The following is a 121,985-nucleotide window of genomic DNA, read 5'->3' as shown; positions in this document are numbered from 1 at the left end:
AAATGCATGTGATACCTCTTCTCAGATATAGAGCAGTATGGCAAAACATTATATGGTATTAAATAGCAAAATATTAAATGGTCTCTAATTTGATACTTGGATACTACTTTTATTACTATTGGAAAATAGCAAAATTAGAGTTTCCTGTAAAAGAAACAGACTAATAGAACTTAATAAAAGACTAGTAGTCTCTGCATCAATTTTTAACTATGTAAATATTTGGATACTTCCATTGCCTTATTCATTAACTTCCTTACGTGAAGGAGCATATTTTTAAAATCTAAAGTTCTACACAAAGTTGAGATACCACATTTCCTCTCATTTCACATAATGTCAATTTTGAGAAAGCATGTGAAGGGCAGATTAAAAGTGTATTAAGACTGGATTAATGAGGTTTTTGTGTTACATAGAGGGGTAGGCACAAACTGCAAAAATCCCTAGTAATAATACATATCTTAGTGTCTATGTACAACATGGGGAAATAGTGTTTGTATAGGCAAGTGCAATCTATTACTTCCTCGTGAATTATTACACTAGCAAATATGAATTATTACTGCTGAGTAAAATTAAATATATGCTTATGTAAAGAAAATGACACGCTTTTTAGAAGAGGGTATGCTAATAATATATTTGAGAAAGGATGACCAATAAAATCTATACAATTTTCTTCTAAGACCTGAGTAATGCCAAAGCACAGTTTCCACAGCTAGAAAATGAAAGGTCAGTGTTGCATCTGAGGGGTCTGTTGACAGTACTGTACCCATTACCCTCCTGAGCATTCAGAGCAGTTTGGTAAGAGAAATAACACTGTTTGTGAACCATGTTTATTTATAGCCTCACCTGCTGGACTTTGATCACAGTGACAGTGACTTTGGATGACATGAAATAGCCAGAAAAATATTCTAGGAAATTAAAAATGATAGCAGCTCTGCTGCTCCAACTTTACCAGTGCTAGTTAGGGAATTCCAGCAGCTCCCAGGAGAGGCTGCAGCCTGGTACAGCTCCAGCCCAGGGCATGCAGGCAGGCAGGCACACTGCAGGGGTGCCCTGTATGTTCAGAGTAGTTGATCCCAAACCCAGAGAGTTTTATGAACTCTGTTAAAATCCTTGTCTTAGCAGGGACGTGCAAGAGCAGACATGCACAAAAAGGAGGTGGTATGTGATGGCAGAGGAAACACTGATCAGTTGATAGTGTGTGAAAACCTCACACATGTAAGAAGTGATTTTTTTTTCTTTACTATCCTCTAAATACACTGCAGAATTTTTACACTTGCCTGCCAAGTAGAGCATGGCTGTGCCAAATCTGAGTGAAAAAAGTAAACAAAACAAAGTTAATAGGTTTTCTACTAGGCAAGAGCCATATTTTCTGTTTTCAAACTTATGTTATCTAAATATTCTTATCTTGTTAACGTTAAGTCTCTGCTGCACAACATGAGTGCACACACATCAGTCTGACACCAGATTTTCTGGTGACATCCCCACCAGCTCGAAAGCATTAGAGCTGCCACTGATCACAGCTGTATACCAATTAACCACTGGTGAAAATTAATTTATTTTTTCTCTTTTTTTTTTTTTAATTTTCCTAACTGAAAACCTCAATTTTCCTAACTAAAAACCCATTGTAACTTTCCTCTATACGCTACTTATGCCAAACAAGGCCAAAAAATTAATTAAGGTCTAGATTAGCAGCAGTTTTCCACCTCCCATAGGCAGAACAATCACAAATAGCTCATTCCCGTCGCTGCTGATGGGCAAGGGAAAAGACAGGGAGTGTGTTGCCCTGATTTTTAAAAGTGTTAAGTTTTCTTTTATAATTCTTTTGAAAGTTTTAAAGTCCTCATGAAACTTCTTTAGCCTTCTGATAATATTTACATATTTGAGAGTCAGAGTTCCCGCACGATTTCATGTACAAATAGAACAGTTTACATAGTTCTCTGTGGGTGGAGAGAAATGATTGAATGATCTTTGGACCAGTGCGGTTGGAGAGGTGGCAATTCCATCCTCCAATCCACGGTCACCTTTAGAATTCTATAAATACCAGATGTTCGAACACAACGCGCTCTTGTTTGAACTTCCCACGCTTCTGTGTGCTCGTTTCGCGTCCAACAGCGGCAGTGCCCTGTAGCAGCGCAGGGAAATGAATGGTCCCCGCTTGGAGCCGTCCCTGCCGGAGCTGCCCGGGAGGAACAACGGCCCAGAGGCACGGCGGAGGCTCCGAGGGCAGCTGATGGGTGCTGAGCGCTCCGTGCCAGCGATGCGGCCGCACCAGCGCTGCTCCCCGGCTGTGCTCGCTGCGCTGCAGCCGGCGGAGCTGCCCCCGGCAAAGGCTGCACCAGCAGCTGCAACCCGCCCCGGGCTGGGAAACGCCGGAACACGCAGCGATTACAGCTGAGCAGGCGTTGTTTGACCGCTTTGGAAGGTGACAATGAGGTCCCTGGAGTCCACCCTGTCTCCAGATGTTTGTATGGGAAGCTCCTTTTCTCCCAGTTCTATCTCCTGCCTTGTCTGCAACCATCGGTGTGTGCAAGACAAGCTGCCCCAGCTATTCAAAATGTGTATTCTGAGCGGACCTGGTATTATCCGTGCTTGGCAAGGTTGCCTGACACTGTGAGTGCATTCCCAAGGCAATGTACTTGTTAAATGACAGCTGTTCTGGCTGAATTTACCAGTGAGTATTGCTGCAAGCAAGCTCTTTTGGTGGAGAGAAATGTCAGACCAGTTTAGCTGCTTCTGAAAAGAAAGTTAGGAAAAGCACACTTATTCATACTGAAAAGAAATACATTCGGCTTGCTAGAGCAGTGTCATTTTCACTGTTGTTATGGAGATAAGAGGAAGATTAGATTTTGGGTTACTACAAAGCTGTCAAAGCTCTAGAGACCTGCCTGCTTTGCTCCTTTCTTCCTAAGTCAATTTAAGGCAGATTGGACTTCCTCTCACCACAAGAGCCACTGTGATCCTTCAGCAAATACATTTACAGAAGGGGTTTGAAAGTCTTTGCTGGGAAAGCTGTGTTTCCTCAGGGACACAGCACTGGATTTGGGGAGGATGTGGATGGGAAGCCAAGAGTGACACTGGGCAGGAATGAGGCAGGGACGCCAAAGCGTTCCCTGCGCTGGAACAGGCAGCACATGGCAACACCTTCAGACCAGGGTGGCCCAGTAAAAAGTTAGTTTAGTGTGAAAACCTGATGTAGTTCTTAAGTGGGCATCTGAGGGCCTTTTGGAAAGCAACTATTGATACCAAGAATTATAGAAGATGAGCACATTGATTCACCAATTGCAAAGAAGAGAGAAGCCAGGTGATAAAATCTAGAAACAGAGGTCCCAAAAGCATTCCTTAGCTGGAAACAGATGGAAGGGAAGGAGGAAGAAAAGAAGGATGAGAGATGAGTTTTGAGAAGCTAACTAATATAGTGAAGAAATGAGATAGAAAGCAATGGTGGGCAAAAAAGAGGATGTTCTGTACAAGTACACAAACCAGAACATCACATTTATGCAAGAAATACTGAGGCATGTAAAATAGAAGATATGTTTTGTCCATAGGTGATAGTGTGCACGCAGCTGGATAGGGATACAAGAATTTGGGAATTGGGATACTATGGTTTCTGATTGGAAAGATGAAAATCACTGAAAGGTAAGAGAAGTTTCCAAGAATACTTGACTTAGCTGATGAAACATGGCATTTTTGACAATTCTTAGACTGTAATTAACAAAAGAAATATTGTCATCTATACTGTTTCTATTCCTTTGTGCCTTTACAGTACAAGAAAAACCAGGCAAACAAAACAAAAAAGAAAAATTCTTAGGACAGTACCAGGAAAACAGCATGAAAAATCAAAAACATAAAGCATTCTGGGTATGAGAACCACCTTGTAGCCAGAGCTTGGTATGCCTCTGAGTGCCACAGGGCAGTCCCTGTCCTTTCTGTCCCTGGGCCAGGTAATCCCTGTGTGTAAATAGGAGTCAAGCCTTGGACTTTTTGGACATTTGCCCTGTTCCATGTGCTGCCTGGAAGCAGCAATCCCCCTGGAAGGAGGGCAAGAGCTGCTCTCTCATTGCTGGAGGGAGCACATGGGGTCTCTGGACACCATTCCTGCTGTACGCAGAGGGGGCCTTGTCACCCACAGCCCCTGGTAGTGTGACTGACCTGGGTGACAGCCCTGCTCTCAGCCTGTGCTCCTGGCAAACCGGACAGGATACTCTTCTCCTCATGGAGCACAGGCAGTGGCCACCTTGGCACCACTGCCAGGGGCATGCTGGTTGTCCAGCATGAACTTGGGCATTTGGAGGAGTACTGCCCAGGCAGGTGGCAGAGTCACCGTCCCTGGAGGTGTTTAAGGAAAGACTCCACATGGCACTTGGTGCCATGGTCTGGTCCACATGGCGGTGTCTGCTCACAGGTTGGACTCGATGCTCTCAGAGCTGTCTTATGAATGAGGTCCCTAGATGTCCAATGTAATAAACCACAAGATTAAAATTTAGCAGCAATTTTAATTGAGGTATAAAATAATAACACAATAAAATATAATCAAGTAGTTACAAAAAGAAATTTGGCATTGGTTTGGATAAAGCATAAGCAAAACTGACCAGGGTGCGGGAATGGCTTCCCACCCTGCCTCATGTACACAAGGCACAAGGATCCAAACACAACTTTTATACAGTATGCTAATACATATTCATCAGTAATTACCATCAATCTCCTCCTATTTCTGATTATTGAAATCTATGTCGCTACTGCATGGTGCATGCTTTCATTGTTGCTATGTGGTCTTCTGGTTTCTTGGGGGGTCTTCTTGGAAGAAGGCCAAAGGTCTTCCTCACATGTCCTCTGAATAACCTGGCAGGCGGCACATGCGCATTAAGCTTGGTTATATAAGTAAGTACTATGTTCCAATTAAAACTTACTTATTTCATAGATAAGACCACTATTTTAGACTCCCTGTCTGAAATGGGCCCAACTTTATTCGTATTCAAGATCCATCCTGCTCTGGGAGTTGTCTTCAGTTGATGCCAGTTGGTTTGGGAGTCAGTTCTTGATTTCCTCCATTCCCAAGGCCGAATCCAACTCCTGCATCCTGTTTCCCACCTGTATTCTTGAAGAAACCCATTTGCTTCATACCACTATTCACATATACTTTTCCAATTATTTTCCCAAATTATTGATATAATTAAAATTTTGCTAGCACGAATCACATCCATTTATAACATGTGTTTTCCAGCCCAAGGGAGTCTGTAACTCCGCGATGAACGCAGCACTGAGCCCCGGCCACGCAGCACCGGCGGGACGGGCCGCGCCTGCGCGCTGCCGCACCGCGGGCGGCGCGGGATGGGGGCGGGCGTGACGCGCGGAGCGGGCGCCGCAGCGATTGGGCGGAGCGGGACGGGTCGGGCGTGACGCGAGGCGCGGACCGCGCGGCGATTGGGCGCCGCTGCTGGCGCGCCGGCGCGCGCGGCGTGCTTGGCGGGAGGCAGCGGCGGCGGTAGCGGCGGCACAAGATGGCGGTGGAGCCGCCGCGGGAGGCCGTGTGGCCCGAGGGCGCGGGCGCCGAGGCGGGCTTCGTGCGCGCCGTGCTCTCGCTGCCCGAGAAGCCCGACACCACCGTGCGCTTCTTCGAGCGCGGCGACTACTACACGGTGCACGGCGCGGACGCGCGGCTGGCGGCCCGCGAGCTGTTCCGCACCCGCGCCGTCATCCGCCAGCTGGCGGGGGCACCGGGTGGGTGCGCGGGGGAGCCCCGGGAGCGGGCGCTGAGGGAGGGACAGCGGCGGGAGCGGGGGCCCGCCTGCCCCGGCCTCGGAGGGAGCGGAGGAAGGAGGTGGCGGTGGTGGCCCTGGCAGCCCCCGGTGGCCCCTGGCAGCCCCCGGTGGCCCCGGGCAGCCCCCGGTAGCCCGTGGCAGCCCGGTTGCCAAGGCCGAGGCTCGGGCCCAGGGCGGCATTCAGCGCGGTGCCCGGGCTCAGGCCGGGCGGTGCTGCGGGTCCCTTTCCGCCCTCCCGGGGTGGATGGATGCGGGAAGGGAGATGCTGAGAGGTGTCCCTGTTCCCGTGTCCGCTCTGGTTCATCGAGGCCGGGAATCACTGAGTGATGTTCTTTACTTTCGAATGTTTCTGTGTGTTTGATAAGCTTTTCTCTTCTGTTCACCCCGTGTTGCTTTTCGTTTATCGCTTGGTATAAGGCAGGGCAGCTTGCAGATGTCAGGGGTAAGAGCACTAAGATAAATTATCTTGTCGGAGGGTACAAACCCTTAATGTCGAGGAGCACAGTGTTGCTGAGTTATTGGCTCAGATTTTGCAAAATATGAATCAAGGTTTTTTTGTGTGTGTGCAGCAGCATTAAAAACATGACATTCTCATATGCCTTTTCCTTTCTAATGGGGGTTGATGAGGTCATAGGTAAAGAAGAATATTTAAAAACCTCAGCTCTCCCCAAAGCTTGATGTGTCTTCCTGACTGGAGACATGCATCACTAGTATTGTTGTAGTCAATTTAGAAGTTATTTTGCAGGTGTAATCACATGACTACCAGCCCCAGTTTTAAACCCTCTAAAGCCTTCTCTACCACATTCAACTAAAAACATAAAATTGCAGATGTTGCTTTTAGGATGATTTCAAAGTACATACGAATGTCAGATGTTCCCCAGCCCCTGCTAGTGTATTGTCTCAACTGAAAAAATAAGAAAAATTGTGCTTTGTTGGGACATTTCTACACTGGGAAAGATAATATAATTATGTAGAATGAGGGTTTTTTTTACCCCTTTCAAAAAATCTTACTTGATGTTTGGGGAACGAAAATGAAAAAAATCTTACTTAAAATAAGCCCATAAGTTCCTATGGGTGTGAAAATTTACTGTTTAATGTTTTTGATGGAAAGGGAGGAAGAGCCTGAAATGTGACTAAGCCATGCTGCTGGAAGAGAGATGTGATTCTCCCTGTTGCTTGTGCTTGGTGTCTTATCTAACTCTGGTGTGTCTGACACCAGTCTGACACCACTTCCCAACTTGGCATAAAGCTGAATGTACTCACCTGAAATCCCCATTTGCTCAGCAGTGGAATTACCTTGTTCTGAGAGTAGGCTGCTGCTGGAGTTGGGGAGGCAGAAGTGGTATTGCTCCTCTGGGCAGCTACATGGAATTAAATTTGTTCAGCTGCATCATCTGCTTGCACATACAAGAGCAGAAGCAAAAAATTTGTCAATTAGGCACTTCCTAAGTTAGGTTTTAATGTAAACTGTTAATTTTTTTTATTATATATTGTTTTTACTGGCTAAATTATGATAAAAGGGAATGTCTTGGGACACGTGCTGTGTGAGTGTGAATAGGGTGGCAGTCTTTTCTGTGAACAGAAGCTGCTTGTCCTGGAAAGAAAAGATGTACAGCAGAAGAACCTGTAGCAGACTTCTAATCCTCATTAAATGAAAATGTGTGAAATATTAATCAGTAAAACAAGTCAAGAATATTGTCAGAGTGGAAGGGTGAGAGGAACATAGCCCTTTTTATATATTAATGTACTTGTTAAATTAAATTAGGAATTGAACATTTTTTTTATTTGGAGAGAGAGTATGCTTTCTTCATTATTATTAATCAGTTGAATGTTGTGGATTTGTATTGTTTCATGGATTCTACATGTTTGCTTCTTTGGTATTCAAGACAGTGTCTTCTGAAAGCTGTTCTTGGGGATTTTAATAATAAAAAATAAGAAAATAAGCTTTATGAAAAAATTCAGGTATCTCATAATTTTCCTCTTTTTTTTTTTTTTTTTTTTTTTTGGTAGGAACTGAGAAGCTTGAGAGTGTTGTGCTTAGTAAAATGAACTTTGAATCTTTTGTGAGGGACCTGCTTCTGGTTCGTCATTACAGAGTTGAAGTTTACAAGAACAAAGCAGGGAGCAAATCTGTCAAAGAAAATGACTGGTATTTAGCTTACAAGGTACAATTTTCAACCTTTCTTTATAGTTGTGAGCTCTTTCCTGCTTGGAGTTTTGGGATTTTAAGGGACCAATGATGAAAAATCACACCCGATTGTTATATTTTGGTTATATAGCTGTTATACAATATCACTGTCTTTTCTACTACTCTAAGGCTGAAAGAGCTTGCCCTGTGTCTTTGCCATAGGTTGGGAAATCAAGGAAACCTGAAGTGCTTTCCTCTGTGTAGGAGATATGTAAAATTCAAATGGTTAAAAACCAGAATAATTGTGTATTTTATATGAATGGACTGTTCAGTACTTCATTTAACCAGTTGTTATTTTGAAAGAAAGAAAGTGTGTGTGTACACTGCTTTTAAAAAAGCATTTCTCTTTTTCTAAGTAGGGTTCTCCAGGAAATCTTGCCCAGTTTGAAGAAGTTCTCTTTGCCAACAATGACATGTCCACAGCCATCGGGGTTGTGGGGGTGAAGCTCTCTGGTGCTGATGGGCAGAGAGTAGTAGGAGTGGGCTATGTCGACACTACGCTGAGAAAATTGAGTGTTTGTGAGTTCCCAGATAATGATCAGTTCTCCAACCTTGAAGCTCTACTGGTTCAACTGGGCCCGAAGGAGTGTGTGCTGCCAGGAGGAGAGACTGCTGGAGAGATGGGGAAACTCAGACAAGTAAGGGAGCCGCTGTGGCTGACAGACAAAACCTCTAAAAAGCTCAGTTTGTTTTAACCAGGCTCTGATTTGGGGAAAGACCAAGGAAAGACCAGTATCTAAATTCGAGGAATTTTTGATTTATGCATGCAAAATGTGTTGTTTATTGATTTATTTGCCCTTTAATCAACAAAAGTTCTAAAATCTTGTTTGACATTCCTCTCCCTGCACCCTAGAAGGAAATAAGTATAACTTCGGGGTTTGCTTCTATGTGGTCAACAACTGTCTCTTAAATATTGAAATTAATTGATAAATGTGTGTGTTTGTGAACAACAGGTCATTCAGAGGGGGGGAATCCTGATTACAGACAGGAAGAAGGCAGATTTCACAACAAAAGATACTGTTCAGGATCTCAATCGCTTGTTGAAATCGAAAAAGGAAGAGCAGCTGAACAGTGCAGCACTGCCAGAGATGGAAAAGCAGGTGAGCAGTGTTCAATGTGCTTCTTTCTAAAAAGTGAAGTGGTGTGTGCACCTGATGTGAGCTGATCTCCTCTGCATTCTTGCTGAAGTGTTCAGCAGTTCTGTTCAGCTTGGGTCTGTCAGAGCTGGGTACCAGGGCTCTTGGAAAAAATGGAGAAAACCATTCATTTATGGCTTTAAAGGAGAAACTCTAATAGGTAAGCAAATAGACTGCAGAAGTGGTGCCTCCTGTTCATAATTATCTAGCCTAAGGACTGAAATACAATACTCTGGTTATTTTGCATGATAGGAAAATTGGTATTTGAAAACAGAGTAATGTTTATGATAATATTTTTGGCTTAAGTATATGATTTAGTGCCTGCATGTTTGTTCTTAGCTGCAAACAAGAGGCAATTTGTTGAGATAAACAAGTTTTAAAATGTCCTTCATTGCTGATGTTCACTGCAGGTGTAAGGTTCGCAATTATGCTCCCTTAATGTGTCATTTTATAACAGATTAGAGTTGTTTGAAGTGTGTTGCAGCTGAACAAGTCAGTCACGCTGCTTCTTTTTTGTGCTGGCACTCAGCAGCGCTGTGCAGTGAGTCAGATCAGATGCTTGTTCTGGCTGAAAACTAACCCTGAAACCATGTCCTGAGATGATCCAGCATATCTCATTTATCTGCGCAGTATAACTTGTTTGTGTTCCCGAGCTGGAAACATCCTGATAACAGCTTTGGAAAGCTGGCAAGGTGTGCAGCTTCATTATGTTGATCAGATTATGCAGATGGCTCGTGTGCTGTTCTTGCACCTGCCTAGAAAGATGCTGCAGTGCTGTAGAATGTCCTATGGAAATGAAGTCTTGTCAAACAGGATGAGTCTCTCACAGCCCTGCCAAAATTGACATGGCTCAAAGTCTTCCCCAGCTGTAATTTTCTAGGTGCATTTATCAAATCCTCTTGGATTCATGAGTCTTTCTAACTAGAATGTGATGTGTTTTTTTTTAAACAACTTCAGGTTGCTGTTTCATCTTTGTCAGCTGTTATCAAGTTTTTGGAGTTGCTGTCAGATGAGTCTAATTTTGGACAGTTTGAACTGACTACGTTTGATCTTAGTCAATATATGGTTCTAGACAATGCAGCTGTTCAAGCCCTCAACCTTTTTCAGGTAAGAAATACTTGAGTTAGCAACTGGCTTACAATATACTTAATTACTTAGCTGCATACTAATGAGCCTGACTGCCCAACTGCAATTCCTCACATCCTGATTAATGGTGACTTCTACATTTTAGCTTTGTTCTAAGTTACTCTCCTGCAATGTGTGTTTTAAACATTTAGATACTCTTGCCACCTTTTTAGTTTTTGTTTCTTGTTGGTTTATGTCTTGGTTTAGACAGGTGTCTGTTGAGGAAGGCAGGAGCCTCCCCTGAAATGGAAAAAAAATATAGATGCCCTCCCTCTGAATTGTAAAAAATTTTAAATTAGGGTGGGCTCTCAGGCAAAAAATATGGGAGCAGGAATAACAGTTCTTTATTAGGAAAGAAAATAAAAAGATAAAATAAACAATGCAGTAAACTGACTGAGTCAGAATGCCTGTTAGACAGGGTGTTGGCTGCAGTCCAATTGGGAATTGTGGCTGCATTCCTCCTGGAGTGTCAGGTGTGGTTCTGTTGGAGCAGTGACCCTGTAGAAAGGGTACAGTCTTGCTCTGAAGATGCAGTGGGAGAGGCAGCTGTTCCTCTGGGAAATCCAGTGCAGGAAAACCATGCTGGTGTTCCAGAAACTCAAGATTATATCCAGGTAGGAATGCTTGGCTCCTCCCTCTGGGTGGAGCATCTTACAATGGGATGTTTCAGTTCTTATCAGTCATGCAGTGACACTCAATAGCCTGTTATCAGCAGATGTCTCCCCTGAGAGAGGACTGGTTGTGGAAGAGATAAGTAAAACTGCCCACTTAACAGAAGACAACTGCCATACGGATGGCAAATGGAATAATCTTTCAGTCTGTGACAGCTGATTTTAAATGTAGGAGAGAGAAGATCATCAAGGAGGTGGGAAGTGGCAACAGTAGTGCTGTCCTTGGGAAAAGAATACAAAACTGAGTTAGATGGTGTTAGTGGGACATGTAGCACATGGCAGGAGCAATGCCAGTGATGTCAGGAAGGGAGGGCTGGCAGTGAACAGGACAGCACTTGAGAACATCCTGAAAGCACCATGTCCTGTTAACTGTCATGTTTTGACGACAGTTTTACCTTTTTTACACACATTTTCTACAAATCCAGACAGGTTGACAGACTCCTTCATACCTCCTGCCAAATCTGTTTTTCTGCTTTGCCCATTTCTATAGTTAGAGGAAAATGTGGACTCAAAGTGATGTGTTGTATCAGCCTTTTTTCCTGTTTCCACATTAGTAAGCCCTGCTTAATGATCTTTATTAGGCTTGCTCCTAATCTTTCATTTCAGATTTATAAGAAGATATCACAGATTATGGCCCATGTTTAGTTTGAAAGAAATTCTGCAGGAAAACAGAGTATATATTCAGCATCTGAGCTGGTTAGCCCCTGAAGAGAGATGTTCTGATTTTTTAAAAATTTTTTTGTATTTCCTGCTGCTAAGCACCTCTCTAGGGAATGAAGCAAAAAGTACATTTCTTCTCAAGCTTTATGGAGGGTGTTCTAGGAAGTTCTGTTTTAGCTACATTCCTTTACAAGTCCTTGCAGGTATTACATGTTTTGTGATAGGAAATACACACCTGTGTCTTCAGAGCAGGTTTTTCCATGGAGCAGGAAGCTGCCTGTGTGGTAGGATGTGTGTGTGAAGGTTTTTGGACAGCAGTAAAGCAAAGTCAAATTATTTTGTAATTTGAGTTGCTCTGTGAGGTGTGTAGGTAAAGTTTTTACGGTGCAGCAGATGCAGTTGGTTTTATGGAATGTACTGTACCTTAAACATTGGCTGTGCTGAAGTAGGTGATTTGTGTATAATATATGTAGGTATTCTGTGGCACTTCCTTACGTTCAGAAGTTTTTAGTATATCATACTGCCCAGAACACTGAGAATAGGCCCATACACTTTAGATATTAGGTATTCCAGGGGCTGAATGTGTCAGTATTGCTTCTCATGGCATTCATTTCCTCTTGTTGTGACTCTAGTTCTACATACAGGAGCATCCAGACCTGAATGGTTACTTGCTGTTTTGGTTGCAGCTTTTCTTGTGTAGAGAGGGTTGAGATTTTAATTTCAAAGTCAAGAGTTGACACAAACTTGTTTGTTCAATATTAACAAAAAATTTTGCTTCGTAGCTGTTTGTGTGAAAACCAAACCACAACAAAAATGCCCAAAAGGCTGTCTGGAGTCCAGCTAGCATTAAACCTGAATTATGGGTAATGAACTATAATTTGAACAGAGCTAAATTTAGAGGTGTTTATGGCACTGCAGAGATGATCTGGGGAAGCTTGAGAGAATTCAAGTAACTGCTTTTCCCCATTGCCTGATTCTCTTGTGTTGTTCCCCCCCAGCAACCCCCAAAGTTCTCAAACCAAACCCTTGAACTTAAGTCCAGTTTCTTGCTGCGTTTTTGTGATGGACAGAACCCCTATTTTTTGACCTTAAGAAGAGCAAACTAGCAAATATGTAGATGTATTATCACTTTTGCTACTCAAAGTGCAAACTGACCCATGGCTAGCTACACTTTCAACTTTGCTGTTCAGTCAGGATTGGTTGCAAAATAGACAAACCCATTCCTTCCTTCCCATGTTACAGGGACCAAAATGTAAGTACTTTAATGCTGCACTGTTTCATTTACCATTTTTGGTGAGTGCCAAGTTGAATGGAAGAAAAACATGTTCTGTTCCTAAATAGTTGTATGTCATTCAGTGGGTGTTAGTAAACTTCAGTAACTAATTTTTTTTTCCTTTTTTTTTCCTTTTTTTTTCCTTTATATTTTTTTCTTCTTTCCAGAGTTCTGTAGAAAATGCAAATACTGCACAGTCTCTAGCTGGTTTACTGAATAAATGCAGAACCCCTCAAGGACAAAGATTAGTCAATCAGTGGATCAAGCAACCACTTATGGACAAGACCAGAATTGAAGAAAGGTAACAGTATTATGTGTTTAATAGACTTAAACATGTTAGTAACTATTTTATACAAGGCCCTTTCTCTTTAAGCACAGAATGCTCAACCAAGAAATATTAGTGGTTGGAGTCTTTTGTGTGCTACCCTGTAATGCAGTGCAGTTAGAGCAGAATGTATTTTTCCTTGAGATGCAAATTGACAGGTTACTGTTAAATTAAATGCCTTATACAATTATACATTTTAAAGAGGAGGTACAATATGTTTGGATGATCTGAATGATGCTGTGCTACAGGCTAAGGCAGTGCAGCAGCCACTCACTGACTTTGTTCACATGCAGATGCTCTGTCTATTTAATAGTATTTTGATGTTGCTTCAAGTTTACCAGTTAAAAAAAAAAAAAAATCAACAAAACACACCCAAATAATTAAGCAGTTGTGACGTCTTCCTGTTCCCAGAAGAAAGCTACTTCTGGTTACAGTAGGCCACTCTAATCATGCCTAGATACTGTGGGGGCTTTTACTTCCTTGCTCTTTGATCCTGTCCTCTGTCACAGTGTGGCTGCCCTGCCAGGAGGTAGCAGTATCGGTTGATAAGCCTTAGAGAATCTGGTAAATGTCTGCTGAGAATGCAGCGATTATTCTCAGTCCTTCAGAGAGGAAAACTGCAAGGGCTGTGTTCCTACTGTGTTTGTCTTGAGTATGTTCACTACACAAATACAGGTTACACAGTTTTTAAAACTAGTCCTATATATACACCCTTTAATAATCTAAACCCAAATTTCATGCAACGCTAGCAACCAGCACTATAAAACATGTATTAAAGTGTATCCTGACAAAGCAGAAGAGGCTGGAAAATTGAATTCAACTTTGATAGATTCTCTGAGGCTCATATTTCAGATAAGGCAGTGCAGATATGTCTGTATATGCTGTTGGGCACAGATCCCTACTTCCAAAAGAAGAAATCTTGGCTTGGACGTGCTGATATTTGAATAAGTTATGCAAAGAGTAGTTGTGGTATAAGTCCAGCTGGCAGCTAAGCACAGAGCTGTCTGCTCACCTCCCTGGAGGAATAGGGAGGAGAAGCAAAACCCAAAACACAGCATTGTACAGGCTACTGAGAAAAAGTAAACTCTGTGCCAGCCAAAATCAGGATGATCGTTTTCTCCTATATTTCTGGAGACTGAATTATTCTGCTTCTTTTCAGCAAGTTTTTTTGCTTTTCCTCATCATTTGGAGAATGGTGTGTAGTAACTTGATCAGAGCCCACTTAGAAATGTTGTTAATGTGACACTGAAATATTTGCTCCCAGGTTTATTTACAGCATGTGTTACAAAAGCTTTCATTGCTAGTTCTTGATTAAGTACCCGAGATCACTTGTCTGTCAGTTTTGGATCCTAAGATCTGAACCAAATTTAATTTTGTGATTGCTTTTAAAATTTTGAAAGTTAGAAGTCCCATCTTGTAATTTTCTTATGTCAAAGTAAACATTAGAAATTTTAACTTTTATGAGACATGTTTGCTTATTACTGTACATCAGAAATCTTCCAAGTTTGGAAGAGACAGTGTTTTCTTTATAAAACTGGGGTTGAGTTGTAGGCAGAAAATGTAACTTGACCTGTTTTGTTGAGTTACTATCAATTCTGTATTTTGTGTTGTGATTCTCTGTGGCTAATGCTGGCTGCATGTTGGAAGAGGTGTATTTAAAGGAGGAGGGGAGTAATTAAATGGAGTTAAGCTCTGTGAAGCTTGTAAAGGTCAGCATATTCAAGTGTTATGAATTTGAAAGAAGTCCACTGATAACCTCCTGTGTCTTGCCCAGCTGCAGAGACCTTGGAGCTGCAATTTGCTAGAAGTACTTTGCTTTAACCTCTACTAATGGGCACTGAAATACCATAGAGACACCTTGACACTTTATTCTGCCGCGTTCTGTCTGAATGCATCTTGCTTTCAAGTACTACTTGGATGAGCTCAATTCTCTGAGATAAAAGCAATGTAATTTACTTGTAAGTTTCATCCTCCCAAACTTTATGCTTTTCAAAGGGTGTAGGACTGTTCTTTTTTTAATCCCAAGGAACAAGTATGGTAAGATAAGCTGTTAGTGAGATGTACTGACAGATTTAAATATCTTTTGAAAGATATGCAGTTGCCAAGTTGTTTTCTGAGGACTTTACAGTATATTGTGGCTGTTTTAAGGATTGCAAGCCACAGTTTAGACCATAAGGTGGCTTGAGAAGGAAATACCTGGACTGCTGTTTCTTTATGTCTCCTTTGTCATCAAGGGGAGCTACTTGGAGTGTGCCATGTTGAAGGACCCCATTTAACACTAACCAGAGCAAAACTCCTCCAACCAAGCAGAACTGCCCAAGCTGGACTGATGTTCAGTGGCAGTTCTGAAGGAAGCCTCCTGCTTTGCTTATACAGGAGGTATTTGACTTAACTGTTGTTCCAGAGCATAAAATTGGTGTCTGAAAGTTTTATCTTTTTTTTTCACAAGTTAGACTGTTGTAACCCTCTGCTAAGACCTGCAGGTGGTGCAAGTAATCTTTTGGAGATAAAGGAATCCACTTCCCCCAGTGGTTTGTAATCTGCAGTGTGTTGTTAACATGTGTGGATAAATGGAACGCAGAGTTGAATCAGCAGTCCATATTAACTATTGAAACAGTAGCAGCACAAATTAAAGTACATGGTGCACATACTTCAGATAAAATGGTGTTTACTGACAGGAGCAACTCCTGATGAGAACTGAAAAACAGAGGCATCTGATAGCTGCCTGTCTTGTAAGACTTGGGGTTCTGCTAGTGTCTGTTTGGTTTTTCTTGATTAAAAAAAATAATTATCAGTCATAAGTATACACAATACAGCCCTACTTCTCCTCTGTGGTATGTTCAGAAGGCAAGTACATGAGGTTCTTGCTCCTTGTCTCATAGTCAGCATATTTGAAATTAAAATAGAGTCACAGAAGCCAGCATGTGCAAATACAAATATTAATTGCATAACCAAATTGACTGCAATACAGCAGGCAGCTTCAGTATGTCATGTTTATTGTCCAGTCTGAGGAATGTGGCACAGTGCAAAATAGTGCTTGTTCTGTTGTGTCCTGAGAAGAGAGTTCATGCTGAATATATTTAACTTTTCTTTTGTATTTGGGATAAACTCTATTTGACATTTATACACATAAATAAAAGATTCCAAATCAGCTTTTAAATACTTTATATATACTGTGGTTGTACCTGTGTCCATGGAAAAGGTGCAGTGGTCTCAGAGGAGTTAAAGGTTGTACTCAAACATCACTTGCTCTGATCCCAGCCTATTTTGAGCTTTCTTCCTGTCTTTCTAAATATCATGCTGCATGGAGGCCACATGGTAGAAACAAATCCTGTCTCTGGCAGAGTCAGGAAGCTCGAGGTGAATAAATGGCTAGAAGGGTAAAACTTCCAAGTTTGTAGAACATTTTCATGCATCATGATTATTTAATTAGCAGTTTTTTTAAAAATAAAGAAAACCCAACCCTAACTTGCTGCCTTGAGACAAGAAGAAACATAATCTAAGGCCCTGGCTCTCTTGGAGCACCTTGGGTGAGGCATGAGGATGGTCAAACTCTGGATTGTGTGCTCAGAGAGGTGGAGGGATCTCTGTTCTTGCTCAGTGTTTGACTGAAGTTAGCCTTGTTTTGAGCAATGGCTGTAACCAGAGGCCTGCAGTTCCATTGGGAATTGTTCTGCTGTTAAGGTTTCACTACTTTCGTGTTCTTTTTTAACCTGCAAAGCATTGCAGATAGTCTTTGTTGCTTTTGTCATTGTGGTTAGCAGCTCTGCAAAGACCTGCAGCTTTCCTTTACAGGTCAGAACCTCTCCAGAGCCACAGACTGAGCCCAGGCAGCTGCATTAGCAGTGGGTGGTGGCCTGTGTTGTCATTAAGGGAGGGGAAGATGTCACCAGCTTGGAGATTTGTCTAAATGACCTCTTTAAAATGCATTTTAGGCACTGGGAGTGCTCCTAATGCCTGTAGGGAAGCTTCTGAAATACAGATTGAATCTGAACAGAATTGAAGACAGAAATGTGATTTCTTATTGTCATGGAGATCATGGTGCAATAAACATTTCCCATAAAAGAAGTTGTCATTCCAGTGACATGAAAATGGTGTTGGCTTCCAGTAAGCCTCTGGAAATGTTAGGAAAATGTCACCTTTGTCATTCCAAAAGTTACCATCACTCAGTTCCCTAGAGGAATATTTGGAGCTTGAAGTCCTCAATGCTTCTTCTTTAACCCTCTTCACCTATGTTTACTGTTTTCAAAGCTACTAATTTACCTCTCTTTTCTTTTGGGTTTACTTCTAAAACTGAGGTTGCCATTGAGTGCTGTCTAGAGACATTAAACAGGAGCTCTACTAGTCAAGCACACATCACACAGGCCATGTCTCTAGGAAGGAATGGCCATCAAAATCCCAGGCTCTCAAAACCTATCCAAAGGCTTAGATTGTTGTGTTGCAGAAAGACTTATTTTTAGTTTTCTTGTCTGAGGAGTTGAAAAAAAGACTCCTTTCATGACACCTTCAGGTGTGGGAAACACATTGTTGGTGTTTGTGTCCAGATCATTTGTCTTCTGAGTCAGAGATCAGCAATCAGTGTTGCAGATCTGTAAATTACAGGTGGCATTGAGTGGTGCAGCACTGGAGCAGGTAGTCATAGTATCTCCTAGTTGGTACTTCCAGCTCACCCACTTCTTCCACACAAGTCCTCACTTGGTGCAAAATAAATAGAAGGATTAAGCTTTTAGTAATTTCTTTTGTCTCTGTATTTTGAGGCTCAACAGAAATAAAAATTCAACTAAAATTTGATTGAAATGTCAGATTGGTTTTCAGACTTGTAAGACATGATGAAACTGCTATTTATTTAAGGAAATGTGAATCTGTAGCTGCCACACTGTTCTTTGGCTCTCATCCTGCCAAAAGGAGGTGGATGGCATTTTCTGCCATAGTTAAATTTTGATTAGAATCTGTGTTTAAGTATTCAGGACTGTATGGAAACTTAATATGCACAGGTGCAAAGCTCTGAGGTTTGTAACAGTGTCCTTGGTAGTCACTGTTTTGAACACTGGATACAGGAATATGGTGTGTTCTCTGTGAAAGAACAGGAACCACATTATTGTTTCTGCTTTGTTTAATTTATGTCCAAGAACATTAGAAAGGTGGCATGTTAGGACACTGCAATGGAAGCTCTTGGCAAGAAAATTTTGTCTTGACGTGTAATTTAATTTCATTTATCATGTATGATGATTGTAGGAGTCTTTAATGTTTGTTGACATACAGTTTTGAGTTTCTTCTGTACAGAATAAATGCAAATGAAGAAATATTTGTTTTTCAACAGCTAAGAAATAGAACTTGTTCAGTATGCTCTTAGTTTGCGCAAGCTCAAAGAAATGCACAGGTTAGCAATTTAAAAGGGTATTAATGTTCATGGAGTAGTGTAATAAATGTAACCTCTTAATTTTAATAATGTATGGAAACTTGTAAGGAATAAAGCACAAAAAAATAATAATGAAAATAACTTTTCCTCAGCTGACTCTAGTCTTTGAAGACCATGCAGTAATACGGTTTATCACTGGATCCCAAAATGCCATATTTAATTAAAAAGCGAGACTGGCAGAAAACCTCCATGGCTTAAGGCATTAAGCTGGGAAACAGCCTTTGCTGCTTTCCATCTTGGGTTTCTCTGGCAGGTTTTGGGTGGAGCATTAACTATTTGGGTTTAATGAAGGTGCCCATGACTGGGTAGTATTTGGTGAGTCCTTGCTCCATCCTCTTAGTTTTTCTTTGTTACCAAATGGAGGTTTATTAGGAATTCCTAAAAGATGGGCAGTTGTTGTTTTGTCTCAAATCCTAAATACTGTGTTGTTCTTGCCTTTATTCAAAGTAGGTTCTTTTTGCCTTCATGTCGTTATCACTTGCTCACACTCTCTGTGCTGTATGTAGGGTTTCTTTGGTCTTCAGGATTTAGTGTGAAAGTTTTTCACTTGTTTTTGACTCTTGTGCACCATGCAGCAGCCTGTAGCCCTGAGCTATTTCATGGATGGCTCACACTTAAAATCACTTTAAATCAAAGGGTTCAGTCATGCTTCCCTAACTGTGGACTGCCACCTGTTCCCTTGTACTTGGCACTGGTACTCCTGTAGCTGACTCGTTCATCTTTTGATGGAGATATTATCATGCTTAAACAACCAAAGTGTCATGTTGGATAGTAAATAATCCAGCAAAACTCGGCAGTTGCCAAAAGGGGTATTCCATACCTCCTGCTTCCTTTTTTTTTTTTTTTTTTTTTTGGTCTCATAGCTAAAGATCAGTTTGATTTGGCTTGTTCACCTGATGAAAACTAGTCCATGAAAAAGTGAGGAAAGTTAATCCTTTTGCTCCTCTGCAGCTGGTCCATGAGCTGCTATTACTATGAGCATCCTAAGTGCAGGTCAACAAATACCAGAAGCCAGGATTTGTTCAGATTTCATCATCTGACTTGAGTTTGCTTTCTGCTGGTACTTTGGCAGTTTGAGATTATGCCAGTTGATTTATGTTGTGAGTTAGATTGCCAAACTTGCTGCAGGAGGATAGAATGGATATCTGCCGATCTTGGATTGGAATAGTGAGTCTGTGAAATGGAGCCGTGCACTACCATTGCTCAGTAAACTTGCTGCTTTCCTGATAAATTGCTGTGAATATGCTATTAGAATATTTTTGGCTCCTACAGAAAACAGACTGTGAAAATGTTATGAAAAAGACTATATGTATGGAAATAAATATTGGGAAGACAAAAAATTTGTCTCTAACCAAGATTTTAGGAGATACATCTTGTTTTATGAGCTATCCTCATATCACTTTTGTGTGTACAGTTCCTTGAGGGTAAGAGGCTGCTTAGTCCAGCAAGATTGCAATGGGGTTTGAGGTGGGAAAGGATTTGCTGTGTTGAATATTCAAAATTCAACTTTGTTGGTAGATACTCTGGTTTCCTTCTATAAACATGCATGTTTAAAAGTTGGGAACACTTGTTTATCATTCTGCGAAGTAGTGTGTTACTATAACGTGAGAATTTCCCCTTTTTATGCTAGTTCCTCTTCAGGTGAACTGTTTAATTCATTAGGGGTAATAATTTTGTTATTCCTGAACTGTGAAAGAGGAGGGGAGTAGGATCAAATCTAAATAGGGCTGTTAAATAAAACTGGGTTGAGTGGCAGCTCTTGGTAGTAATTAAAAAGTACAATTAGAAAGTACTTTGTTCTTATTTGGCAAATACAGCTTTTGGGAAAAAGAAGTAATGGTTTGTTTTCATTGTCTATCAGTAGGATAGTGACTGGTACTATATGTAACACACCCAGGCCGAGGAATGGGAAATAAAAGACACCTGGTTCTGGTTTGAAGTGTGACTGGGGTGATTGTGTAGGTGTAATTTGGATGAACAGGTGTATAAAGTTTCTTCAGCATCTAGACACGGGAGCAACACTTCTTGTTTTAAACGTTCTGATATTTTCAGGACCCGAGTTCTGTAGAGCCAGGGCTGGTCTGCCATGGGAATGTGGAGTAGTCCCAGGTGAACCCTCAGCAGGAGGTGGTGACAGGGAGATGTCCCCGTGGCCCTGCTGTAGGTGGCCTTCAGCCTCACTTGGAGAGAAGCAGTGGGAGCCCTGGCAAGCTCTGGTCACCTCCTGCCTGCAGAAATGCTCCTGCAGGCTCCCCCCTGTACTCTGCAGCGCAGCTCACAGCTGCCCTGCAGCTCCTGGCCATGTGCAGGGTGGTGTCAACAGGGAGAGCTGCCAGCCTTGCCTTGCAGGTGGAGGAAAGATAATTCCCTCCCTTCTGCCCCCTCCCTTCTGCCCCCTCCCTTCTGTCCACTCTCTTCTCCCCCCTCTCTTCCCCCCTCTCCCTTCTTCTCCCTCTCTTCCTGCATCACAGTCCTGCACTTGCTCCTCAGTTCTGGCTCCAGGAGGCCAAGCAGAGCTCTGCTGCTGTGGTGCTGCTTTATTTGCATGTTCTTCAGCATGATGCCAGGCACTCGCTTCCCTCAGGGTCTAAAAATATTGCTGTTGCAGCAGTCTGCTTCAGGAGCAAAGACTTAATTGCATCAAGTGGTACTTTGCTGACAAGAATTAAGACCAAATATTTTATTTGTCAGCTGAAGAATTGTCTCTACTTTGCTTGATCTGCTGAGACTGGAAAGTTCATAAGCACTTGTGCAAAAATAATGAATTATTGGTGACATCAGACTTGGATAAGTATCTTGTGAGGAAAAAAATCCTGTGTTATTTTAACTGCTTTTCCTGATAATTCTGGTTTATTTTTTATTCTGATCTTACTGTCTTGCCTCATAGTCAATACATGTGTCTTTTTTGTCAATATATGCCATAGCTTTCAATGCTTGATTTTTGTAAAAAATTTTTCATGCTTGGTTTTTATAAAAAATAGTTACTTTGTGCCTGGTCCCCCTGATAGAATTCCAGGGCTTTAATTTGCTCTCTGGCCTTTGACATAATACTCAAATAGTATATTCAGAAATTTGTGTAGAGTGGCAAAGAATCTGTTGCTTCCCTGTTCCATATTAATTTTATGTTATATAAATATAACTGATATAGAGGACTGTGAACTCTGTTTGGTTGGAAGACTGCATTTATTTGAATTACAAGTTCTCTGAAAATGGACTGCCCTGAACTTAGAAATACCCATTATTGTTATCATGGTAGGATGATTTAGGGACTAATTAGGGAAGCTAGAAAAGGCATGAAACTGATATTTGACTGTGGCTTTCTTACTTTGCTTAATATTAGAAGTTCAACAGCAGGGAGCCTGATCTGTGCAGCTGCTTAGTAGCACACTGCGTACCCAGAGCTCTGGAAAGTGTGTGCAGTTTGATTTCTGTGGCTCTCCTAGGGTCTAAAGCTGCTCTTCAAACCTTGCACTCCATATTACAAGGGATTATACTTCAGCAGAGCTGTGAAAAATAGGATATTCACGGTCTCTTCAAGTTACATTTAAGATTAAAGGAGAACAGGAGAGGGTTCTGAAGAGCTGCACTGTTACAATGGGTGGAGGGCAGTTGTTAGTGCTCAGTGCATTCTGAGAGCTTCAGGTCCCTGCCTGCAGGTAGATCCCTTGGCTTAGTTCTTGGAAAACCTGATGGAGAGAGTGTGGCAGGCAGAAGAGCAGTGGGTAGCAGCCCCACCTCACACTTCTGGTGGCAGTGCTGCTTTCTGCCAGCTTGGAAGTGTTGCTGGGCCTTGAGGGCATAATTTCCTAGCCACTTTTGGCCAACATCAGGACACAGCTGGGCTTGTCCCCAGCTGGCAGGGCCACCCCGGGGTGAGGTGGTTGAGGGAAGCCAGGGGTGAAAAGCAAACCCAGCCACAGCAATGAAGATGTGTGTTTGAGGAGGGGGCTGCCCCTCACATGAAACAGTAATGCACTTCAAATTCTGAACTGAGGAAGAATATACACTGTTTGACTTCTTCACTATCATCTTCAATGTTTCTTTTGTAAGCAACTATCTTTTAGTTTAGCTTTTTGGGGGTGTTTAGGTTGTGACAATGATTTTCAGGGAGGGAAGCTGTGAGGTAATTTGATAGTACAGAAACATTCAGAAACTGAGGAAACAAAACCAGCTTTGTGCTCACATGGCAGGAGGAAACAATGACAAGGTTGCACGGTTTGGGCAAGGGCAGGTGGGAAAGGTTTTGAGCCATTTAGCTTGGAGGGGAGTCCCTGTGAAGGTGCAGGCTGCTCTTTTTTTGGCAGATAGTAGGAAGAAGTCTGGGTGTCTTGGAATTGGCTGGGTTGTCTGCTTCTGAATTATAGGCCCTTGTGTGTCCATGCAAATTTGGGAGAGCTGGAGGAGAGCTTGCTCAGGTGAACAGCTTGTGATACTCAGATGTTGCCCTGATTTTTAAAAGTGTTAAGTTTTCTTTTACAGTTCTTTTGAAAGTTTTAAAGTTCTCATAAAACTTCTTCAGCCTTCTGATCTATTTACATATTTCTACTGGAGTTCTCATACACTGTTCATGTAAATAACAATTGTTTTGCATTCTTCTTTGTGAGAGAACTGATGGACTGTTGGTTTGACCAGTGTGGTTGGAGAGGTGGTAATTCCATCCTCCAATCCATGGTCACCTCTGGAATTCTATAAATACCAGATGCTCAAATAAAACACTCTCTTTTTAAGCCTCTAAACTTACCAAGCGTTTGTGTACTTACTTTGTGTCCCAATAGTGACACTCAGACACAAGATTTTGGAGTCTGAGTGATACTGTATTTCCAAATTGGTACAATTTCATTAAAACAGCAGTAAGATTTTGACCCTTGGCTTGGGATATTCTGTCTCAAATGTAAGAAGTGCTGGAGAGGTGTGTGTACAACTCATCCAGAAAGCAACATTCTGAGTTCTTGGTGAATCAAAAACCTGGATTCAGATCTAGTGTGTTCAGAGCACTAGAAGAACTTGTGCCTGTGGTGGGGGCCTTCCCAGCCTATTCCTGTGGCTTGAGTAAATATTGCCATCAGCTGGAGCTGCCAGAAACCAGAGCAACTTCTGGCTGTGCAAAATCTCCAGTATGAGCTGAGTGGGTCCTGAGATCAGTGATCCTAAGCCTATGATGTATGACTAAAATAAAATGGCTTTTGATGGTATTAGTCTCTCTAAAGCTGCTGGTTCTTTATTCCTCAGGGTTTGTGTTACATTTATTTCTAATTGTTTGCAAAAGCTGCTGTAGTTTCATAAAAAAAGTCTTCGGTGCATAACTAAGCACTTTCAAAAGCATGCGTGGGTTGCCTAGCTATTTTGCATTGTTATTTCTTTGTGCTTGTCTGAGAAATTTTAGATGTTATTTTTTAAATGCATGCAACAGCTCTGATTGTCTGAGGCAAAATGACCTGGGATGGTCAATGTGATTTTTATGCTGCTGTGTGCTGAATTACTAAAGTAATTTTTAGTTACCAGGGTTCAGATTTCTGATTTAGGCTCCCATGTGCTGATCTTAGGTGTCTGCTTTAATACTTCAAAGGCTGTAAAGCATACTGAAGTTCTTTGGCATGAAAAGAGCTGTGTAAATTTAAGGTCTCTACTGCTTACCTGAGGCAGCAAACTGGATTATGGCTGATTTTTGGGAGAGAAACGATTGTCTAGGGAACAACTTGGTTATCAGGAAAAGTTTATAAAGGGAGCTTAGGGGACAGTGCCTTGCTTATTTCTGGTTGGAAAAAGAATTCTGGTTGGAAAAAAATAAATGGAAGTATTTATCTGTTACAGGAACTTGCTGTAGTCTGGGCTTCCTCCAGGATGTTAAAATACTGGGTGCCTTGTGCAAAAAAACAAAAAAAAGCCCAATTAGAACAGGTAAGGCGGTGGGTATCATTTTACATGTCTAAGGGTTAAGCACGTCCAGGGAAGATTTGCTTTGGCCACATTGGATTAAGAAGAGATCTGAGATCGAAAGAAACCTAAGGGAAACAAAATAATGTTATGTGAGGTATTTTTCCACTTTCATTTGTATGAAGAAAACATGAAATTAAACTGATGCAGCTGTGCACATTCTGAAACTTGTGCTGAGATCAAAGTCTCAGTATATTTTAAAGCAGTCTTTAATATGCTGCTTTTGTAAGTGGTATTTCTTGATTAAAATTCTACATAATCAAGTAGAACAGTTGGACAGGAAAGCTGGTCTTAATCTGCAGTAAAAAAAAATCATTTAGCAGGCAGAGAATATAAATATATTCTCTTCAGAAGTCTCACCTGTTGGATAGTCAGGGGAGTGACAAACTTTTAAGGTCTTCTTAAAATAAGTCAGCTTCTCCTGTAAGAGAGGGCATTCTTAGTTTATTTCAATGTTAACACTTTTTTCCTTGTGTTATGTGGGATTTTTAGTTAGTACAATTTTTTCTGAAAACATCTATGAGTAACTGGGATTTGAAGTCACTACCCTGAAGTAATAACTAAATATATATTACTTATTAAATATGTATTAGTGATTGTGAAAAATACATATGTTATGATTGGCTTTTCGCAGCTATTACAATGAATATTATATGTGTAATGTTAGAAAGTTATGCTGTATCAATTTTTTTAAGTAGTGTGTTAAATATAGTTTTAGGTTTAACATAATGTTAAAATAGAGATTATGTATGCAGGGGGAGTTTGGTTTTATTTTTTAAAGAATGAAATAGTCACTTCAAAGAACACATAAATCTTCTAAAAGAGAAGAATTTATAGCTTCTTATCAGAAGAAACTAATTTCTTCAAGCTTTACTCAGACTCAAAGACGCCATAAAAATAAAAAAAAACAATGGACATACAACAGAGTTTCTTATTTTAAATAAAATGTATACATAACCATAAAAGATATATGAATATACAACAAGTATATTGTTTTAAGGGTAATTCCTTTGTTCACAAAACATATTTTTCATAAGTTAGTATCCAAAAGCATCCAGATGTCCATAGTGCTTTACTTTTTATTGTCTTATAATTGTCCTAACTCTAAACCTTATTACTCTAATTATATTACTATTTTTATAACCATTTTATTATTATTAAACTTTTAAAATTTTTAAAAAATAAGTACTTAGCATTTTTCACAGTGATTACATATGGATCCCAGTTTAATGAAATTACAAAAAAAACCCTCAGAGTCCTTTTTTTGAGCAGAGGTGCTTGAGGGGAGTGTTTTTTTTCCTGCATGGACAGGGAGGTGCAGAGCTGTCCAGGATTTTGTAGGATGTTGGTAGAGGAGAGATGAAAACTCCAGATGCTTTATAACTAATCTTATTGCACACTGGTTTGTTGGGTTTTTGTTTGGTGTGTTTGTTTGTTTGTGGGTTTTTGTTTGGTTTCTGTTGTGGTTTTGTTTGTTTGTTTTGATTTGTTTGTTTTGTTTTTTGTTTTTTTTTTGGTGCTGGTAAATCTTGCTCAGGCATTATAAATATTCTGTTCCTTCTAACTGTGACCTTTTATTTTAGTTTGTTAGTTTAGTTATTATTTCTACACACAGAATTCTTTTCTTTCTTCATAAAAACCTATCTAGAAATCTGGCATGGTTAATGTTTTCTATTAACTTAAACTTTGATATTTAGCTGTATAAGAACCTAGAAATAGAATTAAACCCTCCTGACAATGTCTGTGTTGAGGCACCTTAAAATGGTGATAAAAAATGCTGCACAGGTGTAGCAAGGGAAGGAGCAATCTCTTCTGGTGTCAGATGTGATGCAGGCATCAGTGGAAGGGAAGCAGTGTGTGAAGGCTCAGGAAAGTGTGTGATATATATTAGGTTGAAAAAAAACAGATTTTTGTTATCTTTTTCTGTGTGTGTGTGCATGGTACATTGGCCTTTTGTCGGAAGCTGGTTCAAGAGATGCCTCTTATTAACAGCAAAACCGAGGAGAAGATGGAATGTTTTGAGTTGGATTCTGGAATATGCAGCAGAAACTTGGAGATGAATGGTTTTTTTCCTCTCTCTGTCTCCCAGACCACACTAAGCCTAATGATACTTGTTAGAGCACAGAATTCAAAGCTGGTAAACGGCCATGGTTGTGCTTAGCAGGAAAAAAAGGTGGTTGCTGTTTCCAAATTAAAGCACTGGTGATGCAAATAAAAGCACTAGTGATGCTTTTCAGTTACATTAGCTGCAGTCTTGCTAGGTGGTTTTGCAAATTTAAATAACTGTCTTGAAAGAGAGATTTCCTTTATGTTCTAGTGTGGTTTCACTACTTATAATTGTTTCTGTTATCTTGACTCTGCTGCCTTAGATCTGTGGTGGAAAGGTTTGCCCTATTTTCCTTTCCTTTTGTCTGTGTGGCAGAAATGAGTTATCTAGTCTTGTCAGCTCTTGTTTGGTTACACTTTCTCAGATTTTTAAAATTTGTTTAATTTTGTATTTCCTTCCCCCCCCACCCCCCCCAGTTGAACGTTATATTAAAAACAACCTGTCATTTGATTTCATCGTTACTTGTGAGCATTATTCATGGCTAATGGTTTTCTATTCAGCAACCGTGTATGTATTCTTACCAACAGGAAATGGTTATGCAAAATGTGGCATGAACACAAACCTGTCAGATGTATCTTTGTGGTTGGCAAATGTAGGGGGGAAGATAGAACACTACCAGAAAGGTCAAGAAATGTTAGTCTAATTATCATGGTTTTGGCAGAGGAAGATAGTTTGTGCTGATCTGAGAACTCTTTGAACTTGTCATTGTGGACAAAAGAGGAGGGGAAAAAAATAAGTTAGAGCTTTCAAAATGCCTTTGACAGGTCTTATCCAAGAGGCTGTTGAACAAACTGAGGGAGTCATGGGATGAAAGCGAAGGGTTTGTTTGTGCAAAGGGCAAAAACGGGGGAAAAAAATCTAGATCTAGAAGCTGGGCTTGAGATGTTATTGAATGACTTACAGCAGCTGTGCAGAATTTAGGAAGTTTTCAGAAGTGATTCTGTGCATATATCTGTATGCTAGGATTACTGATTTTCTAAGGACCTCTTTGAAAAGAATCTAAGCTCTCTGACTTTAAACATAAGCCATGAGAGGGCAAGATAGCATCTGATGTTGATGTTCAACTAGAATTTTGCACATTCTTGCATGTGCGAAATTGGTCATCAAAATGAGAAAAATAGTTTTCATATGTGAAGTTTCAAACTTGAAATCATGGAGTAGTCAGTAGTTTAATCAGGTTGGGTAAAGTGAACACAGAAAACTTGTTTCCTGCTGCAGGCAGGAATAGTATTTCTCCGGATTAAAATTCACTTTTGATACTGGATAAACATTCCAAATGTTTCTTCCTGGTGCTTTTTTAAAGTGAAGAAATACTGGGATTTTTTAAAGTGAAGTAAGGTCCTTTTAAACAAGAAATTAATGCAGTTTCCCTCATAGTAAACCTTGAAGGTATTTGCAACTAGTTCCTCTTTACGGGTTGATGGTGTGGTGGTATTTTGATAATGGAGAAATAATAAATAAGTTTATAAATCTGGCATCATACCTGGGAAGTGAGAGGACATCACATCAGGATAGTACAACCTCTTGTGTGTTTGCCATGACTATAACTGCTGAACACCAGGGAAGGTAACAGTAGGAATACATGGGTATGCTAAATGGAGAAGTTTATAATAAATCCTGCTTTGTTTTTGCCAAAGGAATTGTTTCCAGATTACAGGACTAAAAATGACCGAGCTGCTTGGTTCCTGTGGTGAGGTTCATGTTGGCAGGTTGGTTCCTTCTCTAAACCCTTAGGGGGAAGGAGCACATCTGGTTAGTGAGCTCGTATTTAGGCTGTTAAACAGTTTTATCAGGTGTCTTTAGTTTCATTTAGTTCTTATTGCTTTTTTTCCCCTCAATATTTAAACAATATCTGGTCTTTAAATCTGTGTTTGGTCACTGGTTGCTGCTGGCACTTCTGAGAGAAGAGTTTGTGATGTGAGCCCTAAGTGAGGTGTGCTGGGTAAGTTGAAGGGCTTTGTGATAAACATGGCACTGTATCTGCTGTGAAGAGATCTTGTATTCTTGTTATTCCTCCAAACCGTTTGACAGAAATCTGAAAGCTAGAAATCGTGCTCAGAAACACCAACAGGGATAAGAATGGAAAATTGCTTGGCTTTTATGATGTTTCTCATAAAAGTCTTGTTCTGTGTTCTTGAAGTTGGTATCTTCAGTATTTTCCTCTCTATTTCTGACAAGTTCTGTGTACATGCTGGAACTTTAATGTTTCTTTTGGAAGTAAAGCACCCTTATGTGTCACTAATGTCAATCTCTCAAATTATGTATTAAGACTGTAGTTGAATGGATAAATGTAGAGAAAGGATCCTTCTCTCATCTTTTTCATTGATTTTTTTGGGGTATAATACAGAAAATTCACTGGAGTGTGGGGGTAGAATACTTTTTGAAACAGAGGGATTTTTTTGTAGACAGAAATGTACCACTACCTGTCCAGGGCTGTCTACCTCTTGTGTTGCTTTAGCCAAAGCCTTTGTTTCCTGTCTTTGCTAATTACCTGGGGCTGTGGACCGTGTTAACCCCTGTGTAGTGTTGCCAGTGTCTGGCACTCTGCACAGCACTGCAGTGTGTAACGTGGAGATTTCTGCTGTCAGAATGACAAAAAAAATCGTCATTTCCAATGCAGTTTGCAAATGCAGATGTTACTGTAATTGAAACAAGTTCATTTTTCTGCCAGTAAGCAAACCAGCAGCAAGCTGTCCTTTCCTTGCTTGCATGTCTCTAGATAAAATTAACTCCTCTGCTGAAGCAAAGATATTGATAGATATTATTAACCAGAAATCAGCACAGTATGTAATATGGGGAGATCTCTGAAGGAGGCAGAGCTCTTCGTTGGTGTTCTGAAAGTGTGATCAAAGAACCCTGACCTCCCTGGCATTCCAAAATTAACAATATCCGACTTCTTTTTTTAACTGCAAATGCAAAATGTGTAGAGATGGCAATATTAACTGATGCAAAAACCCAAAAAAATGTATGAAATTGTGCTCACATTCTAGTGGAAAAATACAATTTAATGCTCTGTCACTTCTTACTGAGATTTTATTCTTGCTTTCAGCACTTAAAGAATATTTATTTCACTATTTTAAAGCCCCCATACCTAAAATTATTAAAACAAAACAAAACAAAAAAAACAGAAAAAAACCCCAAACAAAATACCAAACCAAAATGTCAGGGAGCAACAGCAAGGGAAGGCAAGCTGGGAGTCAGTGGTGGCAAGGCTGGCAGACAGTGCCCTCACTGATAAGAATGCAGTTTCCCAATTTTGCCTCTAGGCAAACAGTAGTTTGGAAGTAGTTGGCATGGATTTACAGAGGGAAAATTGTGGCTGGATAACCCAGTAACCTTCTACAATAAATAGACTAGGTGGTTGGATAAGGGAAGAGCAGGAAATGTTGCATATTGTGGCTTGAGTTGTCACTGTCTCCTGTGACATCTCGCAGAGCAGGGACCCTCAGCTGCCAGGCTCAGGGGCATGAAGTCCCCATGGAGGTCAGTCACTGGGGCTGTATTCCAGAGGTTGGCACTGGGACCATCCTTGGCAGCCCCCAGGATGTGCAGCTGGCTTTAGCTGTGACTCTGCTTTGAGCAGGGCTTGGAGTGGTCAGTGCCTTCCAGCTGTGAGGATTCCCGTCCTGTGGTTCAGGCTTGCACTGCTGCACAGTGTCCATACTGGCCTTGACCACAGGGAGCTAAACTCTCCCAGTAGTGGGTTTTTTTCCTCCTTAATACCTCTTCTTCTGTAGACTACTGGAATACTTTTATGGTAGTGAAGGGAAAGGATTAATCTCAAAGTCAATTCTGAGTCAGCTTTACCTACAGGACAGGCATTGGTATTTGCACTTGGAACAATTGCACTCCAACAGTGTTCATTAGAAACCCTGACTGTTCAAAATACAGAAGCTTGACATGAGTTAAATCTCTTTGCTTTCTCAGCTCATGTGTTGTCCTGTTCTCATTTGTTTGTTTGGTTTTTTTAACCAGGGAAGTTGGCCAGTGGATACAGCCATGGAGAAACTACAAATAGAAACTGTCAGATAACTGGTGATATAAAAGAATTACAGATCACGCCATGCTAATCATGGTTATGAATCTCTTATGTAGGTTGAATTTGGTTGAAGCTTTTGTGATGGATCCAGAGCTACGTCAGTGCCTTCAGGAAGATCTGTTACGTCGCTTTCCAGACCTCAACCGGCTGGCAAAGAAATTTCAGAGACAAGCAGCAAACTTACAAGACTGTTACCGAATGTTCCAGGCTATCAATCAACTGCCTAATGTTGTACAAGCACTAGAAAAACATGAAGGTATTGTTACCCCTTTTTGGGTATTAGATTTAGAATATTTAGAATATTGTCCATCTCGGTGTTTTGTGGTATACTGATGATGCAAAGAAATAGAGCGTAGATTTCAAAAATTACTTTTTTTCCCTGTGTGCTTTTGTTGCAGGAATAAAGCTTAAACACATTTGAATTTTACATGAGCTGAAATTCCAAAATGCCAGTCAGATACTTAAAAATATTCATAGTCAAATCTTTGCAGGAAAATGTGCTCCAATTAGTGTGTAGCTGGGATGTTGAACTGTTGGGTGGTGGTGTGGGAATCTTTGACATGGACTTGTCACTAGGAATTCCTGACCAGCTGTGTGTGATGTTACACACAAGATACCATTCATACAATATTGTTGTCATCCACTTTGGGTTGTAATTAAACACAAAATGCCCCCAGTTTAAGTATTAGTGGTATAACTCAAATGTTTGAGTTTTTTAAATCATAATGCTCCTGCATTTGATACAAGTAACATGGCAGGATTTCTTCCAGTCCTCATTAGTAGGAAGCACAATGCTGTGACAAGCAAGTTTAGAAAGTAAAAAAGCTGCTGTTTTTTCCCTTTTCTGTATATTACCAAGAAAATGCAGAATAAGATCAGCATTCAATTTAGCAAGAGCAGTTCTAACCTACCAGAAAGCTCATTTCTATAGAAGCCCATTAATTTGTTAGAAATGCCCTTTGTGTAAAGCAAGCACCAAAGCCTGAAAAACAAATGTTAGAAATTGTATGGCTACAAAAATTTCTTTCCTCTATTTCAGTAGAAAATAAAGCTACCCGGTGTCTTATACTTTTCTGTACTACAGTTTTACGACTTCAGTAATGAAGCTTCTACAATATTAATCTAAAAATAAATCAGTTTTTTATTGGCTGTGTTATTTCCAAGAGCAGTTAAGATCTGAAACTCTGAAGGAACTGACGGATGTAACTCTTTTGTTTGTTTTTGTTTTTAAAGAGCTGTGTCACTCTTCAGCTGCCTCAGTTGTATCCATTTGGCTTTTCCAAGCAGACTCTGCTTGTTTTAGCCTTGACATGGAGCTCTTGGATTCCCATCCTGTACTGAGGTGTTAGTTCAGAATGCTTGCTTCCTGTATTTACTTCTTTTTATATTAGTTGCCATTTGGATCAACAGAGTCCCTCTGTCATAGCACTGGGGTAGGAAAACAATCCCATTTTTAGAGTTTTGAGGAGCAAGCTGTGTAAGGCAAACTGCTAAGCTCACCATATGGAAAAGTTAATAGACTGCAAAAGGTTCTTCCTGTTCTACACATGAATCAGTTGGACTTAGTAGGGCAGTCACCAGCAGTGTATTAAGGATAGTTTAAAAAAAGTGGCGTGTTATTTTTATTTTTCTTTGTACTTGTACCACCTGTTCAAGGTATATGAGTGGTCTGGTAATTTTCAGTGTACATGAGTGATTCAGTGTGGATCTGGTAATTTCTCTGTTTCTGACTGTACAGAATGTTGTAACTCATCAAGGGGTGGAAAGTCAGATTTTTGGCAATTCTGAGTATGTGCCAGTTTCAGAACTCTCTTGCCTATGAGTGGCTGTGGGGATATTGAACAACCACAAAATCATCAGCTGTGACTGCCTTTCCCTCAAAATGAAGCATTTTTTTGTTTGAATCCTTGTTTTTATGGATGGTGGAACCTGAGGAGGAGGGTGATGAATGAAAATGGCTTTTTTCTGGTTTGGCCATAAGGTGGGAAGGGACTCTTGAGTCATCAAATCATTTTGCTCTAGCTGGCAAAAGAGAGCAGTTGTTCATTACTCTGACTGCTGGGGCATGAAATCTGGGTCCTTACAAGATTGCTGTCTTGAAGAAGCTGCTGAAGCATCTTCTTTCCCATCTCAAACAAACCCTCTTTAAGTCTGTAAATATGCAGGTTACAGGAATTGTGTGCTGGGTGTCAGGTGTATTTTTACCATACTGTATACAGTGACTGAATACCCCTTACTGCTTGTTTCAGTCCTGTTCTTTTCCAGACTGTTGCACTGGTGTGTTACAGCCTGTTGTGATCAAACTTGGCTGCTTCCCATCCTTTGTCATATCCAACTGATTATTGCCTTACTCATAGTGGAAACACATTTATCTATCAATGTGTCATCTTACTCAGTGTTACATTTTACTTCATTTCTATTAGCCCAGTTTTCAAGGTGTTGCTCTATTTCTGATTTATCTTATTCCAATATAAGCTAATCAGTAGCTTCCATATTTTAGTGGATTTATAAGCAACCTTCTTCTCTGCATTTATATGAATTCACACATCTTAAGAGGATAAATGCATCTGTGAGTCCTGAAGGAACTGGTGTCCTTTCAGCTTGTTTATCTTTTGCAAGTGGGTGATACCCTCTTTATCTGCACTCTGGTCATGGCATAAATCGTAGCTCTTGCACCTTGACAGCTCCTGTGCCACCATGCTGAATGCTTTAGAAGAGCCCAGATTAGGTCTGCAGAGTCCCCTTTGTCTCAGGCATTCAGTATTTCAGACAGATGTTGCACCATATGGATATTACTTGCCTGTAGTAAACCTATACTATATTTTATATCAATTTACATTGTTCTTTTCATTTTACCCCACTTTCCATTGCATATCAAAATGACTGGTGCACTTAACCCTGGGGATTTGTTTTGCCTGGATAGAGCAGTGTCATTTTGCTGCCAAACTAACTGTGTGTTTCAAGTCTGAAGATTAGTGGTTTTTTTAATTGCCAGACAACATTTAAAAACAATATTAATTGTCAAGTCTTTAACATGTGTAATAAACACTTGTCTGTGCTTCAGTAAGTAAATTATGGTTTAAATTAAAAACTGCACCTGGGCACAGGTTGGCTTTGTGATCAATATGCATCTCAGCTTTTGATGGTGCATAGCTCTATTAGTCTTTCCCTCAGTGGTTAGTTTCCATCCTAATAAAGTTGAGTAGGTGCAAAAGAGGATTTTTTTTTTTACTATGCACCTTTTCTATGAGTTTATGAATACAGGTGCAAGATATGTTGGAGTTTAATTTAGAATTTTTCAGTGGTGTTTCTTTCTCATATTTTTATAATGCCAGATGTTTTAAGAAAAGCATATGCAAATCACTTTTGTAAACCCTGGTTATTCACTGAATCCACTGTTTTGCTTCCTTCAAGTGCTGGACACAGTCTGAAGTTGGATTAAAAGTGAAAATAAATTTTGCAGTGTATCAGTTGGACCCATATAAAGGAATGTATGTAAATACATCAGTATTTTATTTACTTAATAAATTAATATATTCTGATTCTAATATATTCTAACTTTTGAATGTGACATTTGCTATGGTGTCTGAGATGTACCCTTCAAGCTTAAATAATGAAATGGCATCATTAAACTTCCCTACTCAAGAAAAATAATCATAATACTACTTTAAGTTCAAGCACAATTGTTTTTCATTGGTTCAAGAATACTGAATATAATTTCATTGTGTTTGCTGTGTGTTCTGTCAGCTGGAGCACTGGGAAGTGCTAAGCCCATTCTGAAGAGTGGACATGAAACTTCTGCTCTTCAATCTCTTCCTTCTTTGTTGAATGCTTTTATTTTATAGGTTGGTTTAGATGTGTTGTCTTACAGGAGGGGAAAAAACCAAGATATTAAGAGAGCAAGCAAGAAATTTGGAATTGAAAACAATCTTTATTTCATATCTCTTGCTTTTGAAGATTTTTAGTCAACAGAAAACTCCATTTTTGCAACTCCAATAATCTCTCAACAATATGTAATTTTTTTCTCTAGTAATATATATAAGTTTAGATCTTTCACTTTAAAGGTTTGAGGGACTGGAGAAATAAAAAAGCATGGTAGAAAAAGAAATCAAACCAAACTTTTTCTTTCTACTTCAAGTGAGAGAGGAGAGATTCACTTGGGTCCTCACTGTGTAACTTCTGTAAATTTCTGTGGCACTTTTTCTGTGAATTTCTATGAGAATTTTTCTATAAATTTCTATGGCAATTTTTGTATAAATTTCTATGGCACTTTTTCTTAGGAAAGGCTAGGACTTTTTTCTTGGTTTGGTAAGAAATTGGGAAGCTCTGGAATATCCAGAGCTTAATTCTATATTTCTCCTTTAATGTGCAAAGCCCTGCCTCTAAACATTAGAGGCAAGCAACCTAATTCTCTGTGTAGTTCAATGAGTCTAAACTAATAACATTGGATTCATTTGGAGGCATTTTTTGTAAATCATATAGTCAATAATGCTAATCTTTTGGTTAAATCATAACTTGAAGTGGCTGTAAAGATGTAAACATGCATTTACTGACAGAATGTTTCCACAGGTGGCTGCTGGATATAGGTGCCTATTTGTAGCTTATGTGTACCTGAATAAAATACTTCCTTCACAAATTTGGCAATATCTGTGCATGTTGAGCTGACTGTGAACTGCTCTTGGTGTTCAATGCTTTTGGTGCCCCATGGACTTCCAGCCAATATATGTTCTATGCAGTTTGACTTGGTGCTACAGAGGATTTCTGCTAATCTTGATGCCTTCTTCTGTAGTGGGAAGAAGTGACTGTAAAGACCTGTTTATAATATGTGGTCTTTTTTGTGGAAAACAAAAGCTGATACCATACACTTCAGTTGCTATGTCCATATTGTAATTACCAAATAGTCACAGTATTATGTAGTGTTTTATTAAGAAGAATTAAAAGCTCTGAGTGTGGAAGATAAGACCTACATTCTTTGCAGAAGGCATGTCAACTTTTTATGTGCAAGAACTGGTAATATTCAGACAGCAGGTTTGCTTTTATACTGTTGTTTGTTTTTTTACTCACAGTAGAAGGGAATTAATACCCCCAGTTATGAACAAAGGTGACAGAATAGGTACAAGCTTAATCAGAATGTAGATGGGATAATGCCAATTTTAGAAAAAGGTACACGTGTTTCAGTGAAATAATCGTAGCCCATCTTTGTAAAATTAACCAGGTAACCAGTTGTGTTGTTTATCTTGGATAAGTGAATTCTGGTAAATCTGGTAAATCTGAATGATAATTTTTCCTTGTTTGTTTGTAATAGGAGCTCACCAGATGTTGTTGTTGGCTGTATTTATAACACCTCTTAATGATATCTGCTCTGACTTCTCAAAGTTTCTGGAGATGATAGAAACAACGTTGGACATGGAAAAGGTATAAAATGTTCTGTGGGTGGGGTTTACTCAGCAATTAAAGTTTCTTATTGAGCTTTGGAGTCTGCTCTATATGAACTAAATTTAATTGATCTTCTGTATTAAGTAGCTAGTAATAATTTAGCTGTATATAGAAATATATGCTGCATTTAGAAGTATATGAAGGCTGTTATTAGTGTATCAAAGTACTCAACAGGATATTCACCCACTATCTGAAATTCCCTAGCCAGTGAAAAAAATGCTTTGGGTACATTGATGCTGTGGACCTGAAACTATTTTTAAAAGATCTCATCAGTATTAAAAGTGGAGAAGCAATTTTGTCATTTCTCTACTTGTTTGTATTTTTAAAGTTACAGTGATATGTGTCAAATCTAGAATGTACCCCAGGGTATGTTTATTACTTGTGGAGTCTTTTAGGATTTTCCTTTTTTTTATTAACCAGGGGTTAGGATTATCCTAAGTGAAGGTCTCAGCTGACTGTAGAAATAAGAGAACTACCTAAACTTGTGCCAGATATATATGGCAGTAAGCACCATTTGTTGAACTTGTGAGAACTGCACTGGGTTTAAAATTTTGAACATGCAGACTTTTCTCCAAAGGCAGGAGCACTGTGTTTTCTTTCTTTGCATTGTGTTGTGCATCCATCAACTGCATTTTACTGTTTATGGAAGGACTTGTTTGATTGACATGTTGTGGTAATTTGTGATGTATGGTAATGAAGAAATTTATAGCTTTATACCAGTTACAGACCATCTGTTAATGCAGTTTGTGTGCCCTGGGACTCTCTTTTCTTTAGAAGTAACATCTGTTTAAGCCTTCACCCTTCATAGTCCAGCTCTTCAAATTTCTTTTCAGGTTCTACTTTGAAAGTGTTTTGTTGTCCTTCTAAACAGAATAACAAGTCAGTTATTTTTAGTCAAATCCCATAGACTCTGGCATGTTGGATTTGGTTTTTCCTCCCCTTCAAGGTACTGGAAAATGTCTATAGATAAGACAACGCTGGTTTTACCAGAAGAATAAACCTTGTGCATATGAACGTTGCAATTTGAACTTTGACTTGAAATTCCTCTTGGATTTTGAGGGAGTTCAAATAAAAAACGCAGTTCTTTTCTGAGTGCAATTGAAGTATAGGTTGTCATAGCAACTAAATTATGTCAATAATCCATTCTAATATAAAAAGAAACATTTAAGTTCAAAAAGCGTGGGACATGGTTATTCATTTACCTAGCTGTAATAAAAGTTGAGAAACTGTCACTTCCATTCCTATTTATCACAGAATCATAAGGGGCCTTTGAAAAACCCTCTACTCCAGCCTCCTCCTCAAGTCAGGGCAACTTCAAAGTTTGGTGGTGTTTTTGGTACGTAGCCACCTGGCAGTGGAAGCACAGGGAAAGGAGAGAAAAAAGATGAAATACGAGAAAAAGATGGAATGCTTCATCCTTGCCTCTAAAAATGTTAAACTTAGAAGGAACTGTATCTGCTTTTCAACTCGAGAGCTAGGTTGAAATTGGTAGGATTTTTTGTGACACTATGTAGGTTCCTTCCTAAACTTCTATAGTTTCTTTTGAAGCAGAAATTACTGATTCAGAAACTTCAGTTTCCAAAGGCTTCTTGTTTTGATTCACCCTATGCTCTGTCTTGATTAGCTGCCTAAGTCCAGGGTGGCAGACAGATCATGTACATGACAATTTCATTCCTTTTGACTTCCCTTTTTGCCCTGCTATCTAATCAGTCATTTGTTTGCAAATCAATGTGCAGACAACTCCATTTCAGCAGAAGGGAGTCTGTCAAATTGGTATATTTTGCATGTATAAAGTACATTATGTGAGAAAACAAGTATTTCAGATGTGTTTGTTTTGCAGTTGAACCAGACACCAACTATCACAAACAACATCGCATGACAGCATTATATATGTATAAAAAATTGAGTGTGAATTATTAAGTAAATTCATTTCACTGTGTATGATCTGGAAGATGAGTTTTTTTTTGTTATTGCTTATGTTCATATAAATTTTTCTTGTTATTTTTCTCTAGGTGGAGAATCATGAATTTCTCGTCAAGGCTTCTTTTGATCCTAATTTAACAGAATTAAGAGAGAAGATGAATGAACTGGAAGAAAAAATGCAGTCCTTACTAAAGACTGCAGCCAAAGAACTAGGTAGGGTTTGGAACTGCCTTTGATCGTGTCTCCTTTGTGAAATGTTTTGCAAGCAAGTGATAAAATTTGGTATAAAGAAGTTAAAGGGTTAAAGGATGTTTGCATTATTATGTTATTGAGTTGGGCTGACTTTGGTTATTGTGGTACAAGCTGTTGAAAACAGAGAGATTTTTGGTTTATAACTTTTAAAATTTTTTTCTAAACAACATTCCAAATAATTTCAGAAATTATCATATATATTGCAGAATCCATTTTGTAGAACTGTTAACTCATCGAACTCTTGGTTAGGTCTAGTTCTGTTTTGAGGACCTTCACTGAGATTGAGGTCCTCACGTTCTTTGAGGACCTTTACTGAGATTTTTCCCCCCTCTGTGCATTATCCTGAGTGTCCATTCAGCTTGCTTTTGATGTTCCTTGCAAAATATAATTCATAAACAAATTAGACATTAGAAGTGTTGATCATCCTATGCAGAAAATTCCATGTGCAGCTGATGAATCAGGCATTGAAAGAGCAACTTTAAGAAAAAGCAAAACCTACCAACTTCTAATGCAAATACAGCAAGGAAAATTGGGTTGTACCTTTAAGACCCTCCATTTCTTTTTTGTCTTGATTTCGTCTTGATTTTTTTTTATCATAAAGATGATATCTGGATGAGCAGAAGGAAGGCCAAGATTGTGTAGGGATAAAATGAGAAATCTTGTAAGAGAACTATGTGTTAGCAGAAGGTCACAGGAGTAGAGGTGCTATGCTAACAGCAGCAATGCAGAATGGCCTTGCATTCTGGAGAATTCTTAGCAATAATTGTGAGCCTGATTTGAATATGCAGTTTGAGAGTATTTTAAAGTAAGAGCAGGGAATGAATCCCTATATTTGTGTTTGGTCTGGGTATTTCTCATACCTGTAGAGAACCAAAGTAAGTCTACTCAATTAGGTCATGTAAGAGAGGCTAAATCATGGGAACTGAGGGCTAGTGAGCAGGAATAGCACAGGCTACAGGATTTGTGATAATACAACTGGGTTTTTTTTTGTTTGTTTGTTTTTTGTTTTTATCTGAAAGGTTTGGAAGCTGGCAAAAGTATCAAACTGGAATCAAACTCACAGTTTGGGCATCACTTTAGGGTAACTTGTAAGGAGGAAAAAGCTCTCCGTAACAATTCAAAATATGGAATTATTGATACACAGAAGAATGGTGTGAAATTTACTAACAGGTATGAGATGATATTGGTAGTTTTTTAAGCCTATTCTGAAAGTAATAGAATTGTTCCTTTATAATTATGCTGATAGACTGGATTGCATACAAATTGTCACCTTTTTAATTGACTCACAGATTGAAATATTGAGAGGGACTGGCATAGATTTTATGTTAAAAGCTGCATTCTCCATTTATATTGCCAACTGTTATCTATTTTTGGTCCTTTGACTTGGGCTAATTTCTCTGTTTTAGCTGCAGCAAGTATCATAATTGCTTTTTCAGTGAGTGTTTATACAGACACAAGCTGCAGTAGGGAAAGAGCTATTTGTTTATCACCAAATGTGATATGCAGAGTTTTGTTACTGAATTACCTCTTTTCCCCCCTTTGTTCCAAATCCTCTCTATTTTCTGTTAGTCCTGTGCATTGAACTTCAATTCTGTGCCTCTTTTGATTGATCTGTTAAAAAAATTTAAGTCTTCAGCCCAACTACTGAATTGAGGCTGTTTCAGTGTGTCCTTGTATGGACAGCCGTTCTGACACAGATCAGTTGAAAAGTCTATATTTTTTGTTGAATTTTAAGCCCTTTTAGAGCATTTTAGCAGGAGCAAGGGCTGCATCAGTCATCAGATGTTCCTCTGTTCTTCAGTGCTTTTACACAGAGCAAATGAAGGAGAAACTTGCATGCACAAAATTGGGTAATAATTGAGGTTGAAGACCACTTCATATCCCTCACTCAAAGCAGATACACCTTGGAAATTAATCCTATCTCAAGCTTAGATGAGGTAGTCCAAGGCTACCCCATCCTCTAAATATCCTTCACAGCCTCATGGGGCACAAGATTCCAGTGCTGAATTACTGTTTATGAAAACTTTCCTAATCAGATCTAATGAGAATTTTCCTTACAGAAACTTGGGATCTTAGGATCTCATTCTTTTGCTCTGCACCTCCTTCAAGGAGAGTCTGTTTCCTCTTCCCTCCAGGCTGACCTCAAATTCTCTCAGCATGGGCAGGCATCTCTCTGAGCCTTGTCCTCGTGTGCCACGTGCACCAGCTCTGTGCCTTTGTGGTGACCATTTGCTCCAGCTTCAGTGTTGGGAAAACAAAACCCAAAACCAGAGATGCCATCTCAGAGTGCTGAATAGAGGGGAAGAATGACTTCCTTCAACCTTCAACATGCTGGGTCCACTCCAGCTAGAGCAGCCAGCATAGGCTTGACCTTCTCTGCCTCCGGGCCACTCTGCTGCTTGTGTTCAGCTTCTTGATGGTGTTGTGACTGGTTTCTGTTAATCACTCACTTCCATAGTTATAAATCCTTATCTTTGAAAAGAAGGGCAAACATATTGGTTCACACCAGCCAATAATGTTGGTGTATTTCACACCAATTTACTTAAATTAACAAAGTGTAAAAACCTCAATTGCATTTTGTTTTAAGATTTACTTGGAAGATATTTTTTAAAAACATCCCTGAAATGCAAAACAGCTTTTTCTGCTTCTAAATGTGCTGTGAATCTAAATGTATGATGAAGTTATAGTCTTTTCTGTAACTGAGATGTACTTAGAACCTGTACTTTGTCATCTGTTACTTTCCCTTAGTGACACAGCCCATGCATCACTAATAAAAAAGACTTCTCTGTGCTTAGTTAAGTTATAGTTGCTTCTGTAGGTGGTCCTGGAAGCACAAGGCTGACTTCTGCCTATAGTGTGGGCACACTACTTGGGTGTGTTTCTTATTCAGTCTTGCAGACTCTTGTTCTTTGTTTAGGAGACAAGCTTGAGAAGAATAAAAACTTGTTTAAACTCTTGTCTTTATTTCAGCTTACCTTAGTGTGAAGACCAGAACCTGTTCATAGTGATAGTAATTAGGTTTTTACTAAATGAAAGAAGTCAGTGCCTTCAGATCTGATAAGCCTGTTGTAGGACTCTGGGCTAATTCCACAGTTGCTTAGCAGCAAAATAGCCAGAAATTAAATTTGAAGAATTAGTCCTTATCACATAGCAGCTCTATAACAAACATAGATGATGTCATGTGTTGATGCTAGAATTTCTGGTTTGGCCCTTACAGGTGATCTTAAATTTGGAAATAATCTTGAGGCTGTCTTGGTGTGGATGAATTGTAGGTCAGCTGCTTTGTGGTCTTTGTGCTGAACCTTGCTGACGAGGCCAAAACTTTGGCATTATAGGAGAAGGCAGAACATCACAGCTTCTAAATACTCCTGTTTTGTTCACAGCAAACTGAGCACCATCAATGAAGAGTATATAAGGAACAGGGAAGAGTATGAAGAGGCTCAGGATGCAATTGTTAAGGAAATCATTAACATTGCTTCAGGTGAATATGCCACTGTTGATGTGTGTCACAGTCTGGTGTGCTGAGAGAATTGCTGTAATATTGCTCAAGAAATTGGTGTGAAAAGTGAGGTGTGGCTTTCAGACAGCTGTTGAAAGTTTGAAATATGAATTGTCTTCTGTCACCAGACTCTTTCCTGGCATTGCTGCAGATGTGCAGTGATGAGGTGTGTACAAATGCTAATCCCATAACAGGAACAAAAAAAGGGGCCATAAAGGCCACATCTGTCCTCCACCTGACTCCTTCCTGACTCTGGGCATCTTCACCCGGACAGCAGAAAAGGTGAAGGGCAGCAGAGAACTGAAGGAGTGGGACCTGAGGTCTAAGAGCATTGATATGCAGTATAAGATCAAGTTAGACACTGCTTTTATGGCAATAAAAATTATTGGTTTCCTAAGTTATTTCCATATATTTTACTCCAAGATTGCCTACTTACAGGGCATTCCTTTACTATCCTTCACCAAAAGCAGAAGAGACACTGAGGAATTTGGGCTGTAGACTCTACTTCCTCATCCCTTTCACAGAAGTAAACCAAACACCAAAACTTCAAAAGCTGGTACTGGGGGTGCTGGGCCACCTAGCCTGGTGTCACAGGCACTGTGTCTGACAGACCTCTCCCTCCCATCATTCACACAAACACAGATGGCTGCTGTGTCAGAAGTGTCTGTGCTTGTGTCTCTCGTGTCTTTGCTTTTGTGAGCATCAGAATGCAGTGTATTATTCATGAAGGAAACTTACTGGATTTCCAGGTGAGGGAAAATAATCAACATGGCCTCACCTCCTCCTTTTCTTAGTCTGAAGAAGTCTCCTTCATATTCAAGGCATGGAAACTTCAGGACTGCATCCTGGAGTCTCCCAGGAGGTGACTTTCATGTTGAAGAAAATTGTTACTGCAGATGCATTACCTTGATGGACTCAGTGTAGGCTTCAAGGTACCTTCTCAGCAGGAGCAAAAGAATAGCTCATGGCACTGAATTTCCATCTCCCCTGTGCAAACCAGGTTATGCAGAGCCCATACAGACCATGAATGATGTGATAGCTCAGCTGGATGCCATTGTCAGCTTTGCCCACGTGTCCAACGGAGCGCCCGTGCCCTACGTCCGGCCCGTCCTTCTGGAGAAGGGGCAGGGCAGGATTGTGCTGAAAGGCGCCAGGCACCCCTGCATCGAAGTGCAGGACGAGGTGGCCTTCATCCCCAATGACATCACCTTCGAGAAGGGCAAGCAGATGTTCCACATTATCACTGGTAAATAGTTCTCTTCTTTGTTGTTTGCTTTATAAATGTCTCGAGTATTTCCAATAATGATGACTTTTTAGAAAGAAAAGCCAAGCCAACAACAAGCAAAACAAATCAACCTAATAAAATTCTGTCAAAACAATTTCTCTCATCAAGGGTGAGCAGCTACTGAGTTACTCATCTTTCTGCATGGGGAATAAGATTTGGCTCTGGAAAAGAAGGGGAGGGTACTTGTAAGCTATTATTTATTGCTATTTTTGATTATATTTTTTTAAAAAGTGTTCACAGTGTTCATGTGAAATGTTACCTTTCACTGTGGATATTCTACGTGTTTCTGTACATACAGGCATATTTGTCATAATCCAAACTATCAGTAATGGAATTGGTTATTGTAATTTTAATTGTAGTGCACTGTTTGGAGAAGGTGATCACTAATTTACAAAGAGTCATATGTGAAGAAAAGAGAAGCTGCTGGACAGTATAAAATAAGAAATTAGTCCTTCCTTAAAGTGAGACCTTAGTGAATGTAACTCCACAAGCCAGGCAAACTCAGGAATTGGAAAGCTTGACCCTGCTAAAAGTGATTTGGAAAATTCCACTAGGCATCCACCAGTTGTACTTTGTTAGTGTTTTCTTTGTGAAGTATTAAAGTTGATTTTAAATGCAAAACATGTTTCAATGACTGTACCATTTTTTACCCTTTTCTCTGGTGTAATTAGGATAATTTTACTACACACGAAAACATTTTTAGTGTTTATAGATTTAATTGATTCTTAATTTCCATCCAGATGTCCTTAACAAACGTTCTGAGTAGCAAAGATCTGAAATTAGAGAATGATTAATGAGCACTTCTAACATAATCAAAAAGGAAAATCAAAAATCTGAATAAATGCATGGTAACACACTTCTTTTTCTGGTTAGCAAAAGCGTAAAATTGGTTTTAATTATCAGTTTTCTGGATAATACTTTTTATTTAATTTGTATTTCAGTTACAATTAACTGCTTAATATCTGGGTTTGCTGATTCTGAGTGACCCATTAGCTGGTATCCAGTGTGTAACTAAGCTGTGTCATTTTCACAGAGAAATTTTAGTAGTTGTTTGAGGTGAAAACAAATTATTACAACTCTTAAGCAGAAATAAATACTGATGATGTTTTAATTTAAAGCTTTTTAGTTTTAGGTATGAACACATGTTCTAGATGACTGCTTATACTTTTGAAAAGTCCCAAAAACTTAGGAAGGCCCCTGATTTTCTGTGATCACCTTTCTTTTGAAAAAGGAGCATTCAGTAAGAAAAACAAGCAAGCCCTGTTAGCCCTGGAGGCGCTTGTTGCACCTGTTAGACAAGTTTGCTGCTCTTTGCTGGCAAGATCAAATTTCAACACTCTTTGTTTTAATTTAGAGCCTGTTCTCCTTTAAAAGAGCTGTTGAATTGTAAAAACATGATGCTTTTTAAATTAACTTTTGGAAATATTCTTCTTTAGGCCCTAACATGGGGGGAAAATCAACGTACATCCGACAGACAGGAGTGATTGTCCTTATGGCCCAAATTGGGTGTTTTGTGCCATGTGAGTCTGCAGAAATAACCATTGTGGATTGTATCCTGGCTCGGGTGGGAGCTGGAGACAGCCAGCTGAAAGGAGTGTCTACTTTCATGGCTGAAATGCTGGAAACTGCTTCAATCCTTAGGCAAGTCCTGTGCTTTTTGTTTGATTGCCTTGGTTGGGGTTGATGGGAAAGAGACATTTGAGATTTTTCTTTTGTGGGGAATCTTAGTGGAGAATATCAAGTTCTTTTTAGCTGGTACATAAGTTATGGAAGTAGCCTTCTGTTTATTCCAGTGGTCAATACAGAGGTGCTACCAAGAGGCCAAAGTCTAAATGGGACAAAGAAGCTAGTGTGAAATGATCTGTGTGATGCTGTGTCTGCACTGTATTTGTAAATAAGAGGGGTTTTTTGCCTCTTCCATGCTCTGCATCCACAGCATGACTTGTGCTACTCCAGTATCCAGAGCTCATGCTGCTGTCAAACGTTAACAAATGGTCTTGTGCTTTTAGGACAGCAACTGAAAATTCCCTGATAATCATTGATGAGCTGGGAAGAGGAACTTCTACCTACGATGGCTTTGGCTTAGCCTGGGCCATCTCAGAGTACATTGCCAGCAAAATCTGTGGGTTTGCCATGTTTGCTACACACTTCCATGAGCTCACAGCTCTTGCTGACCAAGTGCCAACAGTCAACAACCTCCATGTCACTGCCCTGACCAGCGATGACACTCTGACCATGCTTTATCGTGTCAAGGAAGGTAAGGCTGTGTCTCAACTTCGTGTTGTCCTGAGAGAGAAAAATCTTAATCTTTAAATATTTTTGAAAAATTGATTTTAAAAAAGAAAAAGTGGATTTTTTTTTTTTTGTTAAGGTTGGGATTAAATGTGTGAGGTAGTATTTTTTGTTCGGATTTAGATGTTTATTAGTTTTTATTTATACTACAGTCTTAAAAGTTGGGAGTTCTACAGTACCTTACTAATAAATTTTAAAAATGGAGCCATATTTATTTTTCCATAAGGTTTTTTAAGGATAAACTGTTTAAATAAGAAATGACACTTAAATGAAATGACACTTAAATTATTTTTGTTTTTAACTTAATAACTAACTACTTGAGACCTTCAATGTGGACTTTATCTAATTACACAATATTACTTAAACTCATGAAGATGAAGGTGAAGGACTGACTTCTGCTCAAAAAACTTCTATTTTGTTTCTTATATATTGCTGTATGCAAAAACTTTAAACTCCAAGTTTTTTACTATGTGATATTGCACATTTCTATTCAAACTACACACTTAGAATCTTGGTTCTATTATTCAGTTTTGGAAGCTTTCTTTACGGCTTCAGGTTAAATGTAGTGTTCTCTCAGGAGTCAGTGCTTTTCAGCAACAAAAAGTTAATTTCTCAGTAACCAAGGTTCCAGCATTAATGGAAAAAAATTCGCCCCAAAATTTATGTCATACTCCAGGCTTGGGGTTTGCTATATATATATATATATATATATATATATATATATATATTCTCTGTCCATGGACGGTGTGTGTGACAGGAGCTCTGTCCATGTGTTAACACAGTACAGTAGGTGATGATGTTAGTGATTATTTCTTAAGCTTTCTAGGCTATTTCTGCCATTCAGTTGATGCTTTTGAGTTTCTCCCTTTGTCTTTTCTAAAGACAGAGAGAAGAGTTCCAGAAGGTTATTTTCTCTTTTCCTAAAACAGTTATTTTAACCTGCTGATGGAAGAGACTTGTGTTTCTTAAACTGTTCTTTTAAAAGAAATTAGTGGACCTTTTATTTGCTGACAGTTTTTAATAATGTCTATTTCATTGTAATAAGTCTTAGTCTTGCATTGCCCAGTTTATACAGCTGTTTAATGTATGCAAAATAGTATGAGTAATTTTTAGCAAATGGCATCACAGTGAAGCAGTAGCCTGTTTTGTTAGTATATTATCAGTTAGATGTATTTAATTAAAGTCTTTTAGTGGATCCAGTTATTCCTTTCAGTATTAAATTAAAAAAACAATTAATTAGGCATAAATTTCAGCTATTCCTTCTGCTTCCCTATATCCCCATCATTTGTTTATGCTCCCTTCAGCAGGAGCCTGTATTTTTTGCTAAATAAAGCAGAGCTGTAACTGTGGCTTGCAAGGTGTGCCCATTTGTGGCATTCTGATTTATTTGTGAACTCTACAGTGATTTTGGATTGTTCTCACTAGAGTATTTCAGTCCAGTTGGCAACCTTTGGGCTGAGATTTTGATTTAAAATGTGGGCAGAGTACTCATTACTCTGTGTACCTCTTAATTTTCCTCTTCCAACTGCAGAGGAATGAGTTAGGTGACACTCGAATGGGTAGAACAGGGTTACTGTAGAGCACTGGCTGTCCTGCATCTGATACCTCACTGCATTTAGTCCTGTGATATTACTAACTGCCTATTGCTTACTGGCTTCTTCTGGTTTTAAATCCATGGAATTACTTAATTTCTTGCCCTTAGATTACATGTATGACCACTTCTAATTTTGTGTTCCCCTCTGTTTTGGGTACATTTCTGTAAAGCTTGGGAGACTGCTCTGAGCAAGGGGATTTGCAGCAGGAGCAGAACTACTGCTCTCCTCTGGCTTTGCTGAGAATCTGCTCAAAGCTGGGTGGATTAGCTCTATTTGCCACAGCCTTGTAACTTTAAACTCTGTGTCCTTGTCTTTTGGGATCTTTATTCCTTAGAAATTAGTTCTGTGGGTGCAATTTCCTAAAAACATGCCCAGTTTTTGCTTGAATGTTACTCCAAATTGCTGTGACCCAATTCCCAGCCAGGCCCCCTGGAAAGGAGGTGTCTGTAGTTCTTTCTTAGTTTTGTTGTTCCTCATCTCATCCAGCGCATGTTGAGCTCCTTCCACAGGTGCTTAAAAGGTGATTTGGTGTAGCATTAGAACTGAATAAAAATAATCATAAACTGCTGCAAGTGTACCTGGAAACCAAGTGGTCTTGGTGCAGCAAGAGATGGTGATGTACAGAATCTGCAAACAAGCCATCTGTAGGTGCTTAGTTTGAGGATGTTGGTTGAGGAGGGAATCACTTTTGGAACATCAGCTTGTACAATAAAGGTCCCTAATATTCCCCAGACAGCTGGGTAAGTTCTCTTTCTTCAACCTACTCCTTTTGTTTTTAAAACCTGTATTATTTTAGCTGTTCTGGTTGAGATAAGAACTGTAGAGGCCCGGTTTCATATTTTTCTTCAATCAGTTTTGCCATTTTTAGTAATACACATCTCTTCTTTGTGCATGCAATATCTTTTCATTCCATCCATTTTCATGGAAGTGCTATTGAGCATGGAGACACAATATTTTTATCTACTTAAACCTCTGTCAGAGGAGATGCAGCACTATGAAATCTTCATCTTTAAATGCCTGGTCTCCAGTCAGATATCCATCTCTCACCTAAGTTTTTGCATTTAGTGTTGTGCTCTTTCCCTTTTGGGATTGTTGCATTGCTCCTTCAGGGATGTGCATATAGGCAGCTTGGATACAGCTGTGATTTGAAACAAATAGCAGGTTTCATGTTGTTTGAAATGTATAACCAAACTTGAAAAGCATGACAAGGAACTTTTATACAGTGTTTTCAACCATGTTTTTGGGCTTCAGGAGTGACAAAATCACTGGAAGAGGAGATACATGAAGTACTGTTCTGCAGGCCTCTGCTCAGGATTCTCTGAACTGAGAACTGAGTTAGCTCTGGGTCTGGGGAGGTGTGCTTTTTAAAACCAAATCAAGAAGACTAATTCCTGCTTGAGTGGGTTCATTTCCTTTAAGAAACTTGAGAGATTACAGGGTTAATAAAATAGAAAAAGTCTAAATGCTAAGTTTTCCTTCACTTATTCTTTGGTTACCTGGTATTTAATAGATGGTTATTTAGAAAAAAAAACAACTGTCATTCTGCAAGTGTAATTAATTTATTCTTAACTCCTTGTTGGAGACCAGAATTAAAAGGATGTAGTAATATCTGTGGGAGGACAAATGGAATTATGATAATGTAAACAAATAAGAGTTGATAGATTTTATCAGAAGGCTTTTGATACTGAAGTAAAAAATTTTATGTAACTGTATATATATAATTTACACATTCTGAGCAATTATGAGAACTTTTCTTGAACACGTTATAAACAGTGTATTAATTGAAGTAAGTGTGAAGTTACAGTTGAAAGATTTTGTTATAATTAAAGATGACTCCTGGAGACTGAGGAATTATGTGGTAGAGATACAGAGGAGGAGAGGGATGATTGAGAATGCAACATTTTTAATATTTATCTATACACACACATATATGTATTTATGTAGGTATAGAGTAAATGTCAGAGATGCCTGTTTTAAAAATGCAAATTATTATATTCTACGACTGTGCCAAAATACATTAATAAAAATGATTGTTTGATTTAAGTACTAGAGGGAAATCCTCTCTGCCTGAGAATTTCTTCTTGAAGCACTGGAGCTCTGCAATTACTGCTCTAATAGAGCTTAATTAAATAAGAGCATATTCTTTGTGCTATTGTTTTGAGTAGAAAAGGTAAATCAGAAAGTGTTGAGGAGAACCAAATAATGTCACACAATTCTTCAGAACAGAGAACTATTACAAGCATGTCCATATAATCTCTGTGTAGCCATATTATCTTCTGAGAATTCTTAACTGGATTTTTTTTCTCTACATCCAGGTGTTTGTGACCAGAGTTTTGGAATACATGTAGCAGAGTTGGCAGCTTTCCCAAAGCATGTGATAGAAAGTGCAAGAGAGAAAGCATTGGAGCTGGAGGAGTTTCAAAACATTGGCAAGTCCAAGGAATCTGAAGGAGAACCACCAGCCAAGAAATTATACAGAGAAAGAGAGGTTTGCTGTCATAAATATTTTTTTAAATTTGAATTGCTGAAGCAAAATCATTTAAGGATTCAGATTCCCCAAAAGCATGAGGATAATTACCCTGTAATGTATTTTTCCATAACAAAATGGCTTGGCTACAATGTTCATTAGGAGTTGAAGAGATGTTCAGGGGTTTGATTTAGAGTAATTTCAGGTTAACAGAGGCAAGAATTTTATCTAAAAATGTAGATTTAAGATACAGCTTTGGTTACCATTCTGTAGAATATTCTTGGCTCTGCAGTTGGGTCACACCTGGTTTTGTTTCCCCTTATTTGAGTGTTCATTGGTGCCAAGTTCTTAGAGACCACTGTGATCAGATCTGTTCACACCAGAGAAAAGCTGAATACCCACCCTTGTCCTTTGTGCCCTTCTGTGTCCCATCAGAACTGTCACATCTCAGAAGCTGATCATACAAAGAACACAGCAATCAGTACCTGGAATGTCTGATTTACACCTGATTTACGGGTGTCACAAACCAAAGTTTCTTTAGAGAACCTTCTTTTGCAGGCAGTGTAGAGGAAAACAAAGGCTACAGGAAGCTTTTACAGACTATCCTGTGTTGTCTTGGTGCTGGATGAAGAGTCCTGACAGTGGCATCTGTGGCAGCTTCCTGGGAAATCCAGTGCTGCTGCTTTGTGGCTTGCATTGTTTTTATCCAGTGTAGCTGGGTCCTCCTTGCTGTGTGCGTGCAAACAGAGCTTAGTTCTGTGTCCCAGCAGTGAGCCTGACACGCCACAGCCTTGTACCAACCACCCTGATCTCCTCCTGGCAGCCTCGGGACCACTCCAGTGTTAGCCCACATCCAAAGCACTTTTTACATTTAAAAGGCCTTTGCTCTAGACAGAGGCTGTTACCTGTCACTTTATTTTCGGTTTCAGTGGTAAACTGCATTTGTTGTTGCTGGCTCAGTAAGTGGATCTGATGCTTTAGGTGAACAATCTGTGGTTTGTTCTGCTTTTTACTGCCAGAAGGCTTTCCCTCCAGCTACCTCAGTTGCTCCGCTATTACCTTTCCTGTGTCAGGCATCATGGTGAAGGAATTTTTGGATTAGTTGGACCTGGCTGCAGGGTCCTAAGCTGGTGTAAATTAAATTGACATAGCAAATGCTTGTGACAACTACAGCATCATGTTTTATTCTTGGGTGTTTCAGTAATACAAAATAAACCATAAACCCTCTAAGCAATAGAATGGCAGAGCTTTAGATGTCTCACCCAGAGAATTTGTTTGCTATGGTTAACATTGTGTGTAGAGGGAAAGGGGTGCTATTACTTTTTGGAAATTTCTGCACTGAAAACTACTGCATCAGTCTTAAATAAGAGGAAAACTAAGTGAACTTTTCAGTAGAATTCTACAATGCAGAGGACTGGACAAACTTCTGCATTCCGGACCAGTTGTTTCCAATACAGGGATTCTGAATACTGTTCATTGCAATGTTTGTTCTTGCTATTCAAGTCAGATTGTTTAGAAGTTCCACTTTGCCTGTTTGTGTAAAAGCATATGCATAAAGCTTAATTATCATCTGTTCTCCTTGGTGACGGCCACTCTGCAGTTGCTTGGTTACAATTTGTCCTTCCTTTTGCATATTGAAGCATTGCTTTTGATTGATAGTCCCTTCTAAAGTAACTAGTTTGGGTAATATGACCATTCTGGTGCTATTATTGCTGGCAGTCCTCACCTTGTGTTGCTGCATACTGGAATTAAATGTGGAACACTTACAGGAGATGACAGTGTTAAATACTGCATTTATGCTGATCAACTGGTGCTTTTTGCTCATGCATTGAAAAAGAACTTCTGGTACCAGCATAAGTAGTTTGTTCTAGTGTTCAGAACTTGGTAGCAAGGACAAAAATAGCCACGATTTTTGCCTGCACTGAGTTTCTGCTGATGAACAATACTTTGTATCTATAGGGAATTTGGAAAATTCCTAGTTGCAATCTAAACACTTTTTCTGTTTTCTTTTCCTTCTCTCCATTCCAGGAAGGTGAAAAGATAATTCAGGATTTTCTTTGTCAAGTGAAAGCATTGCCCCTGACAGATATGTCAGAAGAAGACATTAAAGTCAAGTTGAAAGAGCTGAGAAATGATGTGCTGGCGAAGAACAACAGTTTTGTGAATGAAATAATTTCTCGAACAAAAGTTACGTCATGAAATGTGCGAGAACAGGATACAGCTCCTGAAGCATATTTTGTATTGCAAGAACTATAATTTTCTTGTCTTGTAGCTTTTATACTTTATGATACTTGTGCTCATTTTTTAGGCATTTTTTCTTGGATTGTAATTGTTTTGTAAAAAATTCTGAACACATTATGTACCAGATTCCTGCTTTAGTTGGGATCATTTTGTCCCTTTAGACGTTTACAATAAATTTTTTTTTATATTGAGAGTTATTGACTGCACAAACAGAATGTGTAATACTTTACCAGGAGTGTGCTAGAAAGTCTTACAGTTGAGGTGTCAAACAGTTGCCAGAGCCTTGGAAAGCATCAGTGTGTACGCAGAATCTTTGTCCTAGGCCATAATTCTTTTTTGTGTGGTGCAATTGTATTAATTAATTCACTGAAGATTTAGTAATGCTGTGTTAGTGCTCCATTAGAAAAAAAAAACATCTGAGCGTGCCCAGGTAAGCAAGAGGACCAGTGGCATCCTGGCCTGTGTCAGCCAGTGTGGCCAGCAGGACCAGGGCAGGGATTGTCCCCCTGTACTTGGCACTGGTGAGGCCACACCTCAAATCCTGTGCCCAGTTCTGGACCCCTCACTATGGGAAAGATATTGAGGTTCTGGAGAGACTCCAGAGAAGGACAATGGAGCTGGGAAGGGTCTGGAGCACAAGTCTGATGAGAAGCAGCTGGGGAGGGCTCAGCCTGGACCAAAGGAGGCTCAAGGGAGACCTTATCCCTCTCTACAAGTCCCTGGATGGAAGGAGGGTGTAGCCAGGTGGGGATCGATCTCTTCTCCCAAATAACATGTGATAGGACAAGAAGAAAACAGCCTCAGATTGCACCAGGGGAGTTTTAGATTGTGTATTACAAAAACAACTTCCCCAAAAGGGTTGTCAAACCATGGAACTGGTCACCCAGAGAAGTGCTGGAATCGCCACCCTGGTATTGACAATAAGACGTGGATGTGGCACTCAGGGACATGGCTCAGTGGTGGCCCTAGCAGTGCTTGGTTAATGGTTGGATTCCATAATCTTTGGTCTTTTCCAACCAGATGTCTCTGCAGCTTGTCAGAAATTTTTTTGCATGTGTACCTGCACAGAGCTTGAGAGGGGTGAGGTGGGTGGGAGGGAGGGAATTTTTTGTTAGCTATGTGAATGGTAATGCTTGAGTCAAGTACACACTACAGGCCTGCTCTTCCTGCCTGAGTTGTGGTTTTGTAATGGAAGTAGAGGCTGGGTGAAGTTACATTTTAACTGGAACGTCTGAACTGATCATGATTAGTGAAGGCTGTCTGCAAAGTAAGAATACCTTGATTTTTATCTGACGTGCTTCTCTCATTGAGACAGTTTGAAAGCATGCTGGCACAAGTTTATTTTTCTCCTTGAGGTTTAGCATTTTAAATTGTAACTGAAGAATACTACCTATATTTAAAACTGTCAGCGTTGAAAGACTAATGGGAAAAGTTGTTTGTCACAGGAGATGATAGAAATAAAATCATGCCGAAGATGTTAGGCAAACTCTTGCTGCGTTCAGAGGTTGCATCAGTGGGTGTGTGCTGGGGACAGCAGTGCTGCTGGTAAAGCTGTGCTGTGTCAGGGATTAATGTGTTGCAGTGGTCTGCATTTAAACATTTAAGTAGTCATAAAAGAGGTGTGATGTTCAGTGTGCTGCTGGATAATGCTTGTACTTAGACCAGGACTGGGGCATATTAGATCTGCTTAACAGAAGCACTAAAGGCTTGTTGAGGTGCTGCATAACACCTTTCCGGCCATTAAATTAAAATGCGTTTTGCTCACAAAGACAAAAACAGACTTGCCTTTACAAACAGCACAGTTGATGCATGGTCTGGAAAAGCGTGCTCATGAAAAAAATCTGTTGCATAAAGTAACAATATAAGTTTTTGCAATTTTGATTATTTTGACCTCCAAAATATTCTTAAATGTTGGCTCAAACTGCTTTAGGTGTTGGTAGAAACAGGCAGTTCCTGTGAGACTGGAATGGCTGGTACTGGCAGCCTCCTCCTGTGCATGCTGAGATCCCTGTGGTCTGAGCAAAGATGCCCCTTGCTCAATGTTGTGTCCATGTAACCAGAACAGGGATAAAACACCAGAGGTCATCTCTTCCAGGAATTTCTCTGCTTTCCCTTTGACCCTGTGTGCACTTTAAATGTCTGCTTAGCCAAGGAGCTCCTCACTGAGCTGCCGCCAGCAAGAGGGGTCACTTCTCTGCTCCCCTCAGTCCCCTTTGTGTTCTTTGTGTCCACTCTTTCCTTTCTGGGTGCAGTGCCTCAGCTCTGTGTGTCTGCAGTGTGCTGAGGACAGGTTGCTATCATTTTTGGAGGCTGATAGAGGTGTTCCAAGTGGCCAGAGGTGGCCAGATTTGCCTGTCTGAGGGCGAAAGGTGCTACCAGGAGTGATGGGCTAGCTTTGGGCAGCACCTTCTGCGTGCTTCAGAAAGGGTCTCGTGTATCTGCAGCAAAGAAGATTCTGTTTTTCTCATGCCCTTCAACACTCACAAGGAAGAAAGGTGCAAGTTAACAAGATTTTAAAGGTTTTTTTCATCTTTGTTTTTCTCTCTTACCCTACACTTCCCCCTCCCTCTGCTGCTGGATATAGGCAAGAGGAGATCAGGCAGGGTTAAGTCTCCATATGTCAGTGCTGCTTGCAAACTGGGTTACAGGTACTGCGATTCCATGTGAGCAGGCGGGGTGGCTATTTTTGCTGCTTCTAATTTAGCTTTTTTGTTCAGAAATGTACCTATGGGGCAGCAGCAATTCCACAATTTGTCTGCTTATTACAGAGCTGTGCCAGGGATGCAAAGATTATCAGAGTTCCAAGAGAAACTAACGAGGCTGTTGAGGAGCGGTGGGGCACTGTTAGCCTTCAATAAAGATGCAGGGTTTTCTTTGCTCATTCACCTGAGAAAACTTGGCACTGAATGCTCCAGGCAAGTGGTCCTTTTGGTCTCTGCTCTTACTGTTCATCTAGAAAGCTTCTTATGAAGAAAACTGCATCAGATGGGCTAAAACAAAAGAGGGGAGATGAGCAAACACTGAAGGAATTAATTTTCCTTTGGTGATTTCACTGCCCTTTTAGGGATCAGGAGCACCTGGTAGCCAGCCTGATGAGAAAGTGTTGGGTTTACCTCTTGGGTTGTGGTCAAAGGCTCCAGTTAGGGTTGGGTGACTCCAGGGAATGCTGCCTGTCACATCTGGACTCTTCTCTGCATATTCCTGCTTGCAGCTGTGCCTGTTCATCTCAAATAATAATGCAGTCACAAGTGGCTCTGTGTCTCTTGCCTCCCCTGGAGCTGAGGTGGTTCTGGAATCACAAATGGCAGAACAGGACTGAGGTGAGTCCTTGCCCACTGGCAGCTGCACTGACAGTGTCTGGAGGAGACTTCCAGTCCTTGGAGAGCTTTGGATCCCTGCTGGCAACCTGGCTTTGCAGAGCAGAAAGGCTTTGCATCAGCTCTTGGTGCATGTAGCTGTTCTGGGCTGGCAACCACCCTGTAAGTGACTGGGAGTGCATGTGGTCTGACTTCCAGATCCAGGGAAGCCTGGAGGAGAGCTCATTGCTGAGGTCTGGGATTGTGTGAGCAGTTACATCTGGTTTCGTGTTGAGATTATGATGGTTTGAGCTGGTTTTCATGGCATTAATTTAATGAGTTTTCAAACACCCAGCCACTGCTCAGGCTGAGCAATTTCTCTGGCTACAAAGCAGTGAGACAATTGGTCTTGCTGTTCTGCACTGGGGCAGATTTCTTTGAAAAATCAAGGGAGAGCAGCTGCTGCTCTGCATCTGAAGAAGTGTGAGGTCATGCATTGAATCCTTTGCCTCTTGTTGACATGGGAAGAGAGAAAAGAAGTGGCCCCATGAGCCTGAAGCCTTAAAATACACGGGGAGGGGTGTTGTCATCTTCCTGAGATGGCTGCAACCCTTGCAGGTATAACTTGGCTCTTGGTGCTGTTTGCTGAAAAAGCCATGTTAGCAGTTGTCTCTCAGATACTCCTGTTCCTCTCCCAGCCTTGCAGCTGCCTTTCCCAGCCTGTTGCCTTTCCTCTCTCTATTCCTGCCAAGCTCCTGCACTGTTCCTGCACACATGGGAGCACCATGCAGTGCTTCATTTATTTATATGTGTCTCTCTCTCAGCTGCCAGCAGAGATTTTTTATTTGCACGGGGTGGGACAGGGGTAAATACATCCCTGCACGTGCTGCTTTGCCAGTTAAAGAGGGAAGTGACAATTTCTGATCCCTTTTAGTGGCAGCTGGGACTTGCCCTTCTGACTCGGTGTCCCCTGTCACCTGCCCCAGCAGCAGTGCCTGTAGCTGATGACAGGTTGTGTTTGATCCTCCAGCTGCAGCGAGTGGTGCTTTCCTAGAGGTGAGAAAATGTGTTTGCTTTTGTGCCCTTGTGGGAAAAAGGTGCCTTGGCTCCTGCTTTGAGCTGCTTGATTTCTGTGGCAGTTTCCTTAAGGATGTAATGGTTCTGCCTTTGTGGGGATGGTTGGAGAACTGAAAGCAGCTGTGCTAAACAAGGGAAAGCTGTGAATAAATAGCCTGTGCTTATGAGAATATTTCCCCTGCTGCTCCACCCCATCCTGCCCCATGCTGTAAAGGCACAGCTTGTCAGGGCGAGGCACAGTGGGTGGCTTCAGTATGCTCACTCTTTCTCCAAAAATTAGGCAGCTGTTTCCCCCTAAGTTGCTGTGGTGGGCCCAGCTGCCATGGCAAAGAGCAGACCTGCCCAGGGAGGGCTGCTGCACATCACTCTGGAGTCTGGTCCCATCTCCAACCCACTGCTGGACCATGCTGTGGGGGAGGCAGGAAGCTGGGCAGCACTCCTAAAGTGTGTCTGTGCCTTTCTGAAGATGCTGCTTTATATCCTGAGGAACATGAATTTTTTTCATACTGAGCTTTTTAAATATCTTCTGTCCTGCCCCTTTCTTTTTGTGCACAAAAGTTCAGGAAAGCATCCACCCCTGTGGACTTCAGACCAGAGACTGTCAGTCTTTCCAGCATGCCTGCTGGTTTCCCTTGTGTGGCTGTGCCCAGATGTCTCTGACAGCAGACAGTCCAAGCTTTTAAACCTCTCTGCACCCTCCTGACCCCATCCAGAGCTGCCTGGGGAACTGTTCTCCCTGTACAGGTGCAACCAGAGTGGCACTGTAGGAGACAGAGCCACTGAACAGCCACGTGCTGCACGTGCTGCACCTCCTCCCCAAAGCCTGTGGTTCAACAAAAAGCACTCTGCATAGGATCAGACATGGAGCTGTCAGAACGTGGTCCCAAGCCTTACAAGGAATGACAGCATGTGTTACCATGGTGCAAGCCCTGTGGGCTTTAGGGGACTGGGGAAACGCCGTTCAGGAACAGTTCCCTTCTGCCTGGATATTTGCAGTAATTCTTCCTCGTGTCTTTCTGCTGGAGGTTGTTGCTGACCTGAGTGTCCCTTTCTTGCTTTTCAGGGTCTCAGCATAATGGCAGGTGGTTTCTTTATGCTTTCATGTAGTAATGAAGAAGGTAAAAATAAAAACCAAGCTTTGTATCAATGTTCAATATCCAAATTACCAGCAAGATGATTCTGATGCTCATTTTAGTGCAGATGCTCTGGCTGCAGTGGTTTTTTGCCATGACCTGGGAGGGACAGCATGGGAGTTTTGGTTTCTGTACCTACTGACTCTTTTCACCTTGGGCAGTAATAGATGTTCCAAGCTCACATGCCCTTTCTGCTTGCAGGAAGTCATCTTTTATAGCTTCATTCTGCTGTGGCATTTATCATTCCTTCAGGGACACTGGGATGGGCTGTAGCAATTTACTCCCACATTGGTGTCAGTCAATGACATTAAAAGGTAAAAAAAAAGAAGCCTGCTTAATTTGTGCCTGCTGTATAAAGGGATGAGTATTACAGTGCCCAAGGCTGGTGATGCAGGGGCAGAGAGCCAGGGGGTGCTCTGTGAGATGTTCCCTCTCTCTGTAGGAACATCCCTAGTGAAACTTGGGGGTTTAAAAGCTGCATTCCTCCATGCTGGCACAGAAGCCTGAGATGAGAAGAGTGACTGCACCAGCTGGGAGCAGCCACCTCGGGTGGCTTGGATAATGCAGAGCCCACGGGGCGGTCTCCTTTGGTCCAGTTTGGGGGCACTCTGGCTGCTGTAGGAGCCCTGGCCCCCAGCACAGGCTGGCCTTTCTCTGGAAGGTGCTATTTCAGCACTCATTTGGCCACTGCTGTTCTGCTCTGGTTATTGCCTTTAACTTAAAGAAAAGTCACCTGAGACCAAAACCACTTGTTTGAGGTTGCTCCAGAGGATGAGGAGCACTTGCTGCAGGCAGTGTTCCACCAGCACTATGGAACACTTGCATGGCTGGGTGGCATGCTTAAAATATTTGATGTTCTGAGGAGGAAGCTCCTGTGAGACTCCAGCTTGGACCTGCCTTGCAGTGCAGTGACACAGCCCTTGGAGCAGAGCTAACCTGGCTCTAGCAGACCTGAGTCATATTCCAATTTCCCCTACAGTGGCGTTTCAACGGCTCCTTTCCTATTTCTTTTTTTTTTTTTTTTTGGACTCTGGGAAGGAAATAAATTTCTGAGAGGGTAACCTTGCAGAAACCCCTCTTTCTGTGCTGCTGTGGCTGGATATCAAGCATCATGTAGTATGATACAAGACTGGTTATGAGAAAGCTGCAGTGCTGTTTATCTTTCTGCTGTAGAGAGACACAGGGTTAACTCTGTAATCTCTCTTACAACAGATGTGCTCATTCAGTGTGAATCAGAGGAGCTGCATGAAGTAAATGCTTTTTTTTTGCCCTGAGATTAGACTGGCTGTTGATTTGGCCCATGAATCCACGCTAATGCTGTTGTGCTCTCAGTAGTTCTCAATGGTTTAATTTCTCTCTGGAGTGTAGTTTGTAGACAAAAGTGTAATTTTTTTACTGGACAACTTTGAAAGCTGATGAGTATCTTACCCATTAGTATTACAATGTTCAGTTTTGCTGTTTTTTTTTTTTTTTTTTTAAGAATGAGAACTGATCTCCATCCGTGGCTTGACATTTATTTATCCTGTGCACATAAGAAGAAATCAAACCATCCAAGGCTTTGCTGCACCTCCCATGCATCCTGAGGCATACACTTAGGAGTTTTTTTCCCTATTACCCTTATCAAAGGATATCATGCAAGGCATCAGGCTGCTTGAAGTGTTTAATGTGAACAAGGAGTTTTCTGGGGGAGTATGATAACCAGTGCAGTAATCTGACATTTGCAGATTATGCCTGAGAACTTGCTCTTTGGCCCTTCCAGGAGGATGCAGGAGCATGGAAGGGATGCCTGGTGTGAAATCCTGAGCTGCTGTGCCTGCTTTGGGCCAGTCCCTTTATGAGGCCTGCCCAAGTAGGATCTTTATCCAAATGGGAAAATTTAGTCCAGAAAATAAATTGCAATGCATCTGGTCTATAGAGAGCAGGCAGCCAATAATGCATTTCACAGGGAGCTCAAAGAAATTTCCATCATCATCAGCCAGGAGGGTTTTGGAAAACCCTCCCGTGGCTGTAGTGGCCAAGTGCCTTGTACACAATCAGGATGGTGTTGGACACCTTTGCTTGCTGAAGGAGGGATGCTCTTCTCTGCCTCTCCTGCAGTTTAGTCTGTGCCCAAACACAATCCTGCTCTGCACTGCAGCCAGCACAGTGCAAATGCTCAATGTGAATTCCTCTGATTTTAGTGCTGTGGAATTGGATGGGCAAACAGGGAGGAGAGGAGGAGCCCAGCCATGAGGAGCCTGTGTTTAAACTGAGGTGGTACAAAGGGAGAACCACAGGGTTTTCACTTCACATGCCACAGGCTGCTTGATTTTGCTGTTATGTGAGTTAGTGACAAAATTTGCACCAACTTGAATAGAGCAGCACAAGGTTACTGCGAGTCTGTGTGTGATGTCCCCATTCTCACTTCCTTGGGTAGTGAAAACAAACCCTGAGCCCTTTGAAACTGAATGGGGTGCTGAACCTGAAGGCTGAAATGTGGGGCAGGTGGGAGAGGCTGTAATTTTTGGGTGCCCTTCACATGCTGCCCTAAAAAAGCCACACAAACAAACAAGCCAACAAAAGCTGTCTACACACAGAAAGTAGTCCTATTTCTTCTATTAAAAAATGTATACACTAGCAAAGCCTTTCAATTCCAGCTGAGGAGGAAAGTGGCTGCTAAGATTGATGCGCCTGAATGTGCACAGGCAGGAGAGCTCCAGGAACTGGGTGGCAGAAAGCTTGATGCCATCAAGTGGTCTTGTGCCTGCTGAAGATTCACCTTTCTAGAAATGCTTTTTCCCACTGATCTGCACCCTCTGTCAGGCCATGTTAAAAACATCCATGAGAGCAGACAAGCTGTGGTGAGTAGGATGTGACTATGTCAGAGTGTGAGCTGTGGAAAAACTCTGGCTGGGCTCTGCTTGTAGAAGTTTCAGGGAGACCAGCTAGAAACCAGCCTAACAGAAATAAGTTCTCAGCTTCAGTGTGCCCTGAAAGTCAGCAGTTCCTGTCTTAAAATGGACTGAGTGGCCAAAAATGTTTGCTGGGAAAACTATATAGAAAAATGTTGGCCTTTATCCAGTTCAGAGTGGAAAAGCACATGGACAGGCGTCCTCATGGATGTCCTGAAAGGAGACAAGCTCTTTGCTTCCCCCCTGAAGCTGGACCCTAAATAAAACACCACTTTTGTGTCACCCCCACCTCCCCACTCAGCCCCTCTTTGGGGAGAGCAGCATTTATTCTAACACATATTTTTAGTGGCTTGCAACTCTATGGCCTGTTGAGATGGAAATATCCATTGATAATATATTGGGATTTGAATGACTAAATTTGTTCAGCAGTGGGCGAAGAAAATCCACGTGAGGACCTGTCCCTTCTCTCTCCCTGGGGTGTCTCCACAGCCCATGTCATTTAATCAGAGCAGAGAAAACCTTTGCAGTTTGAACTGAACAACACACCACCCCCAAGGCAAATATTGCCTACTCAGAACTCTCCTCATGGTCTCAACATCCGCCTTGCAGGTGCTTTAATACCACCCACAACAAATTTCCTGCCTGCACAAGAAAGCATTGAACCAAGCAGGAGCAAGCTCTTTGAAGGATGATGCTCCCAGACTCCCAGAGCTGCCAGCATGTTGTATTAAACACTTATGGGGCACTAGAAAAATTCTGGAGGGTATAGGACTGATGCTAATAACACCCAGCTGCAGTTTCTGGAGTTTTAAAAGATTTTAGAGCAAAGATGACTGACAGTGCTGAATGGTGCAGTGAATGCATCCCCTCCTGACTGTACGGGGTGCTACTGGTGCTGACTTGAGCATATTAAAATAATCTCTTTCCCTGAGAAACCTTCCCCTCAGCCCTGGGCATCTGTGGGTACCAGCAGTGTCTTGGAATGTTTTTTTTTATGGGGTTGTTTCTCTTCTGGCAGGTTCTGCATGCAGATCCTCCTTGGCAGCACCACATTTTCATCAGAAGTGGGAGATGTAGGAATGGTGCCACTGCTGAGCCAAAGGGCTGATGGGCAGAGAGGAAATGTGCCAGACAAGCAGGATGAGAGGAAATTGTTAGATTGGATATTAAGGAATGATTTTTCATGGAAAAGATTGTCAACTATTGGAACAGGCTGCCCAGGGAAGTGGTGGAGTCTGCATCCCTGGAGGTATTTAAAAGTGATGTAGATGTGGCACTCAGGGACACAGTTTAGTGGTAGGCTCAGCAGTGCTGGGTTAGTGGTTGGACTCGGTGATCTTACAGGTCTTTCCCCACTGTAATGATTCTGGAATTCTGTGATTCTCTGAAAGACCTCCTGTGAGCAGCAGTGTCACCCTGAACCCCAGGCTCCTGTTGGGCAAAGACAATGCCTTTAAAACCCTTTAATAAAATTATATTCTTTAAAAAAACAGCTCTTGAATCTCCCCTGCTGGAGTTACATATTTATTTGCTTGAAAGGCATCCAGGAGCACTTCTTTGGGCATCAGTGCCAAACCATCTGCCTGCAAGTGGGATGGATGCTGCCTGTGCTCTGGACGCTGCCCCAGGCTGAGCAGGGAGCTGTGTCACAGTGTCTGCTCAGCTGCCATGCCTTGGGCCCTGTGACACTGCAGCTGATGCAGCTGTCCAGAGCTGCCTTGCCAGGGAGACCTGGGCACTCTGGTGGCACCCATTCCCCTGCTCAGGGTTTAGATCCCGAGGTGTCCTGCAGGTCTGGCCAAAGTGAGAGGCAGGAAGGTGAGACATGATTAAAACACCCCTGCTGATGTGCTGAGACTCCCATCTCTCTCAGTTGTGCAGGAACTGCCCTGGGAGAAGGGTCTGCTGAGATGGATGCTGGACAGAGCCCAAATGCAGTGAAAATTCCCCCAGAGCCACCCAGATGCCCCCACATTTAGCCTTAGGGCTTTGGGCACCTGACCCTGCTCATGGTCGTGCACAGGGAGTTATCCCCACCTGCACTGGCTGCTGCCTCTGCCTGGGTTCAGTTGCATTTTCTGCTGTGGAGATGCTCAGAGGGTGCACGAGCCCTCTCTGGTGCTATGTGCTGGCTGTAGCCATCTTCACCACCTCTGTGGAAAAGCAAGCAAGAGCACCCGTGGCATGAGGCAGGATTTTACACTGGTTATGTTTCCAATTGCTTTGGAAAATAAAATGATGTGCTCTACAAAGAAAGTGCTGGGATATTTCTGGGGACTTTCCAGCACAGCCTGTCCGTGGCTCCAGGTTTCTCTGTAGTCTCTGCTCTTTGTAGGTGAAACCAATCAAAAAGAATGAACAATCCCTCGCAATTGTTTTCACGTGCACTTTTGATATAATTTTTTTACAGCATTGCAGTGTAGATCAAAATGCACTTAGGCTGGGATGTGATACCATAAAAAAACTTCTAAAATTTAGCTCATTGACTTTTCAGTGCCTAGGTACAAAGCAAAAATGAAGTAATTTTTAGGATAGCTTTAAAAATTGCTGAGAGATGCAGCAGTCTTTTCACTAGTATTTTCAAAACCTAGAGCTATGCTTTTTTTAGACTACTTTGATAAATGGATGTTTTGTTACAATCCCACTGAGCTGAGCTGCTTTCTGATTCCTGCTTCCTAATTCTGATACCTGCACAATAGGAGGAATTGTCGCCACCAGTTTTTTACGTGGCAACCTCTGCTTTCAGCTCTTTCAATTTCCTTTAATAATAATAATAATAATACTTTCAGTGGCCTGATGTCCTCTTTCACCAGCTTTGTGTGCACAAGGGATTTGGTTTGGTGAAAAATTCAGAAAGTGCTGTATACTCTGTGTTTCTGTTGGAGCCAAGGTGCTCAAGATTTGTAGGGTCAAGACTCTGATCATCTTCAGGAGAAAATTGTGCTGCCTACAACACAGGTCTGGGGCTCAAGGATTTGCTGTTAAGTCCTGCACAGGTCTCCCTTGCTGTGGTGGACAAGTCCTTGACTCTCTGGTATCTTTCTATGTATAGACTCACAGAATCATTCAGGTTGGAAAAGACTCACAAGACCATCAAATAATGCATATGAAAGGAAGGTGCCAAAAATGTCTCATTCGGAGGCTTGTGGAGAAACTTACAGCTGGTCACGAGATGCTTGGATATCACCAGCAACAGAAGGGAGCCAAGATGGAGTATCTGATTCATCTACAGGCTTCTCATTATTGAAAATGCTCTGAGGGGCTAGAAAAAAGGTAATTGCACTTCAGATGGAAACAACGACTAAAAAATTATCCTTGATGGTTGATTTTTTTCTCTCTAGAGGGCTGTGGATACAGCTTGTAACTGCCTATAACCATTTTTAATATGAGATAATTTCTGCTTCGATGATCTCGCAGATCTCAAGGATATGCTAACATTTACCATCAACTATTAGATCTACATAGGAATATTTCACTACTTCACTACTAGCACAGATGATGCTCATGAGAGGTTGCTTAATTATACCTACATTTTTGAAGATGAGAGATAAAAATAAATATTGGTACAAATCAACATGATTATATGGGTATGAATAATTTTGTCCATATTGGCTTTTTCCTTTCCCACTGCTGATGGTTTTTACCTGATTTGCAGAGATTTAATGGATGATTGTTTCTCTCCCTGCACAATTCAGATGAATTGGTTTGGTTTTGCATTGCAAATGCAGTTGATGTAATGAGACATGGGCTCTTACAGCTCCTGGCATGCACATGGCTCTGGCCAGGAGTGCAGGAGAAGAATTCTGACCCTGTCTGACCAGCAGGAGTGAGCTGGGGAGAGCCTGAAGCACATGGACAGAGCAAAGGTACCCCTTCATCTTACTCCAGGGAAGTCTTTCTGGTTTGGGTACTCCATTGATTTCATCACTTATTTTTTCATGTTATTAAGCTGCAGTAGTGTGTTAGATTGAAAAGTTTTTCTTCCCTGGACATCACAGGTTAGCAGAAATCTTTTATTTGAAAGACACTCTCAAATTCCCATGTTTTCTACTAACAGAAACAGAGACTTGGAATCACTTATCCCATATAATTTTCCCAGGAAAGGGTAGGGATGGCCACTGGTCCACAGCTCAGCGAGGATGGAGGATTTATCTCTTTTGGGAGACAGAGGAACAGCACAGAACTTGTCTGTCAGTATCCATGTGCATAGGCCTGCCCTTGGTGTAATGCATGGCAGGAGACCAAACCATTCTGAAAGTGGAGGTGCCATGAGATGGCTGTTCTTAGCACAGCAAACCCAGGCACACCAGTAATGCCTGCACTGGATTCTCCCCAGCAAGTATTTTGTGGTTCCTTTCTCTGGTTCTCCAGGAGCATGAGAAGGTCAGAATAGTTTCCTTGGCCAAGGGAGCCATACATGCAGGATTTTGCCAACTGATTGACAGTTAGGTGGTGATGGACATGTGGACATAAAACTTTGCTCCACAGGCATCCACCTGCAGCTGTTGGGGTGAGGGAAAGGGGCTCCTTCTTCTCATTCTGCCAGTAGTTCCAAAGGGAAAGTGTCCCCAGTTGTTTGGCACTGCTCCAGGGCTGGGTCACTCAGGACCATCTCTCTTGGTGTCAACACAATGTGTGTGTTAAAGGCAATCAGGAGTTCTCATGCAGAAGACCCATGACACTCAAACATCAATAAATTCCAAAATGAAGGGTTTGATCATAGCATTATAAACTTCCCACGTGAACCATTTTGAATGACTGGAGGGTGACAATCTAAATATAAATGTAATTTCTTTTTTAAAACTGACTTCAGGCACATATATACAGCTTTGGTTGACTTTCAAGAGGAGTCTGTGGGAACATCTGACAGCAAAATTAAGTTATATGTTTCTTGTGGGAGTTCGTTTCCTCCAAAAACAGCAAACGCCTTGATTCCCTGGCAGTCAGGTTTTTAAACTTGTAATCCTAGCAGGATATGAACTGTTTTTAATTACCCTCAGTGTCAGAATTTTGTCCTTTGAAGGAATCACTTGGGGCGTGAAGGGGAACAAGGACATTTGGTGCAAATGTGAGGGTGTGATTCATTTTTAGGGCTGGTGTGGTGATCAGCTCAGCCATGGAGGTTTTGGCACCGATTTCAGCAGGTCACAGGGTCACACACAGCTTTTGCATTAGTATGGGAGAATAAAGCAGTGGGAAGGAAACAGAGGACTTGGAAGCAGGCAGAGGAATAAATGGGGTAAGAGACCAATTAAAGTGGATAAAAGCAAAGAGAAAAACGGTGGGCATGGTGAGGGCTTTAACAACTTGTACAGCACATTTCAAGGGTATTTCAGGTGAAATCTTTTTTGGAGTACTCATTCAAATAGCGTCATTTCCACCAAAATAACTGGTTACATGACTAGGGTGAGGTGGATTTTAACCTTTATATAATCTTCCTGTATAAATGCAACAGTTGCACAAAATGTACTTTTTGGATATGGTGTAGGGGGAATGGAGAATCAGGTTGGTAAAGACTTCTGAGATCATCCAGTCCAACTTTAGACCGAATAACACCATGTCAACTTGGCCATGGCACTGAGTGCCATGTCCAGCTGTTTCCTGAACACCTCCAGGGATGGTGACTCCACCACCTCCCTGGACAGTCCATTCCAATGCCTGATAACCCCTTCCAGGAAGAAATTCTTCCTGATGTCCAGCTGAACCTCCCCTGGCACAACCTGAGGCTGTATCCTCCTGTTCCTGGTTGCCTGGGAGAGGAGCCCAGCCCACACCTGGCCACAACCTCCTTTCAGGGAGTTGTAGAGTGATAAGATCACCCCTGATCTTCCTCTTTTCCAGGTCAAACACCTCCAGCTCCCCCAGTCACTCTTTGTGGGATTTACCCTCTAGACCCTTCACCAGCCTCATCCTCTGGACTCACTCCAGCACCTTGAAGGTGTCAGTGTGTTTCTGGGCATGATCAGGTGCCCACTGGAGATGGAAGGACAATGAAACCCCGCCTCAGGAAAAAACAGCAGCAGTTGCATCATGCCAATGAAGTTTTCAGCTTGGTGTCTGGAACCACCGAAAACCCCAACACACGATAAACCCCCAAATCTCAGTGCACAAGGTCCAATGAATCACCTCTAATTGCCTCATCCCTTAAACACCAGCCCTGTGCAGTGGTGTCTGTCCCAGTGTGGCACAGCAGTGACATGCCAGCAGGCAGCCTGGACACCGAGCTCATAACTGGTGTGAGCATGGGAAAAAATCCCAGCAACACATTTGGGAGCTCAAGGCAGCTCCACCATCCTGGTGATGGAAGTATAAATGCAGCCCTTAGGTGAGGGCTGGATCCTGCTGTAATAAATTGGATTATGGGCTATTTTTACATTGCTGCCTCAGGAGAGGGTTTTGGGGGCCTGGAGAGAGATGCATGCAATGGCTGGGAATTGGCAGCCCTGTGTCCACTCCTAAAGGGGTCACAAATCATCTGAGCAAGCCAACCCAGGCTTACCTGAGGGCAATATGGATGACCTTCCTACCAGCAGCAGAAAGAGGGGAAATAATCTCCCTTGAAATCCTCTCCCGTTGAACTTGCTGCCTTCTTCCACCTCCTGATATGCAGCAAGACTGGATGCTTTCACAGAGGCCTTCACCTCAGCAGCAGCTGTGGGAGCTGCTGGTGCTGCTCTTCCACTCTTTTGCTTTGTTGCCTTCTTGGAGAGCAGAGCTCAGTGATTTTTTTTTTCCCTTTAGGAAATGAGCTGAACCAACTGGTAACTCCTCAGCTATATATTTCAAATCAGGAAGGCACTTGAACAGTAACATCAAAATATAGTAGTGTAAAAAGAGTAATTATTAGAAACAAAAGAGGGATTTTCTGATTTTCTGTAATTATGAATATCTACTGGATTAGTAGGATTTTCCCACAACACTCTATGATGGAGAAATTTATGGCTGGAACTGTGAAGAATTTAAAAGAGTCTGAAAATCTTAACTTATTTGAAGCATGGGAGACCCTGAATAAATCCCAGGGGAATTAGACTCCCAGCACAGCAATTCTGTGGACACCCAAAATCAGTGAAATGACAGCTAAAGAGAAAAAAACTTCCCTCTCCCCTTCACTGCTAGGCCCAGCATAACTTTTGGTGGCTGCAACTCTTCCACCCTTTTCCTTTCTGCTGGTAGAGTAAGTTGTGTGTGTGTTGGCAGGCAGGGGCTGTCACACCAGCCCTTGCAGGTTTTGTGTCTGGCTGGAGGCTGCAGCAGCAAGTGCCATCCACAGCCTATGCCCGGCACCAGCTCTTACTGGGGCTTGATTTATTTAGCTGAGGAGATGGGGAGAGCAACAGGGCTTTGCCTGGGTTTATCAACCAGAAAGCTTTGCCCTCTGGGTCCGTGTTATCTGGCAAGATTAGCAAGCCTCCATGTTTGGTGCAGTGACATTTCTGTCGCAGCATGATTGATCTTTTAAGTGCCTTTCTAGTCAGTATCAAAATTCCCAAGATTTATCTTAATACCTTGGACAGATGGCTTCTATTGATTAGAATGGAAGTTATGGAGAGGGGATATATGGGGAGTTCCTTGTAACTGTTTACAGAGCAAACAGTTTCCATCTGCTCTCTATTTTATTGCTAAGCAAAGGATCACTCAGCTGCAGAATTTAGCAGATGACCATTGGGTTCATTTGAAGCACATCCCACCAGTTGTTATCCCACCTGCCTCTGCTCAAACATACACAGTTTACCCAACACCTGGAGACTTGTGGGGTCTCCACATATGGTTCTGAGCTCTCTACACATTTCCAAGGGGGGGTGTCTCACCCTGGAGGTGTTTCTGCCTCGCCCCCCACATTCCATGCTCAGAAGAAAAGACAAGAGTACTCGCATGCACATCCCAGACAACATTTTTTCTCCTGTTTATTTGAAAAGTCTTTGTAGTAGCTTAACTGCAACATTCCAAACGTCACCTGGAATTTTACATCCTCCCAGACGTAGAGAATTCATACTTGATCATGTTTCACGGCATTAAAAACACACAGGAATGTTCCCTGGACACCACCAGTTGGTTCTTCCACAGTCTCCTTAACCACCAGCTCTACACATCCTCTGCCAAGGCCTCTGCACCGCTCTGCAAAGCAGCTGCACCTCAGCTGCCTCTGCCTCCTGGATCCATAACCATGTTTCTGTGAATGAAGGGGTGCCAAGCCCAAAACACCCATTTTTGTTCGCAAAGTGTAAATATCGAACCAGCAGAAACGTGATCCGTATTTGATTGGCTTCTTATATGGCTTTGAGTCCTCTTCATTCAAAGATCTTACAGTGGAAAAATCCTGAGCTGACATCAAAAGTGGGACTGACTCGTTAAGAGCACTCACAATTATGGTATGAGTTGGAGGCTAAGTTCCTGTCAACCCATGATTAAAGCATTTTTACAACTGACACTTGTTTAAAAAGATTTTCAATCTTGAAATTTATTCCAGTTTAATGTTTTGCAAGGAAGCATTATCTGAAGGAGAGTAAAAATCTATGTTTTCCAATTAACAATTTACAGGAACTTATGCTTCTTCATTTCACCTCTTAACTTGGTAAACACAATCAAAATTGTGATGGAAAAATACATGCATCTCCTTTTGACTTCTAGCAGGCATTTAAGTCATTACATCTATTTATCTATTTATTATTTACTACCTGCAATTCAACCAAGTTACTCCATATTCAAGCCACAGGAACACTTGCTTCTTAGACCTACCATCTCTTTTGGTTTATTTAGGTAATCTCTGTGTGGTTCAGCTCTTTGGGAGTGTGTTGAGTGACATCAGGCACTGGGACCTGCTGCAGATGTTTCTGGATGGTAAAATGTCCTTTTTTTTCTGACCAACACTCAGCTGAAATGTCTCTGTTGTTAAAAATGTCCCTGGCTAATACCCACATGCACAGTATGTGACAGTAAATTGCTTGTGTAACACTTGCTGCCATCCTCTGATTTCAGTAGCAGGAATGTGAAATGCCCCTAACAGTGTAGAAACAGATACAGAAATTTGTTCCAAAAGTGCCATTTTGGTGCTGAAGCTGCTTGTAGGGCAATGTTCAGAACCCCAATCAATCAGTCTGATGCCTGAACCCAATCAATCAGTCCTGAACCCAAACTTCTCCCACTGCCATGTAAACATCTATCTGCTGCAAACAGAGGCAACTCTGCTCACAGCTTTTTCATGTGAGATCCTTACACCTCATTCAATTATTTTGCTTGTCTGAAATGCTGATAATGGGTGTTTGGGTTTTCTGTTTGGGGATTTTTTTCCTCCTTTTTTAAAAAAAAAAACAGCATCACTTGAAGTTCAGCTGCCAAATGGACTGAACAATCAGTGCAGGAAAATTGAAAATCATAACATCTTGTGTGTAGGCTATGAATAATGGGCAACACACTTTTGATCATTAAAATAGAAAATGATCTGTTTTCCACTGTTTTTAGCCCATTAAGAAGGCAGGAATAAGAGCACACTGCTGATGATTTGCACCACTCTCCTGGCAGTACAGTCCTTGGCTGCAGACCAGGGGCTGGCAGTGGGATGGATCCCACCCTGGTGGGGGCTTGGCTGGAGGAGGCAGCTGTGGTTTGCCATGACCTTCAACTGCTCTCCAAAAGCCACAGACACCCCAAAGCAGGGACATTTTGTCCAGTTTCTGCTGGGGGCTGGACCAATATTCATGGTCCATGGGCATGCTTAAATTTGGGAATGGAGGCAAGCCCACCCCTGAGCGCTGTGCAGACCAAAGAATGTCCTCAGATATATTTTGCTTTCTTACAGGCACAGCAAATGTAAGCCTTGCACACCCTGGTGCAGGCAGAAACCAAGGCTTTTTCCCAAAAGACGCAGGTGCATTGAGCATTGGAAAAGAATGATAATTTTGTGACACATGCCTGAGCTTTGGGGTCCAATTGTATATTTTAGCACCTTACTTTCTGTTCAGAACATCACTTACTTTTGTTGATTCTCTGTACTGGTAAGACAATTTTTCTTGTTTTACTGATAAAGATCTCCTAGCAAATATAGCCAGACTTGGTAATTAATTTATCTTGTAATATCTATATATGCTGTCATCATATGGAAAGTCTAAACAAATCTCTCTATCCATTTTATGAGAAGGATCACAGCATGATCAGTGCTTTGCCAGTGCAGAGACACTGAAAAGAGCTAACTGGAGTGTGCCAAACACTCCAGTTTCAGGAATAAACAAGGGTTCCAAGGTGACCAAAACCAGGAACAGCCTAGCACAGGCTACAGCACTTTGCTGTGCTTCTCAGGAGAGGCTCAATGCTACGTCCATTATAATTTTTAGTTTTTTAGTACTGGCAAATATCTCCTGAGGCTCAGCAAAGGGAACTGCCTGGATCCACCCAGCCAAGCTGCTTTAACCACTTCAGTGCCAACTCCCAGCCACCAAACCACCCTCCAAAATAACATTGTTGGGTGTCACGAGCCCATCCATCACTCTTGACCCTGTAGCTATGTGGCCTGTTTGATAAAAGTGGTTAGCAGCCAGTTGAGCCCTGTGATTTATGTTTCTTTGCTTGAACTGGAATCACATTAACATGCCCTTGGTTTACAATGGCCAAACAGGTACAAATATTCAGATTTTGAAGGCTTATACATGGAATTCTGTTTGCAGCAATCAGATAGGCTTGGTTTCAATCCCTCTAAAAGCTCTATTCATAGGAGCAAATGTACAGCATAGGGCATTTTCTAAATGGGACTTACATACTTCTGACTTTAAGAATTTGAAACAAATTAGACAGAATGGGCAAATGAAATAGGCAAGTATTGTTACACACAACTGAATTAGAATACTTCACAGAATTCATGTCAAGTAATTCTGTTGGTAGAAAAAATATTTGGTTTGCTAATTCCAACCATGATACAATTTACAATCAGATTCTAGATTTTACAAAACAATTTAAAAAAGAAAAACGTTCAGAAAAGTGACTAATTTTGATGTGTCTGGGAATATTTGCTGGTGTTCATATTTCAGTTATTTGCAATCAATGCAAAAAGGAAAGCCATACCAACTAGAAAACAGCACTGAACTGATCGTTCCTTCTAGAATTCAATGCAGAAACGAGCAAATACCAAAACCAGGCGAATTAGCTCCAGATGTAAAATTTTGAGGTTTGTAGTAGGAGACAACAATGCCAGCTCAGCTAAAGATATCTACCAAGCTGTGCCCTTTCAAAAAGAAACAAAATAAACAAGAATGCTTTTCAACAGGTTATCTCGAAACTCAAGTAATTTAAATTGGCTGTAAATTTGGAATGAATATTTTTGCTGAGAGTATCCAACAAAGTAGTATTCTAGTGAGCTAAAAATGGGTTTGTATCTGTAGAATTATAGCATTTTTATTTTTGTAAATAAACAATGTTTACACACACACAAAAAACCCCACAAACAATCCCCAAACCATGTTTTAGACATTGTGCTTTCAGATACTGAGGTTTTACAATAAAACTGGAACTGAATTCTTGCACTGTCTGTGCAGCCCATGGATGATACTATGAGCAAAAAAATTTCCTGGACATAATTTTACTTGCCTGGAAATTATACCCATTGAGACAACCTGGCATTTGATTTGCGCATTGTCAGAAATAGTAGTAATTTTTTCATGTTGTTTATGTATGTTATTATAAAAGCATTAATCTTGTATTGACTCACTGGCTTTAAAAAGTACTCTTACAGTCTGCAAAGTACAAAAGGAATATGGAGACTTCTTTATGTCCCTTAGGTTTGAATCACCTGCTGAAGGTCTGATCCTGACAACACTTGGGATGTTGATGATAGGATGTTGGGATGTTACACACTTTCAAACCCAGCTACATCCTTACACCAAGTCTGGGCTTGGGAGCTGGCTGGGACACGCCTGGGTGTGACATGGTCCTGGGACTAGGAGGACTTGGAGGCATGGCAATCTGCACCTCTGATACACCCAAAATATTGATCAGCACTGTCAGGGACCGGCATGGCTGCTTTCCCAGTAAAAGCCACCAAGTGACCTCCTAAAATCAGCGCTGAATGAAGATGGTGACTGCATGCAGTCCCTTTCCCCACAGGAAAAGGTATTTTGTGAGAAATACCTCACATTTTTTGTCAGAAATATCTCTCTCCACATTCCAGACGAGGTAGCTGAGCCCATGATGCCACAGGAGCTCCTTGGGGGGTGACAGTGTCACAGTGTTGTGTGACGAGGAATAAACACGAGCGAATGCAAAGCAAGTCTTTGGTTTTCTGCTGGATTTGCTGGAGAACACTTCTGAACTTCCCCCTTTCCCCACACTTTTCACTCCTCAATAACAGTACACTTGCTGGGTTTTTTTTCCCTCATGCTAAATTGCCAGACTTTTTTGGGTGACCTACAATAAACTGTATCTGTATTTACTACTCCCTTTTTTTCCCCAGGGAAGGATGAAACACAATGAATTGAAAGGCTGCACATCTGCAGCCCCACTTCAAAGCTAAACTACACCACTCTGGATCCTTAGAGTTGGAAGTTAGGAATTGATCTTAGACCCCTTTTTGCCTATGCAAAATATAGGGCAATTGCATTTTTGAGGGTTTAAAGAGATAATTTAATTAAAGGGTGGATGTTATCAATTTAGAAAACAAGGATAAAAAGAAAAAGTGTACGTTTATTTATTGATAGCTGCATTCAGACTATGGCCATGTAAATTAGTTTCTTTCTTTCAGTGCCATTGCTACACAATATATAATGAACCCTTTACTGTGTATGTGCTAACACGCATAGCCTCTGTGTCAAAACAGTGAAACACTCCATACTTTCCTTTATTTTTCACAATGTAGTGCTTCTCTTTTCCTAGCATTCATGAAAGCATAATTTGAGCTCAAATATGGACATAGTCACACAAAAAAATTAAAAATTGCATACTGGTTGTACAATATGCAATGCACCCTTCATTAGTTGTTTTGTGTGAGTCAAGTAGTAAATTTTCCTAATTGTATTTATTATGTAACACAGCATTTATTGTATTATTTAAATGTAACACTGCAGACATGTGTTGGTTTGCAAAGGCACATTAGTAATCCAATTAGAGCAGCAGCCATACCCACAGAATTGCTAGGCTAGCAATCAGCAAAGTATGATTTTGTTGATATTAGCTCTGAACATTCACTGCGATGATTTGCCACTGAATATTTTTCAAGTTAAAGGCTAGAAAAATACTAAAATGTTAGAATGGTCTCATTGCTACAGCTAATTTCCATATAGTCATAAATTCATGCCACACAGGCAGTCAGGTTTATACTGAGCCCACTATGCCTGGCTATATGACCTCCCCTTCTGCTGAAGTCTTTCAGCAGCAAGGCATGCCTGAAATATGGGTAAATGGTCACAGTATTCTCAAATTTTCACCCACAGAAAGCTGGGGAGGAGAAAAGACTGAGGGCCAGCGCTGAAGCCGTTCTGGGACAGCAGCACTTCACCAACAGGGCATTTCTGGGTAACCTGAGCAGGGCACAGGGCACTCCCAGAGAGCTCTAGAGGGATTACTGCCTTCCACCAGTAATTCTGGTTGCAATCAGAGCTGGTAACTGCCTAAGGAACCTTTGTATGCATTGCTGTGCAATGCTGCTTCTGCAGGGGAGCAAAGCGCAGCCTCGTCCCTCAGACACTGCCCTCTGAGGCTGAGATTGCTCTGAACATCTGCATGGTCTGAAGGATGTCCTCTGCACTGCAAGGAAATAAAGAGCCATTTGAATTTTTTCAAAATGAGAACTGTGTTTGCAGATGGGAAGAAACCAATGAGAACCAGATGACATCTTGGTGTGACTCCAAACTTTCCCCAAGACACACACAGGGAAGACAGGCCCTGAGAGGTCAGTGTAGTGACTTGCCAAATGCTACAGGTTTCACAAGAAATTATTCCTTCTGATTGCTCTGTGCTGACCTCTGGAGTTAAGAGAAGATGTCACTTGAATTTGGTCATTGTTGCTCATCAATTTCCACCTAAATTTTAATTTTCATCTGCAAGGTATTAGTGCAGGTGCCAGGTGAACGGGGTGTCTCCTTTGTCCAAGCAGCTCACACCTGTGCCATTGCTGTTCTCACTAGGGGCCAGGTCACAGAGAAGTCCTAATTCCTGCAGCCTTGTGCTGCTCATGAATGCTCTTCCCTGGGCTCTGGCAGCAGAAGACCAGTCTGGGGGACAGGGTCTGAGCTCAGGTCTGTGCTGCCTGTAGGCTCAGCAGGCATCTGGGATGTCTTGGTCTGTGTCAGTGAAGAGTTACTACTGCTGCTCTACAGGGTGGTGCAGAGGGGGTTGTACCAGGGAAGATAAACTTTTAAAATCTAAGTCAACTATAATCTTTCAAAGCTACCCACAATTAAATTTGGAAAAAAAAAAAAAATCACCAGATTTCAAGAATGTAATACAGCTCCCAAGTTACCTGAAAAGAAAGTGCAATCTAGTGCAGTGTGCTTTCACTTTCCCACTCTGTTCCTCCCATTTCCTTCTGATTTCTTGTGCTTCAGTCTGTGTCCAGGTATTGCTGGTATCTGCTTTGTCTGTGAAAATGAAATACCAGGAGGAATTGTACTTGGTGCAACTGGTGCACGTTTGGGAGTTAATTCACCAATGGAGCAGGCTGCCCTGGGGAATCCTGGCTGGACCACACAGCATGAGAGAAGAGTTGGGTGCCTGAGCCTGGCAAGTTCAAAGAGGAGCTGTCACTAAAAAAAAAAGCTAAAGGAAGGGCACAAGGGACTAGGAAAGACTGATCTCAAACCTTCTATGTCCTCTTGGCTCATGTTCTCATGCACAGGGGTGATGGATGCCCAGGTAGGGATGGCAGGCTGAAGAGCAGAGATCTGGAGCTTGGTTTCCATGCATCCTTGAAAAATGCTTCTGCTACTGAATAAGAGGGAACTGTAAGGCCACCTTTCAGCAGATGCTTCCCAGTGAAACATAGGTCAGTAACTGTGCTCTGACCCCCATAAACTGAGCTTTGCTGGGCCAGATGGATTTGGGGATTTTTACAGGACCTAGATACAACCTGGTGGTCCCTGTGGTTGACTTATGTCAGCACCTGGGGATATGAGACCTGCAGGAAACAGAGCCACTGGGAAATAAGGGCATGCACTTCCTCTGAGGCTAGAGACAAGCAGAACGGAGATTATCAAGGACCTTGGGTGTAAGTAAACATCAGATCTAAGTGAACAGAGCAGCAATCAAGGCCCAAATTCCTTGAGACACCAAGCTCCAGGAGGAGCTGGTCCAGCTTCCTCTGGAGTTAATAGGAACTGCAAAGGGTCCTGCAAAGGCACCCTTGTGACTGATGGTACCAGAAACACTTGGAAACATTTCAATCATGTTACAGCAGACTGTGTCTGCCTTTGCCTGGACTCAGAAAAAGTACAATGCAAGTACAAAAGAGTAGGTATGTACAATTTCATATTACTTCACTGTATTTGCCAGGCTGGAATAAGTAGTTTGAAAACAATTCACAAATTTACAGTTTAAAAAGGATCCTAATCATGGTTATAATATTTATCCTTTAAAACAACTCACTGAAAAAAAAACCCTTAATTTGCAAACTTGTTACCATAAATATAAGAGTTCTTGAGCTCACAAAATGTTGATACAGTTGAGCATGTTTTTATGAGCAAAATAATATACAGGCAATTCTGCTGTGGCTTGGGGCCCTATCAGTTCAAATTCCTAAATCCTTTAGGACAGAGCCTGTCTGCCCTGATTTATGTAATAGTTCTAATGAGTAACAGTCCCCATGATGACAAATAAACCAAGATAAAACCCTAAGAGAGGCTGGGCTGCAAAAAAAGAGCAGGGTCCCATTCACACTTTTACTAAACAAGCACATAAATCATCCTAGTAAGATATTTACCTGTGGGAGTAATCCCAAAGGGAAATAACAAACTTTCTTTTGGTTCCATGCCTGTGCTGTTTCTCTTGAATCTCTGGAAGGCATCTGCCTGAACTGGGTCTTCCAGCAGTCAGAGCTTTTTCCAGACTGTGACCTGTCCCTGTACATTCTGCCTAAATGTATCCTTCAGTGGCCTTCAAAAGGAGCACCAAACACCTCCTCCTGCCTCCTCAAAGAGGAGTGCACAGACAGGAAGGCACTTGTTGAGATGGACCTTGAGGAGTCTCTCTACCACCAAGAAAGCTCCTGCCTCTTGAATGCATCCCTACCATACCACAGAATCTGAAGTGTGTCTGTGCCAGCAGGAAACACATTACAATCATCACTGCTTGTTTCTGGCCAAACACATCTTGATAAAAGCTGTGACATTTACAGTGTGATACAGACCCATGTATGATGGTTTATCTGCAGCTCTGATTCCTTTTTGTTAGGAAAAAAGATATAATCACTGCCTTAATTCAGCTGGCAGGCTCAGGTGTGCAAAACCTCAGATTTAAAGTTGGTTTTCCAAGGGTAAATTCCAAAACATTTTACACTGCTACAAATTTAAAATAAAGCAAAAATTATGGCTACTCCAAACCCATGCAAAGCAAAGTAAATAGAGCAAAATATCTATATAAAACTTCATGGAAATGTTTTCAAACATTTCTAATATTCCTAGTTTTTCTTCATCAGCTTGTTCAATTTATTCAGTGACCAACCTACTACTCATGGTCTCACCTACAATTTTCCAGTAATTTTCCAAGAGAAGGCTTCTCAGAATATAAGCTTAAGTTTTGTTTCTTTCTTGGAATCAGCAGAAGCCTTTTTATTATCCTCACAGTGTAGTAGAGAGAATTTAGAGAACAGATCCAGAGCTGTGCATGTATTTTTGAAAGAGGTTTGCAGCAAATCCTCTGCATCCACTTATCCTGCTAAACTACAGTCTTGACCAGGTTTGCTTTTGGGTCTTCAGTGGTTTGGGCTAGCACAGGTTAAATATGGCTTAAGATGGTAGCAGCAACAGCCAAAGGCCAATTTATGACTTGGTATCAACATTTTGGTGGAAGCCAGCTTCTGGGGAACTCCAAAGCAATGCTCTTCTGTACTCTTCTGTACAACCTGCACAGTCAGATTTGTGGGAAACAAGTACAGGGTTGGGGCCCTCAAAGAATTGCAAGGAAATGATTTGCATGAATCTCTGCAACAATACTGCAGAAGTAAAAGATGCAAATTTAAGACAACAGAGAGCCTACATTCATTTTAGTGACTTATTTCAATGAGAAAGTAAGGAAGTAAGCATTTTTCTGGTGATGCAAACATTTGACACCAGAGGTGCATACTGGCTTCTCTGGCATTAAATGTAGTCAGATCTGAAGATGACAATTGCTTGTTTTCTGTTACTCAGTAGGTAGGAACAGTTCTGCACAATTTATCATGGTCCTTGATAATCCCCTGACTTTTAAGAGTTACGTGGCAGGTGGTCTTTCAGACAAGCCCGGCTAAACCCTAATGTTTGTAGGAGGGGAGTTCAGCCCATTCCATCCTCTGCCACTGAAGTCAGTGGGATTAGTGAAGTGAAGCAGTCACCCTAAAGCTGGTGTGACAACGTGTATGTCAGACAGAGGCCTGTCTGACTCCTCATACAAGGAGTCGCTGAAGAGCATCAAGTACAAGGCTCAGGAGCAGACCCACTTCAGCAAACTGGGAGACACTGGTTAGCTAAAACTTACCAACCCCATGTGCGAATCTGGAGCGCAACTTGCTTTCTGCCTTTAACATAGAGTTTGGGTTCAGGCGCTGTTCTGAAGAAGAACGTGTTGGTTTTGACACCATCCAAGCCATGCACACCATCCCTCTGTAACTGCACCAGATTCTACATCAAAGACATCCAAGTCTCATTTAAAACCCTCTTACGGGAAAATTGTAACATAATGGTAAAGATCTCACTGCATATTAGAGAAAACTTATAAAACCCCCAGAAAGTAAAATGCTGAACACCCAATGAATACCAAGGCTGTCTCTGAAATGTAAAACTTTCCAGTAGCTTACAGTGGTAATTCCACCCTAACCACCATTCTATTTTTATTTAAGAAACAAATGGAATTCCAAAAACTCTACCTAGAATCACTTGTTTCTGCCAAGCGGTTGTTCATGATGGCCAGAGACCCCACCCCCGCAGAGAAACCGTTCTGTCTCGTATTGATACAGACATTCCTCGGGTAGCCATTTGCTGTCTCGGACAACTGCTTCTGCAAAATGGCCAGCGAGACTTTACTGGATGCTGTGAGCTCCCTCATGGAGATCATCTCTCCAGAGAGCCTCCTGCCCTCGGTGTCACTGTCATACTGTCCGTCAGCGTCCATGGCGACGTTGTGGCGGCGCAGGCGGGCTCCTGGGGTGATGGCGTTGCGACGGCTGAGGCGGGTACTGGATTTACGGCACTTTGGGCAACATCTGCATTCGAATTTTTTCAACACCCAGTTCAAAATCTGTTTGATTACGATTGAGATGACATTAAAAAGGGAGTATATGCAACATACTCCCATTAATATAAACATGAAGTTCCCGAATCTGTATAATCCCTGATGCTGGTACACAGCGTTTTGGTTGCTTACCAAATCTCCAAAGCCGATGGTGCTGAAGGTGACAAAGCAGTAATACAAGGAGTCAATGTAGTTCCATCCTTCCACTGCCGTGTACATGGCGGAGGCGCAGCAGGAAAGGGCAATAGCAAAAATTCCCAGGATCAGCATCACGTGGTAAACGGACGGCTTCCAGCCTACAAGGCTGCCCACCCCGGACACAGCTGGCCCCCTTCGGAAGTTGGGAGGTAGGAGACCACTTCTTCTCAGCTGTCTCTCATAGCACGCCTTCATGATAAATGCCAGGAGAGAGATGATGCGCTCCAAGAAGAGGTTGAAGAAGAGGATAGTCCCAGCGCACCCGAAAAGGCCATAAACGATGAGAAACACTTTTCCAGCCACGGTTGCTGGTGTGGTCATTCCAAAACCTACGGTGTGGAGATAAATGGGCAACGTTACTAACACAGGTTTTCGAGAGTAAGCTCTATGTACCTTAACAAGGCTCCCATCTCGCTGGACAAAAGGAGTGATATCTCTAAGTCAGCTTAGGGCAACACAAAACCGAGTTTGTAAAGAAGGAAGAAGGAACAAAAAGTTCAATGAGATGACTAAAACTCTAAAGTGAGAAAAAAAAATCCTTGCAAGATGAAAGGATTATTATGTGTATTTAGAGAGCAACACAACTCAAAATGCTGGTGGAAGACTCACTGAGCCCAAACCTTTCCAAGGTGGGATGAGGTGAAGAGGCCATTTCCCTGCTCCCACATGTGCCAGCCATCACGACCTGATGGAAAGTTTAAGTTTTCTGTTCACAAGCTGAATCCCAGTGTAACATTTTTTCTTACAGGGGTCTGATTGTAACATTCCCACTGAGAAGATGGAAGTTTTCATGTTGTATAACAGGAGAAAAAAACCAAACCACCTTCCAAATATTGAATACTGTTTTAAAAATAACAGCACTTTTAAGTCTCTTCCAAATCCCAGCTGTGACTAGCCCACCTGGGATCATCACAGAGGGCAGGAAAAGCCATCATGCCACCGAGCTGCCTAGCAGACTGGGAGCACTGGGAACTTGCAGATGGATAATTACAGCAGGGAAAAACATTGCTGCACAGTTGAGCAGAAAAATCAGAGTATACAAACTCTGTGAAGATCCAGCAACAATATTAATTCAACTCTTCTTCATATGAATTACTTATTGTAATATTATTTATTATTATGACATTACTCACACACAAAGTTTTATACATAAACAGTAATGTAGCTAACAGATGGTTAAATAACAGCAAAGTGAACTTAAATTAGCATGCAAATAAATACAGTAATTTTACTCCATGTTATTTGCTAATACCAGTTATCTTATGAAAAAGATTACATACATTTCACATCCTATCTCAAGAAGATTCTTCTGAAACTCAGTTCTGCAGGTATTGGCTTTTTTTCTGCTATTCTTCCCTGTAAAAACACTTGGTGGCTCAGGCAGAAAACATATTGATAGGATTGAGGTGATTGCTTATGTCCTATGAAGAAATAACCACATCTAATCTAAATTAAAGTTTTGTGAAAAATCCACATTCCAAAATTTCATTGCTGTATTGTTCCACCAAAATACTGAGCAAGTAATGTATTCAAGGAGGTAAATATCAACACCAGACTATATAAACATTAGTTTGTGAAGGAAAAGCATAGAGCATAATGAAATCATTACAGAGCATAATGAAATAATTCAATTCAGTTTATTACCTTGACACACCTTTATAAACTGCAGCAGGATAATATTGCCTATATACAATGAGTTGAGATTGCTGCTTGAAATCCGTTGATCTACTTTTGCAATGGCTGAATTTTTCTGGCAAGTTTATCTGTGCTCCCTTCCTACTTTCTTGATAGAGAATTTCCCATTGGTTGACAGAAGAATGTAAATGATCATGACAAGTAAACTCGCATGTATCATTTCAGTGACATAAAGCTGAATGAGGGAAGAGGTGATCCTACTTTCACAACAGATTTGACATGTTCAGAAACAGCTGTGTGCCAGCGAGTCAGCCTACACCTCATAATCTGAGTAACCTGGTCTAGTGAAAGGTGTCCCTACCCATGTGAATAGATGACATTTCACGTCCCTTCTAACCCAAACCATTCTCTGATTTTAGGATCAAAAGCATCATTGTAAAAAGAGTATTTTGTGTAAAAGTCAGTGAAAAACTTGCACAGTATTGTCAGAAAATATTACGACAGAGGTCATTACATTTTGCTTTCTGGATCCACTGTCTTCTCTCCAATTTGCAGAGTTAACAAGACCACCTTTGAGCAGACCTCTAAAAAGCCTACCACTTCTGGGAAGTTCTCAGTTCCTTCTCTGTGGGGTGGACCTGTTCTCTGGATTGGGCTGGCTGGTAGCAGGAGTCCTCTCATTTAATGATGCATATTCAAAAGTGCCTGGTCCTCAGAAGGAGCTGGGGAGCCTGTTGTGGTTGCCAGCTAGGGATACACAGCCAACTTGTTATGGAGAAGGCATCTGTTTGCCTGTGCCTTGTCAGCAAAGCACTTAAACATGTGCTTCACAGCAAGCATGTGAACATCACCATCAAAATAAATGGGTTTATTGTCACACATACGGCTAGACACATTTATTAATTAGGGGAAAAAAAAGGGATAGCAACAGTTTGGATCAAGCTGTAAATGTGCTGAAGCCTTTTACTATTTTCTGGTGATCATTCAAGAGAGGTGATGAAGTTTTGTATTTTTGATACTGTTTGTTTCTTCAAGATTTTCTGGTGCAAAATGCTTCCAAAATTCAGTATGTAGCTAGGCAAGCTGAAAGGGCCCATCATAGCAATGAGAATGCTAAGGAATACATCAAACAGGCTAAAAATGAGGCTAGGCAAACACTGAATCATTTAGGTTGGAAAAGACCTTTAAGACCATTGAGTCCAACTGCTAGCCCAGCACTGCCAAGCCACCACTAAAACACATCCCTTAGGTCACCAGCTGGCTGAGGGAAGCAGTCACGGGCTCTCTGTGCAGGGTCTTTCTCTGCCAGCTGTGTTTGTCCCTTTGTGTCACCCCAAGCATGAGGAGTTGCTCCTGGTATGTTCTGTACCTCATCTCTGAGCTCAGCCCCCACCCAAGGGTAAGAACACTGTGATGCCTGGATGAAGCAAACTCATCCAGAACTGCCTATGCTTCCAACACAGTACAGGAGAAAACCACAACAGGGCTTTTTGCTTTTCATGGCCCTGAGACATATTTTACAGGTGCCTTGGGGTTGACTTTGTGTGGCTCAGATGCAATATCTGAACCTCCCTCATGCCAATTCTGCCCCTCCACTTCAGATACAAGCTCTAGGGCAGCATTCATTTCAGCTGGTTGATATTTCTCTTCCACAAAGAGAATTAGCAGAGATGAACTGATAAAAACTCTCTTCAGCAGCCTCTCACGGTTAAGTGCTGGCATTTAATGAGACCCTCATCCTGACTTGCATAACAGGTTTGTGGTTACAATTCTGCTCATCTGGAACTTTAAATTACTTAAGCTAGGGATGGATTCAAGAGGTAGAACAGATGGACAAACTTGTGACATATGCTTCCTGTTGCTCTTGCTTTCTTTTCTTTTACCCACTTTCTTATGAGTAAGAGATGGTTGATGCCAGAAGACAGAAAGGAATAGCAGCTTTAGTACTTGTGAGCTCTTCTCTCAGTCAAATTACTTTGGCAGTTACCTTGTCTTACTACATTTTGAGATTAACAAGGGTGACAGTTTTGCTGTAAAAGAAGTATTTACTCAGAGATGCAATGAATTTTTGGTCAGTTCAAAAACTGAACACAAGGAAGTCACAGAAAACAACACAAGAAAGGGCATAATTTGTCCCCACCTCTTTTAGCCACACCAGTTCTTGTAAGCCATAGGACTTCACTCACACAGCAGGTCAGCACACTGGAGCATCATTTGAAATCCCAGAGTGAAAAACCTACTTAGATCATCAGAGTAGCATCACCTCTATACCACTATATAACCATCATGTAGTTATATTTAAGGAAATCAAAAGAAACTAAAATGGTTGAAAGTAACTTTTTAAACAAATGGTTCCCTAGAGATCAACAACAACAGAGACAACTCTAACCAGAATGCTGCTTCCAGAGGGAAAGAAGTTCTTGCAACATAAAGTCTAAGAGATGGGGGTTACATAACACACAGAGAGAAAAAACGAGCTACCAAATTCCATGTTTTCCTGCTTCCCATATTTTCCTGCTTCCTGTCTTTTTTGCATTTGCTTTACTTCATAGCTCTCCAACAGTCCTGGCTGGTATTGACTGACACATAAACCATACTATACACTTATATAGGAACCAAACATCCTAGTCTGAATCCCATGTTTGGGTTCTGGTGCTTCCTTCCACCCTCTCCCACCTGTTAGCATTTCATCATTATTTCCCATGAGAATCATACCTGTATATTTTACAACTGCCTCTCATTTATTCTCTAGCTCCTCACCACCTAACATCCAGGAACAGTTGCCTTGGATACAGGGTCACAGCTCGGAGCTGACAAAACTGCTGCACCCAGAGCTTTTACCCAAGGAGTGGGAATATGACAAGTGAGTTCTTCCAACTGGCTCTGCTTTTCCAGACTACAAATGAAAGACTTACTTTCCCTTTAACATCTTTCTCAACCTGCTTCACTAAAATACCCCACTCTGGGCTCAAACAGTAAATTATTTTAGAGCTTTTCTACCGCAAAGCCTTTAATTTAAAAGTTGCTGTAAAATCCCATTTGATCTTATTTAGATTACTATCTGCAAACACCTCCTGAACAGCAGCGGTCTGTCCAGCACTATGTGAATTAAGAGCCCTTAAGCTGGACCATTTCTGAATAAATGAGATACAACTGCAGTTTTTAGGGCTGGACTAATATGTATCATAGACAAGCTTCAAGTCCTTGGTGACTCATGTACTGGGGCAGATATTCCACAGAGAAAACACTGAGTGACCCTGCAAATAAGGACTGACTACCATAATCATTCTCTCTATCCATTCATCCAGGAATGAGCACCATGATAAGCCTAATGAATGTAGTTAAAAACCACCCATGCCTCTGCTAATGCTCCTTCTTTCATTTCCACCTGTGAAACATCAGTCAGGTGTTTGAGGCAACTGCTACTCAAAAGGAGCCACGCTGGCAGAACAGAGCCAGATGATTCATTGGACTTCAAGGACTTTCAAAGAGCTGCAGGTGACTATTACAGGCTTTCTACAGGACCAGTTTTATTCTCTTTATAAACAATGGTGATCAGGTTATTGGTTTTCCAAAGTGCTGTGATGCCTTAGTGATCAGTGAACACCAGAATACCCTTGGCATTTCTCTACTTTAAAACACAGGCTAAAGTGTCATGGCTACATATTCATTCCTCTTTGATGTATGTTGGTTTTAAAAAGAGTTAACAGAATTGTAAGAGGGGTGAGGAGGGGACCCCACAACCTAAGGAGAAGTTACAATGTGTGAAACAGCTAGAGCAATGTATTTAGGGTGAAGGATATGCTGGAATAAGGGTGAGGTTTCATCTCAGAAACCTCAACTGTTACCACCTTGACGGGGTCTAAGCCACTGGGGATCCCAAGGAAACCTCAGGGAAGGAGAGAGGAATAACCTCCTCAAAACCTCGTTGCTCTTCAATGTTTAACTTCTCCTCACAGCAGGTTTCCTAAGTGTGTTTTTCTAAGCTGACACCTTCTAGCTGAGCTTTCCAAGAAAGATCTTCAGTCTCTAGTGGGTACTCAGCAGGCACATTTGTCAGCTCAAGTGGCCTAACTTTTGTATGTTTGAGTGATACATGGCCCTTAAAATAATAAACACTGGAGCTTCAGCTTCACCACCAGCAGCAGTACTTCTGTCCTTTTCACTCAGCAGAAGCAGGCAAGCTGTTTTTCTCAGCTGTACTGCAAGCTTCCCTTTCTGTGTACAGCCTGCAGAGGAAGCTCTCATCAAAGAGCAACCAAACAAGTCCACCCTTGCTCACTACTACATGCCATTATCCTGAAGAAAAAACCCAATAAATACAGAAGGAGGTCTGCTGATGTTGCTTTGGCACAGAACCAAGCCAAGGAAGAAGCAGAAGTGTCTCTAAAGCAGTTTTATGGTCCCCTGGCTGGGGCCAGCTGCTCTTCATACACCTTGTACAAGCAAATGGGGACTGACTTGTGCCAAGCCACCAGTGCTGCCAGCTGAGCAGCAGCTCTGGCCCAAGGTCTTGCTAAGCAGGCACCCCTGAAGAGGGAAAACATGGGGAGAGTCACAAGCTTGAGGCTCAAAATCTTTGGCAGGCTTATGTTCAGTTTTCTGGCTAATCCTACTGCAACAGAACATGGTTTTGAATGAGGGAGAGGGAGCCTCTCCTAAAAGAAGATGATGGAGAATAAAGCTCAGAGAAAGATGAAATCAGGAGCAGGAATCAAACTACACAGAGAAAAAGAAAGTCAAGACCTACAAACTGGCAGTATTCTTGCTGAATTGATTGTAAAGGGATGGATGTGTCCTGTGGTGTAACAGTCTCCCTTCTCTCCCATTATTAACATGATGTTCATAAACTTTCTTTCAATACTTAAGGTTTTATTGTTCTTATAAATAATATAATCTTCTTGTCTGCTAAACTCTTGGGAACAGTCTATGATTTACAGTCATAAAAATCAAGACTGAAATTGCTTTCTTCATTTTATGTTGCCTTTCTTGGACAAATCTTCAGCAAGATGTTACCAAATGTCCTCCTGTTTTATCAGTTATCCTGCCCCCTTGGCACGGCCAAAGCACTCTAATGGATTGTTAAAACAGGAAGAATATAGGCTAGTGTTGCCTAAATCAGTCCTAAACCACCTCACAAAGGAGGACTTCCAGAAAAAGGAGATGTGAGCAGGATGTTCCTTCCTTTGGTGGCAGCCTGTCTCCTTGTACATTGATCTAAACTAGCCCAGAGCTGCTTCCTGTGGCTGCCTCCACACCTGATGATTGCAGGGTCCTGTCTCTGGCTTGTTTTCTTTTCTTATCCTAACAGCTGGGGAAAACCATCTTGCTATAATTTTCTCTGAAATTGTGTTAATAATGGAAAAATATATCCCACATGCTCCACAGTTGTTTGACAGAGTTCTATCACTGTGAAAAAACCCTCCCCTTTGCACTAGGCTTAGGGTCTCTCATTAACAGCTTTCAGGGGTGTATCAAACCCCTGCTCATAATCCAGGCTGTGTGAAGAACCATCTGCCTTGGCTTACTGCACTGCCCAGAATCACCTAAACACGGGATGCTGAAACACCACCAGACACAGGAAACACCCCTGCATTTAGAGTAACTGCTTTAAAAAACACCCAGAAAACAAAAGCAGGGTAACCAGGAAATACATGAAGCGTGGCTCCGTAACCATGGATATACACGACAGTGGAGCTCATGGACCCCAAGAATCACCAGTTCCTCCTTGCTCTTAAGATGTGTCCAATATCTGAAGTCATACTCTGCCACCCCCTCTGACCTTCTTGCAGTCTTCATGCAGCTGATGATTCTAGGTGAATATTGTTCCAAAAGTAGATTTCTGTTGCAATCATAATTTTTCATCCTCTAAAACTGCTTCCATTCTTATTTCCCTATGTGTTTTTGAGAATGTTTTTTGTGTGGATGATCGTGTATCCAAGCAACACCCTAACAGAAGAAAGCTTATGCCCTGTCATTTCAAACATTAACATTCACACATGCTTTTGCCATTTATTGAAACTTGCAGTTGCATTTCAGATCTTTATGTACACCCAAGGTTGAGCCTATTTTTTTTCCTTTGAACTCCAAGTGAAAAAGCATCCAAATTTTGTTATATCCTTGAGATGTTATTGGTTTCTAAAGAATACTTGCACATGTACTGTCACTTCAGTGCCAATACATCTCACAATACTTCTCCTTTCAGGCTAAGAAACAGCATTATCTAGATTTCAAAAGTGATCTTGGGTCTATGTCATATTTCCCTGCATAAGAAGTCTGATAGAAGATGTCACTCGTGGGCTTTCTGAGCCTTACAGATGGCAAAGGCTGTTCAGTGGTTATATTGTTGGCTTATCTTTTGACTGGATTAAACAAAAGCATATTTTTCTTCTGCCGCTGGTGTTTGTGTAGGTAGGTGTTCAGAGAACATCTGTTTCTTCATTGTCGTCTCAGCTATTCTGCTTTACAAAGAGTTTGGCTATAAAGATGTACCCAAGGGGATAAAAAGGCCCTATACATGAAAACATCCTTTCCACTGTTAGGCCTTTTCCCAAGCTTTTTTTTTTTTTTTTTTCCCCAAATCTCTGTACAAACTTCTACAGTTAGAATTTAATGGAAAAAAACCCTGAAAAACCTACCTGGGCTTCTTAATGGTTTAAGTATACCTTCATGGGTCTCTTATTTTAAAAAGTTTCATCTGAAAGCAAAGAAGCAAATTCTCAAGCATCTTTTTGCTCAGGCAGCTCTTCCAATCTATTTATGAAGGCACAAATACCCGATTTTAAGTTACTGTAACAGAAATAGAGGGTGACAGGACTGCTGACTAACCAGTTATTTCCCATTTTCTACTTCTTCATTTAACTCTTCCTTCCTTGGTATGCATTTCCCTTGAGTATTTTTAAATTTAATGATACTTAACAACTCTGCCACGCTACTAAGACAATTTTGAGATTTTGATTTTATCTGAGGTCTTTCTGGTCTTCACAGCTCTGCCAGTAGCAGCTTTTGTAAACTAACAAATCACCATATCAAACAGCTTGTTTCTGCCTCTCTCATGAAAATCACAACTTGGGTTTAAGATCTTTACACTGCCATCACTCCCTCCTATTCCCATTGGGCTTAAGGCAGACCTGACTGCATGCACATTGAGCATGAGTGACACTGTGTTTTTTGTTTGACCTCAGGAGAGAGATACATTGCTTCCACAACTCTCAGGCTGAGCAACAAGATAACAGAATATATAATGATGAATAACCAAAGACATTTTTTTCTGGCTTTAACTGAAATTTACTAATTTAGCTTCTCACTCAGCTCTTGCATGGACAAATTTCTTCTAGCTGAATCTTCTGCCAAGATTGAATTTGCCTGTGTGAGACTTGAGAATTATTGGGAAACATTTGGCCAATAATTTCGAAAGGGCAAGAAGCTGCAGTGGGACAAGCTCAGAAAGGTTAAAATCCAGTGTGGACTTGCTGTGGGGCTATAACTGTTTTCAAGGTATTACTGCTTCTTTCGTGCACTTATTATGGAATTTTAAACATGAGAATAGCAGTTCCTCACTCACAATAAGTAATCCCATATGTTAACATCAAACCATCCAATTTCTTATCTTATTCCACTCCAAAGCTTTAATTACTTGTAAAGGCTGCTAATGCTTTGTCTTGCCTAATGCAATTAGATTTAATTTTCATCCTACTTCTCATTTGATTCAAGAAAGATTGCACTGAAACCTTCCCATGTCTAGGTGTATCAGCCAGTGCCATCAACAGACCGACTGAGCTCAGGGGGATGTATTTTACACATTAATAACATGTGCATTTGTTTTATAAACCTGGTGTGCCAATAAAGTCCCTAAGGTAGGATTTCCTAAAGCTCTGCAGACAGGTCTGCTATTGACTTCAGAAATAGGCTATTGAGGAGGTATTTTATTTGTCTGGATTGCTATGCAATTGCCCCTTAGATTATAATTCTGTTTGTTACTAGAGTGTTTCTGTTCACAAAAGGTTTTTATTGTCACTTCAAACATTTATTGTGCTTTCACATTTCAAATGTTCACCAGCATGAACCCTAATTTTTGTCCTTAAACATCTTTTCCCAAAGTACCCTGAGATATGCACTTGGTGCTGACACACTACAAAAACTGTCTCTTTTGATATAGGTAAGCAAGGCTTATTCAGATCACGGCCAAAGGCTATGTTTTCAATAATATCAAGCTGTTTGAGTCTAAAAATTGCATATGAAATTTCTGATCTGTTTTCTGTTGTTCTAACCCTGATGTTACTATGGCAAGAGGCAAAATTCTCTTTGACTTAACAGCTTCAAAGATCAGGTAATCCTGCATTCATTAAAATAAAGAAATTACATTGTATTTTCCAGCACACCACCAGCAGTAGGTAAAGTTACATGAGAACTGTCAACAGAACCATCCTGTAATTTTTTTCTTCTTCTCTCTACAATGAAGAGCAATTAAAGCCTGCATAAAAACAAGACGGTAGGCTGGCAAATACGACCCTGTGGTACAAGTGAGAAAAAATTATGATGTGTCAAACTGAAGACAATCAGAGAAGGAGGAAACAAACTGAAAAAGAAATGAGGGTCAATAGCAGGATTAACACTAGGGAAAGGGGATGTGGGTGACGAGGAACAGAGAGAAACTGTAAAGCTTTACTCCTGACTTCTTTGGTAGTCCTTAACATGAAAGGCTGTAAAGACAGCAAACAAATATTTGAAAGTTAATCAAGCAAACAAATCACCAGTAGAGAAGGGCATACTAAGTGGAGGAAGGCAGGAGAAGCTGGAGAAGTTCAGGCTGGGAAAGGCAGGTGAACAGGCAGCGGGAGATAAGCACTATGAGAAGAAAAGGGGGAATATCCCCTGGAGAACAAAATGGGGGAAGACTCCAGGGACTGCCAGGGCTCCAGGGGAACACAGGCCATAGAGTTTCAAGCAGGCTTTGGCTTCACGAGCCTGCAGCAAACAGAGCAGCTGATAAGCCCAGCAATTATGATCCCTGCAGCTATCACAGGCACCATCACTGGTTCACAGCGAGGCTGACTGGCAATGGAGACGGACTGGCTGGAGCCACACGTGGATGGGGAGCTGTCAGAGGGCTGCTTTGGCACACCAGTGTCTGCTCTGCAACCACATCTACAGGCTCTTGTGAATGCACAGGGAGCTAAAATAGAGGTATCTGCAGGACTATCACCCAAGACCAAAAGGAATGCTCTGCTAAGCAGGAGGTACATGCTCACTAAGCAGACATTGCTCCCTCAATGACCAAGCCAGAGGGACCCTGAAGGCTGCAAAAAGGGAGAATCCATGATTACAAACTCCAGCTGATCTTTGCTTTGAACCTGAACCAGCACCTCATAAAATCTCCCCTAACTTCTGAGATGCTGAACCATAACTCATGTAACGATGGACAAAATTTGGCTTTTGGATGACTGCTCTACGAAGCTGTGGTGCTTGACATTTAATCTGGAGACCCCACATTTTAGTGCTCCAGCTGAGCATCTCAGACTCCACAGCCATAGCAAAAACAAGTGCAATTTGTTTGTCCTCGCCTTCTCCATCAGTTACTGATGTTAATGTTTTGAAACATTTATCTAGGGGTTAATATTAAAGAAACATCTGAAACATTTAGATTAACTAATCTGAACTGAAATGCTGTAGTGCATCAAATGCTCAGTTTAGATGACCAAAGCATAGTGAAAGCTTAATCTTCTGTGGCTGGCATAACCCTACAGGGGCAGGCAAACCCTAAAAAGCACTGAAGTGAATTTTTTTCTTTTTTTTCATTTTAGAAAGGGTTTTATTTCATGTATTTGGGTTCCTGCCTTCTGGAATAAAATCTCAACAAATTTAGGACCAAAATTATTTAATCATGACCCTTCAGTGGGGACTCTTCAAGTCACCTGTGTAATTACATGGATGTATTCCAAGTAAAGCTTTATGTTGTTGCTATCAACTACAAGAAAGCAAGCTGTGATTTAGATTACTTTTCTGCTTGGAGCACCCAACCTATGCCCACACACTTGGGAAATTCCTATCAGTGGTACCCAAAGAAGTTAATACTCCCATGCAGCTATGGCAAGCAGAAAACATTGCTATGGTGACAGTACTTCATCTGAGGAAAATCAGTGTAGGATCAGAACTCTCCACAGAAATATGCTGACCATTGACCTGCTGCCCTCTGAGCCTCCTGCTCTCTGCTCTTTATCGAGATTACCTGAGTGAGAAAATAACTCTCAGAAGTCCACTGGCACATTGATCAATCAGATCTGCCTGAAACACCCTCTCGTTCTGCCTGCAGCTTGTGTATAGGATGGCAAAGACAAATAACCTGACACTGCAGCTTAATAACACTGCTGGCTGTTCCAGCTGCTTTCTCATGCAGCTTTGTTTGATTATTTCTTAACTTTAAAAAGGTCAAATCTGGAGGCTATGCCCCCCCCCTCAAATCTGAAACCTCTGAAAAACTGCCTGTACAAGCCCTGGAGAACTGCAGAGCCCCGAGGAGGTGACACTGCTGCTTATCAGCTGCATACCCTGGTTTGGCTGTGGCCTTTTGGGTGGGTTGGCCCCATAGACAGCGAGGCTACATTCAGGAAGAGCAGAGAGCCAGAACCTCCTGTGGCTGCAGCTCGAATTCGCATCCTGGAATACAACAATGAAGATGGGACAAATATACTTGCCCCTTAAACCTCCAGACCATCCCGTATTTGTGGGATTTCTTGCCAAATTATTCTCTGCAGTGCCTGCTCTCACAGGCTCACCCCCTGGCTCCTGGCAGCGCAGTCCAACATCTCACCTGTGCTTACTGAGCAGTCCAAATGTGCTTTGCACATCACTTCCACTAAATGATCGCCTCCAGAACATCTGGACGACAGATGTTCTCACAAGACTATGATAGAGAGCCAGAGGGTATTTTAGAAGTGAGTGGCTATGGTGCTTAGGTTGTGGAGCACAAGCAGAAATGCTGTGCTGGGTATCCTGGTCCCTACAGAGGAGCCAGAGAGAAGAAGGTCTAACCCAGCTGACACCGTAAGCAAGGAGAAAACAGCTGCCAGATCCAGTGAGCTGGCAGAAAACACTCACTGTTTGTCTCTTACTTAAGAGCAGAGGATGCCCCCATACATTTGGGTGGAGTTGTCAGTCCACAGGAATATTGAGTCATTTAACAGGATACCTCAGGGATAAGGCAAGTGTGAATAGTCCTGCTCACTCCTACACACTGTGTCCCCAACTGTAACCCCTCTGTACAGAGCTGTACAGAGAGAAGATCCCTGCTTCTTTTCTTCCCAGTGGCACTTCTCAAGTGCACATAACCCAGACATGTTCCATCCCAGAATCATCTGCCCACAGTAAAGGTGTTATAAAATATATTATATAGAAAAAATCACTTTTGTATATCAGAGTACTTCACTTGACCACATTTTTTAATGCCTGGAATGGATTTCTATAAATCAATTCTATCACTTGATTTTTTGAAACATGTACTTACACATAAGAAGCTTAGAAACCTATTTAAATGGGTCTATGTTTCAAAATGTTTTATTATACAGGCACCTAAGATTTATTCTAACCCTCAAGAGAGGAAAAAAATCTGGGTACAAAGTCTAGACTCATGTACTGAGTCAGAAATCCAGATCTTCAGGCATTCCAGAGTTGCCTGGTGTGCTAGGCAGAATAAATCTCTGCTACCAGAATATGGGGAAAGCTAGGAGTGATTATGCCTGCATCTGTAACATTTTACCAAGTAGAAATCTGGTCTGAGTTATACTTTTGCTTTCAGTCTTTAACAAAGTGCTGGCTACTATAGGTGGTTTGCATTTGGGGAGGGAAGGAAAAAGCTCAAGTGAAAACCAAAGTTTACAGTCAGCTAGACCAAAGAATCAAGAATAAATTTCACCTAGCTGCTCCTTAAAGAAATCAGAATAATAATTGCCTAGAAACCCAGTACCTTTTGGAGTGCAAAATAAAGACTGAATAATAGATGGTGTAGTCTGATAGTAAGCAATCAGAAATCAGACTGAAGGATTTTCTTACATAGCTCTGAAAATCCTGAAGTGTCTAATGAAAACGGACTCAAAATTTCATTATTTAAGCACAAACAATACAGTAATAAAAACTGAATGCCCAGAGTGCTATCAAGAGGGTGTTTTATGGACTGTAAGCCACACAGTGAACTCTTCAGGAAAATGCTTTAAAATTAGAATTTCAACTCTCACTTCTTAAAGACCTCATTAACATGTTTCTCACCCAGACTGTTTGATTGTTTCCCTGAGGATTTGGGGAAGTGCAGAACTGCAGCCAAGGAGACACCCAAGAGAGAGGAGCTGCTTGGCTCTGCAAAGAGCCTGCTCAAGGAGCATGGATAGAACAGTTCTCTCCCAGCATGGCTACTCCAAACCCTTGTGTCCACAGAAAGATGAAGAACTGGAGCCTTTCCCAGCTCAGCTCACACAAACTCCAGGAGGACTTGCTGCCCTGTCCCTGGATGACTGTATTTCAATGCTTACATGTGATTTAGTAGTTTTATTAAAACTGTTGAGAACAGAGCAGGGGCTTGAAGAGACATAGCGTGATTCCTGTGAGTTGGAATCCTCTAGAGATGAGAAGCTGAGTAACCTGTGGGTGATTTACCCTTGAGAGACACTGAGTAGCTGTTAAGCAGTGAGTAAGGAAGCTTTCCACCACCTCGCTAGGATAGTGGTGTGTTTAGCTGGAGTAATAAAGTTGCTTTGACACACGTAACTGATGAAGCTGTTGAGGAAGGAAAGCTGTTTTGACTCTGCATGTCTGGCAGTTCTTGGCAAGGCTGGGTAAAAACAGCATTTTTGTCAATTAAGCATGACATGAAAGCAAATCAAATTGCTCAGAGCCAGGATAACGTGGTGTGTGAGCTGACAGTGGAATCAAAGGTAGTCCAGGTGGGCAGGTACCTAAATGAGCTGGCTGGGAGGGAAAAAATTGGACCTTGAAAAGAATGGCTTTGGAACTGCTCACCCAGGCAACACCTTGCTGCCCTGCCATTTGGTTTCTCCCATGTTGGGACCATGAGGCAGACAGCTTTGTGCACATTTGACTAAGAGCACAGCATTGTGTTTTAGTGGAACAACTACTTTTAATTCATTGGGGTTTTTTGCTTTTGCTGGGCGGAACTGCCAAAAATAACCAAATACCACTGTATAGTGGAAGAAACCCACTGCAGCTGAGCTCTTTGTGGGTTTTGCCTCAACGAGCTGCAGCAGCTTGAAGAGGCACAGGAAGAGAAGCACTGAGGTGGGGGGCAGCAGTTCCTCTTCATCTGCAGGAGCTGTACACGTAGCTGGTAAAAGCCATGCCCGGATGGAGCACAGCAGCCTCGGGATGCTGGGACTCTGGCAGACACTGCTCCTGCCAGGCTGGGCATTTTGGCACCCCCAGCACAGCAGCTCTGCCACGGCTTTTGCTGTGCCCACAGGCACAACTCGGCCTGCATCTCCTCACTCAGAGCACAGCCTTACTCTACAGCTCTCTGAACTCACACCAAGTACTCCAAGCAATCCAGGAGTAAGCACTGCCAAGTAGCATTCCAAGAGAAGAGAACGTGGGGAACACTTGTCAGAATCCAGCCTTTGTTGCACATCACAAAAAAAAAACCCCTAGTCTTCAGCCCCCAACTTGCACTGAGATGTGACATTACTGACTGTGAGGAGAAAGCACTGCCCTTGGTTGTGCTACAGGAATATGAGAAACACAACTCCTGGTTCTGCCATTTAGACCTCTCAGGACCCAGCAAAATCCGCTGCTGTGTTGCTCAGTCCCTCTGCTCAGTACAAATGACTGCAGTTGGGGCAGTGAAGTGGAGATGGAAACAAATGCAAAGTAAGAGGAAACATTTTACATTTCAATAACCTCAGAGAGGAGAAGCCAGAGTTGGCAGAGAAGCAATGTGTTTACACATCACCTTAAGATTTCTGTTTCTCACAGCAGGTGTAATGAAAGAGTGGGTTTGTTAAAACATTGACTTCTTTTGTTCACTCATTCTGATCAGTCAAAATTGTCTCTTTAAAATATACGTTCCTGTGATGAAGAAAGCTTAATGCTTAATTAAAACTGTGTTTTAATGACCGGGCTACTAAATGTAATTGCAAAGCAAAAGTTAACTGGATTCTTCAATGCAAAAAGTAACAATACCTGACAACACTGCCGTACTCACCATCACGACTCCATTATACGGATTAGTCATTATTGATAAAACATTTTCCATACCTAATGAATCTAAATGCAATAATGAGCTGTGAGCTTCTTCCTCTACAATAAAGAGAAAAAACGACATTTCTGCTCAGAACACACCTGGCTTCTTAGAGAACTTAAAAACTGGCAAAGTTAAGACCGCTTAGATGTTGTATTCAGGGGCAAGGTTTTTCAAGCATGTCCAAGAGCAGCAGATAGCCACAGAGTAAAAAAAAAAAAAAATCCTCCCACCAAAACTCATAATTTGCTTTACAAAGTGCTGCTCTTCCTAAACATCTATGGGATAGGAAAAACTGCAGCTGGCTGCAGCAATACACTGAGAACACTGTATCGTGCTACCTCTGGAAGACGCGCGACTTCGTGTGCCTTGCTGCTTTCACACATACACATCCTAACTTTGCCAGCAGTTAAAGCCGCTACCAAGTTGAGCGGCCAGGCGCGGCGAAAGCCTGGCTCTCGTTCTGCATCTCCATCAGCCCGCTACTGCCGGCCCCCGCGCCGCCTTTCCCGGTACCGAGCCATTCGCCCGGCGGGCGCATCCCGGCGCAGGCAGCGTTTACACGGGCAGTCGCCAGCCCCGTTCGCTCCTCCGGGCCGGCAGAGTGAAGAAGCCGCCGGCAGCAGAAGTTTGCTGGAGAGGGACGGGGCTCCCGCAGCCGCGACGGCCGGCGCTCCTGCGAACCCGCGGGAGCCGGAGCGCTGCGGGGCGGGAGCAGCGCCGGTGCCCGGCTCCGTGCAGCGAGAGCGGGGGGTTGGAGCAGCGGTGGGACCGCGACTCCCGGGACGGGAGGGCAGCGGGGACAGAGCGACCCGGACGCGCTGCGAAGCCCCGGTTGCCACAGCAACGCGGCGGCGCCTCTCCCCAAACTTTGGTCGCTATAACGACGGGGCTGCGGCCGCGGCATCCCCCGGACGGGCGGGTCCGCTCCGCGGGGCCGTCGGGGCGGCGCTCACCTATGGTGGAGACGACGGTGCCCACGAAGTAGAAGGCGCCGGGGAAGTCCCAGCGGGGCCGCAGGGCGTCGACCCGGATGCCCGCGGCCATGGCCGCCTCGTAGCTCCGCAGGAAGGCGCGCAGCTCCGGCAGGCTGATGTTGAAGATGCGGCTGAAGTTGTGGAGGGTCCGGTTCCAGCGCAGCTGCGCCGCCGCCTCCGACGGGCTCTCGAGGGCCGAGAAGACGGTGGCGCCGGCGCTCAGGTACGCCGCGATGAGGGCGGCCAGCAGCAGGAACCGCCCGTTGTCCTCGTTGAGGGGCGCCAGGCGCCGCCGGCGGCAGGAGCCCACCGCCCCCCGCGGGGGCATCATCCGGTGCGCGGCGCGGCGGGCGCGGCGGGCGGCGGGCGGCCCCCGGCGGGGGGCGCGGGCATGGGGCGGCGCCGCGCGGAGCCCGGCGCGGCGGCGGCGGCGGCGGCTTCGCTGCAGGGGCCGCGGCTCTGAGTCATCCCCCGGCGGGGCTGCCCGCCCGCCTGGCGACGGCGGCGCCCCGGGGCCGTTGGCCTCGCCCGCCCGCCCTGGGCCCCGGGGCCGCGGGCAGCTGCGGCGCGGGCTGGGCGGCGCGCACCGGCCGGCTCGCTCTGGCCATGCGGGGCGGCGGCGGCGGCGGCCCCGCCGCGGGGGAGACGCCGCGGGGAGGCGGAGGCGGAGGCTCCGCGCAGCGCCCGGTCGACGGCGGGCGGAGGGAGGGAGCGTGCGGCGCGTCCCCCGGGGAGCCGCATCCCCGGCGGGGAGGCTCCCGCAGCCCCGCTGCCGCCGCCCGCCCCGGCCGGGCCGCTGGAGCCGCCGCTGCCGCGCCCCCGGGGGGCTGCCGCGCCCGGCCGGGGGAGGGATGGGGCGGGACGGAGCCGCCCTGCCCTGCCCTGCCCAGCCCAGCCCTGCCCTGCCCTGCCCAGCCCAGCCCTGCCCTGCCCTGCCCTGCCCTGCCCTGCCCAGCCCTGCCCTGCCCTGCCCTGCCCTGCCCTGCCCAGCCCTGCCCTGCCCTGCCCTGCCCTGCCCAGCCCAGCCCTGCCCAGCCCAGCCCTGCCCTGCCCTGCCCAGCCCTGCCCTGCCCTGCCCTGCCCAGCCCTGCCCTGCGCGCCGCTCCCCACTTCTCCCCACTTCACTTCTCCGCTCCCACCGTGGCACCGGCCGGGCGCGGGGGACGGGCAGAACGCGCTGGTCCCTCGCCGTGTGTGGGATGCGCCTTGACCGCTGCGGGGCTGGTTTGGCTTCTAAAGCTTTCCTCTACGCCCGCTGCCAAGAGGGTGTTTTTGAAGGAGTTGGTGGTGGCTGGTGGAGCAGCAATTACTTAAATTTAGCCATTTCTAGATGAGCGATTTGTTGTTTCTGATCTGACTCCACAGAGGTAGACCTAAGAAAATTATATATTTTGGGTTGGATGCCAAATGCCCATTTAATCTTAGCTAGTGTCTGAAAAGTGATTTTTTTCCCCCCTAAGATGTTGGATTCTGTCTTTGCTGTTTGCCTTGGAACAAACACTGTAGCCTTTCCTATCTGTTATGCTGCAGTAAGAGCTGCAGTCCTTTTCTGGGAGATTTGAAGTAAATAATTACGTTTGTATTTTTAAAATAAAATGAGAATTTTCACTGATAAATGTATTGCAGAGAGAATGGGAGTGATGCCAGTTCTGCAAACATATGTGTAGGGGTTGATAACACATGTAGGAAAGATCTGAGCTTGGAGGAGGAAATGCTCTCCACAATTTACAGTTGCCCGCGTTAGTCTCAGTGGGATGGGAGGGAGCTTGTGCCTTGTGCCCTGGTTTATATATATATATATATATATATATATATTTATCCTAGGTTCTATTGGTTCTACTTTTTCTGGTGTTTTCCCTTTTTTTTTTTTTTTTTTTTTTTTTTTTTTTTTTGTCTACAGGAAAGTATTTCCTGCCCATGGCTAGCTGCATGATGTCTTTTAGCAAAGGGCTATTTGCCATCACTAGAACCTCTCCATAGCTTTACACATCTATTTCTTATTTTGGATCTGAGAGATTTTGCTTAGCCATGAGATTTCACATTATTGGCAGTTATCTCTTGGCCACATCCATAGCAAGGAGAACTTCCTCCCTTTCTAACAGACTGTTCATACTTGTCAGGTGAAGAAAATGGCTTGGGTTTACACCTATGCTTCCTAGGAACAGAGTACTCTAATCAAAATATCATCTTTTGACAGCAACTGACATGTCTAAATTTTGGGGTTTTGCCATTATTGCTTTTGTGCTAAAGCATTTTGCTCTGTAGAGGTGAAAGTGTTTAGAAGTATCAAAGAAGATTTCCTATCTCCTGTTGTGCTCAAGGTGACCAATACCACATGCAACCCTTAAGAAAAAGAGTGGCTCCTATTTCCAAGTGTCACTTGTATCCCATTATAAATACTAAAACTGAATAAAATGAAAAAAAATTAAACCAATAAATCACAAACCCAATAGCTGGGGAAAGCAATAGCAGATCTCAAGGACACAAGAGGCAGAAAAACACTGGGAAAGTGTATCAGACCTAATCAAAAGACCATTGAAATGAATGGAAAGTCTCCCATGGATGGTCAAGGGCTTAATAGGTCAGAAATGAGCCATTTAGTGCCAATGACTACAGTTGGAAATAATTTCCACTGTGGTAGTCCAGGAATGATTACATGCAATCCACTGTGTCAGATGATGTAAAACTAAGCTTATTTACCTGAATTTGCAGGGATTTTGTTGCTGCAGATGGATCTCACTAGATTCCTGGTGCTGTTGTGTTTGCAGGGGAAATTTTGTTTTGTTGTTTTTTTTTTTTTTGTTTGTTTGGTTTGGTTTGATTTTTTATTTTGTTTTTGGATTTTCTTTTGGTTTTGTTTTGTTTGTTTGATTGTTTTTGTTGCTGTTTTTCGCTTTCCTTTTGGGAACATTATAAAATGAGGGTTCTGTTCTCTGGAGTCCTCAGCAATTTCACCTACCGTGAGAGGCCCCTGATGTTTTTAGTAAGAAGCCAGTTAGCAAAGTCTGTGTAACTCATACCTCACCATGCCATGCATTGTCCCCTCACAGGGGATGGTTTCTCCTAGATGGAGCATGAAAAGTTGGCCATTTCCTTGGGTGACAGGACAGGTTCCAAGCAGTAGAAGCTGACTGGCTCTGGAGTCTATGTCAGCCTCTCTGGAGATGTCCTGCCTGGGAAAGGATGATGCTGGTGGGATGCTGATTAGCTTGAGGAATCACCTCATAGGTATGAAAGCCTACCAGTAACTTTCCATGAAGAAAAAAGCTCAGCTGAAGCAGCAAGGGACATGGTTTAGCTGCTTCAGCATGGACAAGATTGTATTTCAAGCATCACCCAATCATGGTTTCTAAGAATTCGAGCTGTTGACAGATTTTCAAAATGTTTTGACAACTCATTTCACTAAAATTTTTTTACTTGGAGTCTTGAAAATTTGTCACCATTTTGCAGAAATACTTAAAGTCCTTTTGGTTATAAAGCTAGGGGGGAAATGTTTTTTTTCATTAAAGTCCCACTGAAAATGTTTGGTCCTTTGCAAAGTAACTGGTTCCTGGAAAAACTCCATTAGCTAGATAAAAAAAATCTTCCAGAGCTGTGGCTTAAAGGAAGGTCATGGATTTGGTTGCTCTGATCCAGATATGAGAGTTTGAGGAAACATCTTGAAGCTGCTGCTGCGCCCCTGCTTAGGTAACACTTAAAGGCTGTTATATGGTTAAATGAAGGATGTTTTTCTAAATTTTTTTGAATATTTGAATGAAATCTTGGGGAATTTGGTGAAAACATCACTGTCTTAAAACTGTTTGCCTAGAATTTTTTTAAAAGCTGATGGTCAACTGTAAATTTGGACTTACGCTAAAATTAGATCCCTGATCTGTGGGAGTATTGTATGCATGGCACCAGCCATTTGGTTTGTCAGGAGGTCAGTGTTTGTGAAAGCAATTATTTTAATAACCAAAATGTGGTGTTTGCTTTATTATCTTGACTGTGTGCAGTTAAGCTCGTGCAAAGAAACGAGATGGGCTCATTTAATGTGTAATTAAACCATTCTCTGCAAATAGGTTGTACTATTGTTGTGCTAACCATCACATCCTCTTATCAAATAATAAAGTTTAAAATGGTATTCTAAACCTGAAAAAGACCAGCTACTGTTATTCCTTTCAAGGGAATACTTTTTGGGTTTTGGTTGGTTGGTGTTTTTTTTGTTTGTTTGTTTTTTTTGTTGATTTTTTTGGTGGGTTTTCTTTTTTTTTAATTGGGTAAAGTCCTCTAAATTCTCAACCATGGTTTGACTGTGTGACTCACAAGCAAATTAGCAAGACTACTTATTTCAACTTCAGGGATACCAAGACTTCCACATTTGTGTTCTCAGTTTCAGTACAAACTTCACTCATACATGTCCCCACTGACTTTGTAGCAAATATTTGCCAAAGAAAAATACCAAGTACATCATTCAGGAGCTTTTTACCACTTTATTGACATGGAAATGTCTCAAGTGGTTATTTGGAAGTGTCTAATACAATCTGAGGGTAAACATGCCATAACAGTCCCTGACCTGAAATGTGCAGCTTGTTTGCAGTAGCTGGACATATTTTCTACCTAGACGGTGACCAAACGCAAATAAATTTGTAACTACTCCTGCAGCTGGAGTTAATGTGCAGATGGTTTTGTGTTGCTCTCCATGCAGCCCAGTATGGGCTGTATAAATTAGTTTTTGTCTGTAACATGTACCAAGGAAATTATTTTTCAGTGAGTAATTTTATGATGAGCCTGCGTGCTTGACAAGATGCGCAGTGCTCTTCTTCACTTTTACCTCCTATCAGGTAACAGTTGCTTGTAATTAAAAAAAAATGGATGAGGCAATTGGTAGTTTATGCAATCAGAGCCTTGGTAGCATTGTGAGCAAGGGTTTTAGTCACAATGCATAACAGAAATGAATATGCCCAATTTTTAAGTTAGAAATCTGGATACTTTAGGATAGAGGGCTCTTCCCAGTACCTGACTTAGTGTGATGACAGATTGAGACAGTGAAAAGTATACTAAGTACAAAGTATCTGGGGCTGAGTGTGTGTTTCCATGCAACCTCAGATGTTAATAGGGTCTCCTCACCCTCCCGAGGCACTTTTAGGTTTTGAAGCAGAAGACCAGTCCCATGACCCAAATAGCCTATTGTGTTCTCATGTCTTCTCTCTGTGTCAGGATGAACTTTTGTGGAGGGGAGAGAGAAAACAAGCAGGCTTATTACTGATCTTGAAGCCATGAGTTGCCTGTTGCAGACAATTTGGTTGAAAACCAAGACTTTTTATGTGTTGATTAGCAGGTGGTCTTTGTGGAGTCTTGGCACGAACCTGTTTCCAGGTTGGTGGGCTCTGTAAGCCCCCACTGCTCTGCCAGTGGCACTCTGGCTTTCATGGGAGAAGAGCAAAAAAAGCTGATGAGATAAACTTGAGGATCCTTTAGGAACCATTTCTTGTCCTCCCAAACTCAAAATCAAGTCAGGGTGAGATGTAGGAGTCAGCCAGTGCAGGTTTTGGTTTGCTAGGTCGAGCTGCTAGGGGATACTAAGCTGTAGGGAAACACAGTTGTTAACCAAAGACACGGTTTTACTGGGAGAATATTTCCACAGATCTAAGAGAAACGGGCAGCAATTTCTGTCTAAATCAAAGATTCCTTCATTCTTCCTGCTAATTTATGAATATGCAATGGCCTTTTGTTTTGATTTTTCCTGAGGCTTAATGATCTAACTACTACTTTCTCACTTTCACTGCTCTCACTGAGAATTATCTAATTAGTGCTGCCAATTACATTCAGTTTAAATACGATGAATAGCCAGTTTCAGAAGGCCTAATTCTGTCTAGTGCTCTGAGCATCCTGAGCTCATTAATTAATTAATTAATTTGTTCTCACGTGCCTGTGCTGCCAATGGAAGACACAGGTACCCTGCATCTTGTGAAGGTAGCTCTGTGTTCATATGACTTACTTCCCTCACAATTTTTGGCATGAAATCTCCCATTTAATGGGAAAACCTTCTACTCTGGTGGCTTGTGCTCTTCCTGCATTAGTTTTGGTTATTTGTTTTCTGTTATTGTTTTGTGCAGGGAAATCTCAGTCAGTGGTTTGGCATGCAAGGGATTTTTAATACATTTTAATAATGGAAAGCTACTATTCTACTGCTCAGGAAGATGCAGCTCTGTAATATTTCTGAGACTCTGCAAAGGGTATTTTCTGAATGCACAGCCCAGTGTTGAATTCATAACATACATAACAAAATAGTTACCAGATTTTCCTTGGATCTCACCTTGTTCAGCCTAACCAGGACCTGGCCTTTCAGGAGAGATCAGCATCCTTCAGCCCTTCAAGTGAACAGCTCAGTATTTGAAAGGACTGAAAGGCCAGTTAGGCAGTTCTGTCACCTGCCATTTCTCTTGACAAGAATTTGGAGGAAAGAGGAAGAGCTCTTTGTAAATCTCTGTTAAAGTTAGAGATGTGGCCCCTGTATTTTGTGGCTGAGCTTCACAGTGCAGGGGGAGAGAAGGACAGACACATGCATGGATAGATGGATGGATGCAGAAACCTGCAGAAGGGGATTGGTGCAGCTCCTGAGAAATATGCATCCTCCAAGTCCATGCTTGCCTGTGTACCAATGAGCTGCAGGGAGCTTGCCAGGAAGGGAAGTAATTTTAGAGTGTGATTTGGAAAATGATTCAGTTTAAAAATTGCTATTTTTGAAGGGCTACTTTCAGCTGGGATCCAGTCTCCAGCCTGTTCCCAGAAGCACTTGCCTTGCTGCAGCAGAGCGTGGTGAAAAGTGGAGGAGGAATGTCTGTCTGGGAGCTGGCAGCCCTGAATCTCGTGATGCCACTGAGGAAACAATCCCTGGGGATGAGATCTCTTTGCATTTCACATCCCTGCCTGCACTGGACAGGTGAGTGTTTAACCCAGCTAGGCTGGTGAACATGGCAGAGGTCACTCTGCCCACTTCCCTCCACACTCAAAGGAAAGCACAGGAGTGTGGGGCTGGGAATGGGAGCCCTGGGCAGGCAGAGTTTCAAGAGAGGAAAGCCTTCTTTATCCTGTTGACATAAAAGCCAAGGACAGCATGAGGAATTTATTAATCAAAGCTGTGAAATGGCAAACACCTTCTTCATGCCACTTGATGTATTTGACAGAGCCTGTGGCTGCAGCTCCTGCAAATCTCTCCAGCCAGTGGCCCCAAAATGAAATCAGCTAAGCTGACACTCAGTCCATCAGGCTGGGGTTTTACAGAACTTCAAAACAGGCAGCATTTGATCACATCGCCAGAGAAAATATTGGCAACCCCTGTGGCCTGTTAGATTTACTTCCTAGGGTGAGAAGTTTCAGAGAGCAATTGTGTGCTGATTACACCTGTCAGTTACCACCAAATGGGTTCAAATGTCCCTCCTGCCCTGGACCTGTCCTTCTTTCTTTCAGCTAGGTGCTGGCTGATGTTCCTCTAAGGTCATTTACCCTAGTTAGCTTTTTATAAATAGCTTCAACTTGTGACTAAGCAACTTCTCACAACTTGGTTTGTTCTTGAGGATGTGTGAAGTGTGTGGCTGAAGACTTTGCTTTGGTTCCTGTGCAGGCATCAGGCACATACAAGGAAAGCAACATGGCATCTTTAGAACAAATTCTAAGCTCCTGCTAGGAAGCAGAAGGTGAGGAGAATGTCATGGTGAGAAGGGCTCCCTTTTACAGCTGTCCATTCTTGCTTCAGGTGCAGTAAGCAAATGGGGAAATGCATCAAGCTTTAAAAAAGAAAAACAAAAGAAGGTAAAATTCTGGTTTGCTATGTAGAGGGTTTTAAAAGACCCTTTCAGATTAAGATTTCCTGTTATTTATGGCTACATAAACATATCTAAAGTGTTTCATATGTAATACCAAAACATTATTTTGCATCTTATGAAAGAAAGACAACTGCTGTGCCACTGAGCATGCAAGAATGTGCCAGGGAAAACATTCAGGACCAGAGTAATTTTCATATCTGGTCTTCTTAGCCCGGAACTGAACTTCAGCCTCCCATGTTCCTATTTTTAGAGATGGCCACTGCCCATATTCACCTGGGCACTAGGGGAAAATGAAATGAAGCTGTTTGGTAAGGTTTTGCAGTCATTTCACAAAGGAGCAGTTAAAGTGATGCCAAGTGATTAAACTTGTTACAGTGGCTTTAATGCATTGTAGGTGTAGTGTGGCCAGTGCTCTCACTTTGGTTTGAGAGCACTGGGGTATTGATTTACCATTTAACAAGCACTTATCTAGTGAAAATGCATCGGTGGGAGCATAAAAAATAAAAGTGCATAGTGAAGAAAATATGATGCTGAAACCAAACTGCACAGCATGCTTCAGGCCAGCAATTGCTTAGGTAAGAAATGAGGTGGACCCAAAGGAACAGTGGCATGTCAGTGCCTGAGAGTGGACACTTCAGAAGTGGAGTAAATAGTGGTAACTCTGGGGGCACTCTGTGCCTGAGAGATCACCTCTGTAGCTCTGCACCTGGGAGAAAGTCAGGAGGCAGGGGTGGAGAATAGGAGCACAGACTTCAGAAGCTTTCTGGAAAGTCAGCTTAGAGTCCTTTCAGAGGATTTCCTGCTGGCCCTTCAGCTGTGTTGACTTGGAGTTGAGCATGGTGTAGTGCAGAAAGTTTTCAAGCAGCACTTGCCAAAGTGTATTTTAATTTTCTTAACCAGAAGTTCAGTGGGCTGACAGAGGTTTGGGAAATAGGGGGTTTGTCCCACATGGGAATGAGTTGCCTCAGGGTGGCCCAGTGTCATGTCCCACCGGCACTCAGGGGCTGCTGGCTTCCCTGGGACTCCTGGCTGTGTCTCAGGATGGAGCCATTCCCATTGTACAGTGACTCTGTGTCAGGTCCACCCATAGCTCCTGACTCCTGGTCTAACAGCCAGGCCATCTGAGTCAGGCTTGGAAAACATGGATTTCTCACCAGTTAAAAGCTGAAACATTGCATCACCTTGATCCAACAATTTATCTTCCAGTTGTCTTACCTACCATTCAGACCTTGGTCCTGTTTCTCTCCCTAGGTTGAGAAATATTCCAGAATAGAACAGCTTTTATTTTGATGCATTATCAAAGCTCCATTGGAGATGCAGAGAAATCATGGCCAGCTTCCCACCATCCCTGAAGGAAATAAAAGAGAATCCTGCTGGTGTGAGAACCGTGGTACTGGGGAGACCTTGTCATGCTGATAATGATATAAGGGGGAAATGCTGCGAAAAAAAAGTGTTCTAGCAAGCGGGCTTCATTTCTGTCCAAATGCCAGTGTGGCTTACTATTTTCTAATGAAGTGAAATATATTTGTGCTCTCTGAAGTTGGCTGTGTTGATTTAATTTGTGTTTTATGATCAAGATTCTAGGTTTCATATATTTTATGTTTTATAAGTAGTGAAAAGGGATTTTGCTGCATAAGACAAATTAATATCCATACAATATAACTCCCCAGGCACTTCTTCAAAGACTATTTTATATATAACAACATAGAATTTCACCTCTATATTTCTCTCATCCTCTGCAGGAAAAAACAGTGGTAGCAAGCACACATTTTATTATTGCTCTCAAAGCAGTAAGCATTTTTAATACTCTGAATTTTTCCTGCTGACAAACAGCAGGCAGTGTATAACACAGAAATCAAATAGCTGCTTCTTTGTGGGCTAGACTGGGGAAAGCAGCAGAACAATCTCAGGCAAGAAATCACAGGTTATTATTTATTTTATGTGATTTCAGTGTGCTGCTTTCAGAGTTTTGTTGCTTTAGAGAGCTGGTAGGCACTAAGTAAGGTTGATCCTTCTCCACTATGAAATATTATTAGAAAAGGAATGTTTACTTTTCTAGGGGAAATTTCCTGGGTCTGCTTCATTCCTCATGAGTAAAAATTTTTCAAATACTGTTGGGAATTTAAATAGTCAGTAAAAATGACATGTTTTCCAAGAAAAATATGTTAATTTTATTTTTACTTTCTCCTTACAAACCATGTTTCTGACTTTCATCCCAACCACTAAACTTATCTCTCTGTACTAAAAGACAATTGTCACATCTTCAACACTTGTTCATCCAGGAGAATGGAACAATCTAGGGAGGATCCTAGATTTTTTTTTAGTATTTTCCAGCAGAAGGAAAGACCTCTCAGCATCACCTGAGGACTTTTGGTGGGTCATGGACATATTGAGATGTTCTGTTTGAGCTGGTCTCAACAGAACATCTCAACAGAGATGTTCTCTGTTTGAGAACTCTTGCCACAGCAGGATCTGTGCTGTGGTTGGAGCAGCTGGCTGGACTTTGCAGGGTGTACCTGTGGGACCGCACCTGTATCACGCTTACCCTCGAGTAAGGAAACATTACATTTTGTCTTCCTGAAATTGGGCTTTCCTGATTTAACTATTATTCATTCTGGTTATTCTGATGACACTTCAGAAGGATTGCACTCATGATGACCCAGTCACAATTTGCTCTGGTTTGGGATTGCAGAACATTCCTTTTGCTCTGGACTGAGTGAGTACATCTGGCAAGTATGGAGTGTCTCTGGAGCAGTGCAATTCTGGTTCTGAAAAAGATTGTGCACTACATGGTCGGTGGTACTGTTGGGTGTTGATCCCATGGAGCAAATTCTCTCCATTTCTGATTAAGTGCTTAAGTTTAAAGGGGCTGTTGCAATACAAGAGAGTATAAATCATCGCCTTAACTGCAGCCTGTGGTAACCTGTATCACGGGATTCAGCCTAACAACAAAATAAATCTATAAATCAGCTAGAAGTGATTGAGGAGATGAGTGCCTGCATATTATCAGCTGAGTGTTGAATAATGATGAGCTCGCAGTGTGTGTACCCAGGTCTCTCTCTCACACACACACACACACAAAGGAAGTGTATAGCTGATATAGATGCAGCCCAAAAGTTCTTTTTCTGGCAGTTGTAGGAGTTATGAATCCCAGGGACTGCCTGACCTTAGAATTCTTCTTCCAGACTACATCATATTTAAATAACACTGGATTTCACAGGACTGAGGAATACGTGAATCAGAGGGATGAAGGTCAGGGAAAGAAAAAATACATTTAAGCTAAAGAATAACATTGGCCCGAAAGCAAATGAGTATGTATTGCCTATGAATGCACTGAGAGAATATTTTAGAATGTTCCTAGCTATTTAAAAGAATCAAATTTCTAAGCAATCTTCCAGTGGGAAGAATGAGGGCGAAAAGCTGGACTGCCTGTAAAGTGGAGTCTGAAGTGTTTTATATAAAGTGATGTCTGCAATACCAGTAAACTGAATTTAATGGCTAAAGTGCTCCAAAACATCATCAGGTATTTTAAGCTGGATAACCTACAGACCTCAGTCACACACGGTATTTCTTTCCAATCACCACTAAAAGGAGTGTTACATTTCTATGCTCTTTTTATAGCAGTATTGACTTTTGGAACTCAAGTAACTTTTGTAAGATGGCTGAGGAATGCATTTAGGAAGAAAGGCTAGGGGTGATTTTGCCAAAACATCCTTATCAGTGGGAAAAGAAAAAAATAAGGGAAAAGTTATGTCTGTTATAATTTACCAATATGAAAGCTCCTCAAGGTCTCTGCTGTTCAGAACCCAGCAGGAATTTTCCAACTGAGGAGGAGAAATAGAAATGTTTACTAAAAGACAGATTGCAAACATCAAGCTGCTGTTCTGCAATTGATCTTTTACACTGAGACTATCCAGAAGATCTATACTTATGGTTACGCTGTTATTTGAAAAGGCAGTAAAAGCCATTCTGCTGAGAACTGCTTCATTTTAAGCCTGCAACTTGAGGAGCTTTAAAAATACAGGAATTGCCTTGGATGTTCATTTCATGGCAGACCTTACTCTGTAAATTTAAAATAATGATTTGTGTTTTGGATCCACTAGAAGTATGTTGTTTTTTTTTTTCCTTGCTTGATTAAGAAGCATAAAAATAACACAGAGGAGAAAAAAAAAAGCTACTAAATAGGGTTTTGTTAAATGCCACACTCTAGGCAAAAAAAATTTTGAAAAATAGGCACCTCTGTGCTTAGAAGCCTGGAAGGTAGGTGCAAATGTTCTTGAGTAGGGGAGCTGTCAAATTCAGTCCATGGGCCCTGTGCTAGCTCAGTGAAGCACCATGGAGAGCCCAGAAATGGGGGAATGATGTTGGCTGAACGATCATATTGTCATTTTTAGGAGAGGCATACTTTGTCATATTGACCTTTAGTTTCTTATCAATGCAATTGATCTCCTCTTTTTGCTCTTTTCCCAACATCTTTAATCAGTATTTTCTTGATGAGAAGACAACTCAGAAAAATTAGAAGATTAATTTCTACTAGGAAGAAACTTGAGTCTTTATCAATTGCTGCTGCTAGAAGATGGAGAAATGGAAAAGAGATTTATTGTTTACTGCCATGCTTCCTGCCTGGTAACATGAAACTACATCCATGTCCCCATGGCTCCTATCTGGTGCTTATGCACAAAATTGTCTTCTATGCAGCAGCAAAGCTTTCCTAGAAGCTCCATTTACCTTTTCCACTGCCTCTGTAAGTGTCAAATCTTCTGCAATAAAGCTCCTTTCAGTATCATTTCCCAGCAGAGGTGTGATAGCTATAAGCTAGCTCCTTGACTCTGATATTAAATTCCCTGGTATTAATGAATTATGGCCTTCAGCATTGTCAATATTATTGAGAACTATATTGTGACACTGGAAACTCAATCAAACCTCACCTTTTACATTAATTATTACACAGTTTTCACCTTAGCACTCTGAAAGGAAGCAATTATCCTGGATCCATGAAAACATCTCAAATGTAAAAGACAGCAAATAATGACTGTTGTCCCTTCACCCTCAAAGAAAGCAGATAACTGCAAAAAATAAATAAAGACACTATCGAAAGAAAAAGGGATATAAATGGGGCCATAGGTCATAAGAAATTTTGCCTGCTTTCATCTGCACTAACAGCACTAACATGAGCAGCTCACAGCACCAACAGCTCAGCGATTTCTCAAAGGCAAGTGGGTTGCTTTCACAGCAGTTTTTGATGCATCATTTGGGAGACCTGGGGCTAAAGACTGCCCAGGTGTGATTTGTAATTCTACTTCCTGCCTGTTCCCACACATGCAGTGAAAAGTCCTGTACCCTCTTCTTTTTGAGCATAGCAGGCTAAAGGCAAGGATCCCCAGGGAAATCTACAGCAACTGTGTTCCTGCTTTATGATGACAGTTAACTTTGAAATTAAAAACTAATAAAGAAAATTCTAACTGAGCCCAAAATGGTACTGGCTTTTTGGACTGAAATTTCAGGCTTGAATAACTGGAATTTCAATATCATCCCATATGTGTTTGTGAAGCAGTATTGTCCCAAATGGCAAGTGATGCAGTGCTTTCTCAGTCCTGCTAAATAAATCTATTTTAAGTCAATTCCCAGTAAAATAGTTTGAAAACTCCCTCTTGCTGTTGACGTTTATTTGCAACAGTAAAAATCTGGCAAATTTCAGGATTCATCCTGAAAACACCAGGATCTCAGTCCCTTATCCAGCACAGCCTTTCATCACAGGCTTGATTCCAAAACACATGAATAGTTCCCAGTGACATCTGCAGAGGAAGTCAACTTCAAGACCTTAGGTTAAGCACACCCATCCCCTGGATCTGAGGATTTTGGTTGTATGTTCAGAGCACCAGCACTGCAGGAAAATGTTCACCAGGAAAAGGTACCTAAGGAGTTGGTGATTTGTGTTCCACAGAGCTGAGTGGGGCAGGGGAGAGGGGACATTTGGGAAGGACAGGAGCCCTGTCTTCATGCCTTAAAATTCATATTCCACTTCATCCCAAAGACTGGAAGTTTATCTTGGACTGGGAACATGCTCAGGCCAAGCACAATATCAGGTTTCTGCAGACTTAGGAGATTTCTGTTTGGTTTCAGGGGTGGTTTCAGGGGTTTCAGTTCCCCTGCACCTCTGCCCAGTGGTGCAGAGGATGAATGGCACAGCATTGCTCAGGGATGTACATGGGTGCTGGTGAGGGAGGATCTTCTGCTGCAACCTAAAACCTGGCGCAGACATCATTGCATTGAGTGATTTTAATCTGATGGAGCCCTATTCAAATCTCATCACTCTTGACTGACATCAGGAGTAAAAATCTTCAACAGAAATGTTCCTCTCTGTAATTATAATTGGATTTTACAAACATCCCCTCTCCACTACATTGACCATGCAATGATTTCTTTCAGTTCTGTGCTTGTTTGGGAATAAAGTCTGGTATATCATTGGCATGAACTGCTCTGTAGAGAGTTTACAAGGGCAGGTGCACAGGAGAGAAATGGACAGTATGGCCTTGTGCTGACAGGAGCTGTTACTGGCATGGAAAAAAGTTTTATTTCCATCTCACTATAAAACATGAAGCCAATAACTTTGTGGGTAGTGAAACTCACACCAAGCACACTCATCCAAGCCTTCAAAGCAGGAAGGGGGCTCTGACTCAGATGCTTGAAGGCAGCTCAAGGTGAAACCACCTTGCTCACAGGAAATGAAGAAGTGACTGATGGTGTTGGGTAGGAGGATGGCTTTATTTCAGTCCAGTGAACGTGGTGCTGTGCACAAGGTGTCCCCTGGCTGTAGGATTACAATAAGGGGCTCTGGGGTGGAAATTGCCTTGTGCCGCAAAAGCCCTAATGTTCAGGAGCTCAGAGTGTGCCTCACCAAGAATGTTCTGTAATAAGGTAAAATCTTTGTTGTGTTTTGTTTTATGAGAGCTGACTGCTGCTTTTAGTGGCCTCCCCGAGATGAGCTCTCAGCTAATGTGGAGTGCATTTACAGCACTGGCTGCATCAGGTGCACTCTGATGGAACAGTCTGGCTGCACTTCCTGTTTCTGCATTTGTCTTCCTTTGAACAAATGGGAAAGAAGTAGTTAATCATTAAACTTAGCAGAAAAATACTGTTTACAGCTGCTGAACGCATTAAAAATGGTTTCCTGTCCTTGTCAGCTTTGTGTTTTTGAGGGTTCTACTTTTGTACAGAAAAAATGTAATTTTGCTCTGCTACAGGCAGCAGCATGGGAGTCCTGTGTTTGTCAAAATTCTTGCTCTGAAATCCTACTTCTGTTCTTTCTCAGCATTGCTTGTTCCAACCCAGGGTCATTCTGACTGAAAAAACATCCTTAAACTGAGTGCATGGAAAGCATGAAAGGCACAGTTCAAGGTCTGTCAGTTTAATAAAATGATATAATAAACTGAACTATGCCAGGGGAGAAGCAGGCATGTAACCTTGCATGGAATTTTGTGCTGCTTTTGCTATTCAGACATTTGGCCAACTCAGCCCTGGATATGTGAAATACCACTTTTGGCTCTGGTATTTTTAATGCAGGGGTTTTACTCCTGCATGCTGTGGGCTGCTCATGAACTGCCAGAACAGGCAAAAACCTGTGAAATGCTCCTTCAAACTAAGCAAAGGTATTGCTTTGAAAGAGACATTGCAAAAGGGTGGTTGTTCTAAGACATCAGGTTCCCTCTTACAAAGAGTTGGGCATCCCTGTGCTCATTATCATTAGAAGGACAGGAAAAACTTGATGGGGTGAAGGACCAGGCATGGGGCTGGTTGTGGAGTTTGCAATTTCCTTCTCTTTCAGACTCTTGACATGAACCAGAAAAGTGAGCCTTTGTTTTAAAAATGACTGGTGACCACCTCCATCGTCATCATGAAGGACACTGGGGTGGATTATTTGCTCTCCTGGACCTTGCCTTGACAACCTCTTTGCAAATCTATGAAAAATAGTGTTACTGCCTTTTTTTTCCTTTTTCTTTTTTTTTTTTTTTCAGGGAAAGTTTTGCTCCACACATAGAAGGATAGGAAAATCGTGTCATTGAGTTTTTTTGTTCTTTGCCAGTATGTGGCAATCTCAGCTCCTGAATTTTTAGTTTGTAATGAAATGCAAAATAGAGTGTCATGGTCAAAGAATTTTGCCCCTTAATAAGTCTTTAAATTGAGGTTTTAATGTATATAAATTACAACAGTTTTAATCAGCATGCTATATATTTTTATTACTATGAATGAGCTCTAGAGACATTATTTATGAGGAATCAAGTGAGATTTTATGGTGGGAACCTTAAAGAGGCTCCTTTCACTTAATTAATTAAAAGCAGCTTCACCAAAATCAGGAAAATGATGTGACAGTAGGAGGGATCAGAGATTTCTCCTCCATCTTTACTGAGCACATCTGAATTCCTTCACAATCTGGTAATTAGCAGAAGACTAATGACTGCTGAGTGAATGCCTCCTGCATCAAACCTTAAAACATGGTCAGGTTTTTAAGCTAAATGGAAAACCCAAAGTATCTCACTATCTGAGAACACAACATGCATGGAGTCTTACATTGCTTTTTTTTTTCTTTTTTTTTTGTTTTTTCAGAAATAGTAGCAGAGCTTTTTATCCACTGGGGGATATCTGTTCATCTAAGAATCCCCCTTCCTTCGGGGACTATTTTAAGGACAAAAGACATGTGTTGACCTCTCCAAAAAAGACATATGTTGACAGATTAAACATGTCCATAATAGATAAGGACTGCTTTAGGGAAAAGATTTTCTTGCTAAACATTGAAAGTGGAGCAAAGCAACTAGATTTGCTTCAGCTGTGTTGTAAACTGTCCTGCTTGTACAGAACATGGGAAATAAAACTGGAATTGTATTTGATGTAGTGGTTGGAAGGACCAAGAAAATGGCCATTACTGACTGAAAATTGCCTCCTGGACACTGTAGAGAGAAGTAAGTCCCAGTGTAACAGGACCAATAAAATGTCATGAAATATCAAGAAATGTCTGTGTCAGTGATTTTTGCAAAATTATTTTGAACAGCTACACAATTTTGCTGGAGATTGCTTGCAGAATGAACTGGAAACACTTTTCCTAATGACCAATGTGCAATATAAAAGTCATATGGTTTTCCTTCATGCTGTAGGGCTGGAAGTTCAGAGTCTTAATCAAAACTTTTTTCCTCTGACTTAGAGCAGTATTCATAGCCCTAAGGACAGCTACACAATTTGGGCAGCTTTGTGAAAGAAGATAAACTGCCTGCCATAAGAACCTAGATCTTAAAAAAGTCAATGTGCAGCTGGCAGAAAAGGCAGGCAGACACCCCAATGGTTTAATAGAACAACAAAATGTTGAAGTTGTCTTGGTGAAAGCTCTGTTCTGACTCAACTGATGCAGACATTGTCACTTAGGACCAGAGGGGATATTCTGATCATCAGGTGAAAGTAGAATTTAATCCAATTATTTTTCTGGGGAGCCCAAGACATTGAGTCTAACTCAAGCATGTCTTTTGGAAAGACTTCAGTAAGTTGCAGTGATTAATCACACTTGAAGTTTAAAAAATGTACATATAGTTTCCAATTCAGATTTGCCTGGCTCTAGTTTCCAGATATTAGCTCTTGTTTCATCCTTACTGGTCAAGTTCTTGTTTAGTGCTTACTATTTGTTCTTTCTGAAAGTTTTTATAGTACAGACACTTTTTTGTTTTATTTTTTAATATGACAGAGCTTCCTAGAATATTTGACTATTTGGATAATATATTCAAATTCATTAAAATATTTAAATAAATATTTGACTATTTAGAGCTTCCTAAATCTAAATCTCGCGCTGGACTCCTCCATATTGTGGTGGTTCTTTTGTAGTGTGGAGCTCTTCCCAATTTCAGTCTAGACCTGTGTCTAAGAAATAGAGAAAACAAGGCAAAATAAAGAGAGGAAATAGGAATCACAGGGAGAGATGTCAGAAACACAAAATCCTTGGTTCTAGCTAATGTCATATCCAAACACTTGCCAGGGTATCCATGGTAAGGCTGGGTCACAGACATGGCTTCACACCATGAACTACAGCAGGATTTTTGGGAAGAAGCAGAGGAGCCACCAGGAATTGCAAGGAAGGCATGGAAAATCTTTAGAAAATCCCATGGGCAACCCTGTTTTCCAGGTGCAAAATTATTCCTGTATTTTTCTTGCTATTTCCTCTTCAAGAAAGAGAGTAAAGGATGAATTACCTGAGGGAATGGCATGAACCTATGTCAGGGAAGGTTTTAGTTGGATATTAGGAGATGGCTTTCACCCAGAGGATGGCTGGGCACTGGAACAGCTCCCCAGGGCAGTGGTCACAGCACCGAGCCTGACAGAGCTCAAGAAGCATTTGGACAATCTCAGGCACTTGATGTGACCCTTGGGCTGTTCTGTGCAGTTCCAAGAGTTGGACTTTTATGATTCCCTGTGGATCCCTTCCAACTCAGAATGTTCTGTGATTCTATGAAAGTCAGTATTGCAGCATCTGTTTGCCAGTAATTTTGCATCTTGTTTAAACAATATTGGAAATTTAAAAAAAGATATATACAAATCACATTGCAACCATGGAAAGGCCATTGTATAAATAAGGAAACAGTGGAGAAAAGGGGAAACTGTTCGATGCTTTGCTGACCAATATATAAATTGCTACATATAGGACACTTAAACTGCAAGAAAGAATAAAAGACACTGAGAAATGAGGGAGAAAGCCAAGAGACAGAAGACTGAAGACACAGACTGGCAAACTGGTCTCAGGGTGACTGGAGCCATTCAGAAATGGAAAATAAAATTGTTGTTGAATTTACAGCACCTGCTGGGAGGTGCAGCAGCAAAGGTGGCTGTGGAGCTGTCCTTGCAGCAGTTTCCTGGAGGGGATTGTGAGTGACCTTCTTCCAGTTGCACCTGTGACCATGGCCACAGGCCAGCAAGAGCTCTGTGCACTTGGAGACTTCCTCTGTCAAGGTCAGCTGTGGCTCTGTTTGAGCAGAATGCCTGATTGCAGCTCCAAGGTGGCTGCACGAACCTTGAAGGGACCTCCAGATGAAACACATGTTGGCTTTTAGTTGGAGTATTTTAGGTGCTAATAACCCATCTAAACCTGTCTGGTTTCCACCAAGATGACAGCAGGAGCCTTTTCTCACCAGTGCCACCCTGTGCCCTGCTTCCATATTTCTCCTGTTCAGCCCTGGAGCGGGAGAAAGGAGAGCTGTTCACAAGAAAACCTCTGAAATTTAGAAACACAAACAAAGTGGTTTTCTCAGTCTTTTATTCTTAGAAATAGTGGAGTGCTGTGACAATAGAGGGGTGTAAGGCTGCTCTGGCTGGTTTCTTTAGGTGCTCTAGCCTCATACCCAGCTCTGTGCCTGCAGTGGCAGCCCAAGGTGATGGTGGTGGGCTCAGTGTGGCAGCACAGGGGCAGCTCTGGGGTGTCCACGTCCCAACTGGACAGGCTCCTGCTGTGTGCCATTTTTTAGGCCAGGTGTCCATGTCCCAGCTGGACAGGCTCCCCTTGTGTGCCATTTTTGGGCCAGGTGTCCACGTCCCAACTGGACAGGCTCCCGCTGTGTGCCATTTTTTAGGCCAGGTGTCCATGTCCCAGCTGGACAGGCTCCCCTTGTGTGCCATTTTTTGGGCCAGGTGTCCATGTCCCAGCTGGACAGGCTCCCCTTGTGTGCCATTTTTGGGCCAGGTGTCCATGTCCCAGCTGGACAGGCTCCCCTTGTGTGCCATTTTTTGGGTCAGGTGTCCATGTCCCAGCTGGACAGGCTCCCCTTGTGTGCCATTTTTTTTGGGGTCAGGGTGGCTACAGGCCCTCAGGCCTCTCCCTGTGCCACTTTGCAGGGGGATGAAGCAGGTTGGGTCATGGCTCTGGGGACACCTCTGCAGTGCAGTCCCTGGTGTGGGGCATGTCCCTTGTCCATAAATCCAAATTACTGTTGGGACAAGCTGCTTTGGCTTCTTTGTCAGATTTATTGTGTCCACAGGGCTTTAATCATTCAGGGAAATGTCTCAATAAGGGGAGCAAAACAGAAATTCACTGATAGCACCTTCTCAATCCTTTTTTGTCAAGGTTAACAAAAAATTTTTGGGAATTAAACCTGAAATCGATTACACTCTCTCCTTCTTTCTCCTTTCTTTCTCTTCTTCCTTCTGTTCCATCTTCCCTGAAGAAAAAGAATCACAACTCAAGGGGGACTGTCCTCCAGAAGGAGATGGAAATTAATCTTGTTGCTGAAATGAAGGATAGAAAAGTTCTTCAAAACTTTATAATTTATTTATAAAATACAAGACTTATGATTTATTTGTCCTCCCTTTCTCATTAATCATTGTCATCTTCAAGCATTCATGAAATGTATGTCAGCCCCCCCCCCCCCCAGATTCATTAAAAGGAATAAAAAAGATTTCCTTTATCTGCCTTCTTTTGCTGAGCACTGTAGGATGAGAATTTATGGATGTTTTTGGGAAATATTAAAAATAAAATGAAATTTACTTTGAAAATTAAATAGAGCCTTAGGAATATCAGTACATTTTTCTTAGTACATTTGTGATAAAACTGTATGATTTGGATTCCAGGTATAGTGTAAGAAAAAGGAAGCACAAATATCTTTGTTTAATTAATGTGCCCTTCAGGACTAAGGAGCCTTTAGTAACTCTGCTGCCAGAAGAATTCTTGTCCTGCCAGCACACACCTGCATCTAATGGCCATGGCAGGACACAGGCTCTCATGGCTTTGCAGTGCCACTGTGTAACTCCAGGATTTGTTGAAGTGCTCTTGACACCTCAAGTTACTGATTGCAAGCCTCTCCTCTATCACCAATGAATGACAGAAAGAGGGAAAGGTGACACAGTAGGGCAAAGTGGCTGCCCTGCCATTAATTGGTGGTGAAAACCTACTTACATAATTTCCTTCAGCACAGGTGAAAAATCTTGTTCCTGCTCAACAAGGCTATGGCTAAGATAGACAGAGCTTTGATTAAAATGTGCTGGGAGTGTCAGGTGTGTGTTTTGGAGCCCAAAACACACACCCAACAGAATTGTTTGTCAGAAGTTGTACTAAGAGAGGAAAAGCTTCCCAGGTTCCCAGTGGCACACCAGGATTGTAGAGAGCAGGGTATAAATTTATTTTTCTCTTTGAGCTTCCACTCTAAAACAAAATTTCTAGAGCTTTATTAAATGTCCCTGAGCATGAAAATGGATGCTACACTTTCATGTGTACAAGTGATATTAATGTAGATGTGTTACAGTAAATTTCCAATACATTTTCCTTTCTTTCTCTTCTTTCCCCTCATCTCCATTCTAACATATTTTTGAGGTGGAGCTGCTGAATCACATTTAAAGGGGATGAGGGACTGGTCTCTCAGGTGTGTTTTCCTTCAAGGCAGCACTGTGGTGCTGAAGATGGGTTACTGAGCTCCTGCCAAGGACCTGTGGAGAGCTGAGCTTGTGCTTGCCTCGAGAGCCTCCTGAGCTTGAGAAAAGACTCGGCGCTCTCAGGGGGCTGGATGAAAGTTATTGTTTTAATTTTTTGTAGTGAGAGACTGTCTCTCCACCTGGAGAAGAAATCAACATTCAAAACGTTAATTTAAGACAGTAAAAATGTAGCATTTTGTGCAACTAAAGGTGTGCATACACAGAGCAGGGGTCAGCTGTGAGCCCCCCTCTGGAGTGCCAGAGATGCGACCCTCTGCAGCTCCGTTCCCAGTCGATGCATTGCTCCACCTGCAAGTGTGTTGGATGTTCTAGATCTGCTCATTTCAATATATATGAACCTGGCTAAAGTCTCAGACCTGGGTACTTCAGTATCAAGAAATCTTCTCAATAGTCAAAAATTTCCTTCCTAAATTTGGTCAGTTTCTCTTTGGTTTTTACCTTCTCTCCTTTCTCACCCAAAGCTACCCCGGATAATAGTGCATGTTTAAAACTGACATCTAAGACTATTTGGAATTATTTGAATAGTTACCATGTAGACTCTTAACACTGCTATTAACTTGCCCAGCTGATGTGTGTGTGGTTTTGTAAGGATAATTTGTGGGCAGGGTTGCTTCTCCCCTATACTCAAAGCAGGTTTTAGTAAAAAACTTGGCTTTCTATAATTTACAACTCTCTGTTTCAATGAATTTAGGACACCCCTACCTCACCAGTATATTTCAGTCTTTGCTAATTTTTGGAATTGTCCTGCCAAACTTAATGTTGCTGGTGGAGATGATGGGAGGTGGGACACAGAACCCTTTAAATCCCACTGTTATAAATCTGTGTGCTGTAGGTAACTAAGACCATTTATATATCAGCCTCAAGGTGAAGGCAATAAATCTTGCTCATCCCTGGAACACTTTGCCAAGGGACTGATTAAAAGCAATCTTCACAGGAATTGTTCTCTCTGCAACTGGCCCATAAAAATCCCAAACCAATCCCTCTTTTCTTAGTTACTCCAGCACTTGTAGTAGAAGAAAGCTGTTGGTTCCCTGAGAAGACGTGAATATTCTTATTTTAAAATTTTAGCACTACTCTTCACTGCTGGTTACTGTACCCTGCAGGTATTCAGTTCTGCTGAACACCAGGGCTATACAAGAAAGATAATTAATATTTTTTTTTCCTCAGTGCCTTTGGGCTGCAGGTGTCAGTCTGCAGACAGAGTTTCTGGAGATGGCATGTCCTGCCCCAGGAGAAAAAGCTGGAGCAAGCAGCAAGGCTGCCAGCAAAAGTGCTTTTTGGAGGTAGACAAGTGGCTGATTGGCAGTGTTGTGGAGGCAGGGGAGTATTTGGGTGGGGAAAGAAGGTATTGAAACAGAGAAGAGATTTTAACTGCAAATGTATGGTGGGCATAACGGAGACAAAACACTGCTTAAGAAATTGTGTGATTTTTAAAATGCATTATTTGGCTGTCAAGTGAATTACAGAGGAGAAAGGGAGATTATTCATTAGATGTATCATAGTGACAGGACATAAAGGATTAGACATGCTGTGTGAGCCATAAAGCTTTCAACCAAGCAGGGAAAGAGTAATGATCTTGGTTTTATTGTGCTGTTTTCAGGCTGACAAAGTTCTAATTTTGTTCCAAAAATAAAGTTATGAACCAAATAGAAAGGGCTCTTAAATTGTGTATGTTCCCTCCTGTGATGGTGTTGACTGTGCACAGACAGTTTGATCACTGTCTGTCAGAGGTGCACAGAAACCTCTGCTTTGTGGGAGCCCAAATAATTCTCAAAACAAATGCAGATAAAATTTTTTGTTATCGATTTCTGGCTGCTTTTATTTGCTTCTGCAGCACCCTGTGTTAGTGCAGGGTGAATACCTGGTGACTTGCAGGAGCTGGCAGGCTGACCTCAGCTTCTCACGGAGCAGGGCTGTGTTTGATGTGCCTGTGCTGGCTCTGGCTTCCTCAGCCCAGAGCCAGGAGATGCTGCCCCAAAAAGTGCCTCTCCTGCCTCTCACCCCTGCTCTCCTGAGTCACACAGGTCGATAATCATCCATCAGCCATGGGGAAAGTGCTGCTGCCACCTCTTGTGGCTGTGCTACTCCAGCAGCACTGACCCCAGCCAGCCAGCAGCATCCAGCCTGCCTTTCACACAAACATCAAACCCAGCAAAAACAGGTGGAGGACCCTTGTCAAGCTGGACATTTGACCTAACAGAGGAATACCAGTGTCCTGGCTTCAGCTGGGACAGAGTTAATTATTCTTAGCAGCTGGTACACTGCTGTTTTGGATTTAGGATGAGAGTAATGTTGATAACACGCTGATGTTTTAATTGTTGCTTGAGCTGCTCAGGGACCAGCTGGGCACTGGTCAGCAGGTGGTGAGCAATTTTATTGTGCATCACGTGGTTTATTCGGGGCTTATTCCTCTCTTTCTTTTTGTTATCTCCCTTTCCATCATCATTCTTAATGTTATTGTTATAATAATTTACTTTATTTCAATTATTAAACTGTTTTAATCTCAATCCACAGGTTTTACCTTTTTCTGATTCTCCTCTCCACCACACCAGGCTGGGTGGGATGGAGTGAGCAGGCCTGGTACCTAGTTGCCATCTGGGGTTAAACCATGACTGCCAGGCACTTCAATTCTATTACTTTATATTTATTATGACTTGGACAACCCTTGATTGGCTGTGGGGGAAAATTTAAAATTAAATTCTAGAGCATTTTGTTTACTAGAACAGGAGGTTCTGCTCTTTTACAACGCTCAGAAGGGGGTATGAAAAAAATACATACCTGTATTGCTGAGGAATGTAAAAAAATACACTTATATCCCTTCTGTAAGCAAAATTCAAAACTCAGAGGAGTAATTTAACCTCCAGAACTCACAAGAAGACAATATGTGTGGCCACCTGCACTTTTTTGAGTAATTCACTCTTTTGAATCATTCTTATGTGATTCACACAGGCTGAGTGAAAATGCAGACCTGACCTGCTAGGTGCTATCTTTACTTCTTTTTATTTCTTTCAAGCTTTCCCCATGCTTCTTAATTCCCTCCCTTAAATTACTTACCAGTAAATTGATGTGAATTTCCAAACTGAAGTTAACAAAGAGAAGGCTATATTCACTACACAAGCAACATATAAAGGCTATGACACATGAATGAAGCACCAGAAAGATAATAAGATATTAACAAGAAGTTATTCTGATTTATAAGCACTGGAGAGTTGCATTTTCACACCCTCTAAGCAATTTGAAGATTAGAAATGTACTTTAAAGAAACTTCGCAAAGGTTTCTTACACTTGCTCATTGGTACTTCCCTAATGTTCATGTCTTTCCCTTTCTCATGAGTTCCCACTGATGATAACCTTAATTAAATCAGAAAATTTTGTTAGCAGTTCCTAAGTGTATTATCTTCCTCTTTGTGTTGCCTTGTACAATTAAACTAATTTCTTTTACTGTATTTCTCCAAATTATCTGTTTCCTCCTGTAGCATAGTCCCATTCTTGTCAGCAACTCCTGTCAGCAAGCAAAGCAAGCTCTTTCCTACCAGCTCTTTTTTTTAATTATTCTTTTTGGAGAGACAGTGTTGCATAAAAACAAAATATGAAATAAATACTTCTAAGCTTGAGCCATAATAAATGTCAGCAGTTTGTTTCTTCATCCCAAAAGGTTCTCTTTACCTGAATGTTTTATCATTTGCTTTTTAAGTGGGTCCCCTATCTCATGCTAATATTTCTTCATAGAGTTCTTCATCAAACACACAAAAATGAGGTGTTGTGCATCATGGTTTTGAAAAAAAAAAATCAATCTCTTCTCTAGAAAAAACATCATATTTATCTTTAGCCATTTTATTCTATACTTCATCTTTCTTTTGAGTCTGGTTTTGCACTTACTCTTGCATTCCAGCTTTGTTCTCAATCCTCCATAAAGTCGTATTAATGAAATGCCTTTCTCAGTCACTTCTTCCCACTATCTTAAATATGTATAAGCCTGGGAAAGGTCATCAGCTTCAACTGCTCTTTTAATACAGAATGGAGCCAGCTATAAAACAAAGCCCAGATAAAATAAAATCAAACCTGGAAGGACTGAGCTGAAAAGCAATAATTGCTTGGCTGTCCTCAACAGCACTACAAAAGTGCTTAATTTAACCCTGAAAACAAAACTGAGAGGATTATTTGCAAGGACTTGATGAAAGAAAACCCCAGTTGATAATATTGATTGTAGTTGGCAATTTTTATCTCCAGAAAGTGCTTTACAAACACTAATTAAACATGGTATTGCACAGCCTGTGGATCTTTTCTAGTAGGCTTTTTAAACTTTGGTTCTTCTGTGACATCTGGCCAAAGATTAAGCAAAGTATAGCAAAGCTTTTTCTAGTGGAGAAATGGACCCATTTTAATCTAGTGACCTGTCTTGGTGTGTGCTAATGTACTCTGCTTTATCAAGCAGCAGTCAGCACTTCTTAATGGAGGTGCATTTGTTCTTGTCTAATTGGGCATTAAAACATCATATTTACTCCTAGTCCTTGGGTGGAAGGGTTAGTAAGGAGAATGTGAGGTGCTGGCAGTGGGCCAGTGAAGTTCATGTTGCTGGCTTTGCTTGGGTTTGTGTGTTTGTGGGTTTTTTTTTGTTGTTTTGTTTTGGTTTTTGTTTTTTGTTTTTTTTTAATTAAAGTTCCTTGGGGCTCTGTCTGTTTATGCATATTCACAGAGGAGTGTGGAGGACCCATCTAAAGTCTAACCATCTAACAACTGCTGAAAAGCACAGGAGTGTTGCTGTCTCTGCAGTCCTCACTCTTCCATCAAGTGAGTCCCTACGGTGGTGATAATGAGATAGAAGAGTTAAGCACAGTTCCAGTTACGAAGGGTGAATAAAAATAATTAAATAACTATTTCCTTTGCCTACAGTCAAATCTGTCATGCATCACTGATATGGAGCCCCTCAAGATTTGAGCCCCTCAGGATCTGAACCAAACTTGACAATTTTTTTTTTAGTTATTAATTAGTAGCAATAGCTGGACAGTTATGATTAAGCAATTGCATTGTGAACCCTGTGCTCTTGGCTAATCTTTTGTTTTAAGGGAAAGGGAAGACAATCCCAAGATGAATGGGCTGTCTGGACCAGAGCCACCAGGAGTGAAGTCAGCAGATCTGAGCAGTAACTGGAGGAAAGGTAATTCTGGCAATGGGAGACCACCACCACCAACCCATTGACCACCTCCTAAAAATGGACCCCAGACTCAAATGGAGGGAAGAACTGTGCAGGCAGATTAAT

The 121,985-nt window shown here is 41.9% G+C and overlaps 2 protein-coding genes across 3 annotated transcripts; one reads left to right on the top strand and one right to left on the bottom strand.

Annotated features, from left to right (window-relative positions):
- Positions 1–5,462: 5,462 nt before the first annotated feature.
- Positions 5,463–51,816, top strand: MSH2 (mutS homolog 2). The gene is made up of 16 exons (XM_021540177.3): positions 5,463–5,715; positions 7,767–7,921; positions 8,304–8,582; positions 8,898–9,044; positions 10,038–10,187; positions 12,977–13,110; positions 30,690–30,889; positions 35,939–36,048; positions 38,082–38,205; positions 39,264–39,414; positions 41,628–41,725; positions 42,744–42,989; positions 44,465–44,669; positions 45,038–45,285; positions 49,231–49,403; positions 51,411–51,816. The coding sequence occupies exons 1-16, from the start codon at positions 5,496–5,498 to the stop codon at positions 51,579–51,581; spliced, it is 2,811 nt and encodes a 936-aa protein (XP_021395852.1). The 5' UTR covers positions 5,463–5,495; the 3' UTR covers positions 51,582–51,816.
- A 26,084-nt stretch (positions 51,817–77,900) lies between these two features.
- Positions 77,901–95,812, bottom strand: KCNK12 (potassium two pore domain channel subfamily K member 12). Of its 2 annotated transcripts, XM_085575793.1 has the most exons (3): positions 95,448–95,812; positions 78,552–78,946; positions 77,901–78,425 (listed from the first exon to the last, which is right to left on the bottom strand). In XM_085575793.1, the coding sequence occupies exons 1-3, from the start codon at positions 95,797–95,799 to the stop codon at positions 78,051–78,053; spliced, it is 1,122 nt and encodes a 373-aa protein (XP_085431919.1). In that variant the 5' UTR covers positions 95,800–95,812; the 3' UTR covers positions 77,901–78,050. The 2 variants fall into 2 exon arrangements, with proteins under 2 accessions (XP_085431919.1, XP_021395853.1); XM_021540178.4 differs by having other exon boundaries at positions 77,901–78,946.
- Positions 95,813–121,985: the final 26,173 nt, after the last annotated feature.

The sequence above is a fragment of the Lonchura striata genome, chromosome 3 (genome assembly GCF_050655825.1).
Source record: "Lonchura striata isolate lonStrDom1 chromosome 3, ASM5065582v1, whole genome shotgun sequence".
NCBI classification, from domain to species: domain Eukaryota; kingdom Metazoa; phylum Chordata; class Aves; order Passeriformes; family Estrildidae; genus Lonchura; species Lonchura striata.
Note: the sequence above shows the minus strand (reverse complement) of the source record. Positions and strands in the feature narration are given on the sequence as shown.

Bases quoted from the DNA above. Each gene is read 5' to 3' on its own strand.
- KCNK12 (XM_021540178.4), bottom strand. From the start codon at position 95,799: ATGATGCCCCCGCGGGGGGCGGTGGGCTCCTGCCGCCGGCGGCGCCTG. The intron at 78,947-95,447 runs GTGAGCGCCGCC...TCCACACCGTAG, and splicing joins CACCGTCGTCTCCACCATAG to GTTTTGGAATGACCACACCA.
- MSH2 (XM_021540177.3), top strand. From the start codon at position 5,496: ATGGCGGTGGAGCCGCCGCGGGAGGCCGTGTGGCCCGAGGGCGCGGGC. The intron at 10,188-12,976 runs GTAAGAAATACT...TCTTCTTTCCAG, and splicing joins AAGCCCTCAACCTTTTTCAG to AGTTCTGTAGAAAATGCAAA. The intron at 30,890-35,938 runs GTATTGTTACCC...TGTTTGTAATAG, and splicing joins AGCACTAGAAAAACATGAAG to GAGCTCACCAGATGTTGTTG.